Source organism: Adiantum capillus-veneris, chromosome 16 (genome assembly GCF_014529385.1).
Source record: "Adiantum capillus-veneris isolate H3 chromosome 16, ASM1452938v2, whole genome shotgun sequence".
NCBI lineage: Eukaryota > Viridiplantae > Streptophyta > Polypodiopsida > Polypodiales > Pteridaceae > Adiantum > Adiantum capillus-veneris.
Window position 1 is genome coordinate 42547686 of NC_140946.1, and position 144179 is coordinate 42691864.

A 144179-nucleotide genomic window follows, 5' to 3' on the forward strand; every position below is an offset into this window, starting at 1 on the left:
TGGGGTCGCATCGTCGGGCGCTTTGTGTTCACAGGCCTCTTGACTTACCTCAACTACAGAGGTTTGACGATTGTTGGCTGGTCTGCAGTCACTTTAGGGATTGTCTGCCTTCTTCCTTTTGCTATCATGATAGGTTTTGCTATTCCAAGACTAGAACCATCCAGATGGCTGGGCGTCGACTTGCAAAATGTAGACTGGCGAAACTTTTCGAATATTCTCTTTTGGAATCTCAACTTTTGGGACAATGCAAGCACCTTGGCAGGGGAAGTGGAGCAGCCCGAGAGAGCTTTTCCAAAAGCCATCCTTACTGCAGGTGTTTTGGTAGGGTTGTCGTATTTTTTACCTCTTCTAGCTGGGATTGGTGCCTTTGAAGTGGTACGAAGCGAATGGGATACTGGGTTTTACTCGCTTTTGGCAAAGCGGTTGGGTGGTTGGTGGCTTCAATGGTGGATGGAACTGGGGGCAATGCTTTCATGTGTGGGGTTATTTGCGGCACAAATGAGCAGCAGCTCATTCCAGGTGTTAGGCATGGCGGACATGGGTATTTTGCCCGCAATTTTTTCATCAAGATCATCATATAACACGCCTTATATCGGCATCCTTCTGTCTGCAGTGGGCGCTCTCCTTCTGTCTTTTTTGTCGTTTGAGGATGTCATTCAATCGGCCAATGCTCTGTACAGCTATGGCATGCTGTTGGAGTTTTTTGCCTTTATTTGGCTGAGAGTTACAAAACCTGATCAAACCCGTCCTTTCCGCATACCACTTGGTACCTTTGGAGTCATCGCCATGTGCGTTCCACCTTGTGCTCTCCTGATCTTCGTGGTGACTCTATCGTCCCTTAAGGTCATAGTACTCAGCTGTGTGCTCACGGTTGGGGGGCTACTGTTGTATGTCTGTCTGCATTATACTAAGAGAAAAAAGTGGATGAGGTTTTTGGAAACCTATGCAGCTGAAGGGAAAGCATATACTGTGCAAGAGAAGAAAGGTGGAAAACAAGAGGAAGCAGGACTTCTTCGGGGTTAAGATTGCTGAGTGTTGGATAAGGTTGATTCAGAAGAGTATGGCATGCTCCATGGTGTATTGTTAACATTAGTACCATTGTAAACTATCATGGTGTCTTCTTACTTAACACCGTAATGTAACACCGACTGCTCTGTGAATCCTATTGTTGGGGACGAGAAGCGGACTTCACAACTTCACATGGGCAAGGCTCAATTATTGGTATTCTTTTCTGCATAGCAAAACATATTTTTGTCCAGGAGAACTCTATCATATCTTCTTTGAAAGCTTTAATCAATGTTGAGAACTATTTATGAAATGAATCGGATAATCATACTTGGATAACTATGGCTTTGTTGCACAATGTGTGCATAGCGTCTTGGAGAGTGCTTGTATTGTGAAAGGTGTTTGCCTGGTTAATTCTCCAATTAACCCAGGCCACCTTAACTTTTTTAAAGATTGCAAGATGTTTTAAATTTGCCATTATAGTCATTGATGCTCCGCTGTTGTATGTTGTAGTCTCAGAGATGACATCTAATGTTCTCATTTCGACAACCGAAAGTTTTCGCCTCACCCAGGGCAGCTCATGCTGCCATTGTTGAGCTCTTGTAGCGATTTGCCAATGTGAGAGTTGTCTATAAGGAATCCGAGTTAGCTCGCTTTTGGAAACACCTTTGGGGTGTTTGTGCAACTCAATATGCAGGATGAAAATATGGGTAATCAAAGATTTCCCTCAACATGAGTCGCATAGAGTACCTACTTTACTACTGGGGATTGCTTTAGAAGCATGACTGCAGCACTTTAACCTTATGATATGTGAAAGCTCGCAAGAGCTTTGGATGTATAGAGTCTTCTTTTTTTATTTTGGGAAGAATTGCTGCTAATGCAGACTCACTAATCCATAATGACAACCGATATGAAAGAAAATAAATCTATGATGGAGGATAGGAGAGGCAAAGCTAGCTGTATCAAATTATCCATATATAATGTGAGGAGAGATAGACTCCATATATACACAAGAAGATTTAGAAATTTTCTCATGTAGGAAAACGGGGTCTTTTCCAGTGTTTTTCATACAACGAAGAACATCATGAGCTTTTGTTCGAGAGGCACCACATACCTAGCTAGGTATGCAGTGCCTCCCTCACAGAAGCTCATGATGTTGAGGTAAGTCACAATGTGGGAATTATTGTGAGAATTTGTCCAAAACTTCTTGTGATACAAGAGTAGAGATAAAGGGCCTCTAATGTTAGGCCACCTAATCATATATGGATAGATCTCTAACTAGGGTTAGCTCTATCTTAATTTGTACAACCATTCAATTAGAAGCCACTTCAAGAATGACCTATGCTAACAATTCCCCCCTTCATTGCAGAATTTATGGACCATTCAACAAGTGGAAATTACCATTCAAAAAAAGGTATGAAGAGGTAAAATGAGGTCAATAGAGTTGAGAGGGCCAACAGTGGGCCCAACATGGCTCACTCCGCCCTCCCAACTCATAGAGTGATAGTTATTTAAAGGTAAGTATATAGAGATGTATGATCTATTTGGAAACAATGCATAGGGTGGTCTTATCACATATCAAATGATATGAGTAGTGTCTAAAACCCATCACAACTAAAAGCATTTGAACATGGTTAAAAGAAAAACCACGATGGGAAAAAACATTTAAGTTATTCCTACAATACAAAAAATTAAACAAATTCTTCTATTGTTTTAAATTCTAGCTTGACAAACTAACACGCACCGTAGGAATGAAATCGTCATGTAGCCCTTAATATTATGACGTGTTAGAATGGATGCTACATATGCAAACAAATTTTGCACTTTCACAACAAGTAATTTCTTCTAGGTATTGCATGTCCTATTTGAATAAGCAATATAATGGCTGTCTCAGCATTCATTGCTAGATGTTCTTTAAGATAACTTAGTGTGGTGAGCACCATTTTCCTAATCAATGCTAAACACCATTATACACCTTCTTGTTACTCAAGGAAAGGTCCACATTCTTTTAAAGAGAGCTTGTTTAGCATGTCAATTCACAATACGCTGTCATTGTCTTTTGATACATAGAGGTACACCACTACTATAACTTAACTCTTGATTCTCGGAAGAGTGAGGTCTTTTTTGGGCCCTTTTTACTTGTCATTGTGGCACTAAGGTAATTAAGAAATCGGTAAAGGGCTAACCAAGCCCTTGTCAAAGGGGCTTTGGACTCAAGCGTAAAGAGAGGGCTCATTAAACCTATCTTGAAGTAACTATGTTGCTCACAATTGAAGCATTGGCATCACATCTCTATGATGTCTGTGGCCTATAAAATCATTGCCAAAGCTGTCGCCCTCAAGATCTTCCCCATCCTGGACAAAGCCATCTCCCCTCATGAGCATGAATTTTTAAAAGGAAGGTCAATTTATGACAACATCTTGGCAGCATTAGTTGGGATTGAGTATGCAACCCTCACCAAGCAAGAGTGCATTCTTCTGCAGCTTGACCTGGATAAAGCCTATGATAGGATTACTTGGTCTTTCATAGAAGATGTCATGAAATTGATGGGCTTTGGGCCTCGGCTTTGTCGATTGGTTCACACCCTTTGTGCTAGTAGCCACTCTAAGCTTATGTTCAATATAGAATTGTGGGCTCTTTTGAAGTCAAAAGATCTGTTAAGTACGGATGTGTTCTAGCCCCTTTGTTGTTCACCATCGGCTCTCATCCTCTGATTACTATGCTCAAAGCTAGCACTGCAAAAGAGGAGATCCAAGGGTTGACCTTGCCTAGTAATGCCTAGCTCCTATTCATGAAAGCTTAGCCTCAAATAGTCAGGAAAGCTCTCAAGATTTTGCAAACATTTATTGTAGCCTCTGGATCAAAGTGCAATATGGAGAAATCAATGATGATTTTTCTCTATGAAAATGGCTCATTCGACCCTTCTTTTCGGATGGGAGGGATTGTATCAGAAGGAATGATCTTTCGACAACTGAGAGCCCCCTTGGGGGTTGACATAACGCACAAGCAAAGATTCCAGTGGGTCTTGGAAAAGGTCAAATGTAAAAGGAGAAGGTGGGATTATGTGTTACTGCCCTTTCCAAGCTGGGTTAAGTGATCAATTCTTTTATGCTCCCTTACATTGTCTTTACTAGTTCGATCCTCAAAATAGCCAAATTGTCATGAATACTAATTTCTAACCTTCTAAAAGTATTTCCCAACTTAAATTGGCCACTTAAGATGAGGAAAAATAAAAAGAGAACAAGTGCAATTGATTAAGTGCTAATGGACCAACCCCATCAAGGCTTAAGACCAAAAGGAGAAAGTCCATAAAAGAGCAAGGGTAATTGTTAACAAATTATCTCAGTCAAGGGGAATATTTTTTGGCGAGCATTTTTCGACAAGCTCTTTTTTGGAATATGGCAAGCAGATTTCAAAAAGATTCTTTTCCTCTCTCCTCGACTTTATTCTCTCTCATAAGCCCTCCCTCGGTCTCTTCCCCCCCCTCTCTCTCTCTCTCCCTCTCATAGATTTTTTCCCTTGGCCAACACACCTCGATCAAACATCGTCGTCACTATCGCTTTTGCTCCTTTTTTCTCTCTCTTAATCCTCCGTTAGTCTCGGCATCTCTCTCTCTCTCTCTCTCTCTCTCTCTCTCTCTCTCTCTCTCTCTCACACACACACACACACACACACACAATTTTTTTCCCTTGGCAAACACACTTCGATCAAACATCGTCGTCACCATCTCTTTTTGCTCCTTTTTTCTCTCTCTTAATCCTTCGTCGGTCTCGGTCTCTCTCATAGATTTTTTTCAAGAGGACTTGATTTAATATTCATTACTTTCTTACTGATGTAACACCTCAACAGCCTCATACCCTATCGCACAATCTCTCTCTCTCTCTCTCTCTCTCTCTCTCTCTCTCTCTCACACACACACACACACACACACACACACACACACACACACACAAGGAGGAGTATACACCTAAATCTATTTACATAAAAAATAATGCTAACAAAAAGAGAGACAAAATGGTTTATAAACCAAGATAATCCGAAACATATTTGTCAAAGGTCCAATACCTACCCAATCCATATCAACTTTGCCAGCTTCAATACATGGCGGAAAATATGTCACAAAATTGTACAATCATGGGGGCTTTACTCTAATTTGGATATGTGCGTTCACGGCTAAGAGCATTGTAGACATCTACTTTGCTTAGCACGGGTTGATGTATGAACATGTTTTCATTTTGGCTCAATCCAAGCACTCTCCCAAGAAAATGAAGTACAAGTGCTTGCAAGCCAAATAAGATTTTTTCTTGGCCTCCTTGTTGGTGAAATCAGGGCATGTGCAATAGGGATCATCCTTGATGTGCACCTTATACGCCCCTACATGTCCGTCTACTATGTGATGCTCAACCTTGAAGACTTCATGTGCTTTTTCTACAATGCATTTTAGTTCAATCACCTTAGCCTTTAAACAAAGAGCCAGACCAATTTTCTTAGCTGGCTCCTGAAATGGAAGTCCGAAATTTGACTCTTATGCCATTTCTTGGTATTAAATTACTACTACCTGCTTTTGTTGAAGTGGAAGAGGAATCACTTCCATCCCTAGGAGGAGTCCGCATTGTTGTTGCACTCTCTAGATCTTTCCAACTGTCTACACTTAAAATCCTCCTTCAAGCAATATCTCAACTTCTTCATCGGCGAGATTTGTTCCTAGATCAACCGGCCAAATTGTTGGAGGAGAAGCTAACCTTGGTTCTATGTTATGATCCACCACATAGCAATGAATAACATATCTGGGATAGAATCAAAACCACTGTCTGAGTAGCCCATTTGGATGTTTTCTATACCCCTCAAAAGATGGTGTAGGAGTCCCTTTACTACACGCCACTATATTTTGTCCACATCTTTTTCCACCGTTGTGGGTGCCACTACATGTTACACAACTGCCTGTTTATCGATTGCCCACATAGCTTTATTAGAATTCTCCCTCGACACAAACCCCAGACTCAAGAGGTGCGAGTGCCTTCTGAGTAGTCACTCTGTGCAAAACAGAGAGAGAGAGAGAGAGAGAGAGAGAGAGAGAGAGAGAGAGAGAGAGAGAGATCTTGAGTTCTCGCTTTGTTGCAGGCTCAAGACGTCGCATCCGAGTGCATGTGCAAAGAGAGGTAGAAGCAAGCCGCCCACCGCCCTACGAGAAGTCGGCAGAGAGTTTGAGAGAAAGATAGGGACATTTCGAGAGAGAGCCTATGCCGCCTACACCCGGGCAAATCCCTCAAGGCACGTGGCTCCTCTCACCTCATTGCTACCTCTTTCAAATTTCAAGAATCATCGGCAGATTCTGCCCTTCGATGACTTTTGTAGAATCGTCCAGACATACTGACCTTTCATTCCAAAACACAAAACTTTGTCTTCTTTTTGAAATTCTCACTCCCATCTGCTGCCCCTAAATTTTCCATGAAAATGATCTTCCTCGACCTTTCGTGTGTCGTGTGGTCACATGTTTTTGCATTACTCTCGTCTATGTGTCGATTCATCCTCAATATCAATCACAATCAATGGACCTCGCTTTTGCCGAATGGTTTCTTTGTCTTCTTCAAGCAGGGTGTGAGCCGTATACATGGGTGTTCCATACGTAGCCTCATTTTATACTCTTATCACTTGTGCTGACAAGAGGAAACTCTTTCCTTAAGTCTCTCTAGTGAAGGACCCTTTCCAATATGTTTACCTTGAGAGTAAGAAATTGCCTTCATGCTTTGTAGTATTGCATTCGCCATATCTGAAGTACATGCATCATACAATGAGATTTTTTTGTTGAACCCTTTGCCTACGAGCTAGCTCCCATGCTTACTCTTGGCCAAGTTGGTTCTTGGTGTGTTTGCCCCATCGGCACTTCTCTCTAATGTTTTCATGATGCTCCCCCAATGTGAAATACGCACCTCCCACCAACTCAACCAAGAGTCCAGTGCAGGGATGTTTTTATTCATGCAATTTTCATTGCGCGACCATTGTCAAAGGAGACAAGACTCTACTACAGCCGCCTCTCTAGAGGGGGCTAAACGCCCCTTTTTGCACATTCCCTTGTGAGTTTGTTGAGATGAAGAGACAATGTACTTTGTTGTGTGCCCCACCATGCTTTGTTTCCAATGAAGAAGGCAAGATCGCTCTCGATGTTTTAGAACATTGTCTTTTCCACCATTCAACACGGTGCAAACTGCATTCCAATTGGCTTGAGCTTTGTCGGCCATGAATCCATGGAAATTCGCTCTCTCACATCCATGCCCCTCCATAACATCATTTACGCACTGCCAGAAAAGAGTTTGTGATTCCATGTCTTCCTCTTTCATCTTACAAGTTGTAATAGTGAGGAGATCTTGCATACTACAAGATAAGACATTCATATTAGTATACATATTGTTAGTTGTTTCTTAAGATACACCAATCTTAAGAAATATGTTCCTAAAACAGCAAACCTTGGATCGTAAACGTGGCATGTCATGGTCACCCAATTCGCCACTCTGTGAGTGTGATCAAACTGCACCCAAGATCTCCAAGTCCACTTCGTTGCATTTGATTAACCAAATCCAATCTAGATACATGACCAGTTGTAGACATCTTGAACACAAAGCACCTCTCCCCTTTCGCTCCTTGCCCGAGAAAAATGCTTCTGTGAAAAAAATGATATGTGCAATCCCTCTTGAGCCGCATCAAGGAGTCCATACCAAAGCTCTCCTTTGTTGGCCCACTTATTATTCCTACCATGGACCTTCAAAACTTGTATTACAAAGTTAAGCTACTTCGAAATAATATGCACAAACAATCATCCTCACCAATTGTCCTCTACTAAGGGACCCATTGCTTCAACAACATTTAGAATTCTTGCTCACCAAGTACATGGCTAGACCCTCTTGCATCAAAGTTGTTGTCACAATTTTCTTTGCCACACACATATGTACCTTTTGTGCATGCATGTATATCTACATTGAGAACTCGTGCAACCATTTCTTTGCTTTTATTGGTGAGCCCTTTCGACATACCATCCCTCATGTCATGTTGGTGAATTCCTTGATGTACCATCAATCTGCTCATGCTTTCATCCCTTGGCATGACATAATATACGAAGCAATCACATGTACGCAAACAAATTGGTGGTTGTTCGCAATAGTGGCAAGTAAGCGTGCCTCCAAGTCCATCGCTAAATTTGCCCATGCAGGGTAATTTTAGCATACTACCAGTGAAATGCATTGTGTTTGACTTCCCAAAATTAACCAATTTGGGACAACTTTCATTGAGACACTTTAGGACACCTACACACTGACTTTTGTGACACACTCCAGGAAATGCGATGTTTGAGTTTTGCGGTTTGGTCCAGTGATGTGGATCATACTTAAGTTCCATAGCATCCATTGGATGAACCTTTCCTAAGGTCGATCAAAACTCAAACACCATGTTACCATTGTACACCTTTGGTATTTTCGACACTTGTTTTGTTTCCACTATCTTTGAAAAAAACTTCATCAAGGTGTTGGGCTTAGTCGTTGCGTTAAAAAATGACAAAATACTATTTGTTCTCCTTACCTTGGTAGATTCTCCAATGTTTGCTCCCCAAAGAGTTGTTCCTTGCTTGAACTAGTAAGGTCTATGTATGGAACATCCACCAAAGGAGCAGTCACGCCACTCAAATCTGGACTGTGTCATCTTCGACTAGCACCACAAACTTTGTAGAGAGAGATTCGTCCACAACTTAAAACTCCTCTCCCAACTGATTGCTTGTTTTCTCTAGTGGCACTATCAGCTCTTCACTCCCAACCATGACAATTGCATGTAGATTAGTAAACGTTTGTGGAGCAACATGTTCTTGTAGATATTTAAAACTCCTCTCGCAACTAATTACATGTTTTCTCTAGTGGCACTGTCAGCTCTTGACTCCCAACCATAACAATTGCATGTAGAGCAATAAATGCTTGTGGAGCAACATGCTCTTGTAGATATTTAACCCCAAAAATAATCTTGCCATTGTAAAGGGAAAAATCTCTTTCGAAAGAAGGGAAGACTATAGTGCACGACATGATTGTAGGGTTGAAAGAACAAGCACTAGATTGAAAAAATGAGAATGAAAGTGTTTAATTGTGTTTAGAAGAGTTAAGGGCGTATTATATTAATCCTAGGAGTGGGTAACGGGGGGGGGGGAGTGGAGGTGCGGAGAGACAAGGGGATGGGAGCTGGCTGTTGGGAAAGGAGAGGGAATGCAATTTTAAAAAAATTAATTTGATTTGGATTTCAAAAACTCTCTCTCTCTCTCTCTCTCTCTCTCTCTCTCTCTCTCTCTCTCTCGTGGGATCAGTCCCCTCCGACAACCGTGTGGCCCCTGTCCACATGGCACATGGATTTCCACATGGTCCTCAGTGGTCCACGTAGGCACCACGTTTACGTGGCACCTATGTGGCGGCATGCCACGCAGACCGTTGAGGACCGTGTCCACGTGGCATGCCACATGGACTACGAGTCACTTGCAATCCACGTGGGGTGCCACGTGGACATAGGCCACACAGACTTGTGACTGCCTAGACTCACATGTCCCCCTTCCTTTTTGACCACCCCCACCCCCCTTTGACCACCTGCTCCCCCCCCCCCCCCCTCTTGCCTATAAAGGGTTCCCTTTCTCTTTTTTCCTTTCTCACTCCCACTCTCTACATACTACCTTTCTCTTCAACCCTAGTGACCTCTATAAAAGCACACCTTTCTCATTTCATTACCCCTTTAATATCCCTTTGCTTAAATCTTTGCCCTTCATTTCCATTCCTTTTTCTTTCAAATTTTCACTCTAATTTTTGTCAAACCTTCTGCGCCCACCCTCAAATTTTCCATTCTCTCTTCTCTCACTCTCACTCTCCACCTTTTTTTTGAAAGCCAGAAGCATCCCAACCACAAAGAAAATGCCAATTCTAACAAGAAAACGTTCCAAAGGAGTCGACCGCCAAGAGGAAATTACAATCCACACCACTCAAGAGAGTGGTTCCTCTCTCGCAATGACATTTGCAGTTGGAGCGTCCGGGTTGACAGTAGTGCACGTACCTCCTTCGATGGGTGTAGTCACGTTGACGACCATAGAATCAAAAAACATGGGTAATGACCCTCTTACCAATCTCTTTGGATCTGTGGTTCATAGCCTCCACATCTCATCAGGCTGAATTGATGCATATGTTGTGCCTTAAAATCACTTGTTGCCACACATCTCTCTATGTCATCTTTTGGCCAATCCGGCCATTAGAACGAATGATGATTGTGTGGTAGAACTAACAAACTCTATAGCCAAAAGAGGTTACCAGCCCACAATGGCTCGTTTCATTGTGTCTGAAGCTTTTCCCAGACAAGATCCTATACCATTCGATAGACGTGGCACTTATGGGAGAGAGTTAGTGATGTCAGCCATATTTAATGACCAAATTAGAAACATTCTCGAGCTCTCTCACATGGAGGAGAAAATATTCATTGTATGGGACGACAACCATCGGTTCCATGCGTGGAAAGATTGGGTATTGCAGAAGCGGTTGGATGAATTCTCTGTGTTGAAGGTTGAGTGCATGATTGTGAAGTGTGACCCTGCAGAGATGGCGGAATTTTTGTTGGTGCTCGGCATGATCAATAAGTAAGTTTCTTCACACTTCTATTTGTGCACTTGGGTTATTAATTGTTAATGTACTTTTACATTTAAAAATAGTGTCACACGAGTCCATGTGTCTCACACCACTGTCCACGACATATTTATGATGCAAAAATTAACGCTTGCTGACCCACAGTCCTTATTGGACAAATTCACTGAAGAAGATAGGGTAAAAACTGAGAGGGCACTTCATGGCATGGCAATGAACCGTTCAAAATGGCTTAAAGTACCTATGTCTTTGCTAGTGCAACTACTGTGGAAGGTAATTCTAAAATTATAATACACATGCATTAGGTAACTACATTGGGTTTTTCTTGGAAATCACTTTGTTTTGGTGATTTGTATTGTAGGAAGAGTTTGATGCAATGTATCAACTGAAAACACAATGTCAGGCAAGGGGAGCAGAGAGTACCACATGCACGAAGATGATTACAAGGCAAGCTATGATTTGGCTATGAAAGAGACCGATAACTTTTTTGTGCGTAAGGGACTAGAGATAGCGATCATAGCCAATCTTGAGAATGACACATATTTTTTTCAAAAATGCATCTCTTTTGTGGGTTGGGGAGAGAAGGGTTGCAAAGTGATCCCCTTCAGAGTCTCCGAGGTTGCACCGGCACGCATTAGTATTGCGGAGTAAGTACCATCTACTTTTGAAAGCATTATTTGTTCTCCTTAATTTATTAAAAATATTATCCAATGGTAAATTGCACAAAATATCAGCTGATTGATATATTGACCAAGAGCGATGTGTTGTTGGTGAAGGCATCTATTCTGACACTCGAGAAGCCCTTCTTGCAATGTTGAGAATGCATGTATATTGGCGGCAGCTTGAAAGGTGAGCATAGTAACATTAGAGTATGGGGTCTTATCTAGTATTGCCACATTACTAATACTTAGAGTGCAGGGGTGTATTAAGTGTGGTGGAGAAGATGGAGGCCACAAACTCCACGTTGAAGAAGCTACATGCACCCGCCCCACGCGATTGTGGCATGTCTCTTGGCGAAGCAATGGAGGCTTTTTGACAAATACATAAATTTTGTGTGTGACAATTTTGGCTCACTTTGACGCAAAAATGGTAGAAATTATAAGTGTTGTAGTCCCACTACATCTTGCAGTACTTGAAGATCTATACCATCTACGGAAGGCACTTATGGATCCAAAAAAAATTTATGAGTAAGTTATGACACTTTGCCATTTTATTTTAATTTTGAACTTGATAAGCACTCAATCAATCTTATTTTGTATGGTATTGTGTATTGTTGGAGTCTTCAAGTGATCCAATGTTTGATTGGGTCTCTCTCACGGAAAAATGGAGCCTGCTGATCAGCGGCTTGGAGGGGTGCAACTTGTGTGGGCAGACCTTCTCACACATTGCAAACTGGAAGCCAGCATTGGTGGCATACCCCGATGGAATGTATTCTCCATCGAATTTGTTGCCAATGTGTTCACCCTAGCTGCAAAGTTCTTAATACCGGATGGCGCAGTAGTCGTGACGTGCCGAGCAGACCACTTGGCACTCATCGTCGAGGAGGCCCGCTTGTGCGATTTTTGCCATCTTTGCACCAATTTTCTCTGGATGGTGTCACGCACATACATTGTGATAGATGACTTCATGAATCCAGTAAGTTCTTAATCATTTCCCACAAATTTCATGGTTGGTGGATAATGGTGTGTTTTTGTTTTAAACGGTAACCATATTATAGGTCGAGAACTTGCTGCTGGTCATGTTCACACGTAAAATTGAAGCTTCACCTTCCAGTGTTTCCATTATATACTGTGGGACTTGCCATGGATGCTAGATGTCCTCGGAGCACCATTTTGACTTGTAGTGGAAAAGAGCGAGTTCTTTGCTTGGTAAGTCGAGGAGGGAAATTCTATGCTCCCTTTTTGCCATTAAAATATCCGCTAATGTTTATGCTATCGTAAACAGGTGGTTGTTGGATACCTTCACAAAGGTTGGGGACGTAGATTTGGATTGTATTGCAGGATGTGGTGGCTTGGCAATGGAGTGCGAACATCTACAACGACATTGCATCAGCATTGAAGAGGATCGCAAATTGTTTTTGGCACGTATTCAACAGTATCAATGGCTTCCTAGTGGTCTAGGATCGACTCTTCATGTGGGTAAAACATCACATTCAACACAGTCACAACCACCTCCATCTCCCTTACGACGTCACCAAGAGTTGATTGTGCCATATGCTCGTCCTTCGAGTAGACCTATAGCTATAGTTCCAGGTTGGCCAAGCATGGTCAACCACTCTATCGGCCATTATTTTCCACACTACCCCATGGGACCCCCACACGCCCCAATAGCACAACCGTCACAGGAATTGCAGCCATCGAAAAGCTAAATCCTGATTTGTATTGATTACTCCATATGAACTCAATCTCTATGTAATGGCACACCAAAACCTATTAGTTAGTCATACTATATTTTAATTCTCCACGATCATCATGTGCTATGTGCTTGCCACTATGTTTTGATTTTTGTAACTATATTTAATTTTTTTAAGGCAAGTCAATCGAAGGTGGTTAATCTTTTAGTGATATTTTTCCGCTTTATTTTATGTGAAAATATTACGGAGAACATGATGCGAATGATCTTTGAAGTAAAGTCACTTGAGGTTCTTTATAAATAGCCAAAAAAACGTTAGTTTCATTCATTCATTCTTAAGTTTCTCTAAGCTTCTATTTTCAAAAGCCATTCCTTTAGTTTTCTCTCATTCATATAATTATCATACCGAGGGGAAATCACGGACAACGTGATCAGTGTGAGCCACCCGCACAGTGCGGGCATGGTCCTCACCTTGTTCAGCCACCCCCCCGTGTTGACCCATCAACAATGTGCATGCTAATTATATTCTCAACAATGTATATGCTATGAATGATGTATGCACAACACAGAGTGCACACAACTACACAGAGGCTCTCTGTGCAATCAACGAGGCCACAACGTCTATATTCAGCATCATGCATGGCCTTGATTTCAACGCACATCCAACCGAAGGGGATATCAAGCAAGTTGCCACTCTAGCAAACAATGCAATCATGATTTGGGGGGGAAATGGTTTTTGCACCCCACATGAGTGTTTAGCCTTCGAACGACATGTGGAGGCACGCACATTGTTGTGCAAGGACCAGCCAATGGAGCCAACAATGACAACAATGAAGCCAGCAGCGGCATTAGCGATGAGATCACTTAAGATCCATAATCACTTGGGATGCAATAAACCCAAGGGACTATACCTTGGGCCTCTCTCTTTATGTCTCTCTCTATACATCTTCACAATGAAGATTTTCATAACCTCTACCTTATCCGTTTTTCTCTTTCTCTATCCCTCATTCTCCAACATATTTTTCATTAACTTTTAGGTTGTAGCCTTATGGTGCGCTGGTGTAATTTTGAGTATCCCTAAAACCCTCTGCGCGTCGTTAGGACAATTGACCTTGATGAAAATATTCTCTCTCCTCTCTCTCTCTCTCTCTCTCTCACACACACAGACACACACACACACACACACACTTTCCCTGTTCTATAGCAAGACCCTATATATACTAAGATCTTGCCTGCACAATAGACATATATATCTTTTAGTGTGAATGGCTAAATAGATATAGCTTCTTAAAATAGACGTTGTGGTCTCTGGTTCTTGAATTTCTGATGTAGTCTCATGTGCTACGTTTACCTAGGTATATAAGAAACTCTCTCTCTCTCTCTCTCTCTCTCTCTCTCTCTCTCTCTCTCTCTCTCTCTCACACACACACACACACACACACACACACACACACATGTGTGTGTGTGTGTGTGCGTGCTTTGCCGATGGTTGTATGTGTGTGAAAAAAAAAGAGGAAAATGGTAAAACCTTTCCCTTTCTACCACCTAAACTGGGTAGATTGGTTATGCCATTTTCATCTTAAATATCATGTCTTGAGTTGAACTCTCCTTGTCAGATAGATCTCCATTGGGATAGTTTTCTATGATGTTTGATCAATCTTATTCTTTATCTGCTTCTCTCTCTCTCTCTCTCTCTCTCTCTCTCTCTCTCTCTCTCACACACACACACACACACACACACACACACACTCACACACATACACACACACACACACATTGGCAAACACACCTCGATCAAACATTCATCATTTACAAATTTCTCTCTCTCTTTTGCCTTTCATGTACACTTATACAAGCACATTAAATGCACCCAAATCATTGTACACGTAGTCTTCTCAAACATTGTGATATATGTTGGCAACAAGGTTTTTAACCACCAACTTGATAAGTGTCCTTCTATTACGTCACACTTGTGTGCACTCGTACACATGCACACTCCTATACAAACACGGAGTCTAAAAATAGAAAGTGGTTGTACTAAGTCAAGTCATTAGAATAACTCTTTAGACTCTAAGTATGAAGTCTAGGAAGCCTTAGGGTTAAATTCTAACTTGCCACAAAATGTCTAAATTTAGCAAGATTTGGGAGTAGCTTGATGGCACCTCCAAAGCATTGTGCTAAGATTTTGCAAAAGAGGTGAAAGTTTTAAATTTTTGCCAAAGTTTATCATAATTTAGTAGACCCTAAATTAGCAAGTAGGTTGTAACCTCAAGGTCAACTTCATAAGCCTCCAAGGTTTTTGCAAAGGCCTTCCACCCGACTTTATTAATTAAAAGGTAAGCTTATCGTTTTTATTAAATAAAAGGAAAAATATAAAGACTAAGGTTAGATCATCCCTTCCTCATTTGGTAAAGTTAACTCTAATCTTTGTTTACTAAGCTTGACTAGGCCACATGTCCAATGTAGCACATGCCTGCTTTGTGTCAATTCAACAAGTGTGTGTGGTGTCTCCACTTGCCAAGATGAGTCCCAAGAGGCGAGACGGGGGGGCCGGGGGGGCGGGGGTTCTTAGCATACAAAGCAAGAGGGACAAGTGCTGGAACATGCTTGAGTTGCATTAGGAGGTGTTCCCACCTCATTGGTCAAGTGTGAAGCATTCTAACTTAAGACTAGTTGCAGCTATATAAGAGAGGTCTTGTTGCATTTTTTAGGCTCTTGCTCCTCTCACACACTCTCTCAAGTGCCCAAGATCGGCAAAGCAATCTCTCTCTCTCTCTCTCTCTCTCTCTCTCTCTCTCTCTCTCTCTCTCTCTCTCTCTCATGGAGGCTCTAAAGACGGACTCTTTACTCGAGTTCTTGGCTATGAATGTAAATCCAAGCCAATGAAAGTTTCTTATTCTCCATCTCTACTATTCTATTACTAAGCTATGCTAAGAGCTTGCACATGTGCAAGTGTACATGGAATTTCAATTCTCTCTCTTGCTTGAAAAATACTTCTTTCTACCTTCATCTTCCTCTTTCTCCACATTTCCTTTTTCCCCGTTGGGGTGTTTAGGGTTTGGAAAGGAGGGTTATACCATGGAATCTTGAAGAACACCATCTTCTTGATTCAAGCAAGGCTCTGCAAGATCACAAACATGTAACAAAGCTCTCTTTTGAGAGAATTTTTTACAAGTCCTTTTGGAGGGAAAACGGGATCCAAGAAAATCTAGTTGAATTATGTGCATGGTTAAAGTGTTTTTAACGTGTATTTGTGTAAAGAAATCAGCCCGGCACAACCTATGTTCTCCTTGCTATCTCTCTCTCAAGGAAAACTCTCTGCTTTCAAAGTTAATTTTTCACTCAATCTAAAAGTAAGTATTAAGTTCTCTCCCAATCAAAGTTAAAAAATACTTTTAGAAGGTTAGAAATTAATATTCATGACACAATTGTAATTGAAAAGAGCTTTTGAAACCGGTGAAAAGGTTTCTATGGAAAAATAACACCAAAGACTCGACGCCTTGGTAATGGGCAAAATGGGAGTCAATCTCACTAGGACAATGGAGCAAGGCGCTATCAGGATACTCAACCCAGTTGATTATGTTGAGGCCCTGTGTGCCAAAATTGTGGTCATGTTTACAAAACAAGACTAGACATGGGCTATTATGACTAAGGATATGACGGACAAGGTGAAGCTTTGCTCTAAAGGTGGCCATTGGAAAGGGATAGAGACTCGTGACAATCTTCTAGCCCCTCGATCCAGCCTGAGACTCTGTGGCATAACGCGCGAACTGGTTTGGAAGTATAATAGAGGAAGAGAGCACTGAAGTGAGGAGAGATAACAAGATATTTCCAAAAATCTAGAACACATTGGCCCCCTTGTCTCTTTAAAGCTGGTGGCATAATATTGAACCCTTTTTGGAAAAAGATTGCGAGAAAGGTAATAACAAAGGACTCCAGCAATTGACCCATTTATGGGACAACAATAACAAGAGCTAGAAAGTGACAGACCTTTTGGCTTCCCAGTATCACCTCAATGGCACTGAGAAATTATTGGTCAACAGAGGTGTAGAACGAATGGAAAATCTCTTGATGTCTCTCTGCAAATCCATGTTTGAGCAAAAATCCTCGCGTTGATCCAAAATCAGCCATTTCTTTAAACCGCAAACCAAGGGCATCTAACACATGCTAATACACAGGATTGATTGGTTTGCCCCCCTCAACAAGCAATGGGGTAAACAATGGCCAGGAGATAGATGGCAGACAATGTCAAGAAACATATGGAACCCTCAGTGACCTTTGACTATGAATATTTTCTTGTGGAAGGTGCTTTGGGAGCCTTGTCGATCGGCGTCAAGATCCAAGCTCATTGTATCAGTCCAGATAGGTGTTTGGGGTGCAAAATGGCTAGTGAGGACCTCTCCCACGTGTTCAAGGAGTGCTCGCTAGTTGGTAAGGTATGTAAATGGATCCAAAGGACTTGGTGATAGGATTCTTCCGGAAAGATTTGATCCTTGGATGGAAGGGGATGAAAAGCCAAGCACTCTTAATCTGTATGAAAATTGCTAGATTATGCTTCTTTCAACATATTTGGAAGGCTAGAAACCACCGTCTGTTCGACTAGGACCTTTTTGCGGCTAACTTCATAGATATTATCCAAGAAAGTAGGAAAATGATTGTTACAATTGGGAAAAGGAAAAAATTGGACGAATGGAATTGGCCAGCTAGCATAGTCGGAATCAATTATGATGATTAAGGGATATGGTTTGCCTTTGTTTGAGGCTGTGTAACTTTTTGATGTAGCCAACGATCGCTCAAGGCTCGGCAGGAGCTTGAGGTTACTTTGTACATTTCTTTGAGGAATATCTAATACATTTACTTACTATTGTTTTAGCTTTTAAAAAAAAGAAATTGGTAAAGGGGGAAAATGCTATTTGAATCAAAACTTTTGATTCAAATAGCAAAACTCTTACAAATCAAAACTGTTGATTTGTAAGAGTTTAATAAAGGTCAAACTATCAATACCTAAATTAGCCCTTTTCTCTTTCTTGACATTGTTAGAAATTCAAAGGAATTTTGTATTGCTTTAGTTTCTGACTTTTGTTAGTGAAATTAATACTACACTCAGTAATCACCCTTCAATAGTGGAATGGCCTAAACAATGCCTCCCATCTTTACTACTTATTCAAGGTACCCTCTCTCACTCTCTCTTGGCATACTCGAGTCTATCCTTGACCTATTAAAGGGATGAAAACCTTGATCCACATGTGTTTCCTTGCTCTATAGCAAGATTGGAAGAAAATGGCCACTGCCAGGGCAAAAGTTTCAAAATGTACATAGGCGTATATGGTGTGATAACATGGATCATGGTAGGAGGAATCATAATAGTTTATATGATGCTTTGAAGAGAGATCTTGTCTTTTCAAGGATGACATTTGAGGAAAATAGGTTGCCATTGGGAACAAACTCAGGAAAAGGAGGAAGGCCGAAGTTAATGGAGGATATGGCATCCAGTCATGCCATCTTTGTAGTGGAAGCCGCTACCTATGGGAAAAGGATAGAGCCCATCACAAACAAAGGATCAAAAGCTTGTTGAAGATGTTTTTAATGAGAAACTGGCTTGCGGGCAATATGCAATGACATCGATTGAGAAAGGAAAGGTGATGAAAGAAGTACTACATGAAGGTGGTCTTGAATATGCCACACAATAGGTTGGGATGATCCAATGGACTCCTTGTCAATGCATGCATATATTTCCAAATGTTACAATAATGAAGTGAGTGTAGAAGAGAAGCATATCAGCATCTTCATTCTTCTTATTTTCTTGGCTTTGGTCATTGAAAGTATCCCTTGCTGCACTTGAAACTGGATCGTATAACACCATGTACATGAGGGAGACTCAAGTGCATCGACTACACACTTTGCACCCACCCATAGATTTGTAAATGTGCTTATGGTCATGTCACTTTAATGTAAAAGCAAATTCTCATTTATCACAACTTCTATGCGCTAAAAGCTCTTGGATCCCCAATTTGGCATTGACAATTAAAGGTTTAAGGGGGACTAGCATGGCTAGCATTCACCTTAGCATACTTGATAATCACTCATTATTACATTAATTAGTCAATGCAAACGAGAGAGAGAGAGAGAAGACTCAAAATATAACTTGATTAGAAATAAATTGACAACATGCTTACAATCATGGAAATGTGCAAGATGATGCTACTTACAGATTAGCTACAAATGTCTAGGTGCAACTCTTAAGGGTCACATAGGTATCTTTCTCAAGGGTCAAGGGGCAACTCCCAAAGAGAAAGAGTGGCTCCATAGAATGTGGAAAGCTAGGCTGATTGGGATACCTTTTTGGAATCTTGCACAACTCACCTGCCATGTGTGCTAGACCACGTGCTTCACATGCTTACATGATAACTAGACTGCTAATTGTAGAAAGGGTGATTCTCACATGCCAGTTGTTGATGTAGGCCAAAGGCCACAAATCCCAACAAACCTCCCCTTGAAATTTGGACTAAACTAGTGACCAACTACAAAGAGCTCAATTGTCATGAAGACCAAACCACACAGGTTATAATGACTTAATGGACTATGGTTCCACGAAGGCTAAAAACACCTCCCCTTGAGCACGAGTCTCTTAGGACCAAGCTATCCACACATACCGAGCTTTCCTCCAAGATGACTCCAAAAAATGAGGCTTGGGTTCACCCATATTTGCGTCCAAGCTACCATTGTCACTGCTAAGTCATGGGATTGTGGCTTCACATTCATACCTTCTTTAGTGTTGCTCTCTGGATACTTCTCCTGCTTCTACACTTGGAATAGTGTATACATTATCTCCAACGATCCTTTGTTAAATGTTTTCACTCATAGCACCTCTTGACACTTTTATTGAATGAAAGACTAAATGTAGAACCGGGAAGTACTGATGAAAATGATCTAATGCGGCTGCCAATGCTCCTCCCCTTGAAGTGATTTTTTCGTTTTGTCCTCCCATTGTGCCTTGGAGTGGTCTTATCATTTGGATTTTAATCTTAAAGCTAGTGTGTTGACTCCTTATTAGCACATATGAAGTTATTCTAAGCATGATAGATGTAGAGACATACATTGCTTTTTGTGTAGTACTTTGGATGCAAATTTTTTATCTTTAAGTTATAAAGAGAAATTTTCTTCAAGCTTTGCTTGAATTTATATCATGGTTGAGCAAGAAGCAACCTACTGTGGCCACTTCGAGTTGTGAGGCTGAGTATAAGGTAGTCTTCACAGCTACGGTTGAGTGTGTATGACTTAGACGCCTTATGGATGATTTGGGTGTTTGGACATGATACTGCCAATACTATCTACACTGACAGTCAAAGCGCATTAATAATTGCAAGGAACCTAGTTTCTCATGCTCGCACAAAGTACATTGAGGTGCATTACCCGTCTTCTGCAAGCTGTGTGTGTAACCCTAATTCCAACAGGTATTATGAATCACTAGTAGACGAGATACTGAATAGATTGCACGCAACTAGAAATAGGACAGAAAGAACCAGGTTTAAAATCAAAGAATCTAGTTCTTGTAGCTTCTACTTCTCCTTCTCTAGATTATTAGATAAGCCTATGTGATGCAAAACAAGCTGGATGGGACAAATCCCCCATTGTGAGTGGGCCATGGTGTGTAGAATCAAAGAAGAGTGCTTCTTGTGAACAAATCAAATAAATTTTGGCATGAATACTCTCAAGAAGATCGCTTTTGGAAGTCTCTCTCTTTGCTAAAGATGCAAGAACAACAAGCTTCCTCATCTCAATAGTTTCAATCATAAGTATGAGCAACCTATTTCAAAGAAAAGTATGCAAACAATTGAAGAAGATCAACAAAGACAATTCATGCATCCCTTACACTCATAAGGAGCAATCACAAAGTGTTGAAAATGAAGGGGATCGGGGAGCACCACAGACGGAGAGTGAGAGAGAGAGAGAGAGAGAGAGAGAGAAGGAGACACACACGATGTGGGTGGGGAGACTCCAAGAGTGAGCAACCCGCAGAGAGAGAAGGAGACACACACGATGTGGGTGGGGAGACTCCAAGAGTGAGAAGTCCCCTATACACTTATGCTATGTATAAGGTATACAAGTCAGTGGGTGCCCAGACTCTGGGCGGCCGAGCAAGGCACAGACGCCTATACCCCAACAACCTCCCACTTAAAGGAGACTATGCCTTTAAGCAAGGGAACCTAGTCTAAATACTACAAAAGGTGAGAGAAAACCTCTCTCAACCAATGCCCACTAGCTGGCTGTGATCGTGTGCATCCGGCTGTCCTGCTTCCGTGTAAGTCCATACACCACCAGACGTACCGCACACGTACTGCAAGTATGTACGCAATACCTGTATATCTCCCTCGTGCACTATGCCATCATCAGCCAACAAACGACTGACAACCCCAACTGCAAATGCTCCCACTGCAGCTGCGATATCTGGTCTCAAGATCAGCATCTCATACATGAGACCACCGAATGCCGATTCAATGCTAGCGGGCCATACTAGCTCTATGGAGCATCCATCAACATATATATCCATGGCAATAGGCATCTCTGACTGACGAGGCGTGTCAGACACATGCATCTCCTGACTGTTCGCAAAAGACGCATCAACCTATCGTGCAACCTCAGAGCAAACCAGCTGCTCTAGGTGTCTGCTGGAAGACATATCCTGCACAACTATATCCCCATGCTCACTGTCGAGCATAGAAAGGAATGATTGCATAATCGCTGACATCTCAGTCTCCTCTGCAATCATCCACTGCAAACATGACCACTCAATTTGCTGTGACTCACTAGAGCTCTCATGCTCTAACTCCGTATGCATAGAGTCTTGCACAACGTCCTCCTGTCGTGACTCACTAGAGCAAGACCGCTCTACCTGTCTATTTTGCATAGAAGTATCTCGCACAACTGAATCTCTACTTTGCTCAGTCACTAGCAAAGCATGCATGTCTGACTCTGTCACCTCTCTGTGTGACTGCTCAAGTCGTGCCCCAACTGTGTACACAACGAGCTCACTACTCTGCACTCCATGCAAAGTACCCTGCAACCCATGAGCAAAAGAGACTCGCCCGCTCTCTCGCTGTCTACCTGGCTGCATGATCACAGAGACAACATCGTCTCTCGCGTGATCCACATGCAATGGGTAACCTGTACCATTCTTGGCACCTCTCACAATCACTAGCGAACCCAAATGCATCACAAAATCTCGCTCTCGTAGCGAAATCTGACATCCACTATCCCGTAACTGTCTGACTGAGATCAAATCCCGTCTCAGATTTTGCACATGACGCAGGGTAAATCTCATACCACTGGGCAAGGACAAACATACGTCTCCTGTACCCTCAATGTCATACACAGCACCATGAGCCATGTGCACACAACCAAGTCTCCCACTAGAAAACGTGCTAAACCACTCACGATGCGACGTGACATGAAAAGTAGCATCTGAATCTAGTAACCAATGTGAAGACAATGTGCAATCCGATGTGCAATCCGTAGACATAAGATCCTCTGAAGACAAGCTAGATGTAAATGTGACATCGCCGTCACAAGCATACTCAGTAACCACTGTACTGATCTCACTAGCATCTGTCGTGTTCAAATCTGCATCACGCATCTGTCGCCTCCGTTGTCTCAAACGCTTGAAACATCGACGCCTAATGTGCCCTCTATGTCCACAATGCCAACATGTCAAGTCTCTATGCCGTCGAGACTTGCGTGTGGGACCAATCTCTCCCATGGACATAGAAGTGGGACTAGACTCCCCTGTAGACATGGATGTCGCGTACATAGCATGTAAACTCTGCCATAAAGCATGAGTTGTAGTCTCCCTCGAGACCTGCCAGTCAACAGACTCAACCAGATGCAAACGAATCGTAGACATTGCTAACTCATCAAGATCCTGCCAATCATCATCACGCATAGACTTGGGCTTCGCCGATAAACCACACAAGGGTTTATCCTGCCCCAAATCCGCCAATGCAACAAGCATATGCTCCTTCCAAGCAACAAAATCTGCACCATCAAACTGTGTCAGACCATAACGCTGGAAGTCAAATGAAAAATCAGCCATAATGCTCACAAAAGAGCAACCAACAATGAGTAGCAAATGTCAACCAAATCAGCCCTAAACTGGCTCGAATCGCATCAACAAAAGTCTGCAAAATATGACTCAAAGCCTGATGCACAGTTGCACCAATAACCATGCAAAACCTTGCACAAAATCACAAGTCAATATAACTTAATCGCGCATAAATATCTGACAAAATTTTGGTAGAGTCTCCTTTGTAACTGGAGCAAAAATCTCAACAATAAGCCTCAAAGAGACAATAATATATGCCACAATGGCCAATCCGGGAATAAACTCGACCGGAATCACCTCACAAAGTCATACATATGAGCATACCCGCTCTTGCCGGAGTACCACTCAACGGCACCTCAAATGACATACATGTGAGTGATGATTGCTGCCAAAATACCTTTCAATCGATGACCAAATGTCTGCGAGATAACTATAGCAACATTTCGCAAAACCTTGCAAGATCTGTCGCTATGCGCAATACAAAATACGGCACACAAGGGCATACACAAGTGACTCCAAACTCCAACCAAATGATGACTGAAAATCACCTGTCAAAGTGGGAGTAAACTCAACCACTAAACTGTCAAAGAGCAACCTACGGATACGTAGAATCTATGGCGAGAACCTCGATAAAATCCAACAGAGTTTCTTCTTTAAATTGAGCCAAATCTCAAATAATCTGAGCCACAAACAAATACACAAATCCATATATGGCATACATAAACCGCCAAGACCATGGCAACATGCTCACTCTCGCATGAGTGGCTCTCTGGACAAATGCATATCCAAAAACCTATGTACACCTATGAATTTGCTGGTTGCTGCAGAAAATACTCCGTGTGTGTGAGATATACCAAAAGCAGTGTTTTTGGGACCCGAAAGTGCACAAATAAACCTGCTTCTATACCTGCTGTAATTCAAAGCATAATTTCAGCAAATAGAAATCACCATCGCGTCCGGAGCGTGCCAAAACCCTGACCTAGACTCCTGGATCATGTAGATCTGACTCTGTATGACGGAGCTACGCAAAAAAACTGTGTTTTAGAGCCCGAAAATGGCAAAAACGAGCTGCACACAGTCTTGAACCTGCTCCTGCTCCACTCTGTGTGATGCAATGTCCTCTCAATGCAAGCTCCAACGCAAGAGCTCTGCCACAACAACATCCAAGCACTCGAATGTCAAGGTCTCCTCCGCCGAGCACTTCTCTAACGAGCTCCACTGAGCTCAAAAGCTCCTCTCACCAAGGAAGCCGCAACCGCCTCCTTGACCAAGCTTGACCACACCAAGCTCCTAAGCTCCAAAGACAATGCTCCTCAAGCTAAAATCGCTCTCCGTGAAACTCCACGATTGAACTCCACCGTCGAGAGCGAGCGAGCTATCGCGCGAGCTATCGTCTCGAAGCTCTCAAAGCCGTCGTGCTCTCCGCGGTCACCATAGCTCTGATACCAATTGAAGGGGATCGGGGAGCACCGCAGACGGAGAGTGAGAGAGAGAGAGAGAGAGAGAGAAGGAGACACACACGATGTGGGTGGGGAGACTCCAAGAGTGAGCAGCCCCCTATACACTTATGCTATGTATAAGGTATACAAGTCAGTGAGCGCCCAGACTCTGGGCGGCCGGGCAAGGCACAGACGCCTATACCCCAACAAAAAATCAACCTCAAAGTCAATCAAAGTGCCCATAATCATCAATGAAACAAGAAAAATCTTTCTCAATTGCTTCTATTCATCATTTTGGATTCTTCAAAGGCTTTGCATATTCAATGGAGGTCTCCTTGGAATTTTTCTAGTTCATCCAACATACACAAATCTCATCTTATTCATTCTCTTATACTCTTTTTGTGATTTTGACTCTTGCATAAAATTTGGATTTAAATATATATTTTAACTTTATTTTTCTTGAGTTAACCAATTATGACCCCCCAAAATTCTCTTGTTATGGATCAAATCATTGATGTGCTTATTGAAGAGCCTGAAAAGGAATGTGTTGCACATACTCTCTTTCAAAAAAATCTCAAGAAGTTACAAAAGCAGAGTTCCCACAAGTGCAATGATGAAAATGACAACAAAGATAAGTGGCTTATCAAAGTGATTAAGCATATTTTGGATGCTCAAATCAAGTCAAAACAAAACAAGATCTCTAAAAAAACATTTACTCTTGTAAATTATGATAGAAGAAAGGATGCTCATGTACTTGTCTCTTGGTTGTTATCCTTGGATGAGTACCAAGAGAAAAGGATGATCGCAGAAAGGATGCTCATGTGCTTCTCTCTTGGTTTTCACCCTTGGGTGACTACTTTCAAGGAGAAAAGTTCAGTGAACAACACAAAAATCAAGTGTATAGCAAACCAAATGACACAACATGCTTCTCTTTGGTTGAATGTGGCTCACAAACAACACAAACAACCACAAATTTGGAACAAATTTCAAAAAGAATGGTAATGAAGTACTTTCTCCCTTGTCAATACAAAAAGAGAAAGCTAGACACACTTGGAATACTCTTCAATATAGGACATGTAAATCTCCCTCACAATACACAGAGAGATTTTGGCAAATGAGCAATACTTGAATGAGGTTTTTCCCTTTAAACATTGTAAAAGGTGATTGCTTTTCACTGTTGTCATGATCTTTTTGTCTTTTTTAGAGGGCCCACTAACAAAGATGTCTTTGAGTTTCATAGATATTTGGATATGTGCATTGCACTTACCTTTTTTATTTCCTCTTTTCAGGATATTATGATGAGTAGTGGAAAGTTTCCTCTAAGGACTTTACTTGATTCATCAACAGATATTGTGTGGAGATCTGTCTCGTCTCCACACTAATTTTGAAGATTCCTAGTTTTTTCTATTTTCCACAACTAAGGGTAGTCGTTTCCCTATCATGGTGGACTATTGATCACTATTACTACTTTTGGACATTTTATTAATTTTGCTTATGTTTTATTCTCAAAAGACATTCAAAAGAAGAAGCACTCTAAATACAAATCTTCTTACCTACTATTCTTAGAGTTTAAGTGAAAAGAAACCACTTCTATTTTTGGATACATTTGACAAGAGAAAGAGAATCCCAAAAAAATTGTGTCTTCGCGTGCACCCCACTTTTTCAGCAAGAACCAGCTTCTTGGCTCTTCACGAGAAAGACGGGTGCTCTGAGAGCATCGTGACCAAAGAACATGATGTTTTATCCCCATTTCAAAGGGCATACACCTCTTAATTGCATGGTTCTTGCTCTCTTACCTTTCATACATATTTATCTTATTGTAATTCATGCTCCATGAGATGAATAAAGAGGTAGAATGGAAATACCCAATCATATTGATTGATGGGAATGGTTGGTTCCTAACAAAGTTGTGTTGAAAGTGTTGGAAATGTTGCAGAAAGCCAACAAATTTTGTTGGTTTTTCAAATCCATTAGGGAAAATCTCGACTCTCAAAGGGGCCCCATAAGGGGCAACCCGGTGAAGTACATAAATGCTTTGTCAAAACCCTATCAACCAACATATCATTGGAAATATCTTAGAGAGTAGGGTCTAAATCCCTAAACCCGGCCAAATTTGGAGTTGAGTTGTAGAATCTATGGCCTCTCCACTAAAGATGAAATGTGGACCTAGATTCCATTTATAAGACGGAGTTGTCACATCAAAAAATAGAATCGTCTAGAATATAAGGAATCTCATGGCATGCTATATATCAATGAATAGATCTCAATGAGTACATTCTAAATTCAAAAGGTTCGACAAGTTTTGATTTCATTTGTAAAAATTTTACCATGCGCCATTTTGGACAAGAGGTAGAAAGTCAAAGTCTCTATAGGGCCCATTTGAGAGTCCAAAAATTCCCTAATGATCGGAACTATTTTCTACACAAAACTCAAAAAAATACCAATTTTTCTCGTTGGTAGTTGCGAGGAGCCCGGTTTTTCATGCTCGCACAAAGCACATTGAGGTGCATTGTCACTATGTCAGTCAGAAAGAGACTCTCAAGAGGAGAGATCAATTTGGCTTGTGTGCTAGCACATGACAACCTTGCAGATCTTTTCACAAAGGCATTGTCCCGTGAAAAATTCAAAGCTTTTTGCAAAGATTTGGGCAAACTCCCCTTTGTGGACTAATCATAACCTCATGGCATGGCACTTCCCTATACTCTATGTGCTAGCTCTCGTTCATCGCATCACTCCCAAGGGGGATTAGTTACTTTACATATGTGGTAGCGATGTGTGTGAACACTCTTAGGACTGTGGGGGGATTTTTACCCTCACTAGGAGTTTTTTCCCCCCATGCATTGTATATACACCCATCACTCTAGGGCCAACTTATCTTTCACTGTTGTGAACTAAGAAATCCTACTCTTTGTTGTGCGCCTTGAGCTTCTTTGTCTTCTCCAAGCTGTGTGTGCTTCCTTGCAACCCTATTTCCAACAGGTTCTTGCAAAGGGGCTCTCCCTACAAAAATGTTCAATCCAATTTGGCATCAGCATATCCACAATTGAAAATGTTGAAGAGGGAAAAACATGGAAAAAGAGACAAGGCCCTATGGCCTCGCTAACAATGAACGAAAAAAAGATTTTTCTTTGATAAATATTCTCAAGTGTGCCTCAAGACATGGAGTGTCTGTCGTAGATGTCAAACTCAAGATTGCAAAAATACGTCTGACTAGGCACACACTTTTCACAAATGAATTTCTAGGCAAAAGTTGGTGGGATAAGTGTCATCCTCAATTGGTGTTCAAAGTTTCAAAAGGTCTTGATCATTCAAGGGTGACAAGGTCCTAACAAGAAATAGTAAAATCTCTACATCACAATTTGGCATAATTGTATGCAGATAACAAATATCCACCTTTGAACGTATGAATGTAGAGGAGAGAGTTTAAAGGCTCGCATGATAAAGGCATGAGAAACCTTTCATGAAAAGGAGCAAAGTTTGTTTACGGAATAACATGTGATTCTAGAGAGTGGATGATTGTTCTTTGTTGAGTGAATGCATCAGGTTAAGCAATCCCATGTTAATACATCTTCAACGGCAATAAAATGAAGGACAATTACATTGAAGATTGAGAACTAGGAGACACCATGGCAATGCAAAGATAATCATGGGTGAGAGATGAACTTCTCCAAGCATGGCTAAATCACTTCAAAAGTGCATCCATGTAAGAGATGGGCTTTGAAAATTGACATTTGTTGATAATAGATGGGCATAGTAGTCATAAGTTGCTAGAGGTGGTTGTGAGCGCTTGTGATGTTAGCATCCACATTGTAACTTTGCATGCACACACATCTCATAAGCTCCATCATTTGGATGTATCTTTTTTAAAATCCCTAAAGGTACACTTCCATAAAGAAGGGGCATATGGTAGCAAAGAATAACACATTCTCAAGCCAATAAGAGTGAGCTAGGCTCCATTGCAACAAAATCTTTGAAGTCATCTTTAACAAAAGCAAAGATGAAATTGTGATTTAAAGCAACTGGAATATGGCCGCACAACCCAGATGTAGTGAAATTTGTTTACTGGTATGCCATGCAATCACATTGCAAATGTTGAGGAAGCAAATATTTTGAATGATTTAGGTGTCTCTCTACAAAACTAGGACACAATCAATTACAATGATGAAGACATATCTCAAGTACCAAATAATCCACCAAACTCGGTTATGGAAGGTGAGACAATTCATGTCTTAACTCAATGGTAGAAACCCAACAAGAGGTTAACAATGCCACCAACAACTTTTCAAAATTTTCAAACAAAGGCAAGAGTATTAGAAAATGGAGGCATCGATTTGAAAGAGTGAACATTAGGGAATGAAACAATAAACCCATTTGCAAGCATTGTGAACAAATTGAGGAAATATGAACCCAAATTCAAGAACAATGCCCATGAGTACGTTTGGGGCCAAAACTATGAGCGTATCCTCAAGCATAGGAGTTGCAAGCAAAATTGTGGATGAAAGCATGAAGCTTTGCTCAAGGATAGCACGTGTGAGCATATTTTGAGATGAAAACATGAATCTATCTTCAAGTGCAAGACCTGTCACACGTCAAGAATAAGCAAGAATAATTGATCTACTTCATGCTCCAATGACACAAGTTTGTGTGCGCCGACCTCAATGAGAAGCCCAATATGTGGAGAGCATGAAGGCTAAACTTTCAAAGAAAGAGGAGATTGTAAAGGCAAAAGAAGAGTTCAAACTAGAGAAGGAGAAGAAGAGACTCAATCCCTTATTGAGAAGGAGGAGACAAGATGGCATATCCATGCAAAAACCAACAAGTTGAGCAACTATTGATATTACAACTCTCCTCAATTTCAAAGAAATATTAATTAATGGTAGCTCTAGGCCTAGAAGCTACTGTGAGTGGGTCAAAATCCATGCGATGCCTCTTCTCCAGCAAACATACATTTCTCTGCATGCAGAGGGGCTTCATGGTAGGCACTACCCTACACACATTGATATGCTTTTGCATCATTATGGAGGACTAGTTTTTTGTTGTGGCAAGGTACATGTGGAGTACACGTGAAGCCTTCTTTCCTATGCAAACATCTCAAAAAGGAAGCCCCCATCACAATACCAAAAGTGAATACACAAGTTACAATAGAAAGGAAGAGAGCCAGGCTTGAAGCGACAAAATCTCCCATCATAAAGAAGTTTTTATCCATCCTTGAAGAGAGAAAACCTCATGTTCAAAAGGATAAGCTCTCATTCAAGGAGTACGAGCATTTCCTTCTAGACATTCAAGACAATTTTCCCTTAAAGAAGTAGGTTTCTGATTATTACCATGTTCATTTCAATTCACATGTATTTTCAATCATGTTATCCATCTTTTTTAGCTTCTCATCATGTTTATCACCCTTTTTTTAACGATTCATGTGTATGTTCCATCATGTGAATGATCTTTGTTAGAATAGTAAACAAGTTTTAGTTATGTAGTCCATCAAGTTCATGTGTAAACCTAATCTAATAGAAGCCATTAAATTCCTATTCACAAGAGAAGATTAGGGAAAGAAACCATAAACCCATCTTTGAGCATTGTGAATAGATTGAGGAAACATGAACCCAAATTCAAGCACAAGGCCCATGAGCACGTTTGGGGCCAAAACTATAGCAAGTTGAGCGCTTGTTTTGATACAGAAGATGAGGGTGATCTTATAGCTCTCCTCAATTTCAAAGAAATTTTTATGCCTATACCGATGCCACCTGCAAAACAAACCCACGGGTTTATTTTTGCATTTTTGCCCCCACTTCTTCTCTTCTCCTCCTTGCTCCTCCGTCATAAAATTTGATATCAAACCAACCCAAATTATTTTCTCATATTAAATTGATCATTTAATGTGTGAGAATAAACGGAAAGAACAAGGGTTAGAATATGGAAATGTGCTCATGGATCTATCTCAACACAGGGCCAAGGTTCAAGGGGTCCAAATGAGAGATGGTCTGTCAAAGAGAAAGGCTAGCTAATGGAGCTAAAAGATATTAGGGTTAGCTTCATTAAAGACCTCCAAAGGTTAGTGTTAAAATTCCTTTGACCTTAGGCAAGCTAGGGTTGTGCTTGCGGGGGAAACTCGGCCCAAAATTGAGGTGCTTGTCGTGCTTGCTGACTAAGGTGATTAAGGTGCTTAATGACTAAGGTGCTAAGGTGCTCCATGACTAAGGTTCTTAAGGGGTTCAAGGTGTTCCCAAAAGTCAAAAATCTAATTAGAAAACATATTGCTCTAGTTGGAGTTTGCTTACCATAAGGAAAAGCATGTTTGCAAGACTAGGTTTGGTCTCTTCATGATTAAGTCAGGTTCTCAATATTGAACACTAGTTATGGTGGGGTTGTTTACTAATACGATAAGATAACAAGTCAAGGACTTATACTTTGCTGATGAGTTACATTAGCTAGTTACTTTCATGAAATTTGAAAAGAGGTACTCTTTGGGGTGAATATTTGTTGTGATAACTCATTTAATATGCTCATGTGGGGTCTAATTGGATTTTACACACTATGTTGGTTATGGACCAATTATACAATACGACTACAAAGGAAAAACAATGAAGACAATCAAGAGGTACTCTTTGGGGTACATCTTTGTTGTGATAACTCATTTAGTATGCTCATGTGGGGTCTAAATGGAGTGTATACACTATGTTGGGCATGGACTAATTATAAAATATGACTACAAATGGAAAACAATGAGGAGAATCGAACTATTAGTCTTGAAATCATTGAACCTCCTTTTGAACTATGTTCCAGTCAAACAAATAGTTGGATCCATGAAGGATGCCACTTTGAAAAACATTAGTGTTCTGATGAAGATATAACCACTTTTGTTTTGTTAAGACAAAAACGCTTCTCCAAGGGGAGAGTAATGTCAAGCCAAGGGCCAAGATGCATGTAAGATCAAGGGGTACTATATGTAGTGGGCCACAGACCTATATAGTGAGGTTGGTGGAGAGTTGTACATGCCAATCCCTCGTAATCTTACACAAATGGTTTTTAAGTACCATGGTGGACAAGCAAACTCTTCACAAGCTTGCTCTCTTTTCACATACTTACAGATACATGGATGATCTACTTAGCATTAATAATAGAATCTTTCAATCAAAAATTTCTTTAATCTACCCTAATTGCTTAAAAATAGATCCCACACTTGGTTTTGGGTTTGACACTCTCTTGGGATTCTTTTCTACGTCTATACAATTTCTAAAATTTTCTATTTTCCTACATAGCCCCTATATAGCAAATTTTGATCTAAGGTTTATTTGGAAAAGAGACAATTTAAACATCACCTATGCTGAGTTTATTAGAAAGAAAAGTAAAATTGTCATTAACACTTGCCTAAGCTTATTATACATGATCTTATACTCCTCATCTAACATTTTTATTGCATGGGAAGAAATCAATTGCCTAGTTAATAAATTCTACCTAAATGGATTTAAAAGATGTCAACTACTAAATACCATCACCCAAGCCATTTTACACAATAATTGTCCTCGACTTAAACTAGATTTCCCTAATCTCATTGACCTAATGAGGCAATAGGCCCATGATATATGGTCCTACTCTTGACGCACTGAGTATGGTGCATGGGATTGGGTGGGTTATACACACACACACACACACTTGTCACTAATACTCCTTTGAAACTAACCCCCCTCCCTTTCCCATTTCTCTCCCTTCTTACCTAGCTTGTTAAAGGCTAAAGCTACATTGTGGGCTACCAATTGGCTTCTCCGCCCCCAAAGAATCACCCATTTCTAGTGGGAACCCATCTTGATAACATTGGATAATAGATTTGTAGTTTTTTTTTAAAAGAACTCCCTCACCATCTGACGTACCAAGTAATGAATTTTTTTGCACCCCATCTGCTGCAGTAACGCCCCCCCCAATTGGTGTGTTGTCTTTGTTGATAAACAACTCAATCACCATGGAAATTATAAAAAAACTTGCTACTTCTCAGGTTCTTTTTTCACTAACTATCACCTTTGCTGATTTTGAGGATAACCTGCCATTCTGTTGTAAATACTTTCATAGATTTTTTAGTCATTTTGGAAATTGTTGCATCATTTGTGCTTAAACTAATTATAATTTCATTTTTTTTAAGGTAGTTGAGAAATATATCTATTTATTTTCTCCATCAAACGATTGAATGTGGCCAATGCATTAGTCAAGCCAAAAGGCAACCAAACATTGTACAAAACATGGTCTTTATGATATCTTCATTCACTATCCTTATTTGATGATAGCCACTTTTTAGGTCAATCCTGCTGAAGTAGGTCGAACCTTGTACCTTGTCCAAAAAAAATTATACGCGTAGTGCGAGAATTTTTTTTTTATAGGGATATGGTTTAGTGCTAGATAGTCCACACACTTGCGATATGTACCATCTTTCTTTTGCACTAAAAGTTCTAGAGAACAAAAGGGAGAGGACCTAGGCCTCACCATCCCTTTGTCTACTAGTTCTTGTACTTGCCTCATGATCTCCTCTTGCTGACCTTGGGAAACTCGATAAAGAGGCTTGTTAGGCGGTGAGCTTCCTAGTAGGATCTCAATTCATTAGTTATCATCCCCTCGTTTTTAGAGGTAAGTCCATAGGGATATCATCGAAAAAAATCATCTTGGAATCCATTTAGAAAAGTAGATGGGTCTAACTCTTCTTGATTCCTACCATTTATAGTTGATGAAACATTAGGACCTTTTAGGGACTCTTTGACAAAAATCATGTACACAAAAACTGAGCTTTTCATTGACTTATCAAAATAAGGTGAATTTACAAGTGGTATAGTACGACCGGACTCACTAGCATCTATATACATGCTCTTTTTCCCGTAGGTGAAGTAGATTCTCCTTTCTCGGAACTTCATGTTGGCAGCCATGCGGCTGAACCATGGTGCCCCTACGATAACATCCTCATGTTGAAGAGGAGAGATGAAAGAGTCTTCTTTGTCAACATAGCTTTGGACATGAAGCCTCGACTTCCCAATCAAGGGAGTAATGGAGGCTTGCTGTCCCTTGAAAGCTCCATCGATAGCTACATTATCTCCCATCTTAAAATCTTGAATGCCCAACTTAGTGGCCAACTCAATTGATATGAAGTTGTGAGTAGAGCCAAGGTCAAATAGAATGAAGGCATCATGCTCCCTTACCTTTACCCAAGCATAGGAGAGAGGTGATCCTTTGCAATGAGCATCCTCTTTTGGAGCTTCTATCGTGGAAGCTCTAGAAGTCTCATTGTGGGCGTTTCTTTTGGGACAAGAATGATATCCATGTAATTGCTCCTCACACTTGAAGCATTTGTTGTCCTTACGAAAAGCTTCTAGCTCTTCAGGAGAGAGTTTATTTTTACTTTTGTAAACTCCCTTCTCCTTGGATCGATTGTTTTTGCTGGAATTGCTTACGAAAAATTTTGTTTATTGTTTTTCCCCTTTGCATCATTTTTGTCTTTGCTGTCCATGGGCTTGGCATTCCTTCTAACCCTTTGTTGGAAATTGATGCGTGAAGCAACCATAGTGTGGTGGATTACTTCGGTGATAGAATTAGGCCATTGAGAGTTGACATACTCGGCCATTTCTTCAAGTAATCCCACACAAATTGCTGCTTTTTCTCAAAAAAGCCTATCTTTTGAAAGACAATAACCTTGAGATGTAAATCCCAAAACTTTTCCACAAATTTGAGGATAGACTCGTTGGAGAGCAGCTTCAAACTCTACCATTCAGGAAGCACTTTGTCCTTCGCATCGCTTGCAAGGAATTGCTTCATGATGGAAACTTGTAGAGTTTTCCATGTCTTTGGGGCTTTGCCGTTGCCACAAAGGCTAGCCCACCATTGACAAGCAGATTTTTGGAAGTGCATAGCTACATCAAGTATCTTGGAGAACTCTGTGAAGCCCTTGCCTCCAAAGGCCACATCAAATTGTTGGATGAAGGACAACACTTCATCGGTAGCACCAAAGGTACCATCATAGTTGAGAAAAGAGATACTCTTCCATCCCTCTTTGAATTTCTTGAGCTTTTGGGACCTTTTCCATCCAGAGTAAAATTTGTGATGTCCTCTCCTCTTGTATTCTCTAGGAGAATGTTCACTGCTTTTGTCGAAAGGTAAAGAAGAAGGAGAAGAGGAGTTCACTGCTTCTTGCCCTTTTCTTTCTTTGTTTATTCTCTTCCTTTTTGGAGTGACAAGGAGAAGGACAGTGGGTTGACCATTTCCTCTTGGGAGGAGTTTAAGATCATCTAGACTGCCATCTTCATGGAGCCACATTTTCAGAGGAACTTAGGGATTCACTTCTTTCTTGTTCTTTTGATTCCTCCTCTTTTATGGGAGAGAATCTTCTTTTGGGGGTCTCTTCAAGAGGCCTCCTAAGCTCTCTCTCCTCTTGGAGAGGAAGGGAAATCCCATAAGCACGATGTTGTTGAGTAACTTCCGCTTGCAAAGCAAAGTTGCCCATAGCTTGTTGCAACCTAAAACAATAATTAACAAACACGGGGACATCATCATTATCACCTTCATGTGCAAAATCAAAGTCATCAATATTCATTCTACTCTCTTGGTTATTGTCATCCATGCCAATTAAACTTATGTATAAATTATTGTGTGCTTTGGTACCCTCAAAAAACTTAGTCACTACTCTTCTTTACCTTTGAAAATAATTTCTCAAGCAACCATACCCGTGGTCTAGACACTATTGATTGCAAAGACTAGTGGAGAGGGTCTAACATTGCTTGATTGATTATGGTTCCTGTTGAGTTTGCCCATAGCTCAATAATGGTTAAGCCAAAGGCAAGCCCCGAGAGACTCCATTATTAAGACTATAGTTCCCAATGGTGTATCCCAAATTAGTCCTTCTCAACCAAGATAAGAGATCCTTGTCCCACTTACCCTATTGCAATGAACATGTCCAACCTTTCGTGGACAAATTAAGGACCTCTCTTCTTAAGCAAGAAAAGAAAAACCAATAGCTTTGATACCATTGTAATGGAAATGGCCTATGAACTTTGAGAATAGCGGAATTAAGAGAATTAGAGTGAGCATTTTCATGAGACTAATATGAGAACATAGAAAGTGAACTTAATTAGTGGTAGCAACATAACCATTAGATTTACTTAACTTGGCATGAACAATACTTTTGTAGGAGAGAGAATTAGAGAACATAAACAATAGCTGAGAACCGGATTTATGTGGAGTTGGTGGTCCGCCCTCCAATAGGCTTTTGTATTATTATAGATTCTCCCATCAAGAGATACTTGGTACAATACAATCTTTGTGTTCCTTGTGACCTAGGTGATGCAATGAAGATAGAAACATTTTCATGCATCACGAACATAGCATAATCTTGTAAAAGCATTAACCATCCTCGGCCTCAGTCCTCCCAAGGCCTCAAACACCTTCCAAGGTGGAGAGAGCTAGCAGGGAATGAGGGTAGGGAACAGGAAGAAGAAGGATTCATAGGATAAAGAAATAGTTCCTCACTTATCATCACTCTTCTGCTTAGCATAGCATAGTAGCATAGTAATGAAGATGGAGAAGATGTCAAGCTTAAGCATTGAAGCATGACTCTTGGTTGGATTTGCATTCCATAGCCAAGAGTGTTGGTGTAGGATCTCAACTTCTCAACAAGCTTAGAGAAGGAGATGGAGCTCTTGCCTTTGCACCTCACACAATTAGAGAGAGAGAGAGAGAGTGTGTGTGTGTGTGTGTGTGTGTGTGTGGGAGAGTATACCCCCCAAGCTAGCCCCTAGCTTCCTTGGGCAACCCGCCCTTCTAGCTCATGAGAGAAATTGATTGGACCCCTACAAGCTTAGTTAATCACATGCTTTAGTTCAATCAAGCAACCATGCTAGCCTTGGGACAAGTGTCCCCCTTTCCCCTTTAAAGGAGAGGACTTGATAAATGCATAAACAATTAAGTAAATTAGCTAAATTATCATTGGAATCCTTGAGAGGCCAACCAATAGGCTTTAGGCACACCATGAGGGCAACATAGAGAGGAACTTAACAAGCATCCTTGTTGCTTCTTTAGATCAAGCTTGCCTTGTGTGAGGGTGTGTGTGTTCTCTCTCATGCTCTTACAATGAGGGCTCCCCCCCCTTGAGTAGGAATAAAAATTGTCGAGCTTCTTCCACACTTCCATGCATTTGTTGGCTACATCTGGTCTACTTTTGACATTGGTTGTTATTACACAAAGATCCTTCCAGCAGTTCCACATAGCATCAACTTGTTTCTTGTGATGGTTACTCAAAAATATTCCAGCTTTTGCTCCACCCATTGAAACATCTTGCAAAACATCACCCGTTTCTTTTTAAGGAGTAGGATCATTTTTTAGATGCACTTGTCCACCGTGAAAACCCATTTGAGAGAGCAAAGCCTCGCATTTTCCTATTCATTGGTCTGCAAGTTTACTTGGCTTAATAGAATATGCATAATCAAGATGGAGTTAAAGCAATTTGTCCAAGACTCTAATCTCTACATGCATTGTATATATATGTACATTTTTTAAATCTATTGTTAGAATTGGCATCCCAAATCATAGAAGACAATGGGTAGTTGATGACGTTTACACTATTTCTCGATGGTGGTTTTCCAACCTCGTGTTCTACAAGCCATCCTTTTGTTCTAGTGCTTGCCATGCAATATATGTTAAGTATGGAGCCTGATTTACCCTTGTAATTTTCTGTGGTAAAAGCGCACATTTGTAAGGCCCCCATTATGAGGAGAAGCCATCATGCATGAAGGAAAATCACTCACCGAAAACCAAAATTTTCATGGACAAGAATCAGGGGCAACTTTAGAGCTCCGCCCCCGAGACTTTTTTTTTCGCCGGAATATTATGGCCGGACGGCGGCTGGAAAGTGGTTGGAAAACAACCAGTCGGTTGGCCGATGGCCGGTAGTCAATGGCCGATGGTCGGTGGTCGGAAGTCAATGGCCGGTGGCCGATGGCAGGAAGTCAATGGCCGGTGGCCGGTGGCCGAATTCAATGGCCGGTGACCGAATTCAAAAGCGGACTTGTCTTCTCAAGGGCGGCCACACATGGGCGGATTGGAGGGTCCCATTTGGACTTATTCGCACAAGGGCGGCTACACATGGCTCTCTCTCATAAGAGAGGGCAGCCCTTTTGGCCTATAAAAGGAGGCCATTTCTACACACATTTCATAGTGTGAAGTTGATGCAACAAGGTGAGTGTGAGGTGGTGAGAGTGAAGCAAGGCGAGAGCTCTATTAAGGGTTTAATCCCTTTGTAAACTACTTCTTCTTTTGAAGTGCTAAAGCCATTGAGTGGCTGCTTTCTCGTGGACGTAGCCCACATTGGGTGAACCATGTATATAGTGTGTACTCTCTCTCTCTCTCTCTCTCTCTCTCTCTCTCTCTCTCTCTCTCTCTCTCTCTCTCTCTACTCTATAATCTCTTGTCTGTGAAATCTATCTCTCTCCATTAAATAATCTACTCAAATATCTATTTAGCTACGTCTTATTTCTTAACAATATAGACATGGATACTTGGTATTGGCACCTCCACATACACCAAACATGCACTTCATTTCTTTTAGGTCGGCACTCAAGTGCCATTCTACAATAAAGTCACCCATGCCATCTACACGGAGTTTTTCACGTGCATTTTGGTCTTGTATAACAGAAGGGATATCGGTCTGCAAAAAGAGCCATTTCAATGTATCGTGATTTTCTAATGGTATTTGAGTTGCTCCGATCCACCAAAGCTCCATTTTTTATTGAGTTTTGTGGTATGGGAATCAAGCTTACCCTGGCTATAGTCCAATGCTCGATACTCTTTCCATTTTTTGATATTTTTGAATTTGAGCTTCATCCAATTTCATAACAAATATAAGTTTTCCTTCACAATATACTTCTCGTATGTTATAGTATCTCACCATAGCAGATTGAAATTTTGTTATACTCATCCAATTTTCTATATGATAGTACTCTCCAAAATGTTCGGGTATTTCTTCGTTTAACAGATTCCTTACTTTCCCAACATTTTTAATCGATTTTTTTGTACTTTTCTCTTTTTCTGGTTTTTGTGTGTTTGTTTTTTTCGATTTGGTTTTGGTTGAGTCAGGTTTCATGTATTTCTTTGATATCCTGTCCTTGAGGCATTTACTCGCTTCTACTAATCTTAAGTACTGCGTTTTGTCAGTTAATAGAAGTACTGAGTCCTCATTGTGCTTGTTTTGGTTATTTTTTTGTTTATCTTGATACCTGTGTTGTCTCTTCGAGGGTTTTGGTTTGGGAAATCATAGTAGATCACCGATCGATCCTTCCGTTTGATGCTCTGACTTGAGCTACTAGACAGCTCGTCCTCCGTGTTATCCTCTAGCATATTATCAGTCGAGTCTTGGAAATCTTCTTCATCCGTTTGGTCAAGGTCTCTTACAGAGATTTTGTCCACTATGTGTCAGCAATCGGCCACCCCATTCTGGTCAGGGACTTCTCCCTTTGTCTTCGGAGTTAGGTTGACACCCATCATCTCAGAGTGGAATGATATCATACCCTTCCTCATCACAGAATTTGGTGAGGGTCACCTCATTTACACAAACATCAAGAGTATCTAGTGTTTGTTGCCATCCAAAAGGTTTGAACATCTCTTCTGGAAAAGGCTCTGGTATGTATGCCTCGTCTTGTGCAGTCCTCTCAAGAATGCAGTTTTCCTTTTTTAGACTTCCACATTCTGAAGCTTCTCCTGTCCACTGGTGAGCTTTGTTCTATAGCCAAGCCGGTATTCCTCCTTCCTGGTCAGTTGTGGAATGCAAGTCTTCTCTTGGGGTTCTTTCTACGTCTCTATAGCTATGATCTGTGACACTAATTTTCGTAGTGACATCCTTGTTCCTGAGATAGATATAGTCGTAGCCCCAATCTTGCACCATTTTGAGCTGACGCATGAATGGTCTGCTCAGTATGATGTCGAAACTGCTGCTCTCATCGAAATTCATAATAGTGAATGTGTGTTCATATGCAATTCCACAAGAGGTTACTACAATCTGCTCCAAGATACCTATGGGTCTTTCCAAATACTCATCTGCCAATTGAAGTTTCATCCTCGTTTTTCTGAGAGCAGGTTTTTTCCATTTTTTCCACGTGTCTTTGGTAGCTATGGCTATTCCAGCCCCTCTATCCAAGATTGCTATCGATTTAATCTCTTTGTACTCCACCAGTAGGGTAGTATTTCCTTCTTCACCTTCACAAAAATCCCCTACCTTGTTTACGGGTACTGGCTCATGTTTAGTTTGTTTCGAGGGTTATGTCTTTAGTGTGTTTGGAGAAACCTTGGGTGAAGGAATTACCAGCCCTATTCTTTTCAAAAAAATTCCGACCTCGTCCCAAAGATGTGGTCTGATATGCAGTAACTCTGACAGAGTTAGTGTACAACGGGTAGGGGATGACATTAGCTCATGAAGAGTTTTAGTATCCATCATCTTAGGATTGGCTTTCCATTGAGATGGGACTTTCCTTACCTCCGATCGAGTTTTAGTATTACCAATAAACGAAGGGAAAGTCTTCAACGACTGCGATTTACTGTCTTCCGATATTGTTGTGTCTGCATTGCCATACAATGATCCGATGTCTTTTGGGTAGAGCTCATGCTCCAAGTGGATTTTTGGGATAGGATCTGACACAAGTGTGGCACTTCCATATTTTCTATTCCTGATCCGTTCCCATAGCTCTTGAGGCCATTGTTCTTCTACATCTGGAATTGGCATTGGTACTTCAGAATGCGTTCCATCTGTTGTATTATCTACCATCCTTGTATCCGATGGTTTTTCGTCTACAAGATTTGGTAGGTTATTCTCTTCAATTCCTTGCCCCCCTAACTCCTGAATCTTTTCTCGGATTAGTACCTCGGTCTTTGGAGCCGTAGGAATTGATGGTTCCATAAGTGCTTGAGAGCTTGGATGAGCTCCTTGCACATCTTTAGCCTCTCTTTCTCATAGCCTGGATGAGGGTACGTTAACCACCTATCCTCTTGGGTTTGGTTAGGCTTTAGCCTTCCCTCGTAAACTTTCAAAATTTCGTCCAAAGGTTTGAACACCTTGTCTACCAAGACTGACCCTCCTGATGGCATATCCGATGGTTTTTTTATCTCGTTGTTGCCCTTAAGGTCTCTTTCCCTTCTGAGTTGTTCCTCTATTTTTAGCAGTTTGGTTTCCAAGGCCGTTTTTTCCTTTTCCCTTTTGGCTTTTATTTTGTTTCGTTTTGCCTTCCAGGATTTTCTAGAGGTTCGGACAGACAAGTTGCCTATCTCTGTTTGGCTGGCTAGGATGTTCCTTGTTGTCTCATGTGCTTGAGCTCTAGTGACCGTGTTTATCGTAATGTTCGGTTCTGTTTTTTATCCACTCGAGCGTGGCACAATCCCCATTTTGTTCATGGTTGCTTTTCCTTTGTTTTCAGGGTTTTTTGGACAGTGTGGAATGAGATGGTCAGTCGTACATCCGTCACAGAATCCAAAAAGTTTCACCCATTCTCCTTTGTTTGGACAAACTCTAGCCCAGTGGTCACTGCCACATTCATAGCATGGTCCTACAGGTGGTGGAGAAGCTTGTGGAGCTCCCATTGGTTGTCATGTTCTAGGAGGGTAGCCCTTAGGTTTGTAGCCCTGATTTGCCATGAACATGAGCATATTCTCATCGACCAAATAATGGTTTTTAGTTGGCTGTGCTATGTATGAGGGCTCGGGCATTTCTTCTAGAATTATCCATGGATTATGTCCCTCTGGAGCATATGCATTCCCATAAAATCCCCTCTCATAAGTATTGTCTGAATCTTCTCGATATGAGACTACTTGGACCATACTCTAATTAGAAGGTGGTCCTATGGCTTGAGAAATCCTTACCATAGCCCTATTTTCCTGGGGTAAGGGAGTTTATGTCCCAACACGGGTTAAGCTTTTACATATCCCAAGATTGCGTTATTTTGCCCCACTTGGTACCTTGGAGGGGGCGGAAGTTGTTGCCCCCCATGTGGTCCGTATTGTCTCTCTCTAACATAGTTTCGATTATAGAAACATTCGTGAGTTTCATGGTTTGTCCATTTTTGTTTTGTAGCACACCATTTCAATATTCGTTGTGCGTTTGCTCCTGGCCTTTGTTGAAGGTTGCACTACTGGGTTGAATGATCTCCTCCACAAGTATGGCATTTTCGGGTGGGCAGTTGTCGTGTGTTTGGGTTCGTCTTGTTTCCTTGGTTTATCCTCCTGATCACTTCCTCGATCATTTGATCAACATCCGGCACAGTTGGGTTTTGCCCCCCCAATTTTTTCGTGCACTCACTAGTGGTTGAAGAGGGGCTATTCGTCCCCTGATCTGTGTCTTCAGTCACCTCTCCATATGCCTTGCAATTGTCTACAAGATACAACGCCGCTTTTGTGACTTGCTCAAAAGTTACACATGCCTTCAAGTGCAAGTCCTTTTTTAGCATGTCATTTCACAATACTTCTATGAAATGGACTGATAGTCTTTCATCCTGAGGTAGTTCTCGAGCAGGGCATCTTTCTATGTACTGCTTGAAACGAAGCGATGCTTCCTTCACTTTCTCTTTTTCCTTTTGCCTAAATGCATAGATCAGGGAGACAGTGTTATGCTTGATCCCTCTTTTTTAGAATTCCTCAGCAAATTCTCGGAGAAGTTGCTCGATACTTGGGAATTCCAAGTTGTTTAGTGGTTGGAACCAAGTCAAGGCAGTACCTTCTAATGTCAACCCAAATCCTTCATATTGAGTGTGGAAATCAATTACTTGTTCCGCTCTACAACACTTGTTTGAAGATTGAAACATGGGCATACGGATCTCTGGATCCATTATACTTTTTGGGTACGCATTTTTGAATTGAAACTTCAAATACAACAATTTTACATCAAATGCAGGCTGAGAAGGACCTGCACCCATTGAAGATGTTCCCTTAGGGATTGACTTGTTAGAATCTTTAGTCATGAGGCTGTATGATCTCTCAGACGAAGTGTCAGAGAAACTCTCCTCTAAAATGGGTTCCAGAGGCGGCAGTGGTCTCTGGTTCACACTTTCTTCCGTCGAATGATTACTCCCTTGATCAAAGATGTTGAGGTTCCTATTCTGGTACAATCTTCCTGACCGCAAAGTCATGAAGAATTGGTAATACAAAATCCAAACCGAGTTACCTCATTAATAGTTTGAATCTCCCGTTGAATCTTGCTTGCTGGGTAGTATCTTCCAGTACCTATAACTTGTCAAGAATTTGCTTGATAGCTGTGAGCTTACATCCGTTCTTGTTAGTTCTTGCTTTTATTCGACAAAACTTAGCACACAATTTCCTACACAACCTAAACAATTTGGGTCCAATTTCAATTTTGAAAGATGCACCAGGTTGCCTCGACGAACGTCTGCAACATAGCTCTTTTGTACTAACATAATGTCAATATGCAAGGAAGCGACTCGGGATGGGGCATGGAGACTTAATGAGAGGTTTGTTAGCAGGTCGTAACGACGGACGTCTGTAGCATAGCTCTTTTGTACTAACATAATGTCAATATGCAAGGAAGCGACTCGGGATGGCGACTCGGGATGGCGACTCGGGATGGGGCACGGAGACTTAATGAGAGTGTCAATCTCACCAAAGTGAACTCAAGGGGCTAGCCATTCTACAACACAAGCAAATCAACCACTTCCTAGTCAAACAACCAGTATGCGTCCAATCTCACCATTCTAGGTCATCACGCCTTTTCGGCATCCAAAAAAATCCCGAACACCACGAAACTTAAGGAGAGGTATCACAACACTTAAGGGCTCAATCCTACCAAGTTCTGTCACCATCTGGGAAGGTACATAAATCACGATCCATCACAAAAAATGTGCAAAAAACTGAGACAGAAGTACTTGGAAAGGTCTTCCTTAAGCATAGAAACACTTATCCATGGTCAAAACATCAAAAAACAACCATTTCAACCTCCAAATCAATGCATTTAGCTCACAAACAATGCGTCGCGAACCACAGCAGAATTGGAAATGATTATACTTAGATTGTAGAGCAAGAGCCAAGGAACGCAATGTGCTATTTGGAAACGAATTCTGATTACCAGCTTAGGAGAAAAGAAGATTACAAGTTGAAGCAACAAGAGGTCTCCACAGTGCACGTTTTCTGCTTCTTCAAACTAATGATAAAAACCTCTCAAAACTAAGGGTTTTGACTTTTAAAAGGTAAGGGGGCTTTCCCACGACCATCCGGCCTCTTACAAGGGTGTAGACTCAGAGGAGTAAAAAGGGTATTGTCTAATTATATCATGATTATAACTCATCCTAGGCTGAATTACATGGCTTTCTTTGAAACATAGAGTGTTTACAGGGTTTGGTGTGCATACGCCTGTATGTGCCTGTATCCACCAAACAAGGTTGACTAGAACTTCTTTAACTTCAATCCATTACCAGTTTGGGTACATTGTTACCATACATGTCCTTCAAGATGAAAGTACCTTGGCTAACATCTTCAGAATTTTATCAGGTCCTATGTACCTCAATATTATCTTCCCTGGGTGAGGACCTAATCTAGAATTAAAAACCATGATCCAATAAACCATGATCCAATAAACCATGATCTAGTATTATAAACCATGATCCAATATCCAACACCAAAAACTTTAAATTGATCTTCCTATTCTTCCAACCTGTCTTCTCTTTTGGATCACTTCATAGATGTAACTGGTAATAGTCTTATCCTCCTACAATTGAAGTAAGTATCTTTACATATATTGCATTGATTTCTCATAACATAGTCCATGTTGGATGGCTATCTTAATACTTCAAACTAGGTACTCCATTGGTAGAATAACTTCTAACCCATAAACCAACTTGAAATGATTCATTGATATGGTCACCTTGTACCTATTCCGAATGAATAAATATAGCTTTTCGTCCCATTCTATCTTGCTTTCACTCACTATCTTTTGCAAAATCTTTACTAGCACCTTATTTGTACTCTCTGCTTGTCCATTTTCCTATGGATGGTACGCGGTGGACTTTTTATGCTGTCATATTTTTTTATGTTAGCTCTTCAAGAATATGATTAAATAAATTCCCTCTTGATCATTTACCGATTCAAAGTAGATGAGCTTAGCTACTGACCCTATAGAATTATCTTTAGAGCTACTCCCTCAACCCATATTGTACAATAATATGGGTTGAGGCAATAGGTTTGAATGGTTCAAGGAGTAAGATGGAGTCAGAGGCATCTTGTCTCTATTGCTTGTCCTCTTGCTTCTTTGGAAGACTCCACACCCATTCTTGAAATGGTTCGAGGAGTAAGATGGAGTGAGAAGCATCTTGTCTCTATTGCCAAGTCCTCTTGCTTATTTGGAAGACTCCACATTGCTTGTCATACTCATGAGAATCTTTGAAAAGGTTGGCCACCATAACCTTAAAGTAGATGAGCTTAGCTACTGACCCTATTGAATTATCTTTAGAGCTACTCCCTCAACCCATATTGTACAATAATATGGGTTGAGGCAGTAGGTTTGAATGGTTCAAGGAGTAAGATGGAGTCAGAGGCATCTTGTCTCTATTGCTTGTCCTCTTGCTTCTTTGGAAGACTCCACACCCATTCTTGAAATGGTTCGAGGAGTAAGATGGAGTGAGAGGCATCTTGTCTCTATTGCCAAGTTCTCTTGCTTATTTGGAAGACTCCACATTGCTTGTCATACTCATGAGAATCTTTGAAAAGGTTGGCCACCATAACCTTAAATACAAAATCTTTCTTTCTCCTAAAAGTGGCCTCTCGCAATGCCAAAATGAGCCTCTTACAAAATTGATTTTCGCTTCTCGTTTGGCACACATCTCCAAATTATTTGGTCTATCTCTTTCCTATATAGTGCTCTTGCAATCACCAAGAATGGATTTATTTTTAATGCAAACTTCCTCCTCTAATGTGTGGTAAATTGAGGTGATATAGTACCATCAGTGAGAACCACTAACGTCTGGTCATACCATGAATCTAGCGGCAATCCTCCTATAGTAAACAGGTCAACATCTCATTGATTCCTTTTGATGGCTCACCATTTTCAATCATGCTCAGGAAATCTACATTGCATGGTGTTTCCCTTGGGTATGCACTATGACAAATTCAAGCTCCTATAGGAGGAGTATTCTCTGGCTAACCTTCCTTGCAAATGTGCCTCTTTAATCAAGTAGAGTAATGCTTAGTGGTCTACATGGAAGATAATGTTGTTCCCCATCAAATAATGCCTAAATTTTCTCAATGCAAACCATGCCCAATGCTTCCCTTCTGGTCACACTATAGTTCTTCTATATAGTGGTCACATTAGGAAAATTTTGAACTCATTTTTGGGCCTTTTAAGAGTGCCACATCATCAAAGTTGTCCAAAAGAAAGCAACCCGGTAGACCCCTCTAAATATTGCTTAGAACCCCTTGATATGACCTATCATTGGAAAGTTCTTGATAAATGGATTCTAAAGAGCCAAGGTCCGAAAAGTTTGGATGACTTCTATGAAAGTTATGCCATTTTTTTCCAATCAGCCAGGTTTAGTTACCGTTACGGTAATCTAAAATCACCTTTTTCTAGATCTACATGAAGGCAATGTCCGATACATGCATGCTATATATCAATAGATAGCATTTGAAGAGTAGATTCTAAATATCCAACCTCCAACAAGTTTGGATCTTATTTGCAAAAAATTGACCGATCCCCACTTTTTGAAACCTATGCCACATCAACAATTCTTACAAGGCCCATTTTTTAGTCCAAACTTTTCCTAATGTAAGTCTGCTTGCATATTCAAATAGTATGTACCGTCCCTGTTGCTTTTCCTACCTCAATATTGCTCCAAATATTATGTATGATGCATCAGCATGAACATGAAATGGTGGTGTCCATTCAGGGGGCTATAGAATGGGTGCAATTACTAACATCTTCCTGAGTATGTCAAATTCCTTGGCTTGAGCTAGTTCCCATATATATTCAATAACCTACTTGGTTAAATGTGATAAAGGGTGTAGCTATTGTGCCACTTGACCTGTCCAAAAGACCTATACAACTCCTTCAGGTTTCTTAATGGGGGTATTTTCTATACAAAAACAATTTTCTTGGGATCAATTGCTAGTCCTTCCTTTGAGATTACATAGCCCAATAGCATAACTCTTGATACTGCTATGGCACACCTAAAGGGGCTAAGAGGCATCATAAAATGCCTACATATCTCATGCTCTAGGTTTTGGCTCTCCATCAACGATTACTTTCATAAAAATATCAATATTTCAAATGTCTTGAAGGCTACCTTTGAAAAGGAAGCTCCTCCATTTTTTAGTCCAAAGCTCATTACTGTGTACACAAATGCTCCCCATTTGGTGATGAAAGCTATTTCATCAATGTCCTCTAGTGACATATCTATCTGGTTGTATCTTGAGAAACCATCATGCAAGTTGTACATTTGTGTCGTGCCACTATATCTAGTAATGTATCTGTAGATGGTCACTCAGTGTTGCAGCATTCAATTTCTTATAGTCAGCATATACCCTTAGTTTCCCATTCTTCTTATGTACAATGATTATGGGGAATAAGTTACTTTTTTGACATGTTTAATGAATCCAACTTTCAAGAGTTTTTCTATATAATCCTTCACCAACATGTCATAGAAGGGATTCATCCTATACCTCTGTTAAATTGTTAACGCATATTTTTTTAGATGAATCTTTTGTTGGTAAAACTCAAGATCAATGCCCTTCATGCGTGTATATTCCCATGCAAACACGTCTTTGTAGTCAATCAATAGTGCTAATAGTTGTTGCTTGAATGCTACATCCAATTTTTTACCAACTTTGACCATCATTGGCTATGTTGATGAACCAAAATTTGACTCTTGTAATTCCCCTTCTTCTATTTACTAGTTTTTCTCATTTTCGTCCTCACATAGTTTTTATGCCATATTTATGTTTTTCTCCCATGTCTACTATTGAATATTTTGTAGGGCTTCCTCCTGCTTCTTTTCTATCTACACCACATGTTCCTTGGTAAGCAGTTTGTATGGCTTTACTTGCTATGATGCTTGCTCCTATTGCTCTACTAGTAGTGCTAGCACATCTATTTCAAAAATAGGTACATTATGAGGGTTAGCTTTTAGGAATTCTTCTTCTTTTGAATCTTCTACCTTTGTTTCTAAATTAATTGTTTGTGTCCATAGTGGTTTATGGGCTTGGTTCAGATTGACTCTTCTAACCATTGGTATTCTTACCCTTTTCTTTTCTCTACTTGATAACAACTTCATTGGCACCCCAATCTTGTCTCCGATTAGCAACTTCGAACCATGGTCTATCTAACAACATAGGATAAGTCACTTCATCTGGTTGCATTTTCAACATCCCAAAATTTACCTTTTATGGGAACCTACTTGATCTTTCAACAAGCATAGGGGTTGAATCCTTCTTTGGTCTACCATTTTTACTTAAGAAGGGTGCTTCTTGCAACACAAGTGCATCAATCTGCTAGTAGACTGCTTCTACTAAGATGTTCGCATGGGAGCCTCCATCTAGTAGAAATTCATCAAGTTCCCTACCAAACTATAAGACCTTAATGGTGGGGACCTCAAAATCTGAAGCATTTGTGTTGGACATGACCAAAAGTAACTTCATGTATTGCTTGTCATGTACGACATGCTTAGTCACTAGTTGTTGCATGAAGTTGGGGTACTAGAAGCATAAGAAAAATTTTCTTACACAAGCTTAAAAGCTAGCCTATTGTGATCTCCAAGCTATCAACTATCAGTTTCCACTACTTGTGTCAAGTAACCAATCCATAGCTTGACAGTATGCTAGACTCAAAATTCAACTCTATCATATATGGGCTATTAAAATAGGGACTTATAGTTTCACTTCACACTATATTTTTGCTCCTAACACTGCAACTAAATGCAACAAACTATGCTCTATACCTGTATAAATCCTAGGAACGTGATACATAATGAGGATAACAAGCCAACACAAGGTGAGCCAAATCTCCAAAGACATTAGCTTAAGAATTTGCAATTCAAAGGCAAATGTGGAGAACCAATACAATGGCTCCTAATGGGGACCCAAACACCCAAGGACACTAAACTCTCCAAGACCAAATGGACATTTGAAAATGCAACCAATGGCGAAAAAGTTAAAGTTTTTTTCTTACCACTTTAATGTCATAAAGATGATCGTCAAGATGTGCATATTACAATGAGTGCATCAAATTACATGAAAACAATGGGGCCCTAGTTTATATAACAACAACTAGAAATGATTGAGCAACCCTGTCATGCAAATGCATGCTTATGAGGTGCTAGGTCATCTACCGGAATTCCAACATTTGGATGAGTGGGGAAACAAGTATCATAAAGTGAGCAAGGATAATCTTCACAATTATGCATGGCAAGGACTACATGTTTCCTTCAAACAATTCAAGGTAAATACTATTCATGAGATGTGAGGTGCACCCAATAGAAACTCCCATCAGTACGCTTCTAGATGGAGTGCCTAGTTTAAGAAAAGTGTTTGCCCACAGCACATGGGAAGTCTGAAGTTAGTATCTAAAAGCCAAGATTCATAGCCATATCTTATCATGCGACCTATGGCATCACAAGCTCTTGGAGTAGGATGGCCAATGTAAGATCACACCCAAGTATGTCACTCATAACGGAACGGTGTGAAGCTAAGATTGGGAAAAAAACCCTCTTTGGAGCTTCAAACATAGATGTTGCCTTAATGAGTTTCTTACTAAAGTAGAAAATGTAGACAATTGGAGAACATTCCTCAAGAGTTGAGCTAGAAAGAAGGAGAAATAGACCAAGATGCAGATGCAAGGTCTGCAGAGAGTAGCCGCTTGCTTCGCGAAGAGAGGAGCTAGATGAGGAATTAGCCACACAATGTTGGGATGATTTTGTAAAAGTTGACTTGAGAAAATTCATTCCATCTCCTGTATCAAATGTGGCCCCATACCAAAAGTATACGCTCATTTAGGGAGTGCATGAATGGGTGCCCGTTCCTCATGTGACATAGCATGATCAATATATCCACCTAAAATCCCAAAATGGATCAATCCAAGGGGTTAGCCAACCGTAGAGATACTCATGGCAACACAAGAAGATTTAGAAATTTTCTCATGTAGGAAAACAGAGTCTTTTTCATACAATGCATAACATCATGAGCTTCTGCTCAAGAGGCACCGCATACCTAGCTAGGTACGATGGGGGCACGGGAGCACCGGTCCCCCCATCGGGCCGACGGTCCCCTGCCCCCAATTGTACCTAGCTAGGTATGCGGTGCCTCCCTCACAGAAGCTCATGATGTTGACATAAGTCACAATGTGGGAAATATTGTGAGAATTTGTCCAAAACTTCTTGTGCAAGTCCCTATCAGTCTAATCAGCAAAGAGGACAAGAAACAAGGACTATACTTTCAGTATGATGACATCAACCTCATGCTCCAAATCTCCTATGTCACCCAACTTACTACCCATGATCACTAGGCTCATTCTAGCTAGTGCAATCTTACATGGAAGCACATGTTCCTCTTTGTATCAACAGAATGGTGATGTTGCACCATTTTTCAAGCGTTGAGAATCCCCTTTGATCAAAATCAATGCCTAGCTCTGTTGCATGCTCTTTCACCAAACACCATATATCTTCTAATGCAGGAGGCACTCATTTGTAAAGTTCTCGAACTTCCATTCCATGCTAGATGGCAGCAATCAAAACAACACAATGGCAAGGACTTCCAAACATCATAGAATAGTTGCAGATGTATAGCCTTTACTAAAGGTGACAAAGCTTATTCATGTCCCCTCTTGAGGGGAGCTTCTACTTGCTTTAATAGCCATCAGAGTAATTTTGGGTCTCAACAAGGCCATTTAAGGGAACCCACCTTGTCACATCCTCTCAAGAATCAGTGTTCCAAAATAATTTTGAAAACGAGTTCCAAACTTTGCAAAGCTTGGAGACTTAAAGACTCTACTCGTCAAGACAGGCAAGACATGGATCGATAGAGTTTGAAAACATAAGATTGTTCCTACATGGAACATTCTATCATAGCTTTGAGGGCCTCATTCAGATCCGACAGCTCGAGAGATCTTTGTCAGATCAACATCACAAATAGGTTGTTTGAGATGCTTGACAATCGTTTGAACAATTTCTTAGGGTCATCCATAGCAACACTCTGACAAAAGGGACATCACCTTGCTTCACAGAACACATGGATTGTGTCCTTACGAAGCTCCGAAAGTGGTGGTTCTCATTCATCGGCAAATGGGGAACTCCAAAGTAAGAGCCTAGAAGGCAAAAAAAAAACCATGCTTAGCATAAAAATGAAAATGTCCATATGCTTCCCTATGAATGGATTATCCACAATGGTAGTCAAGACACTCTATCAAGGATCCTCTGTCAAGCCAGTCTTACCTAAAAAGACTGGCTACAAATCATCCCCTCCTCACAAAAATGGTATAGTTCAAAAGCTAGATAAATAAGCATAATTTCACATTGTTGCATTAAAAAAATCAGGTTAATGATCTACAGCACAAGATCATTTTTGCTCCATACAAAGAAAACTGTCACTCCCGCCCCTGAAGCTCATTGAGACTGACCACACTTGCTATTCTATTTCGCTAAAGATGTTCGTTATCTGAAGGCCATAGACCACCAAAACCATAAAGAATGGAGGAGCTTTGTAGCACAAAAGTAGGCATTGTGAGATTTATCCTCCGCACATCGTTTAGGCTGGCTCAGAATCTCTGAACAAGCCTTGCCCATAGGCTCTACACTTTATGGAGTCTTGAAACCAGTGTAATAGGAACAGTAGACAATCCATAAGGAGCATGAGCAGTGGGATACAAGATGAGATAAAAAAGACTCCCTTATTCAAACTCGTGGTTTTTGGTACGTTACAAAGGCTTTAATTATATACAGAGGATATCCTCATGCCCGGACAGAGCTGTGCGCAAAAGAATAATCATGAGTCCAAAGTATCAGCATTCCGGGTCCTGCCATTGAAGCTGGTGGATGAGTGTGTTTTTCCTCCAGGGAACGTGGAGAAAAAGTGAGATAGGAAAATTTTCGCTGTGGGTGCGACGGTGGCCAAGGGCTTATCAACACATTCGAATCAAGTGCACACTTTGTGTACCCCAGGGAACTTCAACGCGACGTCTGTGCGTCATTTGTCCCAGGAAACTTCCGCAGTAAACTAAAAGAGACAGATTTTGGGTGTGTGTGACTATAATGTAGGGTTTACCTAAGATTCAACATATTTGATTCAAGTGCACTCAACGGCTGTCTCGCATCCTTTTTCACTCCCATATTATCAAAAAAAGACGGGCCTGTTTTACCCTGCATAAAATGAAGCTCATAATCATAAAAATCTGGTCTCTATAGTTTACCAAGATTGACAGAATTGTCATTGAAAGACAGCATCCACACCTTCTTGGGAATGGGGGATGCAGTTGTGGACATACGGTTTCTCAGGGCCGACCTCAGGTCCTTGTTGTCATCATCCAGGATTCGAACCTGAATTTCAGCTCTTGCCAGATTGCACTTGTAAAGAGCGACTTCCTTCCAAAGCCGTTGAACTTCTGCCATCAATTGGTGTGTGCCAAGCCTGCCATATAACACCTCAAATTAGCCACTCCATTTTAAATTTTAAGAACAAAGTGGAGATTGAGCAATAGCTTATACCTTTCCTTCTTAGCAGATTGTTCAGTTTTCTTGTCATTCAAGCTTGATGCAAAGACTCCATCTTTCTCACAGCCCTTCCCAGAGCCCTGCCAAATCAATCTCTCTCTCTCTCTCTCTCTCTCTCTCTCTCTCTCTCTCTCTCTCTGCACATGGTATCAGATTCAATATGTTGTAACAGCTTGGTCTCATAGGCCATTTTGGCCTTTTGAAGACGTTAATATATCATTTCATTTCTTTTGTGTGTGTGGTGTGTGCGTGCGTGAGTGTGTGTGTGTGTGTGAGTGCGTGAGTGTGTGTGTGTGTGTGAGTGCGAGTGTGTGTGTGTGTGTGTGAGTGAGCGCGCGTGACGAACTTCTGCTCCTTGTCGCCAGATTCTCTACGCGTTGTTGCAGCCCTGCCACAGCAACTGCGCCAGACAATCTGCAGTCAGTGACAATATGTAATTTTCCAGGCAGTGACAGTACACAGCTTCCCAGACAGTATTTAGTCTTAATCCTAAACCCTAAACAGTCCATCTCAGTATTCAGCTTTCCAGGTTTTTTGCGAGATGTATGTCCTCTGTGGGAGATGTATATATTTCTCAGGGCTTTGTAAATAGATACAGCAAATCAAAATACAAAAAAAACTCTTTTGTTTTGGTTTTCGCTCGTGGTTCGCTTGTTGTATGTCAGAAATTCAATGTGTTATCAAGCGTCGTAAAGAGTGCTTCTGAAATCAAAAGCTGCATGTACGAAGACTTTGAAGAGGCCCGGAAAGCATGGAATGGACAGACACCTGCCTTTGAGGCGTGAATTCCTGTACAGAACCTGATGGATCCGGTCGCGCAATATGCCATGAATGCAGTCATTTTGTTTTTCCCGGGCAAAATGCCCATTGCGCAGGATATCAGACAATGCGTTGACTTCCTTCTCAAACGTCAGGCTGTCCCAGGAGTTTATTTTGGTGCTCGGGGTTTCTATGAGGTTTTACTGGCAGACACTGAAGCTAGAAACCTTTTCTTGGAGATGTCTCCGCTCTTTTTTGGCACGCAAATGACTCATGTTCTTTCGTGGGCACTTACGAAGGACTATCAAAGCCTTATTCGTCACAAATGTCCTATGTGGTGGAAATTGTTGATTTCCCTCGCACGTGGCGGCATTTTCTTCCATTGCTGGCTACTCAGCTTGGCAAGGTAATTTGCCCTCTGAAATTGGATGCGAGTACCAATAGGTTTTGCATTCTTTGGGATACGGATAAGCATACCCCGGATGGAATTATGGTGGATTCAAGGGATCCATGGGTTGACAAGCGTCCCTTTAAACTCAAATGGGGCAAATTTGCAAACTCCTGTTTCCGATGTGGTAGATTTGGTCACATGCAATCTAAATGTCCTGAACCAGTTCTACAGCCCCCTCTTTCAACTGTTCTTGCTTCTGCCCCTGCCCGTATAGGCAAATCTGTTGGTGAAGCTAAATTGAATGGTGTTTCTACTATGAAGGTGATTCCCACTGTAGACAAAGGGAAAAACAAAAATCCGCAGTCTGCTAATGTCGGGAATGTAAATGCAGGGAAAGGCAAAAATGTTGGGTCAGGTGATGTTGGCTCATGGGTGGTGCCTAAAAAGACAGTGAAAATTCATACTCCAACTTCCTCCTGTAATTATGTTCTTCTGGTTAATGCCAAGGAGAATGTATCATTTAAACAACTTCCCTGCAATGACAATCGCACGTTGATTGATGCCTGGGAAAAAAGCGATGCATTCTTATAAGGATGTGCTTTTGGGTGAGGCTTCCGCCTCTCAAGCAGATCCTATGGACAAATCTCCTGCTTTCACTCAATGGACGGGTTCTAGCATGGATGTGGTGGATGGAGATGTCCATATGGGCTCGACTTGATCCATGTGTTATTTTGCCGTTGTACATATGGTTTCTAATACACAGTCGCATTAAATGCATTACATACAATGTGCGTGGGTTATGTAACCTTCACAAATGGCGATTGACCTGGCACTATGTACATACATGTTGAAGTCGCGGAGCGGAGCGTGGGTCGACTCTCTCTCTCACACACACACACACAGTGAGCTTACACAGTACAGTACGCAGAGAACTGTTAAAAGGGTTATCTCCCAATTCCTTAGTATTCACAAAGTATAAGTTAGTATATACAAAGAGTTAGAGGGAAGTGAGTTAGGCGGGCGGCCAGCCATATCCGCATAAGAGGCCACTTGGGCTTTAATCCCAACAACCTCCCACTTAAAGTCCAATGTGGCACTTTAAGTAACTGTAAATCTATGAACATAAATGTACAAAGATTTACATGGCTGCCATCTATCCAATGCCCAATAACTCACGACAATGCACAAAGCCCTCTCCTGGAAGTCCCTTTGTGAGTAGATCAGCAGGATTGTCCTTGGTGTGGATCTTCAGCAGTTGTATCTGCTTGTCTTCAAGTACTTCCCTAATGAAGTGATATTTGACATCAATATGCTTAGTCTTTGAATGGAACACTGGATTCTTTGCCAATTGTATAGCACTTTGACTATCACAATATAACTCTGGCATATCTACTTTGATTCCCAAGTCTGCAACCAATCTACCAAGCCAAATAGCTTCTTTGCATGCCTCATTTGCTGCAACATACTCAGCTTCTATAGTAGACTGCGTAACACAATCTTGTAATCGAGATCGCCATGATATGGCACCTCCAGCCAATGTAAAGACATAGCCTGATGTAGATCTCCTCTTATCCAAGTCTCCTGCATAATCTGAGTCAGTGTATCCTCTGACACTCAAATCCTGACTACCATAGCATATGCGCATACTCTTTGTATGTTTTAAGTATCTCATGATACCTTTCACTGCCTCCCAATGTTTCTTGCCGGGATTTGACATATATCTGCTAACCACTCCCACTGCAAATGCAATATCTGGACGTGTAGCAATCATTGCATACATCAAACTACCCACTGCAGACGCATATGGAATCTTATCCATTTCAGCCTTTTCTTCCTCAGACACAGGACAATCTTGTTTGCTAAGTTTCACATATGGTGGCAATGGAACACTCAGTGCCTTTCCCTTCTCCATATTGAAACGTTGCAAAACCTTGTCAATATACTCTGTTTGAGATAACCAAATCAACTTCTTTGATTTGTCTCTCTCAATGCGCATACCAAGTATATGACTTGCCTCACCCATGTCTTTCATGTCAAACGATTTTGCCATCTTTGACTTCAAAGCTGAAATTTCTTCCAAGTGTTTGCCAGCAATCAACATGTCATCCACATACAAAATAAGGATCAGCCAACTGCCATCCTTAGCCTTCTTTGTATATAGACAGTGATCGAACTCACTACGTTTGTAACCTTGAGAAAGCATAAACTGGTGGAACTTATGGTACCATGCCCTCGGTGATTGTTTTAAGCCATAAAGACTCTTTAACAACTGGCATACCAAATGTTCCATGCCTTTCTCAACAAACCCTTCTGGCTGCTGCATGTAAATTTCCACATCTAAATCACCATGCAAGAACGCTGTCTTGACATCCATTTGGTGCAACACCAAATCCAATATAGCAACCAATGCTAGAAAGCATCTCAATGTAGTCATCTTGACCACTGGAGAGAAGACTTCATCAAAGTCAATGCCTTGTTCTTGCTTAAAGCCCTTGGCAACAAGCCTTGCTTTGTACTTTGGCTGACTATCATGAGCGGTGATCTTATACCTGTAAACCCATTTACAAGGTAGAGCCTTTTTGCCCTGTGGTAATTTAACCAACTTCCATGTCTGGTTTTTATGCAGAGCTGTCATCTCTGACTGCATGGCCAACTGCCATTTTTTCGAGTCAACCACTTGTAATGCTTCCTTGTAACAAGATGGTTCTCCGCAATCTGTGAGCATGACATAATTTAGAGATGGCACATAACGATCAGGTGGTTTGGAGACACGCTCAGAACGTCTCACCACAACTGATTCTGCCTCTCTAGCCAATATAGGCTATTCCTGAGCCTGACCATGCTGTCTTGATGTGCTAGCACTAGGTCCATCTTCCCTGAAGACAACTCTTCTGATCTCCTCTGTCTTCTCTGGCTTAGCGTGAAACTTGGCTTCATTGAAATGCACATCATTGCTACGAATAAGCTTTCTGGACTCAAGATCCCAAAGCCGGTAACCCATCTCGCCCGATTCTCCGTAGCCAAGAAATATACACTTCTTGCTCTTTGGTTCTAACTTATTTCTCAACTCCTTAGGAATATGGCTATAAGCTTCACAACCAAAGACTCTGAGATGCTTATACGAAGGTGCCTTGCCTGTCCATAGCATCTCGGCCACTGCACCCTTATCCAGAACCCTACTAGGAGACCTGTTGATCAAATGGACTGCTGTAGCCACTGCTTCCGCCCAAAATCCATTAGGCAACTCAGCATTTGACAACATGCTTCTGACCTTCTCTTGTAAGGTCCTATTCATACGTTCTGCAACCCCATTCTGTGAAGGATTATATGGTGCAGTAAGTTCCCGCTTAATCCCTTTTGCTTCACAAAAGTCTTGAAAAGCTTTGGAAACGTACTCTCCACCATTGTCAGTTCTCAAGCATTTCAGCTTCTGACCACTCTGATTCTCCACCAGCTGCAAGAATGTCTTAAAGACCTTGAGCACCTCATCCTTGTGCTTCAAGAAGTAAACCCATACTTTGCGAGAATAGTCATCTATGAATGTACAAAAGTACGCTGCTCCCCCTAGTGACAAACTAGGCATTGGTCCACATAGATCACTGTGTACAAGAGCTAACCGTTCGTCCCTACGATTCCTCTTTGATCTGTGCGGTTCCTGTGTTTGCTTACCATAAACACAATGCTCACAAAACTTAAAATCTTGAAATGAAAAGCCAGCCAAATAACCATAATGAGAAAGTATTTCCATTCCTCTTTTTGACATATGTCCCAACCTACGATGCCACAGTGACACACTTGGCTGCTCAATCACATTAATTACATGGTTTTTAACCTCTGAAACATGTAAAGTGTACAGAGTTCCTGACTTGCTGCCATGTGCTACAGTCATCGAACCTTTGGAGATCTTCCAAGCGCTGTTCCCAAAAACTGTCACATAACCCGCATCATCCAACTTCCCTGTACTAATCAAGCTCTTTCGGATTGCTGGAACATGTCTGACATTCTTGAGCCATAAAGAAGAGCCATTCTGAAACTTCAACTGCACATCTCCCACTCCAAGTATGTCACAAACCTGCTCATTGCTAAGTCTGACATAATCTTTAGTAGCCACATATGATGTAAACCACTCTTTGTGCGGAGAAACATGTAAAGATGCCCCTGAGTCGATAATCCAATCACTCATAGCATGTCCATCCTCTGCAGTCAAGAAAACAGAATCAAGATTGCTTGTAAGGAAGATGTCACCAACTGCTATGCCAGAATCACTGCCTGAACCAGATCCTGTGACATTCACCTCTTCAATCTTCACTGAACTCTTCTTTTCATCTTGCTCAGAACTCTTTGTTTTGCCTTTTTCTTGTTTCCACTTCGTACAGTCTCGCTTCATGTGACCCTTCTTGCCACAATGGTAGCATTCTATGTCATCCTTTGACTTCGAATCACGAGACTTACTTCGGTTTTGTGCCTTCTTACCCTTCTTCTCTTTAAACTGTTGTCTCTCTCGAACGACCAAAGCACTATTGCCTTTGCCTTTGTCAATGTTCTTCCTGTTCACTTCCTCTGTGAGCAAGCTGCCTTCTACATTGGCACTTGTAAGACCTTCTGGCGCGACAGAATTACTTAACGCTGTACGAAAAGTATCCCAACTGTCTGGCAAAGTGATTAAGAGAAACATAGCCTTCACTGAATCTGGAAAGACTATCTCCTGTGCTGTTAACTGGCTGAAAATTGTGTGAAATTCATTCAGATGATTTGACATGGCTGTCCCTTCCTTCATCTTCAAATCCACCAATTTCTTGAGCCAGTAAATCTGAGAAGCAGCACTTTGTTTCTCGTACATACCACATAGCTTTTGCCATACGCCATACGCTGTAGTCTCTTCTGCTACGTTGAAGTAAACATTTTCTGCCAGTGTCAGCATGATTGTGGAACAAGCTAACTCGTCAAGCTCTTCCCACTCATCTTCAGCCATAAATTCTGGTCTCTCCCCTTTGAGCTTCAGTGGCTTCACTTGTTTTTTCTGCACCAAAACCTGCCAAATCTGCTTCTTCCAGAATGGAAAGTTTGTGCCATCCAGCTTCTTTATGTTGTAAAGAGTCTCACTTTGAGAAGATGCCATATCTGCCAAACTGTTTACTCCTGAGAAAAATCCGGCAGAGTTTTCCCTGTAAACTGGCCTCTGTACACAGTAAACAAGCTGTAATCAACAAGCTGAACACCTCTCCTCAGGAACTGTCAGTATTTTGAAAATTTTTGACAGAGTCTCCCCTGTAAACTGAGCTCTGCGAACCAAAAGATAGCTCAAAAAACAATCATAAATAGCTGACCAGTGACAAATCCTGTAAGCATACACTGTCTCGTCTCTGGGCGATGACAGAACCTGTATCTGTCTCAAGACTGAACCCTGAACAATGCCTCAACGGCCTGACGCATAAGATGCAATCCAGTGTCTACACAAAGTCATACATCCTAAGGGATAAAAGTCGCCGAAGAGGATACGTGTAGAGGGGAACTCCAGCAACCTAATCCACCTCACACTGGGTAACCCAGCCCCCAGTGCTTGGCTTCAAAAAACCTCACACACGACCCTCTCAGATGGCTCAGCAAACTGCCCAGAACTAGCATACATCCTATAATAGACCAATCACTGTCTTATGACCGCTGCGGCGGTCTGTCTGCTAGCGTGACTCACAACTAGCAGACCCACAATCACAGTATATTAATCTGCAATACATGCCAGTGGTGTCAAGCCGTCGTATGGCCACACCTCCCCTGGAACCTGGCAAGCACAAGAAGTAACAATGCAGACTGCAATATATATATCTGATGATATATATGTGTACCTGGTCTATAGATGATGCTCTGAAGACTAATAGGTGATGTATGTCGATGCCGATATTGATGTCGACCACCTCCTGCTTGCCAATCTACACAAGACGGATTTCTTTGCGGCTGAAATCTATCTTCTGCTGTAGTGCTCAGAACGAAATTCTGAGGGCATAAACGGCTTCGAAAGGGGGGTAAAACCCCAGATCGCCTGATGGAAACGCTCCCGGAACGCCGAGTGTGAATTTTCGAACTCCGGATCCAGAATCTGCCGGAAAAGTGCGCGCGCGCGCGATTGCGCAAATCCGCACTGAACCAAGGCTCTGATACCAATTGAAGTCGCGGAGCGGAGCGTGGGTCGACTCTCTCTCTCACACACACACACACAGTGAGCTTACACAGTACAGTACGCAGAGAACTGTTAGAAGGGTTATCTCCCAATTCCTTAGTATTCACAAAGTATAAGGTAGTATATACAAAGAGTTAGAGGGAAGTGAGTTAGGCGGGCGGCCAGCCATATCCGCATAAGAGGCCACTTGGGCTTTAATCCCAACACATGTAGGATAGACATAGTGGTTTTGCAAGAACACAACCAGTATCAGCATGACTTTGTTGATCGGTGTTCCTATTTTGTTGGTTATTGGATCGCATCTGCTGGTTTGCAAGACTATTCAGGTTTATTGACGCTGGTTCGACATGAGCTTTAGCTAGCTCTCTTGTACAATGATCCGCAGGGGCCGCTGGAGGGTGGTTCAATGCCTGTTGAACGGTCAAGCTTATGAATTTGGAGGTGTTTATGCACATACAGCATCTGGGCAACGGGCTGCTCTATGGCGAGACATCTCTTCTCATTTGTGGACTTCAAATGCATTCCTTTGCGGTGATTTTAATAATACCCTTGCGATGCATGATAGACCACAGGTAATTCGCATATGTCGTCTGCGGAAAGGCTAGAATGGGATAATCTATTTGCTATTGCTTCCATGATTGATTTATGGCGCCATTTGCACCCAAATGTCTCTGGATTTACTTTTCAGCATGTTGCTCACTCTTCTTATTGAGCGCGGTTGGATCGATGGTATTTGCTTAATCTGCAACAATATGTGTGTGAGGTCAGCATTGATTACACCTTGCAATTATCAGATCATTACCCTGTTTTGTTGAATGTGGGTTTTGGGCAATCTCTTTGTGATCGACCTCTTTCTAGGAAACGTCTGTTACATATTAACAATGCCTATCTCACTCATGCGGCTTTTCGAACATGATTTCTGATATTAATCCCCCGCTTCTTGCTCACATGCATTTAGATCTTGATGCTGCCTGGTATCGCTTTGTTATGAGGGTGCAAAGTGTCATCTATGACTATGGCATCCATTATATGCAGTGCACTCGAGGGGATGTTAAGGATGCAAAGCAAGCTTGTCAACAGTTGGCTGATTTGCGGCCTTTGTCTGAATCTGAGATGTCGCAGTTGTGCGAAGCGTGTGTGTGTATTCAGCATAATGACAAGCATAAACTAGCTTGATTGCATTTGCATCATACAAGGGTCTCGCAAGCAATCAAACGGGTTATGCTTTCCCCAGGTGTTTGGACTTCTTCGAAGCAAGAACTTGCTCATGCCATGGTTTTTCATTATCGACAGGTATTTGTTGCTCCTTCTCAGGCATCCTCGGTTGCTTGCCATGCGCGTCAATTGATGCTTTCCTTTGTTCATTCGATCATATCCCCACAGAATGCATGTCGCCTTGAGGACACATTCACTGCCTCGAATTGCATAGTGCGTTGCTTGCTTTGGGCAGTTGGCGCTCTCCTGGTTGGGATGGGCTTACTTTGGAATTCTTCCTCTGCTTTTGGGAAGCTCTTGAACTTCCATTGCTTTTCATGATAAATGCAGCATGGCAAAAACAGGATTTGCCACTATCTTGGAAAGAAGGTTTACTTAAATTACTGCCTAAGCAAGCGCTTTGTGAGCGATTCTCTCATTGGCGCCCGATTACATTGATGCCGGTGATTTACAAGATATTTGGCTAAGATGCTGGTGCACCGCATTAAGGACCATCTTTTTGCAAGACTCCATCAGGCTCAATATGGTTTCATTCCACGTCACCAGATTATGGACAATTTGGCTAATGTTATGATTGGGATGGAGTATGCTAAGTACACTCATCAGGATGTGCTGGTTATGCAAGTTGATATTGAAAAGGCCTTTGACACTGTACGGTGGGATTTCATTGTTGCCACAATGAGGTGCGTAGGGTTTGGTACTAAAGTCGCAAATATGATTTATTTCTTGTATGCATGTAGCACGTCTTTGGGGATCTTGGAAGGCGAATTAACAGAATCTTGGCCTCTTGGTTGTTCGGTCAGGTAGGGTTGCCCCCTTAGTGCTCTGTTGTATGCTATAGCCACTCACCTGCTGTTGATTTATCTTGATTACTTGACTTTTGTTGAGCGTCTTCATGGTTTGCGGTTACCTTCGGGTCGTACCTTTGTTGACCAGGCATACGCAGTTTATACCTTGTAATCAGAACTCTGATGTCGAAGTGATTATGGAAGCCTTAGAACTTTTTGGCATTGCGGCTGGGCTTAAAGTCAACTTTTGTAAATCGAAGCCTCTGCCTGTTCGTTCTTGTGATTGGCACAGTCTGCTGTGGCCAGGTGAGATTGTTTCTCCAAACGTGATTACTAGGCATTTGGGTTATTCAATTGGATGGAATGTCACTCATTCTCAAAAAGTCGATCGGGTTATCCAGTGTTTGAATGTCAAACTGCACTACTGGAAGTTATCCACTTGGCCATTATATGTTCATATGCGAATTGTTCAGAGCATTTTGTTGGCTTATGTTCAGTTCTTTTTGCCGCTGATGCATTGGCCTCGTCCTTGTCTTGATTCTCTTATGTCGGACATCATGTCCCCATCTATGGCGGACCCATGCTCAGAAAAAAAGCTTGTGCTTGATGTCTATGGAGAAGCTTTGCATTCCTAAACGCCTGGGTGGCCTTAACATCTTGGATTTGCGCAGGCATGTTCTTGCTTGGAAAGCTATGTTGTTGTCGACACTTGCGCAACAAATTCAGCCTTGGACTCTTATGTTTGCACACCTTGGTCAGCATGTTGTTACTTCCTCTTTTGGCCATTGGCAACCTTCTACCTGGGAGGTGGTTTTCGGCAAGATGGAAGGGTACATTCCTGGATGTCCTCTTGCTTCCACTTTAGTGTCTGCTTGGAAAGAGGTTACGATTCATCTTTCATGGAATCCTCGCACGAAGGTGATTCAATTCGTTTGGAGAGCCAAGCATTTTCTCTTACTTTGGTCGACCGCTCCCCTCGCCAGGCTTACTTTCTCTCTGGCCGTGGTATTCGTGTGGTTGAGGATGTAGTCGATGAGGCCGGATATACTTTTGAGTTTCCCTTCGCCGCTCGCCGTTTTGGATTGGGTACGCATTACCGTCAGTTTTGGAGGGAACTTCAAAGTATGTTGCTCGACTTTTTGTCAGTTTCGCCCTTACCCGATGATGATCGCATGTTCGATTGGGATCTTCGGGAAACGCCTTTTGGAGATATTTCTGCGGGTCTAATTTATGCTCTTCTTCTACCACAATCATGGCTTGCTGATCATTGCAATGCTCTTTGGCACATGCACAAATCTCATCTCAGGTAGAGGAAGCTTCTCTCTTCCTTGTGGAAAAGCCATTTGCCGTTGAAGGAGCGACTGTTTCTTTGGCGTTGTTTGCTTGGAGTGCTTCCTGTTGGCACTTTTCTTAAGGCGCGTCATATTCGCCCTTTCTCTTGTGTTCGGTGCTCCAATGCAGAAGAGGATATTTGCCACTTGTGGGATTGTTGCATTACTACAGACATCCTTCCCCGTGTATCGGTCTGTATGCGGCTCTGCTTTCCTTGGGTTGTTTTTCACAAACGGTACTGGGTATTTGGCATTTTCTCATCGACCTACTACAGCGGTTTGCGCTCTTCTTTATGTGGGTCAGATACTGAGCTTATTGGACCCTGTGGAGTCAGCGTAATGCTTGCATGTTTCGTCATACTCATGCAGACCCATCCCCACTCTTCAAGCTTTCCCTTAGGCAATCCTTACAATTTGCTTTGGAAGTTGGTGATATTACCGCAGAGATACATCGGCTTTCCTATGATTGTTTCTAGCTACTCTGTTCAGCTGAATAGTTCTGTGTTCTTCCCCTTGTACATTACCCTTTTTGGTGGGTTTTCCTCGCTTTGAGGTTTCCCACTAGTAAATTAATCAAATAGATTTACCCAAAAAAAAAAAAAAATGTGTGTGTGTTTGTGTATAAAAATCTCTATTAACATTACCATCTCAGGGTACAATCCTCAAGATAAATATACAACAAATGCCAATCACCACAGAGGTGTTATCCCAAAGTCCCTAAGGTATACAGTCAATAACAAAAAGTTTGCTTCTCAATCTCTCAAGTCTCCTAAAATATATATGTTTGTCATGTCCCAGGTGAAAAATCTCTCACATTGTGCCATGAGCACAATAAGAGTCTAGAGAAATCTCATCTCTAGCTGAACTACATACAAGTACAACAACATCCCCAATATCCTTATCTAGAGAAACAAAGGGTATAGCAACTGAAGTAGAAAATGCCTCAAGAGTTGAAGGTAATACCACCATCACACTGCTTAAACTATATGCCTAAGTAATGATGCAACAGCCCCAAATCTTTCATCTTGAAAGTAGCATTCAAGTCAGCCTTAAATTTAACAATATGTGCCTCATTCGGACAAGTGATCAGCAGAATCATCCACATATAGAACAACAATGAGAAGTACATCACCCTCACTCTTTACATACAAAGTGCTTTCTGTTGGACTGTTACGAAAGCCTCGTTTGACCAAATGAGTGTCAGCTTTCTCATACCAGGCACGAGGAGATTGCTTCAACCCATACAAAGCTTTCCTACATTTGCACACTTTATCCTCTTCTCCTTTCTTGACAAAACCGCGAGGTTGCGTTACATAAACTTCCTCATACCAAGCTCGAGGAGATTGCTTCAACCCATACAAAGCTTTCCTACATTTGCACACTTTATCCTCTTGTCCTTTCTTGAAGAAACCGCGAGGCTGCGTTACATAAACTTCCTCAAATATGTCACCATTCACTCAAGCAGTAACAATGTTTGATTGATGTACATCCCAACCAAAATGAGCTGCCAATGCACATAGAAAACGCACAGTAACAAGTGGGAGCAAAAGTCTCTGTATAATCTATGCCTTCCTGCTGTGCATAGCCTTTTGCAACAAGTTGAGCTTTATAGCGATCAATTTCACCATCCAGCTTACGCTTCAACTTGTAAACCCACTTCATACCAATGGCCTTTTTGCCAGGAGGTAAATCACATGAAGTCCATGTGTCATTTTCTATAAGTGTATCATCAAAATTTGTGCTTCATCAAAAGAGAGAGGTTCCTCAACCTCACATAAACTAGAAACAGCCAAAGCATAGCAATCTAATGCATAAGATGCATGGCGAGAACTTGAACGAGTACAACTAGACAAAGGTGCATCCAATTTACTATCATGCAAAGTATGCAACAGCCACATTGGCATACCTCTAGCCTGCTCATTCTCAACCCTTTCCTCATCAAGTACACCATGTACATCTGCATAAGAAATTGGCTGATCTATAACATTTTCAGAAACCCCCATAGGCTGTACATTCGCCACATTAGAGTTTACATTCGAACTTCAACCACTGCAAAGAGGCAATAAACTGTCATAAACATCTTGTGAGCTTACATTATTGTCTCTAGTACATGACAGCAAGGGCTGAGCACAATCTTCCACAAACACATTCTCTCGTGAAACCAAGATATGCTTTGTTTGCGAATGATATAACCTGTACCCTTTGCTTTTAGCACTATAACCAACAAAAATGCACTTGACAACCTTATCATCCAATTTTCAGTGCTGCGTTTGTGGCACCAAAGCATTAGCCAAACACCCAAAAACGCGCACGTGATCAATAGATGGCTTTCTATCATGCCATGCTTCATATGGAGTCATAGTATGCAAAGCTTTCGTAGGACACTTGTTGAGTACATAAGTGGCACACATGATGGCCTCAAGCAAAAACGAATGCAGCAAAGCTTTACTCTTGACCATACATCTTGCCATCTCCGTAAGCAACCTCTTCTTCCTTTCAGCAACACCATTTTGCTGAGACGTATACGGCATTGTACATTGGTGTCTTATCCCACGACTAGCCAGAAATGCAATAAATTCATGAGACATATACTCCCCCCCTCGATCGGAACGGAGAGTGCCCATAGTACAGTTAGAGACAATTTCAGCCATAGCCACAAAATGCTCGAAGCACATAAACACTTCGGACTTTGCCTTAAGCGGATACACCCATGCATGCCTGGAGTGATCATCAATGAAAGTCACGAAGTAAAGGTAATTGCATCATTGCCTAAGGACGGAGTTTGCATGGGCCCACAAACATCACTATGCACAAGCTACATTTGCATGTAGCCCTAATTAAACCATCCTTTGGCAACTTCGAACATTGCATCTTACCCAAAATACAACGTTCACAACCATGCTTAGCAGGTGCTTCAAGAGGCGGCAAAGGAGCAACCATATCAGATTTCTCCAAACGCGGCAAACTGGTAAAATTCATATGCCCAAAATGTGCATGCCAAAGTTTTGCATCTGAACTAGCCTTAGAATCCACAACTGTATTCGTAAAATTATGCCCACACTTGTCATACAAAGTCTCAAAACACTTCCCCTCATTGAGATATTCACTTCTCTGCTCCTCGATCAATCGGGGTCGTCCATCCTTCTTTTTCTGGAACCTCCCCTTCCTTCTATTTTCATTTGTCGAACTCTGTCCAGTGCTTGGTGTCGAAACTTCATCAGTGGGGTAAGTCAAGTTACCCAAATGTATCGAGAATCCTCGCCTAGCATGTCCCATCAATTGTTGTATGGACTCGGACTTCTGCTCAAGGCAGTAATCTCGGATCTCTTTGTTTAGTCCACAGCAAAACCACTCGATTTGCTCCTTGAGAGTGACCTTCTTAAAAGAAGAGGTCGGTAGAAAAGCATCCCAAAATCTTTGACAATAAGCATCCAAAGTGTAAGCCTTGGTAAGTTGATCATCTGAAGATGGCTCCAAGCGGTCCTCACATCTCGTTTGTACTCCTGAGTCAACCAAGAAGAAATAAAGAGCCGTTTGAACTTTAACCACTTAGTCGGGGCTTCTCTCCTCAAGAGAAGAGTGGACTGTAGCAGGCTACAGTGTCACTTTCACAGGACACAGTTAGTACAGTTGGTCTAAGCTGATTCACACTGGATGGACTCTCTGGGCCGGGCAGTGACGCGGCAGCAGAGATACGGACTAGTCTAGTGGACATCGTGGCCAGGTCACCACCTCCACTCAGTCTGGAGATAGACTTAGATGGCTGGCATTTATGAGCCGTTGGTGGCTCTTTATGGTGGTACATGGGAGTAGTAGCTGTTGGGTCAAGATCATCTTCTTCACATCTGGTCCAGCGTCATCGCTGGAGCATAGAGTCTATACGCACAGCACGTCTTCACCATCCCTGCACATTTGAGCCTCGACACCCCATTGTACCTGTGAGTCCTAGGCTGGAGCTGAGTGTGCTGCCACGCCAGAGTCAGTGAGCTCAGTTGTTGTCTATGGATAGTCGAGTCATATGTTGTGGTCTCTGTGAGCTCAGTTGTTGTCTATTGTTCCTTTGTTTCCAATCTGTTTTTGAGTGAGATTATCACGCACATTGCACTGAGGAGCACCCACTGTAGAGAGCACGATACACTATCCACGCAACAGGTGCTCTCATTTTGGCGATCACAGTGGAATCTCAACTGAAGTCTCACTCTCTGAGGTACAAATCTTGAAGCTAGTTGGGTTTATCTAGCTTCGCCTACTTTGCCTTGCACTGTGTAGCCTGTTGGTCTGGTCCTCTCTCGCCTTGGTCCATTTGGTCTGGTCCTCTCTCGCCTTGGTCCATCTGGTCTCTCGTCCTCCCTCGCCTTGGTCCAATTGGTCTGGTCTCTTTAGCCTGGTCCAATCAGCTCTCGTCCAGGTCTAGTCCTTTCTCGTCCTTGGTCTAGTCTCTCCTCGTCCCTGGTCCAGCTGGGTCTAGTAGAGTCTAGACCTGTCTTCAACCAGTTTTACAGGTTTTCTTGCCCAAAGCTTGGTTGGATTGGTGGTCACTGCATGACACATACAAGGCGGTCAATCGAGCGTCAAAGAGCACTACTAAGTCCTTTGAAATACTACAACAGAAGACGACCCTTGGTACCTAGTAGAAGTCCATCAACCTCATCACCCATACCTCCACATACGACATCACCCATTCCTCCATCCGGTTCCACATCTTCCAGACCACCTTCCCCAGTAAAGCTCTCTCCTATTCTGTTACAGCAGGCTATTGAGCAACGGGCTCCTGAGCAAGGAGCCATGGAGGCGTTGGCTAGTGTTTTGGCCAAGGTAAACATCAAGTTCCCTACCTTCAAAGGACTCTCTTCAGAAGATGCTGACGACCATGCAAGGAGGTTTGTATCTCTCTGTAGGGGTCGTGGTCTTAATAGAGAAGATACTTATTTGGTACTCTTTCCATCTACCTTGGATGGCTTAGCAAATAAATGGTACAGCCAATTTGTAGAGAACCATTTTGCAACTTGGGCAGCCTTAAGACAACAGTTATGTGCAGCATTCAGGCCAGGTGACTACCAAGAGAAGGTTTTGGATGAGTTGGCCAACATGGTGCTCCAACCAAGTCTCTGGTTGCCAAGCTTCCCCAGCAACCGGGTGAATTTATGGTTAAGAAGTGGGTAGAGAAGGCGCTTCCCAAAACTTCTCAGCAAAAACTCCGAGAGAGTCTTCCACCCGACGCCACTCTGGAGGAGTTCATCCAACTGCTACTAGGATAGAGGGGGCTAGGAAGCTGTTCACCAACTCTCCTCACGTAGAGACCCCTTCAGTGTTTTTGGAAAGTCCTTTTGATCCGTTGACTTCTTTACGCAGGGAATTGGAAGCCTTTAAGCTACAGCGAGCTCTTCAAGAGGAGAAATCGATCTCTCTCAGACATGATAAGGCCCCACATCACGAGGCTTTGGATCAAATCAAGAGGGAGCTAGAAGAGCTTCGGTCTCAGCAAGAGACTAAGGCTATCGTATAGTGCAGCTCGTGTCGCTCTCCAGGACACCCTCCACAGGACTATCCCTTTCGGGCTTATTGCCACTTCTGCGAAAAGTCTGGGCATGAGAACAAGGACTGCTACTACCTCAAGGGATTGTGACAAATACAGCAAAGTCTTGGTCCTTCTCTTCAACAAGGGCTAGCACCTGCATCCAACACGGTTTCTCCCTGTGGCCATCCACACCATATGCCACCTTTGTTGACAACCCCTCCTATGCAAGGTATGCAGAGCACTTTTCCCTCTCAGAGCTTTTATCATACCCATGCTCCCTCATCACCTCAAAGCTTCTATGCCTCCACCTCCAACTCAATGCACCAAGAGCAAGGACTACCTCACCCTTCGACTCGCCCTTTGAATCGGCCCATTTTGTGCTACAGATGCGGGGAATATGGGCATTACCAAAGCAAATGCTCCCTGCCAGAAAGGTCCCCTCCCTGCCGTCATTGCCTCGGAACGAAGGATCACTACAATAAGGATTGCCCTAAAATTCGTGCATCCACGGCTTCGCACCCAAGTCAAAGCCAGAATGAGTTTGCCTTTCCCAAGCTCAATTTGATAGCAGTTAGCGCCGTTTCTCAACCGCCCCCTTCTACCCAGGTGGTTACCCCTCAAAATAAGCCACCGCAGTCGCTAGAGGAGCCATCAAGCGTCCTCACGCGGGCCCAGAGAGCCGCTCTCGGTCTTAGCATTCCAGCAAGTTCAACTCTCCCACACATTCTCACACCAGTGGATACCTATCCTTCAGCTGTTAACAAGCCATCCCCTAGTGCCATGAAAGAATCCAAATCTTTGCCCTTTGATATTGATGAAGCTTTCTTGGAAGCAGTTTCCGATCTACAAAAGATCAAGGTGGCCGAGAAACCACTGGTAGAACAGGAAAAGCTTACAGCAAAGACAGTCTTGAAGAACACCTTCCAACAAGTGTCCCTCTATGACATGCTGCGACTAGATGCGAATTTTAGAAGTGACACCCTTGCTGTTATTCAATCACTTTACCCCGGAGTTAAGTCCTAGTGGCGGGCACCTCCCAATGCGACCATCAGAGTCCTATATGATATCCAATCCCGCTGCTCCACTCACTGATTATAGAAGCCCTGGGCTGATAGTGTCCGTGTTGGGTTGGCAATTCTCAGAAGTGATAGTGGATGGTGGATCTGGCATCAACCTGATGCCCGAGTTCACTATGTTAGCTCTAGGTCTACAACCTACTCGCCCTGCTCCCTTCACCGTTGCAATTGCCGACCAAAGGACGGTCTACCCAGTGGACAAAGTGGACAATGTGCCTCTGCAAGTACAAGAGACAGTAACAAGACTTTACTTTTAACTTGGATTTTGTTGTGGTTCGTCTTCCCCAGGTTGAGGGCGAATTTCCCTTGCACATTGGAAGACCATGGCTTCGATACACTAAAGCACTTCATGATTGGGGAAATGGTGCCATGTGGATACATACTTCTAGCTCCCCGATGCAACCCATTCTCTTAGAAGGAGGTGAGGATCACGTGGTGCAGCAAGTTTCTTTGTCAATGGAAACCAACCCTGAACAAGAACAGCCTACTACACCTGAAGGGTCATACGAAGATCTGCTAGAGTGGTTGGAAGCTACAAAGTCCATGCCTTGTTATGGAGTCTCTATTCAACCTTTGCCTTTGCCCGAGAATACAACCTCCTCCACATTTTCATTTTCAGATGAAGAAGAGCCCAATGAGCCGCAGCCAATGTAGAAGATCTACAGGAGTTCTGACACACCTCAAACTCAACCCCATCTATGTCTATGCTGACTCTCCGACCAAACCAAAGTTATCCTCTGTGTTTGCTATACTACCCCCCACCAAGCTTCTTCAACGCGAGAAAGATGTCGCTTTCAAAGTAGATGCCACTCCAGCTAATGCGGTCTCTTTTCTACGACTAGACGCTGCAAATTCTTCACCTACAGTGCAATCTTCAGCAATGTCCGCTCAAGATCCCATAAAGGGACCAAACTTTGTAGTTTTTGAAGCCCCACCTAAACTGCCACACCATATGCAGAGTGATAAATCAAATTTGCTACGGTCTGTGTCACAACGGGTAAGATTAGACTCATTAGCAGATGGTTTTGAAAGCGCGGGGTGTCAAACTTCGAAGAAGATCAGTGCGTGTACGGCTATCTTTTACTCAACGTTTCTTCTGCTCAGTCTGGTTTTCGCTTCTCGACATTGCTCTATGCTCTATGATGAACCTTTACAGTACCTATACCCAGCCCCTCACATTCACTTGCCCTACTTGTTCCCTATCCACCCTACCCAACCCCACCCACCCCTCGCCTCCCTTCCCGCCTCTAGTTTCCCCTCACACCCCCTCGCCCCTAGTCCCTCCCCTATTCGTCCCCCCCCCCCCCCCCCCTCTCCAATTCGCCCACTTTCCCCCTCCCAAATTCGTCCCTCCCCCCTCTCTCCCCAACTCGCCCTACTTGTTCCCTATCCACCCTACCCAACCCCACCCACCCCTCGCCTCCCTTCCCACCTCTAGTTTCCCCTCACACCCCCTCGCACCTAGTCCCTCCCCTATTCCCCCCCCCCCCCCCCTCTCCAATTCGCCCACTTTCCCCCTCCCAAATTCGTCCCTCCCCCCTCTCTCCCCAACTCGCCCCTCCCTCCCCCCCCTCCCAACTCGCCCCCTTTCCCCCTCCCAAATTCGTCCCTCCCCCTCTCTCTCCCCAACTCGCCCCCCATCTCTCCCCAATTCGTCCCTCCCTCCCCCCTTCCCAACTCCCCCCCCTCCTCCCCAATTCGCCCCCTTTCCCCCTCCCGAATTCGTCCCTCCCTCTCTCTCCCAACTCGCCCCCCTACCCAATTCGCCGCTTCCCCTCTCTCCCATCTCGCCCCTACCCACCCCACCCAACCCTCGTCCCCCCTACCTAGCCCTCGCCCCTACCAGCCACCCCCCGCCCCTACCCACCCCCTCCCTTCCACTCGCCCCTATCTAGACCCCCTCGCCCCTACCCACTCAATTCTCCCTCGCTCCTTCTAGTCCCCCCTTCCCCCTCGCCCCTATCTAGCCCTCCCCACCCCTCTCAGCCTCAGCCGGTTTTCCCCACCCGCATGATCAGCCTTTAGCATGTGGCTCTCAAGCATTCAGCTGGTTGCCATCCTGTTACTGTGAAGGCTGTTCGTTCTGCCATCATGATGGAGCTTAACCTTAATTGCGGTGTTAATCGGGCTTACGGTCATCCCTTCTTTTGAGAATAGTGTTGTTGCAAAAAAGTGTTGCAAGATTCACCAATTCATTTTCCTCTCACTATAGTTATGGAGGATAAAGATGTGATGGATCCAAACCAAGCATATCTCTTTGCTCTGAAGCTTCATTCTGTTTTGCCAATTGGGATTCTTGGACTATGCAATCATACTGGGTTCCTGCCTATTCAATGGCTTAAGGTGTTTGCAAGCAGTGCAGTGTTTTTAACCCCACTTTTGAGGCATGTAAGGTCATGGTTGGGCCTAGCACCTGCTTCAGGAGAGATATACGGATGCAGTACCTAGTGGTTTTCTTTACAGTGTTTTCAGTATTCCTCTCACCGAGACAGTGAACGGTCTTGTGGCGGGCAACCTGTAGCAAGCTACAGTGTCACTTTCACAGGACACAGTTAGTACAGTTGGTCTAGGCTGATTCACACTAGACAGACTCTCTGGGCTGGGCAGTGACATGTGGCAGTAGAGATACGGACTGCTCTAGTGGACATCGTGGCCAGGTCACCACCTCCACTCAGTCTGGAGATAGACTTAGATGGCTGGCATTTATGAGCCGTTGGTGGCTCTTTATGGTGGTACATGGGAGTAGTAGCTGTTGGGTCAAGATCATCTTCTTCACATCTGGTCCAGCGTCATCGCTAGAGCATAGAGTCTATACGCACAGCACGTCTTCACCATTTGTGCACATTTGAGCCTCGACACCCCATTGTACCTGTGAGTCCTGGGCTGGAGCTGAGTGTGCTGCCACACCAAGGTCTGTATCAGTTCTTTGAGATAGTCGAGTCATATGTTGTGGTCTCTGTGAGCTCAGTTGTTGTCTATTGTTCCTTTGTTTCCAGTCTGTTTTGCGTGAGATTATCACGCACATTGCACTGAGGAGCACCCACTGTAGAGAGCACGACACACTATCCACGCTACATGGACACCATGTTCGTGCATTTCTTTTCAAGAATGATGTTGCCCTCCTGATCTTGGAGTGCTCTAAGTAGCGCTCTCCAAAGAATGCTATGTCAAATTGCTGAATAAAGGCTAAAGCCTTTGGAGCATCTCGAAACCCTGAAAGCTTTCAAACTTTACTGTCTATCCACCCTCTTTAAATTCCTTGGTAATTTTGCCCTTGTCCTCGACAAAATCATATTGATTGCCTCTATAAAAATGTTATCATCGGAGTCTGAACTGTCAAAGGAGGATGACTCCTCAGTAGAACTATCAAAAACAGCTCGGGATCTGCTCTTCTTTGCCACGTCATCAATTTGTGACAACCACCAACTCTCCTCCTCCTCTATCACCCCTCCACCACGTCCACCTAACCCCCTCTCATCCTCCCTATCCGTCGGCCACTACTCTCCTGCTCTCCCTCTTCCCTTGCCTCCACATCTTTCTCAGTGACTGCTTCCCTCCCTTTCATCCATTGCCTCTCTCTCTCATGGCTTTGGACACTTCTCTCATTGTCTTTAGGGTTTTAAAACTATTTTTTGCTGTTTTTAGGGTTTGGTCACTGTTTTTTGCTTTCTTTAGGGTTTCAAAACGGCTCTTTACTGTTTGTAGGGTTTCGCCGCTAATTTTTTGCTGTTTTTCAAGGTATTGACGCTGATTTTCACTGTTTTTTAGGGTTTCACAAGCGTTTCTTGCTATTTTTAGGGTTTCTTGTTTTCTTTTAAAAGACTCTCTCTCTCTCTCTCTCTCTCTCTCTCTCTCTCTCTCTCTCTCATGGGGAAGCATCAGAGAAGTGCCAACGTCTTCCCACACGTGTAAGAAGACGCATTCCCTCGTCTCTTTCATGCGGACAAGGAAGGGGATGTCGGCAATAGAGAAGAAAATGAGAGAATGGAGAAACAAAGTGGAAGAGTGGAGGAAGGAGAGAGGAGCACTATTCTTCAAAGATGGACCGAAGAAAGAGATGGCATACATAAGAGGATCGCTTCGCTCAAGGAAAAAGTGGTCATCCAAGATTCCATCATCTGAAATCTACAAGGTGAGCTGCTTGAGGCCAAGAGTGGGCGACTTGAAATAGGGGAATTTCAACCTTCCATGACGGAGGAGCTAAATACAATCAAAGAACAAGTGCGGGTCATCAAGGAGGAGGACGAAATAAGTCATCTTGGGTCGAGGTCATCACCAAGACACAAAAGAAAGTGGAGGTGGTCGAGAAATGGATAGAGGTCGCCAAAGAAAGGGAAAGGTAAAGAGGCTTCTTCTACACCTACCACCATTAACATGACCCTCAAAAGAGCAGAGAAGGCGGCTACGTGCCTTACATGTGAGGGTCACCAGCCTCAAGGGTGTCAACAATGTTGAAAAAGAGGTCACAAGCCTCATGTCCATGATGGTAATGGAGAAGCCTGTACACGCAAAGGCATGGAGGGTGGGCAAGAGGAGAGTCCTCAAAGCACAAGAGCACTCATACTACGTTTCTCCTCCTTTCAGGAGAAGGAGTTCTTGAAGAATAGGCCAACCCTCAAGAAGACAAGTATTTTTCTTGGTGATGATCTCACCCTCTCACAACTGGTGTCACGTGACACATCCCAACTCTATGTGTCCGTGGACAAGCTACACCATAGCAGGGTTCCCGTCAATCAAGTCAGTTTAGATTAGCAGTGATCTGGCACTTTTGTGAGTCTATTCGTAGACCGTGCATGCCCAGTCACTTAGCTTAGATGCACATCCTCCGGTTGCACACAGCATGATCAACGGAATTCCCATCAAAATCCATTAGCATCAGTTAGGGGAATTTTTCAGTGCATTTAGCGTATTTTCCTATTTATTGAGATTTTCACTTATTATTTTCAAGTGACTTTCCTACAAAAGTAGGTAGGGCAATTTTGCTAAGTTAATATATAAGCAAACCCAAGTTAGCACTTTTTGGCAGAAGAGGCAACAAGAGCTTCCCGCTCAACAGGTCCCTTCTCAGCAGTACCCTCCAGAGCCTAGCGTTTTTGGATAAAGACCTCCGCCGGTGAGTCCTCCTTCAGTACCACGGCAACCCCAGATTTCCCGCATCTTTCCCCCCTTGCATCATCGCCAAGACCATCAACAGAATAGCGTTTTGCTCACCTACAGCCTGGCCTATGCAACGTTTTTACTAACACTAGGCCTTTGCATCAGATTAGCCAAATTCAGCCCCTTCCAGGGTAGCGTTTTCAGCAGATGTTCCTCAACTTGGGCAGCGTTTTCAGCAGGTGCAATTCAACCTAAAAACGCAGCCAAAGGGAGCAGATTTTCAGCGTTTTGTTTTCAGCATCTCAGCGTTTTTGATCTGCAGTTCAGCCCCTTGAAGAAACGCAGATTTTCAGCCTCAGACTCCGTAGCACATTACCCCCAAGAAGGTTGTAGATGGTTCCCCATTTTCAGCCATAAAAAGACAGCCCAAAACAGTCATTTTCAGCCATCGAAACAATCCCCAAATTCAGCGATTAGAAGCCTACAGATTTCAGTCATCACCGTCGTCGTCATCGGCATAGTCCCATTGCATCAGTCCATTGCATTCGCATTGTACACCTTTGTGCAATCAAAGTAGACCATTCTCGCCGACGAGAGTGGGGCCTTCGGAGGAGGGTTTTACAACCTCTCGGTGTCGTATCTCTTCTCTCTCCTTCTCTCAGCCTCATTCACTTGCACGCACAATATCCACTCACTTTGTTCGTGATCATAGCACTCTCCCTAAGTCTTTCCCTAAGAACTAAAAGGAACCATGAGCAATAAAGATCACTAATCTTCAGGAAATACAACATTCATTCCGTGCACCTTACATTGGTATCAAAGCTTTGGAAGTGTTCTGCATTACTCCAGGGAAGAACCACAAGAATTTTTTTTGCTTGTTGAGGTCGCACGAACCCAAGGTCGCTTGGGCGTGGCGATTCCTAATCGTGTTTTGTTGAAGAGTGACGGGAATCCCAAGAAAGAAGGGCTTGTCCAGCCTCCCCTTGTGTCTCTTTTCACTCATTGAGAGCGGACCGTGCACTTAGCGGCCGGCCAATCGACGTGAGGTGGGAAAAAGCAACCTTAGTGTGAGCACAAGGCCGCCAAGGGGTGCGCCCGCAGAAAGGAGTAGAACTCGGGTGAAGAGAAGATCCTTCTCCAACGCGATTTGCAAGCGAAAGAACCCCTCAAGAACCTCAAGAACCCAAGATTCTCACGAATCAAGGACCTCAAGAACCTCAAGACCCTCAAGAACCCAAGTTCCTCGCGAGCTTAAGACCCCAAGATCATAGTGATTGGTCGTCACCCGAAGCGGCATGGATACTTTGCATTCAGGTGATGAGCATGAGAGAGGCAACGAAGGATTCTCCCCACCAGGAGGTTTTTCCAACCCTCCCCCTTCGCCATCTACACCAGACCCTATGGAGGCAATGATGAAGCAAATGATGGCCATGATGGATAGACAGGAATACAAGCACCTTGCTTTAGAACGCGAGCGCGATGCAAGAAAAGAAAGAAAAAAACTAAGGAAGGAAGAAGCGGCTCAAGAAACGCAGCATTGGAGGCCGAGCGTGAAGCTCAACAAGAGCTACGCACTCAAGAATTGCTTGCCCAAGTCCTAGCCTCGAAGACCGAACCACCCAAAGATCGTGGGAGTTCGTCAGGTGGCGCAAGCCACGACACGGATTCCAACCATCTAGTTACAGAAAAGTTGATTTTCAGTAAGTATGACGGTAAGATGGATGCTACTGTTATTCATTCTTGGTTGCATCAATTTAATGCTTATTTTGCGACAACTAAGAAGACAAGCAATAGCAAAGTTTTGACGACAGCTATGTACCTTGCCGGTGATGCCATTAATTGGTACCACGCATGGCAAGAAGCCTAGCTAGCCGCGCACCTAGAGGCAGCCAACGATTTCACGCCCCTCTCTTTTAGTTGGGCTGATTTCCAAGACAAGCTCAAGGCGCAGTTTATGCCACCTCAGTACATCGCACGATTGAAGGACGATTGGCGCGCTCTCAAGCAAAATGGTATGCCGGTTATGTCCTTTTCTAATCGTATTTTGCAGCTAGGTACCCAACTACGCATGTCGGATGAAGAGCGAAAAGAGGCTTTTCTCTTTGGATTGGACGAGTATATCAAGTATGATGTCGAGGTACTCGATCCAATCAATCTCAACAAGGCCGTAGCGATTACTCTCGCACAGGAGATGAAGCACAACAAGGGAAAGCCTAAGGAGAACAAGACTTCCACAAGTACCTCGCAGACTCCTCAGAACGGTAAGAACGGTAAGAATGGTAAGAATGATAACTCTTCTAACCAACCTTCCAACAGTATCTCATCAAAGAATTCTTCCAATGAATCTAAGGGTAAGGCTAACACAACTGCTAAACCTAAGCTTACTCCAGATGAAAAGGTAGCACAAGGAATTGTAGGAGGTTACATCACTTCGGAAGAACAAAGCACTTATTCTAAGGAAGGTCGTTGTTTTCATTGTCACATTAAGGGTCACATAAAAAGAACATGTCCTAAGCTTGAATCGAATGAATCAAAAGAACCCACAGCACACGCTACATCTGTCAATGCAATGAATGGTAACACGATTGTGCCCAAAGTTTTTCAGGACCCTCCCATTGATGATTCTCTCATTAAATGTTACGGTCGTACGTCGGGGCACCGTTTTGTCATATTGTTTGACCCAGGTAGTATGCATGATGTGATCAGCCCCTCTCTTGTTGAGAGAGCCCACCTCGAAGTTAGTCCGAGATCTCCTATCGAGGTCTCTGGCTTTCGTCCTGGTATGGACGCTCTCATCACGAAGGAGTGCCTTGATGTGTTGTTTACAATTCAACAGACTGCCTTCACTAGAAGATTTGTTGTTTCTCCTCTCTCAAGATGTGATATGATTTTAGGCATGAAATGGTTTCATGAAATAAACCCTCGTTGATTGGGAGGCTAGCACTTTAACTCTCAATGCCAAAAGTGATTCTCTTACTGTCTTTCATGGAATGGATACTTCTCCTTCTCCATCTCTCATTGCTAATATGCAGGACAAGATTGAAAGGATTCGGGATAACGAGATTCTCTCAGTCTCTCTTTCTCCACAGCATGACACACAGGATTTGCATGATTGTGTGAAGCATGATGGTGATTTGATTCACCATGATTTGCATGATGATTTGGATGCCAATGATTTGCATAATGATTTGGACGACAATGACAAACATGATGATTTGGATGAAAAAGACAAGCATGATGAATTGCATGAACCAGATGTGATTGTTCACAATGATGATGTGTTAGTTGATGCTTTTTCTAGCGACACTAACCTCATTGTAGATTCGATCAATCACCAAGAATCGATCTTGGCTTTCGGGTCGAGGTCCAAAGAACCCCCACAAGAAGATTCGATAGATCCGGAAGAAGCGATCTTGGCTCTCGAGCCTTGGTCCAAGGAACCATCACAGGAAGTATTATCTGTTCGCATGATTGATACGCACGCATTGTTCGAGTGTTTCATTCGTGACAGTTTCCTGTATTTTAGTCAGCATCGTAATGTGATCGCTTTTCTTAGGCATGACATATTGTATGTTGAGCACGTTTCTCTCATGGATGAGCACGAATGTAGGCGGATTGTTCCTGAAAAGCTGAAAGGTTTGTATGTAAGGAAGTCGCATTCCATGTCTCTTCCTTGGCATGACACAGTTTCCGAAAGAGCACATGATAGTATGAGCACCAAGCATGGGCATTTCCATTGTGATTTGCCACAGTTGATTGATTTCGATCAAACAAAAAAGATTCGAGCGCATTGTTGGCATGTGTTTGATGAACGGGTTGTCACTCCGTCTCTATGTTCATCTACATTGCATACACAGTCTTTAGAGAAGACAAGATTCTTTTCCTTCACTTTACATGGAATAAGTATGTTCATGGTTTTGTGTTGGAGATTGTTTCAGGGATTTTCAGCCATGGAGATTCTTGAAGATGAACGGAGCAGGACTCTAGACGAAGTTGAAGCAAGAAAGGAGATTCTGAAAACTTTGTGTCGCTTTTGGCGCGGCCCAAAGAAGCAAGCGTTGCAGACCTTTATGAAGTTCAAGTACCGCACGACCCACACAGCAAAGTGGGCCGGCGAAGAGTCCCTTCCAAGATTCCGGATGCTGTTGGCGATCTCCCTCGACGCCATACAATTCGGTACCAGTACCTCACTTTGAAAAGGAGGGGATGTTACATGACACATCCCAACCCTATGTATCCGTGGACAAGCTACACCATAGCAGGGTTCCCGTCAGTCAAGTCAGTTTAGATTAGCAGTGATCTGGCACTTTTGTGAGACTATTCGTAGACCGTGCATGCCCAGTCACTTAGCTTAGATGCATATCCTCCGGTTGCACACAGCATGATCGTCGGAATTCCCATCAGAATCCATTAGCATCTGTTAGGGGAATTTTCCAGTGCATTTAGCCTATTTTCCTATTTATTGGTATTTTCACTTATTATTTTTAAGTGACTTTCCTACAAAAGTAGGTAGGGTAATTTTGCTAAGTTAATTTATAAGCAAACCCAAGTTAGCACTTTCTGGCAGAAGAGGCAGCAAGAGCTTCCCGCTCAACAGGTCCCTTCCCAGCAGTACCCTCCAGAGCCTAGCGTTTTTGGATAAAGACCTCCATCGGTGAGTCCTCCTGCATTACCGTAGCAACCCCAGATTTCCCGCATCTTTCCCCCCTTGCATCATCGCCAAGACCATCAGCAGAATAGCGTTTTGCTCACCTACAGCCTAGCCTATGCAGCGTTTTTACTAACGCTAGGCCTTTGCATCAGATTAGCCAAAGATCACTAATCTTGAGAAAATACAACATTCATTCCGCTGCACCTTACAACTGGCTCACATGAGAGAGGTGATGCCAGAGATTACAGCAGCAAGGGAGAAGGGAAAGACTGCCTTCTACAGAGATGGTCAGGGTGGTGATTGTAGAGCGACGCTCTACATGACGGTGTGAGACCTATGGGACCATACTGAGGATGGCAACCTGGAATTGTAATGGATCTTACAGGTTGGATGTGGGCGCCTTTAAGGATAGCTTTCGGGAGAGGGACGTTATATTCTTCTCAGAGACTCATCACGCCCCTGGACAAATGATGCCACATGTGACAGGATAATTGACACAAGATATGAGCATGGGAGCAAAGGATCGAGGGGAGTAGCAGTATTATTCAAAGAGGAGCTACAACCACTTCTACACATTGTACGAAGAGACGATCATGCTCAGGCTGAGGGCCGACACAAGCCGATTTTTATACATTGCCATATGCTACTTTCCTCCCACTACATCAGTCTATGCTAGGCCTAGAGGCCAGTCACCTTTCTCAATCCTAGACACATATGGGAATTTTCCAAGGATGGTGACATCGTCCTCAAACAATGCTCAGACAATCTTCTATGACACTTCAGAAGAGATGCTTCGAGAGCTGGATGTAGAAGATTTGGGGCTTGATATGTTGGGTTAAAGGCCTAAATAACCCCTTTTTGTACATTTTTATACTTTGAACCTGGACACATTTTTTAAAGGTCACTTATAATAAAAGTGGGAAAACCCAAAACTCACTTATTGAGTTTTCCCAAAAAACGTGAGCCCTCCGTGAGCCCTCTCTTCTGCTAGCGCTTCCTCTCCTGCTGGCCTTCGCCTCCCCTCTCTGCATACACACTGCACTTCCTCGCGTGCTCTTTCACTTGCACACACCGCTACGCGTTCATCAACTGGTATCAAACCCTCGATTAGGGTTTGCCCCAAACCTGCAAACGCTGAATTTCAACCAAGAAGGTCAACTTTCACGCGAGATTTTGCAATTTCTTCGCCAAAGGACTCGTCCCCGGACACTAGAGAGCTCCCGGCAACCCAAATTGACCCAAAACAGGCTAAAATTAGGTCAAAAACAGGAAATTACAGGTTATGACAACAAAATACAGGTTTTGCAAATGATGTATTAAGGTGTGGGAATACTTTTGCTAAGTCCCCGCTACCCGAAAACATTGAAATTGCCGAAGAACAAGCCCTAAAACAGGTGTTTTAAGCAAATTTCAGATTTGCGCAGGTTTTTGCAAGTGTTTTTATGGTGCGATTACATTGGGGAAAGTGCAAATTGATGCAATCTACGCACATTTGACAAATTTTGTCGATGTATGACCATTTGTGGCTCAATTTCATGCAATTTTGATGCTACAAATTGGGGCTTTTGCGCTTACATGCTTCTAAAGGCTGTGTATTAGCCTTACGTATGCATTCTGAGGCTAAAAACAACTAAATTTGTTGTTTTCGAGCACAAATTCGCTCACTGAAATTTCCTGCGCAAAAATTTCAGAAATTGAATTTTGTGTCCAAGTCGACCTATTTTGCCCCAAATTGCTCCTGTGACCATTTGGAGCTGTAGTGCACATCTTTGTGAGGCTATACTCCGATTTTTGCGCATTTTGTCCAAAAATTCAGCGTATTATCCCTCTTATTTCGTTCAACTATGGCCTCATCTTCTTCGGATGTGAAGAACCTCTTCAAGATTAGGAGGTTCGATGGTACAGGATTTGATCGTTGGAAAGACAGGATTCAAGAAATCCTATTTCTTAAGGATTGCGAAGGGGCACTTGAACAAGTGAAGCCACAGAATATGACGGATGAAGCATGGGTTAGCATGAACAAGAAGGCCATTACATACATTAAAATGGCCATGACCGATGAGACCGTCATTGATATGAAAGGTCTCACAACTGCTTTTGATGTGTGGGAGAAGTTGAAGGGAATGTATGAAAATACAACGCCTGTCAACCAGGTGCACTTGATGCGAAAACTTGTTGGCATGCAACTAGACGAGTCCAAGAGCGCGGCAGAGCACTTGTCATTATTCGCAAGTACTTTGTCGTAGTTACAGGATTCTGGCTTGCCCCCTTTTGATGATAAGCTAAAAGCTATCTTCTTGCTTATGACCTTACCTGAGTCATAGGAAACTTTGGTGGTTTCGTTGTCCAATAACCCCAATTTGACCTTTGATGGTGTTAGGGGGTTCTATCTTGAATAAAGAAATCAGGAGGAAAGCAAGTGGAGAGGGAGGCAGCTCTTCCAACATGGTTAGAGGCAGGACAGAAAAGAAGAATGCTTATGCACAAAGGAGTAAGAGTAAGAGTAAAGAAAGGGGAAATGCAAGCAAAGGCAAGGGTGATGTGACTTGCTATCAATGTGATAGGAAAGGTCACAAGAAACCCGATTGCAGGTACTATAAAGCTGAGTTAGAAAGGAAAAAGAATGGTGGAGACAAAAAGAAAGAGAAGAAGGAAGTCAAGGCAGATGCACAGGATAGCTCAAAGGACAAAGAGAAGGCCAATGCTAGTGTCGTGATTGAGGACCTGTCAGATGTAGAGGACATCTTGTGTGCCACTTTGTCAGATGATGATGCTTATGACTTTGATGCCTCTCTAAATATTCATTCACAGGACATGCAGATCACCAAGAGTGATCTTATTGATGCTTTGTTGACTGTCAATGATGCATTGTCCTAGACTTGGATTGTTGATTCCGGTGCTTCATTTCATGTGACTCCTATCACGGAGTGTTTCTCTACTTTTGATGCGGGCAAGCGTGGCCATGTATACCTTGGAAACAATCATGCGTGTTCCATTGAGGGTATTGGCACTGTGCATCTCTCCATAGATGGCACAAATGAGCTTGTCTTGCATGATGTTCGATATGTGCCGGGAATCAAGAAGAGTCTGCTTTCTGTTGGTCAGATGGATATACATGGTTACAGCATCTTGTTTGAGAGAGGGTCATGACCAAAGGCTCAAGGCTGATTGTAAAGGGTACAAAGAAAGGGACACTTTACTGCATGCATGGAAAGGCCGTGTTGGGCAAGTTTATTGCATTGGCTGAAATTAACTCTCACATGGAGTTGTGGCATAAGAGGCTTGGCCATATGAGCCAAAAGGGCCTTTCTAAGCTTTGTACTTTGAACAAGCTTGATGCTAAAGGCACAAAGCTTGACTTTTGTAATGAATGTCAATATGGCAAGCAAGTAAAGCGTTCTTATTACTCTGGTGTCTCTCGTAAATCTTGTGTGCTTGATCTTGTAGATTCCGATGTATGTAGCATGCCTACTAAGTCTATGGGTGCTGGATGTTATTTTGTCTCCTTTGTTGATGATCATTCTAGGAAAATTTGGGTTTATTTGCTTAAGTCTAAGGATAAAGCCTTTGCTGTGTTTAAGAGATTTCATGCATTTGTGACCACCCAAACAGGTAGAAAGCTAAAATGCTTGCGTACAGACAATGGGGGGGAGTACACAAGTGCTGAATTTGACAAGTTTTATGAAAATTTGGGCATTAAGAGGGAGCTTATTGTACCATACAGCCCCTCTTCTAATGGTGTGGCTGAAAGATTCAATAGGACACTTTGTGAGACGGTGAGATGCATGCTGTCCACAGCTAATCTCTCTCATGGATTTTGGGGAGAACCTTTGAAAACTGCAGTGCATATATGCAATCGATCCCCTCACATGTCTTTGAAAGGTGACATCCCTGAAGAGGTTTGGTCTGGCAAGCTTGCTTCATATGATCACTTACGCATTTTTGGTTGCGAAGCTTTTGTGCATGTTAGACCTGAGTTGAGGAGTAAACTAAATGCTAAGTCCATTAAAGGCCTCTTCATGGGATATGGTGAAGAAGGCGAAATGGGTTACAAGATTTGGTTACCTCGACTCAAAAGGGTTGTACACAGCCGGGATGTTGTTTTTAATGAGGCAAGGCTGCTTCAAAACAATTGTGCCTCAAAGCATGACCATAAAAGGGTGAAATTTCAGTATGACCAGCCACCTGTTAGACCTATTTTTGACCCTCAGGATGCACCACAAATGGCTGAAAATGTAGATGATCCAATGGTGTTTGAGCCAAATGATGTTGGACAGCAAATTGAGGCTTCTGAAGGACATTTGCAGCCAAGAAACAATGCTGAAAATGGTGCTGAAAATTATGTACAGCAACCCATTGTTGATGATTTTGTAGTGCCACCTGATGTAAACCCATTGCCAGATAATGTGGATCATTGGGTGAGGTGGTCTACTCGTCAAAGACGGCCTGTGAGTCGATATGACCCCTCTTTGCATTACATTATGTTGACAGATGAGGGAGAGCCTCTTACGTATAAAGAGGCAAAGACATGTGAGCACAGCAACAAGTGGGAGATTGCTATGCAGGAAGAGATTAAAGCTTTGCATGCTAATCATACTTGGGATTTGGTTGAATTGCCCAAAGGAAGGAAGGCTATTCCTAACAAATGGGTGTATAAAATCAAAACTGTTGATGCAAAACCCAAGTATAAGGCAAGGCTTGTGGCAAAGGGATATGTTCAAACCAAGGGCATAGACTTTCAGGAAGTGTTCTCTCCTGTTGTGAAGATGACCACTTTACGTGTATTGTTTGCCATTGTGGCTGCTCTTGATTTGGAAATGGACCAAATGGATGTACATACCATTTTCTTGCATGGTGATGTGGAAGAAGAGCTTAACATGAAGCAACCCGAGGGTTTTGTCATCCCTGGCAAGGAACATTTGGTATGTATGCTCAATAGAAGCTTGTATGGGCTGAAACAATCATGTAGACAGTGGTACAAGAAGTTTGATCGCTTCATGCTTAAACACGGTTACAAAAGAAGCCATGCAGACCATTGTTTGTATACCAAACGTGATGAGGATGGTAGCCCGATCATTCTTGTGCTCTATGTAGACGATATGTTGATAGCTGCAAAGAAAAGAAGCACTGTAGATGCTCTTAAAGGGCAGCTGAAATCTGCGTTTTCAATGAAAGACCTTGGGGCAGCTGAACATATACTTGGAGTGCGTGTTACATGGCAAAGAGACACGCACCTATTGTATTTGTCGCAAGAAAAGTACATTGAAAAGGTGCTGGACAGATTTAACATGGCTGAAGCAAAGCCTCTTGGTGTGCCATTACAGCCATATATTAAAATCTCCAAGGATGATTGTCCCAAGTCAAAGGAAGAAGCCAATTACATGCAAAGTGTGCCTTATGCTTCAGCTTGTGGTTCACTTATGTATGCTATGGTTGCTACTAGGCCTAACATAGCCCATGCAGTGGGAGTTGTGAGCCGGTTTATGGCTAATCCAGGCAGGTGGGATGCAGTGAAGTCCATTATGAGGTACTTGAAAGGGACTAAAAACAAATGCCTCTGCTATGGTAAAGGACCAATGGAGTTGAAAGGATTTTGTGACTCTGACATGGCTGGTGATGTGGATACACGGAAATCCACAAGTGGCTATGTATTTACTCTTGCAGGAGGTGTTGTTTCATGGTGTTCTAGATTGCAAAAGATTGTTGCATTGTCTACTACAGAGGCTGAATATATTTCAGCCACTGAGGCTTCCAAAAAAGCTATTTGGTTAGCACGCCTATGCAATGAGTTTGGCTTGCCTGCCAAGGCACCTATGCTTGGTTGAGATAGCCAGAGTTCTATATGTCTGGCAAAGAACGCCATGTTTGATAGACATTCACGGGATAGAGAGCAGACAGAGTATGGTAGACATCTCACAGAGATGGCGACTACACATGGTTTGGCGATACTTACTGGCCTACAACATTTTCCTAGAGCGTCCAGTTTCACATGCTTTCCACACAGGCATGGGGCCAGCACAATGGACTATGTCATGGCACATCCAAGTTTCATCCCCTACATTCAAGATTTCACAATAGGACCAAGACCAGTGGAGAAACTACCGTACTATTATGATTGGACTTACATTGGCAAGGTTGTATGCATCTATCCTTGAGAAGCACTTGAGTAGATGGGATTCTGATGGGCAGAAAGTGAGGGCATACAAGCAACGGAACAGGCCGGTTTTAGGAGAGGCTTCTCCACTCTTGACCATATTCTGACACTCAGAGCCATCATTGAGGAGGGTAAGGCACATGGGAGACGAATTTATTGTAGCTTCGTGGATTTCCACAAAGCATTTGACATGGTGCCCACAGCCAGATTGATGCACACACTACAGGAGATGGGAGCGCCCATTGAGTTGATTTGGGGTGTAAGGATTCTAGGTACTAATCCTTAACGAAGTACTTAAACTCATGATTAAGACTTAAGAACCTTGAACTGAACTCAGAAACAAGACTTAGAAGACTCTGTGTTGATTGATTGAAAGTGTGATACAAGGGCTCCTTATATAGGAGACAAAGAGACACAAATAAAAAGACACGTCTCTTCGTGAAGAGACATGACTTTAGACGTAAAGACACGTCCTTTGGGCGAAGAGCTGCAACCATTGTGTCTCTTCGCCAAAAACCAAACTCCTTCGACGACTGGTCACACCAAATGACTTCTGATGTTGATAGAACTCTGGAAAAGCATTGAATCTTTGAAAATCTTCAATCTTTGAGTTATCGGAAACCTTTGTCTTGAACCTTTGCTTCTTGTGAAACCTTTTTGCTCTGACTGCAAAATCCCATGTCATTGCATTATTCAAAGATTTTTTAGAGGAATCTGGCATAATCAAGTTGGTTGCAACAAGAGGTTGATCTTAAAAATTCTTTATGCGATGTAAGATTGCTGGTTCAAAATCTTCCAATAACTGTGAAATATTTGGTGAAGAGGAAATCTTCTCAAAGCACTCTTCAGATAGGGTAACTTCAACTTTAGTGATCACAGGAGATGATTTTGGATTGAGACTGTAATCATCTTCCAATAACGAATCCCAAAATTCTTTAGAATCGTCTTCGGAAACTGCCACTTCATGTCTTGCAATTGTCATATCATCATCCACCAAAGAATCAAAGAAAGCATAGTCGTCTTTAGACTCGTAATCTGCAACTATGTCCTTATCTTTGTCTTCATCAATTAATTGAGGAGAAGTTAATGAATTCAAAATTCATCAATAACAATTTTTGCATCTGCATCGGAGATAATATTTGCTTCATAATGCACTGTATCATGTCGTTTGACTAGTATACGTGAGGCTTGAATCACTCTTTCCGCATGAGAAAGCCCGTGTAGAATCAATTCACGTCCATCTTTGAACAAGTTGATAGTATGTCCTTGAAAGCTAATAGCTAGATCATACTGGAGTAGCCAATGCTGACTAAGAATCATGTCGTAATAAGATAAAGGCATGACTTCTAAATCCACTTGATCCGCATAATTTTGAATATAAAACTGCAACTATCAGACTGTCTGATCACAAGTCAAAATTGATCCATCTGCTAATTCCACATCATATAAATGAGATGTCTTCTGAGTTGGCAAGCCAAGCTGTTGAACTAATTGAGTGCTCACGAAATTATTCGAGCATCCGCTATCCACCAAAAAATCAACCATTGAGAGTTCCAAGAAAACTCAAAACTTGCTTTGAGAGAGGCTCCAAAACTGAAGAATTGCATTGAGCATGCTTCATAAAAATAGTCGTATCCTCTGAGACACGAATTGTATTGACCACTGATTTTCCTTTATCCTTAGCAGAATCTGGCTGTTCAGAATTTGATGATGTTTCCGCGTTGGAATTTCTTTTCAAATTAGACAGATTTGGTTTCTTTGGACATTGATACCATCTATGGTCACCACCGCAAATTGTACATAAACCATCCTTCTTTGAAGTCGAAGATGCATTTGAGGAAGAGCCTTGTTGAGTATTGGAATGCCGATCTTGAGAAAAATCACATCCTTTACCACGATCGTGGAGCATTTGAAGAAGATCTGCTTTGAGATTGTCGATCTTAAGAATAGAACCTTGAAGCTGAATAAGGCTCTGTTGCTTGCTGTATGAACTGAGATTGATGCTTACTTTGGCTATAGATTTCTCTGCGATCGCGCTGTGAAAAGCGAGCGCTATTTGAAGATCTGGCACCAGGGAGAAAATTCCGTGTAGGGCGCCGATTATCGCCAAGACGCTCCACATAGGCAATTACAGCATCCAAGGTGATAGGGTTGTACTTGTGCATATCGTCCTTCAGGTTGGGTTCGAGTCCGTCGATAAAGCTGTGAAGTTTATCACAGGGACTAAGCGTCTCTATCTCCATAGTTAATCTTTGGAACTCTATGATGTACATGGCCAAGGAACCTGTCTGGCTTAGGCGACGAAGAGAAGACCAGGCATGAAAATCCGCATTGGCAGGTTCGAACGCCTTGTGAATAGCACGCCGAAATTTATCCCAAGAAGGTGTGTGTTTACCATCAACAACCCGTCGTTGCCACCAAAGAAATGTTGTATCCTTGAGCATAGAACTGGCAAGTGCAACTTTTTTACTTTCGACTAAGTCTGTGTTGGACAAGTAGACCTCCATTTTGAACAACCATTGGTCCAGCACGCGCTTGTCGCAGGGACCATTATAAAGCTCGGGCAGTTTAACATCAAGTTTCTTCTTCTGTGCAACATTAAAAATTTTATGAAGTAATTGAAGTTCGTGATTGTCTATCTCTTCAGTTGGATCTGGTTCGTTTGGTTCATCCACACTGAAGCTTCAAAAGAAGGTGTTGAATCAGCATGTGTAGTCCGAGAAGTATCGTGCATCTGTATCTCATCCAAGCGAGTATAAAGTGATGCGAGGCTTGTGGAAAGTGTGGCCATCTGCTCCTTGATAAGAGTAAGGGCATCGTCAGATTGACCACCTCCGTGCTGAGAATTTGGCATGGTTACGCCTCAAAGGGACCTCTCGAACATATGCAAGTTCTGGGAACAAGTTCTAGGACGGGTACTTCGGGAGTGGAAATTATGTTTAGAACGGGTTCCGGCTCTAGGATCGGGTAATAATCTCAGGTTCTGTTCCCGAAGAAATTTTGCTGAAATATGTATATCGTCTTCGGCTATGATGGGAAAAAGTCTCGCGTGCGCAAAGTGCACACAAGGCCAGCGTGGGAGAGTGGAAGAGAGGGTGGCGCCGGCAATAAATGAATGTGTGAATTCATGTTATCTGGTGGGTTTTCTCTTTGTTTTTTTTCAAGTTAGTTTATTTGGGAATTTATATGATCAAGTGAGTGAGTTCACATGGGCTTAAAAAATTTGGGTTCTTTGGCCGGTCACCCAAGTTTGGGGCTGGTTGGTCACTTATAATAAACTTATAAGGCTTATACAGGTCAGCCAGCGTAAAAGAACATAGCGTAAGAATTCAGCCAGCGTAAAAACTCAGCCAGCGTGAGAAAACGTCAAACGCTGCGAAATTCTTCATAGGCTTGGTGAGTGCTGCTCTACCGCTTGGGAAGAGGTGCGGCGAAGGGGCACAACGCTCCAACTACTTATTGTGCACACGAGCCTCAAGGTACACGCAATGCGCAACTCTCTGGGTACGCCATACACATGCTCCGGGTACGCCACACACTCACACACTGTTGTCTGGCGTCTTTATTTTTCTCTGATGTTCATAGAATTAATTAGAACAAGTAAGTGTTACCTCATACACGTAGGCAATTGGGCACCATCTTTCTTCTGCTTCCATTGCAACTGCGGAAAGGGGATAGAGTGTAGGGGCGAGGGTGAGAGGCTCACAACCTTTGGGTCCCGAGAAAAAAAAATTTGTTTTAAGGATTCTAGGTACTACTCCTTAATTAAGTACTTAAAACTTATGATTAAGACTTAAGAAACTTGAAGTGAACTCAGAAACAAGACGTACAAGACTCTGTGTTGATTAATTGAAAGTGTGATACAAGGGCTCCTTATATAGGAGATGAAGAGACACAAATGAAAAGACACGTCTCCTGGTGAAGAGACATGACTTTAGACGTGAAGACACATCCTTTCGGCAAAGAGCTGCAACCATTGGGCGAAGAGTCGCACCCGTAGAGCAAAGGGGTCTGACCAGTCGTTGAAGGAGTGTGGCTTTTGGCGAAGAGACACGTCTTTTGGGCGAAGGGGTGTGACCATCCAAGCGTAGGAGTCCTCCTTAGCATGGCACTTCGCGTATCTGCAACTAGGAGTAGATGTAATATTGTTAACATAGTCACAATCGTGACATGAGGATCATGGCTCTATACAGATCAGTGGTGGGACATGTACTCTCTCCAAAGAGGGAATATCTGATTTAGTTCACTCCACTATTGGTGTGAAACAAGGTTGTCCATTGTCTCCTACTCTATTTGGCATGTATATATCTGAGGTTTCTGTTTACATTGATAGAGAGGGTGACAGAGATGCCCAGCTGGCAGCGACATGGATTCCATTGTTGTTATATGTTAATGATATTGTGTTGATCTCTGACTCACCGGAGGGTATGTAGCGACACTTGGATGCATTACATAGCTTTGCAGAGGATAGTGGACTGTGTGTAAACCTTGGTAAAATTAAAGTTATGGTGTTTAACACCACCCCGCAGTGGATCAAGAGATCAGCACCTACATTCACTTATGGTCAAGAGACTATGGAGTACACAGATACATACACTTATCTTGGGATAGTCTTCACTAGGCCAAAATTTTCTTTAGAGAGAGCAACAAAGACTAGACTGACCAGAGCGTATGTGGCTTTGGGAGGATTGGAGAGGATGTGTTCGCCGGTTCAGTTCCAAGAACCCCGAACAAAGCTCTCTGGCTCTTTGATACCTTGGTAGCTTCAGCTATGCTCTATGGGGTTCAGGTTTGGAGACCCTCTGTGGCTCAGGATGGGTGGAGAGGTATGGCAAGCATAGTTGAAGGGAATGGCCATTTTCACGTCTCCGTTCCCGATTCCCCTCCCAATTTCCCGTTCCAGATTTCAGACATGAGTATCCAAAACAAGGAATGGCATTCCATGCATGTTTCCGTTCTTCGTTCCTCGTTCCAATTTCCGTTCCGAGTAACTATGATGGCAAGGCCTTGGTATCTATCATCTCTCGGTTGATCAGAGCCAAGGCCTCTGTGCCACACGAGATCATTAGAGCGGAGTTAGCGGGCCCCCCCTATGGAGATAGAGGCGCTTACCGGATCAGTCTCCTTTATGCACAACTCATGGGATACTACAGTCTACAAGAGACAGATATGCCAGATTGGCCCTTGAGTCCTCCAGACAATTAGCTTTACATGGGGACACATCATGCTGGTATGCATAAATGACATCATGGTTCCAAATACATGGCTTCAGCAAGAACAACTTGCCTCCCTTCCAGTACTCCATTAATGCACCATCGTTGTCTCGCAAAGGTGGAGATTACTAGACTCATTCGCTAGGACCTGACCCAGTTGGACACCAAGAGGACATGGATAGAGCTAACACACGTGTAGGACACGAATATGGCTTTCTATAGAAAGCATCTTCTCCAACTCACAGAGGACGGGTTTGTGATTCGAGTGAACTATATGGATACACGTCTATCTCATGGGTTACAGTGTGCCATTGGTCAGATAGGGACATCTTCACACCAGCTTGAGATTGAGACCGGTATATTCAAAAGGATACCAGCAGCTAGCAGGATATGACGTCTATGCCATACAGAGCCAGAGACGGAGACACATTATATATGTCAATGCAGAGTATATTACGAGATACAAGGTCGCTTTCACTATCTATTCATAAAAGGCTTCAGACCCTTCTCAAGTCATGAGATATCAGAACCAGAGATGCGTAGGCATGTATCTTCTTGAGTTACACAGACACAGAGATAGTTTACTAAGGGGATCTGGAGAGAGACAATCCTAGAGACAGATTATTGATTTCTTCACACCAGACACTAGATCGATAGTGGAGCAGCCACCACTGCAAAGCTCAGCTTATACTCACACCCGTAGTACTCTCATTGACCAAGCATTGAGGCTAGGGAGAATCGAGACACCCATGACTAAGGAGAGGAGCTTCACAGCATCGACGAAGACTACAACAGAGAATTCGAGACGTACTATCTGAACATCCCGAGTACAAATGAGGCTGGATTCATCACCCATTGTATCTTTCTCTTGTGTTGGGCACCCATTGTATTAGTGATCACACATACCCCTCATATTTCCAGCTAGTAGCACTTCTAGATTCATTTTAGTATCTCTTTTTTGTACTCAGACAAGGTACCAAATTCACAAGTTTGTAACGGATTGGTCTCATAGGTCATTTTGGCCCTTTGAAGACGTTAATATATCATTTCATCTCTCTCTCTCTCTCTCTCTCTCTCTCTCTCTCTCTCTCTCTCTCTCTCTCTCTCTCTCTCTCTCTCTCTCTCTCTCTCTCTCTGTGTGTGTGTGTGTGTGTGTGTGTGTGTGTGCACGCGCCCAGGCCCCACACACATACATACATGCATACATGGGGTGGGAGAAGGGCCAAAGAGAGAGGATAGGTAACAAGGATGGGACCGAAGAGAGAGAGAGAGAGAGAGAGAGAGAGAGAAGAAAAAGAAGAAGAAGAGTATTTTAACGTCGTAGGAAACTATCCCAAGAGAGAGGAGTTGGAGAGAGGAATATAGGGTGGGAGGGGGTAGGTTGTAGTAGAGATTGGGAGAGAGAGAGAGAGAGAGAGAGAGAGAGAGAGAGAGAGAGAGAGAGAGGACGGGGGACGGCACCCTAGGGCCGGGGAACGGGGGGACGAGGATAGGAACAGCCAAGAATGGTAAGGAACAGATAAAGCCAAGTAATTTCAAGCGCATCCCAAGGCTGGCCATTCAGAACGGCGTTCCAGAACAAGAGGGGGACCGCCAACAGACACATTTTTAAAGCTTTTTCTAAACTTCAAATCGGTAGAAACAACAAGTTTCTTGGGAGTTTTGGGCCCTCTTACACAAGCTTTAGGGACTCTTTTGGAGGCCCCTTTAAAAAGGGGTCTCCTCAATGTATTATGCAATGCACTATACTCAAGTATCAAGCTCAAGCTTTTTGCTTTACGCTTTTAGCTCAAGCCTCAAGCCTCATGTGTGCCCTCCCTCTACTCTCATGATGTGCAAGCTCTCAAGAGTCAAGCTCCCTCTACTCTCTGAAGCATCAAGCTCCCAAGGCTTGATCTCTCTAATATCTATCTACTCTCTCTATGTACTCCCTATCTAGTATCTAGATTAGACTCTTACTTGCCATTTTTAACACACGAGCAATGTACATATCTACTTGTATTTGCCATAACGCCATTAATATTTTATTGGTTTATTTTGCTATTATGAGTCATGTTTCTTGATTTTTTTTGTGCAATTCAATGCTCAAAGTGTTCTTAACACTCTGGTACATGCTACAAGTAGTTCAAAACAATTCAGAAAAAATGAAAAAAAATTGTTGTTTCGAGCCCCCCGTTCCCTAACTTTTGCCGTCTCGACACTATTCCACGTTCCCGTTCCCCATACCATGTTTCTATGCACGCAAGAAAACACACACACACACACACACACACACAAAGGGCTTGCCGAAAACATTTTTCCTAGTTAAAGAAAATAAGAACACACTTAAAAACTCTTCCAGTCTTTGGTTCAGAATTCCAAGTATTTGCCGGTGATTACAATAAAACTTTGGAAATTTTTCCGACTTTCTTCAAGGCAAGCTCAAAATCTAGCCCGGATTGGTTGGAATGAGGGTTAGACGATGCACGAGTTGCAGAATATGAAGATGCTCAAGGCACACAACAAAGAGTATATTGCTTAGTGCGCAAACAGAAAGATAAATTAGCCCTAGAGTGATGGGCGTATAGACAATGCATGGGAAAAAACCTCCTACTGAAGAAAAAAGTACCCCGACAATCCTAAGTGTGTTCACACACATCACTACGACATATATGGTAAAAAATCCCCCCTGGGAGTGTCATAAACTGCTGACATGTCAAGCCACTGAAAGACGGAGCCAACCTACAGATTCCGGCGGAGGGGCCTAAACCCTAAGTGAAGAAGCAGAAGCAACAAAAGAAGTTTTACCAACTTGTAAAGTCTTGCCAAGTGGCCTATTTTTAAAGAAGAGTTTCCACCAACTTATGAGACCCCGTCTGATGGGGCCCAAGTGACATAAAGGCATTAAATAAAGAAGGACCAACGCACACACAACTAATGACGTGGCAGTAGATGTACTGAATTCCGCAATTCACGGTGGCATGCTGACGTGGCAAGCAATACGAAATTCCACAACGCTGACATGCTAACGTGACAGACAGTACGGAATTCTGCGTTTTACGTTGGCAGTGCCACATGGCACCTGTACGGATTCCACGTTTTGCGGGCTTTTGGACAAGATGCTTTTAGGCCAGTTGCTTTTGAGTTTATTGCTTTTCATGTAACTGCTTTTGAGGCCAAGGGCCTTTAAATATGTGCAAAGGTCTCATTCTCTGGCACGCTTCGATGAGAAGGTGCAGAGCGTGAGTACCGATATTGTACTAAGTTCAAGAAATATAAAGAAATACTGAAAGGGGCGCCAAGGTTTGGGCCAATACTCTCTGGGGTGGAATTCCGCCACTCCGTGCCGCGTGTGCTCTCTCTCTCTCTTTCAGTTTCAGTTGTTATTGAAGTGCTAAAATTTGTTCAGTCTGTTCTTTTCTATTGGCACGTGGTGCCCATCTTGTGAATGAGAGCTGACACGTAGTGTATAGGGAAGTGCCATCCCCTAAGGACATGATCGATCCACATAGGGAAGCAAGTGAAACCGGTCCGTAGGGCGGTAGACTTTGGCTTTCACCCAAAACTTTACTTTAGACTTTAGGACACAAGAAAAACTTAGCAAATAAAACCTATAACGGGAATTGACACTTTTAGACTTTAGGACACAGAGAAACTTTGCAAATAAAAACCTATAACAGGATTTGACACTTCAAACACACACTGCTTGGAAGCTAAACCGCTACCAAGCAGACACCGACACCTGTTGGCCCCAAAGACTGGCGCCCCTTTCAGTATTTCTTTATTCTTAATGCAAAGAAACGATCCGATCACTTTCCACCAAGCTATCTGGACCTGTCCATGGCTGTAATCGCAGGCCTGTTTTTGACCCAATTACGTCATCATAACGGCACAAAATCCCTGCAAGTCAAAAGTACACGCCTAGGACACTTTTCCCCGCATTTTGGAAGCTTTACAGTGAGTTGCAGGTCAGTTTCAGCGTGCTGTAATTTTCTGTTTTGCCACTGTTAGGTGTCTACAGCCCTATACACGCATCCCAAGGCCTTTTTGAGGCTCCCCTAGCGATTCCCTGCAATTTAGGTGAGAAACCCTAAACCTGCAAAAAAAACACAACAGGCTGTAATTCTCTGTTTTGGACCGTTTCAAGAGGAGCGAATACGTCTACGCATGTCTCATGTGCTTCTGCACGCAATGGAACAGTTCCCCTTTGAAACGGACCAGTTTTCACGCGAGAAAACTCTCCCATTTTGCAATCCTTCGCGATGGACCTGTGCGTACCTGTGAGGGATTCGCAATTAGCTAATCCGGTTCCTGTTCAGAAGGCTCTTGCCTTGGCAAACGCGCATAATCCCTTGGAACATACATGGTCAACTGAGTAGCCCATCTAGTGGGGCATTTCCATATGTGCCAAAGGGGGGAGAGAGATACGCGAGAGCAAGTCATCGCGTTGCATAAGACAAGGGAGAAGGCAACCTTTCCATTAAACTTTAAAGTTGTGATCAGTTGCACCCACCCACTACTCACCCACACACTATAGTCACAACGTAGTGCAAAATCAGCCCCTCTCAAAAATGGGCGCACCTGCCAACTGATGCGTCTGGGAAATCGCTCTGGAGCCGCCATGTGTCCAGTTTGACTCCGTAAAGTTAATTCCATTAAAGCTATGATCAGTTGCACCCACTACTCACCCACACACCATAGTCACAATGTAGTGCAAAATCAGTCTCTCTCACGAGATATAAGACTTCAACAAATCTAAAACCACTGAATTGGCAATCTCAGATTGCCCGTCAGTCTGCGGGTGGAAAGATGACGAGAACTGCAACCGCGTCCCAATGTTCTCCCAAATTGCCTTCCAAAACAAACTCGTAAATATGGGGTCCCTGTCAGAGACAATCGTCTCAAGCATGCGATGTAATCTGAAAATTTGGGCCACATACAGTCTCGCTAAGTGATCCGGCTTGACTGTTTTCTTCACTCGAATGAAATGAGCCTGCTTGCTAAATCTATCAATAACAGTCCACATACCATCGTGACCACTCTGTGTTCTCTGGAGATCAAAAATGAAATCCATTGCAATACTTTCCCATGGGCGGGTGGGTATGGGCAAAGGCTGTAACAATCCATGTGCTTTATGCCTGTCAAACTTGACCTTTTGGCATACCAAGCACCAGCACACAAACTCGTCCACATCCTTCCTGAGTCTCGGCCAAAAGAAATATCTCTCTACCCCTTTCATGGTGGTAGCAATGCCACGGTGACCCGTAAAAGGTGGACAGTGGCATTCAGTCATAACCTTTTCCCTCAACGGCTGTGTAACGCACAACATGGTTTTCCTCATCAAGTAGCCATCCCAAATGGAATATCCCGCTATTGTCTCCCCATCCCGTATCCGTGTGAAAACATCTGCAAAATCTGGATCTGTGGCATACTAGTCGACCATATCCTCGAAGCTCCTATGATGTATCGCGGAAATAGCTAGAACCAACGGCTTCCAAGACAAAACATCTGCCACCAAATTCTTCTGTCCCTGAACATGGACAATCTGGAAGTGAAACTGTGACAAGATGTTCGCCCACAACATCTGTTTTTTCGCTAGCTGCTTCTATGACAAGAAGTAGTGTAAACTTTGATGGTTTGTAAAGACAGTAAAATCCGCTCCGAGTAGGTAATGCCGCTACTGAGTAAGAGCATGGATAACCACCAAAAGCTCTTTCTCATAAATTTGTGCTGTCAATTCTGGCCTTGAGAACAATCGGCTCTCATAAGCAATGACATGGCCTTCTTGCATTAAGACCGCACCCAGAATACGACCACAAGCATCACAACATACTTCGAAGGACTTTTGCAAGTCCGGCAAAGTCAAAACTGGTCCCGTAGTCAATTTCTTTTTCGAAATCTGAAACGCATTCACCTCTGTGGTCCCCAAGAGAAAGGGACTCCTTTCTGTGTCAAGATATACAAAGGGGAAGCAACCTCTGCAAACTTTCAAATGAACCGCTTGTAGTACGAACACAATCCCAAGAAGCTTCTAGCTTCATGGACATTCTTCAAATCGGGCCAATCACGGATAGTCTCTATCTTGGCCGGATCCATTTGCACTCCTGCTGCTGACACAATGTGTCCCAAAAAGTGTATCTCTGGTAGGAAAAATTCACTTTTCTTTGCATTAATCACTAACTTGTGATCTCGTAATGCCTGAAACACTTGAAGCAAATGATCTCTATGTTCTGCCTCATTCTTGGAGAAAACAATGATATCGTCAAAGAAAGTGCCAACAAATAGCCTGTACTCTCGAAAAATCTTGTCCATCATTCGGTTAAAAGGCACAGGAGCACTGGTTAGGCCAAAAGGCATCACCAAAAACTCAAATAACCCAAAAGTCGTCCAAAAGGCTATCTTGTAGACGTTTCCCGACGCGATTCGAATCTGATGATATCCACTCTTCAAATCAATCATGCTAAAACACGAGGATCCCTGTAATCTGTCGAGTATATCATCAATCCTAGGAATCAGGAATCTGTTCTAGATGGTGATTTTGTTGAGAGCTCTATAATCGATGCACATTCTCCAAGATCCGTCTTTCTTCAAAACCAACAACACTGGAGAGCAATACGGTGAAGTACTAGGCTGGACAAGACCCTTTTCCAAGAGGTCTTTCACTTGGTTCATTATCTCTTTGTTCTATGCTCGGCTCACACGGTAAGATGGCCGGTTCGGTGGTGTGCTTCCAGGTATCAGATCAATGGTATGATCTTCAGGACAAGGGGGTGGTAACTCGCCTGGCAGGCCCTCTGAGAAGCAATCGGCATGAGAGTGGAGAAAATCTTAGCGTTCTTATCAAGTTCATACATATTTGTCCTATCCTCATCACTAACTCTTTCAAAAAGATCGAGTAAACAAACAGACTAGATTTCATTAACTTTGAAATGGCCGAAGCCGATACAATAGGGACAGACTCGCCCTTAAGTTTAATACCAAGTACAATGGTTCTGCCCTTCTCTGTGGTCAAGTCGCTTTCCTCGCCCTATAATCGAGCACGGCGTTGTTCTTGTGGTACCAGGGAATTCCCAAGAGGACATCACAACCTTCCAAATGCATTATGTAGAAGTCATCATGCCCCAAATACCCCTAACAATGCAACCGAAGTTTGCCAATGACAGGTGTAATGGCTACGTCCCTGTCGGGTGCCGCAAGTGGTCCCATCCGATCGGGAGTGATCTCAAGCCGCGCCGCCAATTCCGGTGATATGAAGTTGGCCTTGGCTCCTCCATCAAAGAAGATCAGGGCTTCTTGGTCTTTCACTTTGCCCCAAGCTCGGCAAAGTTCTGTACTCTCGTCCACCGTGCTGGGATCGATACCCACGCAATCTGAAACCAGTCATGTTTTCATCTTGTCATGTTTTCATCTTGCCTTTTCTTCCACATTCCTCGGCTGCTCTCGAACTATGACGCCTTTAGTCGTCCTTGTCATTCTATTCTTTCTGTGCCTTTTTAGGGCACTTCGCGGAGATATGTCTAGTTTCCTCGCATCCAAAGCACTTCCCTTCCCTAATGTAGCGAGCTCGCTCCTGAGGAGTAAGCTTGGGTCGTGCATCTTTCTTTTCTGGGTTGCTCTTCCTCTTTCTACTTTCATTTGTCGAAGTCTGTTTGGCTCTTTGTGTCATGATCTCATCGGTGGGGAAGGTCAAACTGCCAAAGTGAATGGCAAAACCCCGTTTCGCATGACTCGTCAACTCCTGAACGGAAGTTGACTTCTGTTCCAAGCACTGATCTCGGATCTATGTAGATAGACCCAAGGTAAACCGCTCAATCTATTCCTTGAACGAGATCTTCGTAAATGAAGAGGCGGGTAGAAAAGAGCTCCAGAATCTCTCGCAATAAGCGTCCACTGTATCCTTCTTGGTCATCCGAAGATGGTTCCAAACAGTCATATAGCGCGTTCATACCATAGTCACAGGGGACGCCCATTTTTGGGCTTCCCGTCCCCACTTTTCCATCCCCACTTGCCGTCCCGCCCTCTTTTTTACACTAAAAATCCATTTCAACCCCATCCCCCGTCCCCACTCCTCGGGATGCGTCCCTTGTGACTATGGTTCATACTCTCGAGTCAACCAAGAAGAAATAAAGAGCCTCTTGAATTTCAGCCATTTAATTGACACAGTCTTGCTTAATAGAAGCGTGGACCACCAAGTTCGAGCATTCCCCTTAAAATAAGAGGCAGCTGTACGAATCTTAGAGTGCTCTCAGTAACACCCTCCCGCGAAAGCGATGTCAAATTGTTGTACAAAAGACAAAGCCTTCGAAGCATCTCTATAACCAAAAAACGTGTCAAATTTAATTGACTGTCCACCTTCCTTAAACTCTCGGACTTTCTTGCTTTTGTCTTCCAAAAAGTCATACTGGTTGGCTTTATAAAAATTCTTCTTCTTTGCATAAAAGTTGTTATCGTCAGAGTCTGAACTGTCTGTAGACGAGTCCTCTGTAGAACTGTCACTCACGGGGCGAGATTTAGACTTCTTTGTCTTTTTCTTGCCCTTTCCGAAGCGTTTCTTTTTGCTTCGCTTTTTGCGTTTTCGGTCTTCTTCGCTCAAGTCAGATGAGCTAGAAGAACTGTCTAAGGAAAAAGAAGAAGAAGAAGAACTGGGTACTCCTTCAAATCAAACATGCTTCTTCTGCTTTCTTGCTTTTTCAAAAGTAGACTGACGACCCAAATAACCCGGGAAGTCAGCGCCTTTCTTCTGCTTTTTGCCATGCTTTTTAGCTTTGTTCTACGCGTCAAAAAGCTGAGCAATTCGTGCATCAACCACCTCTTCTAATTCTTTCTCTGTATACTTCTTGGAAGTAGGAGGTTTCTTGAGAGCGGGTTTTGGGGGTGGTGTTGTGGTTTTCTGCCACTGCGTGTGCACCTCCTCCAAAGAGTTCTTGCTCATATATTTTGCCATTTTCGGGTCCTTGGCAAAATTAAGCATCATCTTTGTTGCGTCGCCGATCAATCGTTGACGCTCCATCTCTCGAAGATAATGAACTGTTGGAACACATCCTGTCCATAATCCGGCTACCAACAATCGATTGGTGCACTCATCCATAGTGTTTTAGATACATCTGATTGGTTCCATGCTAGATACACGTGCCTTGAACTCCGACCTACGGGTTCAAACACCAATAACTTGAGCTCCACCACAAGGGTCCAAATTAATTATACGGAGCATTGTTTGCCCCTCTGCCACTAACAAGCCTCTCTCTGGCTGAAGCTAGTGGCAGCAACTGCGCTTTGACTAGAAATCTGACATCAGGGCCATTGTGGCCGCTGTCACGTGTCCCATGCCGATCTCCTCTGTCAAATCTTTATTACCGTAATCTCTATTCACCTTGCCTTTGCCTTTGCTTCACGTGAGTTCCTACTTTTGTCTTTGGCTTCACACTCCCGAGCCAAACAAAGCGTCTTGTCACATTCATAACAATGGTTGTCGGACCTCGTAGGTACCGGCAACAAAGCGTCTTGTCACATTTATAACAATGGTTGTTGGACCTCGTAGGTACCGAGTCAGCTAACTGAGTACTGGTACTGCCATCCTTTGTCAAGCTTGCCTTTGCCTCTGTCCTCTAGCGAACTCAACCATTTGCTTTTGGCTTCAAAATCTCGAGCCAAACAATTTTTTGGTTTCCTTGAGAACTATGTCAATGCATAGGCCGCTAACTAGATGGTTGATCTGCTATCTATAGCCAATAGTTGATTTTGGTAGTTGTCGTTGCGAGCGCTTAAGCAAGGGGAGGCCATTTTGAAGTTCGAAGATCTGGAAAATGTGTATCCTTCTCGCACTCCAAGAGGTTGGCCACAACAACTCCCAAGCCGCTCACAAATTTACCCTCTCTGGAGCTCCAATCTCCTTTACTTCCAAGCTGCTTCTCAAGGCTCAGCACCACCCCTTTATGGGCTCTTGCAAGTCGTCTTCCAAAGGCCGATCCATGCTGCTCAAGTCTCTCTTTTCACTTCACCAAGCCAATAAAAACTCCCTCAATGCCCTCTCTTGGCCTATTCATCCTATAGCGGTGCCAAAATGGGAGTTTCTCGTGGTTGGGTACCAAGCTCCTCTCCTTGTAGCTCCGGCGTTTCAAAAACGTTGTCGCAGCACCTAAGGAGGGAAGTGGACTCCAATATGGCCGGCGTTTCAGAGTGCTGTTGAAGATTGGGGGAGTCGTTTGCACACTGACCGGTGTTTCCCAATGCTAGCGGGGACAAGGTTGCCTAGAGCCGCCTGAAGCAAGGAGGGAGAGATGGGGAGGAAGATTCACTGCCGTAGCAACGTCTTTAAACGCTATCGAGAGTGGGGGACTGCAATGCCATCACAAGGGGGTCACCAGCACTGGCGTTTTGAAACGTTGGCTACAATGGCCTAACTTTTAGCACTGGAGAGGCACCGAGTAGTTGGAGGTGCTCCGATTGGCCAACGTTTTAAAATACAAGAGACAAAGGCAGGGGAAATTGCTGTCGACAACAAGGGAGGGGGTGAAACCTCTTCACGGGTTCTCTTCGCAGTGAATCTCCTCTCCACACATAACGCCTTGCTCGCCCAAGATCGTGGAGCACACAGCTCTTATACCATGTCAAAGTCGACAATGCCGAAGCGTAGAGGCCAAGAGGAGACGGAGGGGGGGAGAGAGAGAGAGAGAGAGAGAGAGAGAGAGAGAGAGAGAGAGAGAGAGAGAGAGAGAGAGAGTCTCCTGAACCAATCAACCTTGTCAATGAATAATTGAATGTATATACAATGGAGGCAAGGGGTTGCATATATAGAGAACTTAGTAAATTTCCCTACCCAGACTTCATAATTAAGTAAAATAAGTACCTAAAAGCCAAAATAAATAATGGAATCACATTGGGCAGTTCACTTGAGATGCCAAAACCATGGCAAGTGACTACATCTGATATGAAAACTGCTTCGAAAGAGAAAAAACGAAATAGGACCAATACGGGCTATGTAGCACAACCTGCAGAAAATCGCACTGACAAAAGAACGAAATTGCATGCATAGTACTGCTTGTACTGGAAACAAAGGCCGAAATGAGCCCAATCAAAATTTTGAGCATACCCGGCTCTACAAGCTCTCTCAAAATATTACTCGACTTGTTGATGCTTACCAAAGCTCACCTAATTCGAAGAAAGAGAATAGGGGGTGCTGGTGATGCTAGCGACAATGCCCAAGAAATTGTGCTTCATACATTACACCATCCATATTGCCCCCAACTACAAACTCGTGTTCTTTGCCAAAATAGAAACCATACTCGACCTTGTGTGCTTGAGCATATCCCCTTGTCGACAATATGCACTATTGCAACCATTCGGTTTAGCTCCCCACTCCCTTCCATGTGAGATGGGGTGCGAGGGCAATGGAGAAGAGCCACATCGACTATGCACATTATGCTCATTGCAAGTTCGAGACTATGAGTACCACACACTACTAGAGTGCTCAGCATTTGCTCACACCCAAACTTGCTTTCCTCACACTTCCAGCCATGCATAAGACCTACACACTTTCCTCTCCCAGACACTCATTGCAATTCTCATCACCCCGATCCTCCAGCATCAGGAATCGCTTATCAACCCCATACAAAGTACATCACACGTAACTTTGGTCCCACAAGGCATATTTGACCTTTGAGGATGAAGCAACTCTACCATACAGAGTACATCACACGTATTTTTTGTCCCATAGGTCGTATTTGATCTTCGAGGATAACGCAACTCTAAGCTGCTTCTTACTGCTCCATAAAATCGTTCTAGAGTACGTTAAAATATCTACAAGTGTTAAGCCTTAAATGGGAAACGGAAACGCGAAAACAGAAACGAAAATAAAAACGCCAAATTTTTTAAGGATTGAAATGGGGAAACGCCATGTCAGCGTCATGTGCACATGGCTCTGTGTGCCACGTGGATATGCTTCATCAACTTCCAGAGCCAATTTTCCCCTTCTTCCTAGATAGGGATGTCTAGAATCCTAAGAAGATTAGTACCCGCAATTTTGTGAACACGTTTGCAAGATCTGCATGTCCAGACAAGTCCATTAGATTAGGTTTTCCAATTTTGAAACCCTCTTTTGCATAAATGGTTTGTACACACATTTGACAGATGTTATTACACTACGGTGGGCATCTGGCATGACATGCATGTAGTTCTAGGTTAGAGGAATCCAACAAGCCATTCCCTGCGTGGATCGGATTCCCGCGTGGGTGGATGTGCGACAGTTTCACCCAATCTGGGCCCCCTTGGCTCAATTTTTAATAAATCAATTTATTGATTTATTTGTTGAGTTATCTAGTGGACAGTTGCCCTACCTAGGCCTTGATAAGTTTATAACCTGCACATTTCACCTATAAAGGGGATAGAGAGGCCAGCGTTTTCATTCAGATGAGCAAGCACTAGCAGAAGGTTGAAGATCAGCCCAACATTTTTGCATACCCAGATCAACCGTGGTGTTTTGTCAAGGAAGTCCAGTGTTTGCAGATTTCAGCCCATCGCCAGCCCTAGCAGCAGATCAGCCTCAGCGTTTTCAGTTTTCAGCCCTTTTCCTCGTAGGAAAGCAACTCAACTCTGCTTGCGCGTGTTTACCGTTGCGGTCCGGTACTTCAGCAGCCCATCGAGCCTCCCCTCGGCCATTCCCTCGCGGGCATCGAGTGCTCCATTGATGCCCATCATCGCCGACAACAAGATCTGTGTATTCAGCCCTGCTCTACGCCAGAGACCTGCTGCGTTTTCTGTCGCAGATCTGCGTTTTTGCAGCCAGCTCTCAGCCCTTCATTCCTTTCACATCGGAAGCACAAATCAGCACCAGATCTCCCCTTGGTGGCCATCCTCAATCCCACATCGAGAAGGATCTAAAGGTGCATCAAATCAGTCCCGGAGGTGCCTCTTTCTGAGGAGTTACCGTGGCGATTGTCATCATCGAGTCAATAGAGTCTGCATTGAGGTATTGCATTGTGTGTACATTCCATTTACGCACTCTAAAGCAAATACCACATCGGTAACGGTGTGGGGGCCCCTTGAGAGGGTTGGTTGGGACCCCACCAGGTGTTGCTCTTCTCTTCTCTCTCTTTCTCTCTCCCTCTACCCATCTTTATTGCATTCTCTCAACCCCTCTCTTCAAGGGAAAGTAAAAACCCGCTGCCCATGTTGATACCTACAAATACAGAGTCGCAAATCTCCTTGTGCAAAGCCTATTTGGACAAACCGACCAAGAAAGATCTAGACCACTAAGAGCCCTTTATCTCATTTGTGTATTGAGGTCTAGAATAAATGACCCGAATTAACTATCATAAGGTTAATCCATAGAGAATGGAACATCCACAGACCGTTTGTAGCCCGCACTCCAACCGTAACAAATTTATCTTGCCATTCTCCAACAGTTTCTCCTTGGAAAATGTGTTCTAAGAAAAAGAAAAGGAGATACACTCACCGAAAATGTAGAAATTTCAGAAGCCCTTTGGAAATCAGATGATTGAGCCAAGTTCCGTTCGATCTTTGAAAGCTCTGCCTGCAGACTGCAGCAAGCCAGCACATAAGGACCCCCATGTAATTTACCTTGAAAATAATACTATCTATATTCAATTTACCTAAAAAGAATACTATCTATATTCAATTTACCTTGAAAGAACACAATATCTATATTCCAGATTTGAATTTCTAAGAAAAGAAACTTACTCGGCATTTGTAGCCTCTAAGTGTAGCACCTTGGACCCCACTCTGTCCAACTCCTCCTTCTGCTGAGCATGTTCATTCTACAAGCAGTAAAAAATACATAAAATCTTATAAAGTAATAAAGACAACTCACTTTGCCAACAATTAATAATGTCACGTGCACATGTAAGAGAGTGAAAGACAGCAACCCCCCCCCCCCTTCTCTCTCCCTCCCTCCGTCCCCCCCTCCCTGCGTGCGCGTGCGAGTGTGTGATCTATATTTAAAAACACAACCTTATACAAGGTAACTAGGAGAAATTAGACTGCAATAAGTAAAGGGAACCGTGGTTAGAGATACAAAATAACAGTGGAATGGGTTCTCTATTTCTCTTTCCAATTCTTTCTTCTCTTGTCATGAGCACATTTATGCTGAAGGCCTTCCAACCAACAGATACATGGGCAATTGCTGATTTGAAGTACCCATTTTGGCTGGGCTGAGGCCGAGGTAAGCTATGCCTTAGACTACACTGTCGTCAACAACCTCTCATGACTGTCCACTCTCAATGTTTCCTGCCTTAGCCTTTACTGCTGGCATCATCTTCTTCTCAATTCTCTCCAGCCACAACTGCTTCACCTGATCATGTGCTCAATATGCATTGTTGAGGTGGCCAGCCACAAGGCTGCTGAGCATTGATTGAGACCCTGCTTGTACTAAGTGTATCTTTTATCACCTCTTTTCTGACTCTTGATTGTTAAGACTTGTAGTCTTCACGCCATGAACTGCAAAATCTAAAGAAAGTCCAAGCAGTGTACCTTTATGTGTTTGAGCTCGTTTAATTCTGCAAGAATTTTCTCCATTTTACTCTCTGCCTCATCGCATCGCTCTTCTGCCCTACATGCTCTATCTTCAGCCTCTTCGGCAACCCCCTGAAACAATTCTCTGTCATTGTGATAGAGAGAGCATTCCTCTTCCAGCCAAATACAGCGTTGCGAGACCTCATTTAACTGCCCTTGAAGCCTTTGATTCTCCATCACCTGTTTCTGATTCTCCTCCACCTGTTTCCGAAGAGCACAAGCATTCATCGAAGCCTCATCCTGCAAAGATGGAGCTCAATACTGAGAGAGAGAGAGAGAGAGAGAGAGGGGAACCAAGCTCAAAAACCTTTCATCTGATTGCTGAAATATGATTACACGGAAAAAATCAAAAATTCCTAAAGATAGGAAGCAAGGAAGCACAAGGCTTGATAAGGGTATGCAAGGATTTGCAAAAGAGAGCAAGGCTTGTCAAGTATATGCACATTCTTACTTGGTAAGAGCAATGTGCAACCGTGCTTGCATTCATGCGATTACGATAAATATTGCAAAGATGCAGAGATGGACGGCACGTGCATACAGTCGAACAAGGTAAGCCTTGGAAAAGCAGGTTCTTTAAGGAACGAGCTTAGTATCCGCCCAATATGTGCACGCATTCACACGCCCGCGTATACACAGGCACTCAAGCACAGAAAATACAAGTAAAACCAGTCTTGCGGACACAAGAATGCGCACATACAGCAGAAAGATGCACCTTGAATTTGTTGAGGCGCTCTTCAAGATCGAGGAGGCGGAGCTGAAGAGAGAGCACAGTAGCTTCCAGAGCGTACTTAGAATCCTCAACCTGGGCTAGCTTGGCCAAGAGGAAGGTGGGCGAAACCGAGAGTTGGAGGGTGTGAGAGATGGTGTGCTGGAAGTACTCCTCGAAAGCAGCAGAAGAGTGCACCATTCCTCCCTTCAACTATCCACGCGCACTCACTTTCGCACTCACTTAATCACAGCACAATTTTATGCCGTTGGGATCTTTGGCCGAGATTCAAAAAAAGAAAAATGAAATGAGCACGTTGAAAAGCTTAAGCACCCATTGTTGGCCCACTTCTTTCATCGCTACCCACTCTAAGAGCCGAGTCCCTAATCTATCTATACTAATACTAATAGATAAATGGGGAGCAAATTCGGCCCCCCCCTTGCCACATGGCGGCTTCTGCTTCTCCCGAGAATCAGGAATGCGTTCCGGTATGTGCGCCTTGCAATACCCGGCCACACAGCGACACAACCTGACGATTGCGAACAGAGAGAGAGAGAGAGAGAGAGAGAGTGCTGCCAGCGCGAAGTCTGCGAGAAGAGAGAGAGAGAGACATAGCCTGCCGACTTCGAAGTTCGAACGCAGAGAGAGAGAGAGACAGACTGCTGCTAGGCTGCCAGCGTGAAGACTGCGGGGAGAGAGAGAGAGAGAGAGAGAGAGAGAGAGAGAATTGGAATGCATTGTCGCATGCTCTCTGCAGTCCAGTGAGTGCGAGAGAGAGAGTTAAGGTTTGCCGCCGAAAACTGCCACCAATACGAATACCAAGTTCCAAAATGTCATGACGTAACACGTTTCGATGGCAGTGAGCTTTGGATCTATCTCTCTCTCTCTCACAGACACACGTAACCATGTAACTGGTCGTTCTTGAGACTTGAAGGCTTTTAAACAATTCAAACTAGGTTTGCCAAGTTTTTGGAAAAAAGGTTTTTCGAGCACTGACGTGATGTATTTAGTCAAGTCCATGAAAGAGAGAGAGAGAGAGAGAGAGAGAGAGAGAGAGAGAGAGACTAAGTAGGAGCCTCGAAAAATCATTTTTCCAAGCATACAAATTTTCTTTCCTTCATTTTGCAAAAGAGGAAATTTTAGAAAATTAAGGGTATTTTTTGGGTTTTTACACTATTTTTCTCTATTTGGGGACGGAATTTCTCCTTTTTCCCCCTGCTCTCAACCGACATTTTTGAAATTGGAAACGGCACAATACTATGTTGACACTGCTCCAACTACTCACAGCTTCAAAATCCTCCAACTGGAGCGTAGCCTCATTAAAGTCCTCGAGAGCGCAACCTCAACAGTTGGAGAGATTGCAAAGGCTGCGAGGCACGCAGATGTCAGGTCATTAATAACACTGGAGAGAGAGAGAGAGAGAGAGAGAGAGAGAGAGAGAGAGAGGAACTCTTGATAGACACACACAATAGGGAGAGCGACAAAGAGATCATGCTAAGCACTCAAAAACGGATCTCAGTTATCGAAAAGGAAAGGAGATTAGAAAATCTTGAACAATCCGACCAAAATAGATAAATTAGAAATTTTTGACATTTGACGGGTATTTTGGGAATTTCCACAAATTTCGACTGCCTCCTTGGCCACGTGGCACAAGGAGCTCGTCCGATGGTGTACTATGTAAGCCCGGTGTTCACAGGTAGACCGAGAGAGGGAGAGACGTGTTGAGACCGTCGTGAAAAAAAGAGAGCCAGAGAGAGAGAGAGAGAGGCAGCTCAGGGGCCCAGGGTTAGAAAAATACATTTCCCAGTCGAGCTCAGAGCCCTTCGAGCAACAGCAATCGGAGGCCGTCGAGCAGCAATACAAGCATCATGACCAGGCGATGGCGATGCTATAGCAAGCCCTACAAGCAGAGTAGTTCTAGCGAGCTTGAAAAAAAGTTTTTTCGAGCACTGATGTGATGTATTTAGTCAAGTCCATGAGAGAGAGAGAGAGAGAGAGAGAGAGAGAGAGAGAGAGAGAGAGAGAGACTAACTAGGAGCCTCCAATAGTCCAACTACTCACAGCCTCAAAATCCTCCAACTGGAGCGCAGCCTCATTAAAGTCCTCGAGAGCGCAGCCTCAACAGTTGGAGAGATTGCAAAGGCTGCGAGGCACGTGGGTGTCAGGTCATTAATAACACTAGAGAGAGAGAGAGAGAGAGAGAGAGAGAGAGAGAGAGAGGAACTCTTGATAGACACACACAATAGGGAGAGCGACAGAGAGTTCATGCTAAGCACTCAAAAACGGATCTCAGTTATCGAAAACAAAAGGAGATTAGAAAATCTCGAACAATCCAACCAAAATAGATAAATTAGAAATTTTTGACATTTGACGGGTATTTTGGGAATTTCCACAAATTTCGACTGCCTCCTTGGCCACGTGGCGCAAGGAGCTTCGTCCGATGGTGTACTTTGTAACCCCAGTGTTCACAGGTAGACAGAGAGAGGGAGAGACGTGTTGAGACCGTAGTGAAAAAAAGAGAGCCAGAGAGAGAGAGAGAGAGAGAGAGAGAGGCGGCTCGGGGGCCCAGGGCTAGAAAAATACATTTCCCAGTCGAGCTCAGAGCCCTTTGAGCAATAGCAATCGGAGGCCGTCGAGCAACAATACAAGCATCATGACCAGGCGATGGCAATGCTATAGCAAGCCCTACAAGCAGAGTAGTTCTAGCGAGCATGAAAGTCTGCTTTTGCCTCTCTCTCTCTCTCTCTCTCTCTCTCTCTCTCTCTCTCTCTCTCTCTCTCTCTCTCTCTCTCTCTCTCTCTCTCTCTCTCTCTCTCTCTCTCTCTCTCTCTCTCTCTCTCTCTCCATGCCATCATTTTACGAGCAAAATTAATTTCCTTCCATGATGAAGGGAGATCTTCTTCTTCTTTTTCCTGCACATTTGACCAACGACAGAGCTTGGCGCACTCTCTCTCTCTCTCTCTCTCTCTCCATGCCATCATTTTACGAGCAAAATTAATTTCCTTCCATGATGAAGGGAGATCTTCTTCTTCTTTTTCCTGCACATTTGACCAACGACAGAGCTTGGCTCTCTCTCTCTCTCTCTCTCTCTCTCTCTCTCTCTCTCTCTCTCTCTCTCTCTCTCTCTCTCTCTCTCTCTCTCTCTGTGGATAGTTTCCTACGACATTAAAATTGCATTCTTCTTCTTCTTCTTCTCTCTCTCTCTCTCTCTCATCTTCATGGCAGCATTAGCACAGCTGTAGCACGGGATAATGAACTCTATAATTTTTATGGGAGCGTTAACAACTACTAGGAAGTAATTAAGGGCACACTTATTAGAAAAGAGGAGAGTGGGGGAGCCTGAAGGTTTCTGAAAGATTATGCATCATCATTTGGAGAGAGAGAGAGAGAGAGAGAGAGAGAATAGAGAGCCCTTTTTAATAAGAAATTCTTAATGCCATAGGAACTATCCAAAGAGACCTCAAATATCTATCCAAAAAGTGTTGAGCTCTAGACCTGTTCTTCAAGTGGGAATTGAGAGAAAGAGAGAAAGACACACACACACACACACACACACACACACACACACACATACTAGAGATCCCTTGAGAGAGATCTATCCACGCGTCGACAGCTCCTCTATCGGAGGAGTGAGCTATGCAACCCGACGACAGAAGGACGAGAGAGAGAGAGAGAGAGAGAGAGAGAGAGAGAGAGAGAGAGAGAGAGAGAGAGAGAGAGAGAGAGAGAGAGAGAGAGAGAGAGAGAGAGAGAGAGAAATGAAATGATATGATATATTAACGTCTTTAAAAGGCCAAAGTGACCTATGAGACAAAAGAGTTTACAAATTGTGAATCTGATACAATGTCTGTGTAAAAGACTAAAAAACTGAAAATGACTAAGCTAAAGTGAAATGGAACGAAATGAAATGGGATGAAATGAAAGGCTAAGATGTTGAAATCGAGATCCTATCCTACAATATCCAACATCGGTCTTTGGTGAAGCTCATCAATGTCCTGAGTACTCTAATTGGACGTCTCCCATGTCATGCCAAAACAATCCGGACCCTCTGATGCAGCTTCCATCGATGTCTCGATGACCCTCACAGTCGTAGGCATTTGGATCTCCCAAGCTCAGTGGCATTGTGAGTCAGTGTATCTATAGTACACGTGGACTCTGAAGTCTGTTGTGATGCCTGCTCATCTAAATGCCGCATATGTAGTCCGAGGAAATCAGTGATCTCCGTCTGTGAGTGTCTCCTATTGTCTAGTCTCCTCAAGAGGCTCTCCCTATGTCTACGCAGCTCCAATAAACATAGCCCAAGGCATGTCTGATCTCATAACTTTGGCCAGTGGTCCAAAACCCTCTCTGAATAGGCAGTGGAAGCAAGGGGTTTGAGGGTAAGAGAGGCCATGCCGCCGCCGAAGGCGGCACCGTTTTACTAGTGATAATAAAAATATTAGAGAGTGTGGAGTGGTCACAATAACACTAAGAGAAGTAACATTTGAGCATAACTCTCTATCCTTGGTATGGAAGTAAGAACGTGCGCATCCAGAGAGAAAATAGGGAGCAAAGATTGAATTTTGATTGGTTAGTACTCTAGTGAGGCTCTTAATACAAAGAAAAAGTTGAGTACTAGTAGTGTTTCGATTTTCAAGGAGCCTGTCTCCCAAGTACCACTAAATCAAATGAAAGGATAAGTGATCACAATATATCAATATTAAATTAATCCCACTAATTCTATTAGTACATAGTGAGACCCGGCTCTAATAAAATCTATTATTGACCTCAAAACTTGAAGCTAAAGAGACCATAGAATAAATCTCTCTCATGACTCCAAATAAACTAATAGACAATCAAACAGTTGATGCAAAATGAGCATGACCAAAGAGAGCTTTATTCCTTTCCATCCATATATGCCAGAGTATTCCTGAGCAGCAAGTCCATAATGGCACATCCATAAAACTAGAATCTCCCAGTAATAAAGATCTCCAATCGCGCAAGGAGAGATCAACATTGCAAGCTTTCTAAAGTTCAATCCTGAGCACCTATTTGAATTTAAAATTCACAAAGAGGTGGACTAAAGATTCTTCATGCAGCTTACACCTGGGACAAATTCCATCTGAAACTCCAACTCCTTTAGCTTTAGCGCCTGATCAAACTCCTTGGTGTAGGATTAACCAAAGGAAACAGCTATGCTTTATGGCAAGGGGGAAAGCCCAAATACACTTGAATCTATACCCCCATTGTTTTGCATTTCAGGATAGCTTCCATTTGTGGCTAAGCTTTCTAATAAGAAGTGGATCCATTCTGGCAACTGAAGCCTTAGACACATAAATGTTCCTACAAATCTGAGGCACAAAACATGAAGACCCCTTTGGCACAAGTCTAGAATTTGGCCTGGAAATTTTGACATCTATATGAGACCAAGGCAGCACACCTTTGAGAAATTTGGTAATGCTAGTAGATCTCTTCTATAGTAAGCCATTTACCTTCCTTGTACACATCTTTCCAACACCTGATATCAGCTTTAAGATGTGCCAGCCTTCAGCTTGACCAAAGTAGCCAAACTAAATGGAATCCTGAAGCCATAATTGGGCAGAAAATTCCCATACTGACGGAGGAGTCCAACAACTCTTATATACATTCCAAGCTTTCCAAAATTTGCAAACAACCTGAGACCCTCTAGGGTGAAGTTAGCATTAGAACCTAAAACTTCTGCCAAAAAGAGACCAGTCCAGGCTCTATATACTTTGAGATGGAATTGGTTGACCTTCCTGGTGATAAGGACTACCCAAAAATCAGAGGAAGAAGAAGCTCTCATAGGCCATTTGCTAGCCAACTTGTTTAAGAGGTGTTGAAGATTGAGAATCCTAAACCTCCTAGTTCCTTAGGTCTACAAAAAATATCCCTTGAGACTTTGGGGATTTTGTTAACCTCTTTTGAGCCTCCCCATAAAACTCTTCTTGCCATAGTGTATACCTTGTTCCATTGGTACTGTGAAGGAGACCAACATGACAAAAAAAAACCATGAGAGAAGATAGTAAGTAGTGATTCAATACAAACACTCTTGCAGAGATGTTAGTTGATGATTCTGCCAATCAAAGAGCCTTTTCTTGAATCTCTCTAATACCGAGTTCCATCTATGATTGCAAACCCCATTAGAATGCCAAGCAAACTCAAAATCTGTCCATCTTCAATAGCTTTGCAACCAGATTGGATGATGTTGTCACGACAAGGACCTAAAGATGTACTCCTACTCGGATTCCTCTGCATACTTCACACATTCCCAAAGAGAAATTATTGCATCAAGGATAAAATAATTTCTCAAGGATAAACCTTCCCTTAATGAATCCATTCTGCTCTTCCAGAATAAATTGATCCATAAGTGGGTTGACTCATCTAGCTAAGGACAATGGGAAGATCTTATGCACAAAAGTCAAATAGGTGATTGGTCTCCAATTAGCCAGATCATCCCTTGAGCCATTTTTATGTATTAGTTTAGCAAGTCCATCATTGATGGAAGGCGAAAGAAGTCCTACAACCAAGGCTTCTTGCCAAACCAAAAGTAAGTATGGAACCAAAAAGTCTTGATATAGATAGTAAAATTCATTGGGCACACCATCCCAGGAGATTACCAGGTTTTAGATTTTCAATAATTTCTCTTATCTCTCCTTGTGAGATCGGTAGATCCAGCAGTTTAGCCAAATTCATAGGCATGTTTTTAGTTTTTGACTTGAGCAAGCTTAGCTCTACCATTTGTGATGTTGTTTTTGTCAAGGGAAGAGCAGAGAAAATATTGAAAAAACATTCTGTGGTAATTTCTACATTCTCCTTGTGGGAAGTGACATGCCTACCATTGTTATTAATCAACATAGGGATAAATCCTTGCATTGTTTCTTCTTTAGAAAAGCAAACATTTGATTATTGGGCTTATCTATTTTGCTTGTCAAAATTTTTTTAGTCCAAGCAAGGACACCTTGGGCCTCTAGGAGCTCCTCCTTCCTAAGTTGCTCCTTCAAATTGCTAAGCTCAAGGGAGGACTGGTCAGTTATGGAGCTAATATCAAGCAATGATATTTGATTGTTTATCATCACTCTTCTATGTGATCTAATTTCCTTAGCTTTTCTCTAGAACTCAATAAGTGCCTTTTGAGTGTGCTTTATGGTTACATCTCAAGCAGTGAATGCATTACTATGTAGAGTAAAAGCTTTTTCAAGATCTCTTTAACTATGCCTTTAACTGAAGCAAGTTGAAACAAAGAACTGTCTCGACGAGGCCAACCAACTCTGAAAGAGTGCTCTTCTTTATCCAATTCAAAAAACTGGTTTGACAGAAGTAAAGATGAGTTAGATTTACAACTGACCAACCAATGAGCTTGGAGAAAATTTACAATCATGTACATTCTGTCTAACCTCGCTGCTTTGAAACAATTATCCTTCTGATTGTTGGACCAAGTGAAGCCATAATTTTTAGATAAGTCCACCAAAGTGAGTCTGTCAAACAAATCATCCCTACATTGATTTTCTTTACCTTGAATGATCTGCCCTACAGCTTTGTACCTATCATTCAAAGAAGTGACCATATTGAAATCTCCTAATATTAGGAGAGGATCCGTGAGTGAACAAAGCTCAGACCATATGTTGGTTCTTCAGAGATTGAATTTGAGACATAAAGGCTCGCAACATTTTAATTGAAAGGTTCCTTGAGAAAAACAGCAACCCAATTGTTCTTTGGCCCCACTTGGACCTAAGTAATCAGCTGCTAATGTGTCAGAGATCTACACCAACAACAACTCCCCCTTTACCTACAGATGCTTATTATGGAATCACTTATGATTTCTACTAATCTTTTGAAGATTGGAATCCAACTGAAAATTCTTCGCTTTAACTTATAAAATCAACCTGCAGGTGTAAATCTAACATCCACTTTTTTAATCCTGACAACTTTAACTGGGTCTATCAAACCTTTGCAATTCAAAGAGAAACCATTATTAGATTGATTCATTTTTTATGGGTTTTAGAATGCTTGACCATAGATACTTATGCTCTATTAGGATGAGTCAAGTGATTGGGATTATTTATTGAGCTCCACCTTATCATGCTCTTGGAGATATTTACAAAAGAGATCATCTTCAGGGTGTCTGGTTTGATGGGTGCCTTCCGTCCTGGGATTTGGTGAGGGATCATGAGTAGTTGGAATGTCTAGCTTTTTATCATCTAAGCTGTGAAAATTTGAAGACGTACCTCTTGCCTTGTCCATCGGGCTTTCAGGGGGGGACAAAGGTTCATATTGAGAGGGGACTTTATCTACATTAGGTTGAAGTGAATGCTTAATTTCTTGGTCTTTCTTGGGCATTTGAGAGAAAGAGGTCTTGTCCTCTGATTCATCCTCCTCCTCAGGCAGAGATCAGTCAAAAACATCATCTAGTAGTGCCCCAAACTTATTAACATATCTATTGGCATTGCCCCTTGCTGGTGCTTTGTTTCTATAGCTTCCTCTTCTGTTGACTTGTTGGAAGCCTTGGTTATTTTCTTTATCTTCTTTACCCTTCTCAACTTCTTTCTGAGCCTTGTTAGCCAATTCAGGGAAATCCTTAATTAGATTTCCCTGCTTAAGGCAATGGAAACAGGCATTGGGGAGGTTTATGTACACGACTTTTTGGATGTGTAGCACTTGCCCCATTATGCTTTTTGATTGTGAAATGAGCAGTCATTAGGAATAAGCCAAATTGCATAGCTAATTGAGCCAAATTTGAACTTGTGTTCTATCACGTAGCCTATAACAACTGCGCCTTGGCCCATCGCCTTTCAATCGGAGAGTCGTGAAGGTGGGGTTCTAGGGGAGACCGCTCGGCCATAGTGCCTGGGCGGTTGGACCAATGTGGATAGGCATGCCACACTATAAAAGGTACGAGAATGAGGAGCAAGCCTCATTATTCTCATGTATGGGTGGTGAACTAGAGACCATACCCTCTCCTGCCCGTAGTGGCATTATCATAGCATAACAATCTTCTCTAGGGAGTATGAAAATAATGCAATCATGACCTTCCATGCCCCCTCATCCCTTCCTCCTTCCTCAAGGTGAGAGATCGAGAGAGCCATGAGCTTTGATACTAGTCTAAGAGACTGGGGACTAGCACATATACATCTCCATCCAACCATGCCATATATAGGCCCTTGGATGGCTAAATATAGACCCCTTACACCACATGTGTGCCCTAGCCCTTGGGCTTTAATACCAATGTGAGGTATGGGAACTGACACATGCTCTTCTCCACCCAACCATGCCATATATAAACACTTGGCATGCTAAATATAGGTCCCTTGTACCGCATGTACGTTTTGACTCTTGGCCTATCTAGTCCTACTTTAGGCCTGACATTACTCCCCCTCAGAGAAGCGTTTTTGTCCTCAAAAACAAAAGTGATCATATCTTTGTAAGAACAATAACGTTTTCCACACTGGCATCCCTCACGGATCCAACTGTCCATTTTATCGATACATGGTTTAGTAGGAGGTTTGATGAAACCAAGAAAAATGTCTTGATTTTCCACATTGTTGTCCCTTTCAATCGTTTGTATAACCAGCTTGAATCTTTAATAGTGTGTAAACTCTATTTATAACAACTCACTTGAGTATTTTAAATGAGTTAGCACAACTAAGATGTGTCTCAACTTTCCATGAAAGCAACATTTTGACATTAATCATCAGAATAGATTAAGTCCTTGACTTGCTGTCATTTCTCGTCAGTAGGCAACCCCACCATGGTTGGTGATCAAGGTTGATGACATGACCTAAATATAAAGGGACTTAACCTAGTTGCAACATGCTTTGCATCATGGTAAGAAAACTCCAAACTAGAGAGGTAATGTTTCCAATTGGATTGCTTTTTGCTAATGTATGCTTATAACATATCCACGAGCACTAGATTAATACTTACAAGCTACTCTGCCCATCCATATTTGGATGAGTGAAAATAATGATATTGAATTAGCACATACACATCTCCAACCAATCGCTTATATAGGCCCTTGGCCTACTAAATATAGGACCCATGTACCGCATGTGCGTCTTGGCCCTTGGCCTACCCAGTCCTACCTTAGGCCTGACATTACTCCCCCCTTAGAGAAGTATTTTTGTCCACAAAAATAAAGTGATGAGATCTTTGTAAGAATGCTAATGTTTTCCACAATGGCATCCCTCACATATCCAACTATCCATTTGACCGATATACGATTCAGTAGGAGGTTCAATGAAACCAAGAGAAATATCTTGATTTTCCACATTGTTGACCCTTTGCAACTGTTTGTGTAATCGGCTTATATCCACAACTCTATTTATAATTCATTTGATTATTTTAAATGAGTTACCACAACTAAGAGGTTTATAAATGAATGACCAGGTTTTAGGCTTTCTAAAGGTACTAGAACATCCAAGAATACCCCTTCTCAACTTTCCATGAAGTGGCATGCTGACATAACTCATCAACAAAGACTACGTCCTTGACTTGATATCATTCCTGATCAGTAAACAACCCCACCATAACTGGTGATGTTGAGAACGTGACCTAAACATGAAGGGACTAAACCTAGTCGCAGCATGCTTTGCCTCATGGTAAACAAAATAGATAAATAACCTTGCTAATTGGATTTCTTTTTGCTAGCGTATGCTCTTAGCATATCCCCTAGCACCAAATTAACACTTATAAATTGACTATCCATCTATGGATGATTGGCAATACTGATATTGAGTTGTTTCCCCAACCGTTTACGGATAGTCCTCCAAAAATGACTGGTAAATGTGGGTGACTATTACTCCCAATATTTTTCAGTAATCTATATAATCCATACAGATTATAAACAACCAACTTGGTTAAATTTAGAGATCAAATAGTGAACTAAATAAATGTTATCAAGTTTAGTCAACTTATCTACAAGCACCCATATCGATCCATGACCTCTTATGGTGATTGGTAGACCCATAATAAATCTCATAAAGATAATGCACCTATAGTGCAAAATGATTCATAAACTATCAATTTCATGAATTTCCATGTTGCTCCAAATTTGCCTTTGCTATACACACTGTCCCATAACACCTAGTGTGCATGCATTTAACAAAAATTGATCCAAACGTGCATTTCCATAACTATAGTTGTGAGATGGTTGACAATGCTTATGACAGATGTTATGCTCGTAACACACATGGAACATGAGGGTAAATAGCTCTATGAAATAAAATAAATACTGCCCACTGCAATCACTTGAAAGTCTTGCTAAAACATGTGGACCATAATAAAATGTGATAATTTGCATCTAGGTACAAACAATGAAACATTTCATTAACAATACATAGCCTTGTTATATGCATGAACAACCAATCGTTAATGTTGGCTTATAGTACTTGTAACCGTCACAAGTCTTACTCGATTTTTGGCCACTGAAATTATTCTTGATACGACGTGCTCACAATGGTCTAATAAATGGATGTGAAGCACCTAGAGACTCTGTCGCGACACATAATTAGGGAAACCGCACTAGTGTCAATACCTAGAGATTCATATTCTCCACATGTGGAATATGTTTCATATAATGATGCCAAAAAGTATGGCATCTATCAAGTACGAGATGTACTTGTGTGTGGAGGTAATTGTAAACACTCAAGCGACATAAGTGAGAGGGACCCTCATGAACCTTGCTCCGCAGCACTGGCTAAACCAATCTCCATGAGTTTCTAGACCATGTTGCACATTGTGTGACTAACAACATGTACCAAATAAAATGCTACCATGTAGACCTATTTCCCAAAATGCATTTCTCCTACATGACCTTGTCACGTGTGTGAAGAGCTAAATGGATGAAAGCAATCTATCATATTTATCCCATTTGGGAAACTCAATCAAAGCATATTTAGAAATGAAACTAAACCAAATCAGATGCTTACCAAAAAGTGGAAAATATTTGACACTCGCCCAATGTTCAAGTGCACGTTTCAAACTTGAAAGGTACATTACCCAAGGTCCTGCCTCAAAAGGCCCGGTATTTCTTTGACCTATAAATACTAAATGATAAATTAGTGTAAACAAACCAACATTTAACTGATAACCTTAGGTGTTTCCTTGAGATTCCAAACCCCTTGGTTAGATTCTACAAATTCAAACCCCTTTGGTTAGATTCTCCAAAGAAACTACTTAAACTATCAGTTAATTGTGACTAGCATAGTCTATTGTGTCACCGATAGTGATTGTAAGCAACTTGGTAAGGTGAACTTATCTATTATCTCTTGGTAGATTGAGGACTCCGTTTTGTGAGAGTACAACGGTGAAGAGGCCAATCCGTGAACCTCAACACCTATGGAGTGATTTTTCATTAGTTGGGTCATATCCCCAAAATGCCGCTCCTATAGACACAATCAATGTTATAAACTAAACAACAGATCCTCTCAAGTTGGAATCTTATTCACAACAAAGTCAAACTAAGCAATAGATTCTCTCAAGATGGAATCATATGCACAACAGGATCTTTAAACAATCATATCTCCCCATGAAAAGAAGACAAAGATTCCCAACACCAAAAAGAAGTTCGTCATAGTAGATTTTCTTTGATTTTTTAAACAAGAGATTACCTGCCTTGAGGATCTCTTAACAGACTCATGTCATCCCATGAATTTGTTGCTTGATAGCGAGGCCATGCCTACCTACTACAAATTGAAAACATAGTTTGTAGTGCATGCACCTTGTGCACATAATCAATGATATACATGGCCCGCTATTGCAAATCGCATGCAATGAACTCAAGCAAATAGACGAGCCTCAACTCGTCCTTGATAGAGTAGCTGGTGTTATAGCAAAAGCGTAAATTATGATGGGGTGGAATTAATTCCACCTTACTGGCATGCCAAGCATGCATCTTGCTTTGCAAAATAGAAGATCTTGTCTAGAGTAAACATTATAGCACATAAAAACAATAAAAACTTGAGATTGTCTAACCTGGTCTCCCCTCTGAGCCAGTTGAGTCTTTGCTTGAATGTAGCTCATAGACATGTATGCTGATAGATTGAGACATATCGGATGTACCATGCATACCCTCTTTGCTTGGTTCATACTGACCTCCAGTGAAAAATCATGCAGACATCTTGCAAAGTCCCCCCAAGTTCATATGTTGATAGCATATTCCAAACTTTGAAAGCTTTTATGCAATATGCCTAAAATTGAAGCCGTGCCTCACATAAGGACATTGTAAGAATTAAACATGATGGATTTTCTGTGCTCAGAGCTAACGGATGCTCTTGCCAACATATCAATGTCATGGCAATATAAATTGACCTTGTTAATCATTCACAGATGATAAACCTTGTTGAATTTCACATATGATTGAGAAACATAAAGTACCTTAGATAGTCCAATAAGGACAATCGATAGCTCAAGAAACTTAGCTATCAAAGTTCATCTACTGCAAAACCCTTCGTGAGCAAAGTAGCTTTTGCTTGCCAAGCTCGCTTTGGAGAAAATTTTGCAAGATTTAATAAGTTCCCAATTGCAAAATTTAAATTAAACTTAGTCATTGACTTGCTTGAATCACCACATTTGAAATCAAAATCCTTAGCACCCTGTCATATGGTTGCCCACATTGGATTGAGCTCATTGCTATGGATGGAAATGTGCTTTCTTTTATCTATTTTGTCCACAATTCGGCAAGTTGTACGTGCTTTGGATTGGCCTTGCACCCAATGTGCGTGCGTGCGTGTGTGTGTGTGTGTGTGTGTGTATATATATATATATATACATGCTCCTGAAAATCCTTGCTTTTTAATAGATTTTTATGGCTTTCTCGTCCCCCTTAACTTTTTAGAGACATCCTCTTAGGTAAGGAGGAAAGCTAAAAGGATAGACAAGTGTAGAAGAATTGGAACCTGTACTCGCAGAAAGAGCTGGACAAAACTCTTGAAAAGAAGATGAACTAGAGGACCACTAGAAGATAAGCCAGAGAGAGTTATAGAGCAGCATCCGAGCGCGGAAGAAAAGGAAAGACGAAAGCAAGATTGGTACCAGATTTTGTGGGGACCGCCGACCCCGACCAGATGAACGAAAGCACCGAACTTTGCAGAGCATGGGGCAAAGTGTGAGACCAGGAAGCCCTTAACTTCTTTGATGGAGAAGCCAAGGCTAACTTCAACTGAATTGGTGATGGCTCAATTTGGAATTACGTCCAAGGAATCGCGGCCATAGGCTGAGGCTGTTCTAATGAAACCTGGACGTGTACTTCCCCGTTGGGAAAGCATGCTTCCATAAGCTCTCTCATTTGGCCCCAAATTCTGTTCCATTTCAGGTATTGTTCCCATTCTGACTCTTCAATCAATGACTCACTATCACTGGACTGTCTCTTCTTGTGACCTTTCTCTTTCTTGGCCTACTGCCCGAACACATCAAAGTTCATAATGTATTCCACATCAGCCTTCTAAAACCTTACATTTCAAATCCAATCATGCCTTGGATGATGAAATTATTGTAATGCAACAACAAGGCGTGCTTGAACTTCATCCATATTGTATCCTTGAAACCATAGAAAGAGCCCATCCTACACAGGTGGCTCTGCTACTGCCAAGTGTCTAATTTGCCCCTTTGGTTTAATTTCCTAGTTCCCACCAACTTATAAAGTTGTAAGTGACTTGCCGAGTGTCCCGTATTTCCGTATGGTGCACACAGGTTTCCATACTCATTAGAATTCAGTGCCAACTAGCCCATCCACTCCCAGACTGACTGACCTAGATTCTCGATTGAGAAACTTGCTTGGCCATAGTCGTTTCACACTAGCCATGCAATGTCCACTGATTATCCTTGATTGCCCCAAAATAAAATCTTCCTCCTTGAGATTATGAAGCATTGTTGGCACCTTTCCGAATGCAATTCATAGAATTCGAGTATTTTTTGATTCAATGACCGTAAATTCCTGCTTTTTATTGCCAAGGGCATTGCCAAATTTGAAATTCAAGTCGAAGCTTGTGAAACCCATGCCTACTTGTCCTTGACACGCATCGATCTTCAGCATGTCATACCCGCTGTTGCGGGCTAGAATAGAGCTACATGCCTACTTGTCATCATCCCACAATGGCCTTCGGCAAGTCCTACCTGCCAAGCTATGGCCTTCCCCATAGGATGGGCCCCTTGGGCACCCAAGTTGTTAATAATAATATGAAAACCTAACCCAACTATGGAAAAAAACATTGCAGTGTAGAACAAATGAGGAAGAGAGAGAGAGAGAGAGAGAGAGAGAGAGAGAGAGAGAGAGAGAGAGAGAGAGAGAGAGAGAGAGAGAGAGAGAGAGAGAGAGAGAGAGAGAGGGCTCTGTTGCTCCAAACCGACTGTGCTGCCAATGACAAACTTTGCCACTCTTGGCTAATTACTCTCTCCTTAAGCCTTGAATTGTTACATTAATTGCATGAGGAGGAGGTGCTCATTAAGGGCTTTCCGTAGAGCCTTCAAGCCCTAAAATCCAAGCTCGAGAACCCCCTATATTTTACCCCCATTTTTACTAAAAAAAAAGGTCTGTGTGTGTGTGTGTGTGTGTGTGTGTGTGTGTGTGTGTGTGAGAGAGAGAGAGAGAGAGAGAGAGAGAGAGAGAGAGAGAGAGAGAGAGAGAGAGAGAGAGAGAGAGAGAGAGAGAGAGAGTTAGTTTTGTGAGTGCACTTCCTTGCTAAGCTAAGAATATTACTTTGTTTTTGGAGGTTCTACCACAAGGAAAATGGCAAGGCCACTTGGCTAGTAGCATTGACCCTATAATTGAGGGGCACATGCGGTCATGGGCTCAAATCTCTTGTTTTGGATAAAGCAACATGGAGGGATTTGGAGGAAATGCCAGACTACAGCTTATTGCCTAGTAAGGACCGCAAGGAAGGGTGCACATGCACACGGTCACTAAGCCTTTAAGGCCAAGTCCAGACCCAAAAGGCCTACTAAGCCACATTTTAAAGATTTTGTTGGTTCTGTAAGCTTGTTGTCTTGCTCGCCTTGTAGACCCCACCAAGAGGGTAGTCCCGTGCCCTGCTGCCCCAAGGCCACCACTTGTGGAGCCCCTCTTCTCGCCTGAGCACTCAACCAACTTTGACTCACAAAAGCCTCCAAGCCCTTAAGGGCCTAACCCCATAACAAGCAGAAAACAATAAGCATTGTCAAAAACTTAGACATTTTTTCCCATCAAAGCACACGCCTTCACTCATTTCAGTCCCTCAATTTTCAAAGCACATTATTATCCTCTTTGATTTTGAACATCAAAGAACATCCAAGTAAAGAAATCAAAGCTTCAAAGAGGAACTTAAAAGGCTCTTGGATTCTCAAAACAATGTAAGTTTGGCGGCAATGATCCCCCCTTGGGATAAAATAAGCCAAGATGTAAAGTGCCACTAAGGTAGTGGAAAATCCTCTTGATAGCTTGCCAATGCTTAGACCCTGAGCTATGCATAAATCTGATGACCTGCGAGGCTGTAAACTGAATATCCAGCCTCGTGTTGCACACATAAATGAGGCATCCAACAACAGTTTGGTAAAGAGTGACATCTGTAGGATCACCAGCATCATGAAGACTCAATTTAAACTTGTTTCCATGGGAGTGGCAATAGGTTTGCAATCCTCAAGTCCAAACTTACATAGAAATGTCTCTATGTAACTTTTCTGACACAAAGCAATACCACCATCTCACTGCTTAAACTGTATGCCCAACTAATGATGCAACAGCCCCAAATCTTTAATCTTGAAAGTAGCATTCAAATCAGCCTTAAATTCAGTAATATGTCTGTCATTTGGTCTAGTGATCTTGAAAATCATCGACATAAAGAACCACAATGAGAAGTACATCACCCTCATGCTTTACAAACAATGTGCTTTCTGTTGGACTGTTACAAAAGACTCATTTGACCAAATGAGTCTCAGCTTTTTCATACCAAGCACGAGGAGATTGCTTCAACCCATACAAAGCCTTCTTACATCTGCACACTTTGTCCTCTTGTCCTTTCTTGACAAAATAGTGAGGCTGCGTTACATAAACTTCCTCAAATATGTCACCATTCAAGAAAGCAGTAAAATGTCTGATTGATGTACATCCCAACCAAAATGAGCTGCCAATGCACATAGAAAACGCACAGTAGTTATACTACAGGTGGGAGAAAAAGTCTCTTCATAATCTATGTCTTTTTGTTGTGCATAGCCCTTTGCAACAAGTCAAGCCTTATGGCGATCGATCTCCCCATCCGGCTTGCATTTCAACTTGTAAACCCACTTTGTACCAATGGCATTTTTTCCAAGAGGCAACTCACGTAAAGTCCATTTGTTGTTTTCTATAAGTGCATCATATTTTGATTACATGGTAGCCATCCAATTTTCTGAATTATGTGCTTCATCAAAAGATAGAGGTTACTCAACATCATGTAAGCTAGACACAACCAAAGCATAACAATCTGATGCATAAGATGCATGGCCAGAGCCTTTTTGTTGTGCATAACCCTTTGCAACAAGTCGAGCCTTATGGAGATCAATCTCACCATCCGGCTTGCGTTTCAACTTGTAAACCCACTGTGTACCAATGGCCTTTTTTCCAGGAGGCAAATCACATAAAGTCCATCTGTCATTTTCCATAAGTGCATCATATTCTGGTTGCATGGCAGCCATCCAATTTTTTGAATTATGTGCTTCATCAAAAGAAAGAGGTTACTCAGCAGCATGTAATCTAGACACAGCCAAAGCATAACAATTTGATGCATAAGATGCATGGCCAGAGCCTGAACGAGTATAACTAGACAAAGGTGCATCCAATTTACTATCACACAATGTATGCACCAGAAATTTTGGCATATCTCTAGCCTACTCATTTTCAGCCCTTTCCTCATCAAGTACATCATGTATATTTGCATCAGTATAATAGGCTGATCTGTAACATTTTTAAAAACCCTCATAGGCTATACATTTCTCTCATTGGAATTTACATTCGAACTTCCACCACTGAAAAGAGGCAACAAAGTGTCATAAATGTCATATGAGCTTACATTATTGTCTCTAGTACATGACATCAAGGGTTGAACGAAATCTTCCACAAACACTACATCCTGTGAAAACAAAATACGCTTTGTTTGCGGATGATATAACCTGTAACCTTTTCTTTCAGCACTATAACCAACAAAAATACATTTGACAGCCTTATCATCCAATTTTTTGCGCTGTGCTTGTGGCACCAAAGCATATGCCAAACAACCAAAATAGGCATGTGCTCAATAGAAGGCTTTCTATGATGGCATGCTTCATATGGAGTAATAGATTGCAAAGCTTTTGTAGGACACCTGTTAAGTACATAAGTGGCACACATGATGGCCTCAAGCCAAAAAGAATGTGGCAAAGCTTGACATTTGACCATACATCGTGCCATTTCCTTAAGTGACCTGTTTTTTCTCTCAGCAACACCATTTTGTTGAGGCATATAAGACACTGTACATTGGTGTTTTATTCCATAACTAGCTAGAAATGCATTGAATTCATGAGACCTCTATCGGAACGAAGGGTGCCCATAGTACATTTCGAGACATTTTCAGCCATAGCCAAATTTTTTTTGAAGCACATCAAAACTTTGGACTTCGCTTTAAGCGGAAATACCCATGCATGCTTGGAGTAATCATCAATGAAAGTCACGAAGTAAAGGTAGTTGCCCAAGGACGGAGTTTGCATGGGCCCACGAACATCACTATGCACAAGCTGCAACCTGCATGTGACCCTAACTGAACCATCCTTTGGAAACTTCGAACGCTGCATCTTACCCAAAATAAAGCCTTCACAAACATGTTTGACAGGTGCTTCAAGAGGCGGCAAAGAAGCAACCATTTCAGATTTCTGCAAACGCAGCAAACCGACAAAATTCAGATGACCAAAATGTGCATGCCAAAGTTTTGCATCTAAAATAGCCCTTGAATTTGCAACTGCATTTGCAAAATTTTATCCACACTTGTCATACAAAGTGAGCTTATACAGCCCATGACACAAAAGACCAGACACAACAATTTCATCACCAAAACTGAGATCATGAACTATACATCTATCAGCCACAAATTTGACTATAACATTAAGAGAAATATGGACCTTGCATGGGCCTTGTAAGGAATCCTAATTTTTAAGGATTAAGGCTAATGTTGTATAGAGTTAAGGAGACAAGGGCATTCAAGAAGCTAGTTTTGAGTAGGCTTTTCTAGCCTTTTTTTTAGACACATGTAGGATGTGGACCTACGAGGTCACTTTCTCTCTCTATCTTTTTGAAAGTGAAGGGAGTAAAGGAGTGTGGCCACATCAGCAAAAACGTGGGTCGCTAAGAGCCAAAATTTGTTTTTTTTTAAAAAGTTTTTTTACTTATTTTTTACTTAAAACTTCCCCCCAACATATATACATATGAAAAAATCATTTTTTGACTTTTTTTTAAACCTACAAACACTGAAAGTCCACTTTTTCAAAAAAAAAACCCCCCCCCCAAAAAAAACCCTTGTTTTCTCCTCTCCTCTCTCCCTCTTCTCTCCTCCTCCCTCCTTCTCCCTCTCTGCTCCCTTTTCTCCTCCTCCTCCCCTCTCTCTCCCTCTCCCCCCCTGTCCCCTTCTCTCCTCCCATGTTCCTCCCTCTTCCTCCCCCCTCTCTCTATTCATCCTTTGCTTCCTCACGCAACAACTACCATGGTGCTCACATACATCACAAATCGTATGCCTCCACCACCATGTACTCCGCACAACAGAAGCGTACATATTTGCTTGTCGACGACGTTTGCACCAAAGTCCGCACGTGAGGGTGAGCAGAGGTCATCCTAGGAACGTCGTACCATCGGTGAGACGAATGTTGATGGTTCTTCAATATCTTGGAAGGGAAAAAGTAGGCTTGTTAAACTATTGCAATTGGTTGTGTATGGGTGCAGGTACATCTTTGCATTTGTTGGATGCACAAATGTCAAGCTCTTCAGCTCAAAAGAGTGGCATTACAAGATAGTATTGCCTCTTCGAAGAGGGAGGTTGAAACTCTCCAACAACAATTGCAAGAAAAGGATGTGTACATTCTGAAGCTTGCCAATACCATCATATATTTAAAAGAAACACCCCCTCGTGCAAGGTAACAGTATACTTCTTACTTTTGGTTGTGTTCTTCTTATCATAGACTTTGAAGTCTAAGGTGTTGCCTCTACTTGTTTTGTAGTGCTTAGCAAAAAGGTTGCTTTTGTACACAAATAGTGAAAGGCTACAGGTTAGAGAGGTCAAGTGTCACCACTTTTTCTCTAAAACAGCCTTCTTTCTTACATCTTGCACATAGGTGCTTCAAATCCATGCTTATTAGAGGTGGGTAATCTCATCCTAATGTACATTTTAGGATTATTGGATGGAAATACTTGCAAATTTGTACAGCATATACTTAACAAGTGTCTTTATTATACAGCTTGCAAATGTTGAATTCATACATGTCTTTGTTTGAAGAACATGTCTCTAACGCGTCATGATACAAGGTGACCTCTTACTATGCTAGTTGACTGGCGTTGTTTGCAAGAATGGCTCAAGGAACTGGCATAACACGAAGCTTTTACGACGGCACAAATCTCTCCTCAAGCAATGTGGCTCCCACTACACCAAAAATCATTATGCTAACATGGAGAGATCCCTAGTAGGACAATACAATAGCTTTTCGTCAGCAACACACCCTTTCCTAACATGAGGGTACCCCCACCAAATATATTTTTATGTGATAGGTCACCCCATGAGCATACCATGTCATGGAATGGATGTAAGAACTATGACCTCACTACCCATTGGAAGTTGTTCACGAATGTATGTTTATCAAAGTTAATGAGAAGAAATTTGGACTTTTTTGTTTGTTGATGTGTAAGAGCACTCTAGGTCTGCCATACTTCAGATTGTTGATAAGTTAAATAAGATTTGTAGTCATTTAAAGTGTAAATTTGTTTTTGTTTGGTAAGATTGTACATCAGAAGACATGATAACGTACAAGATACCTTGACGAAAAAAACCTCGGTGAGATTCCTACCATGCACTTGGTAAGATTGTACATGAGAAGACATGATAACGTACAAGATACCTTGACGAAAAAAACCTCGGTGAGATTCCTACCATGCACTTGTGACACCATACCTCTCCTTGAACCCTTTGATTTCTATCGTAGTGGGAAGTCCATAGGAAGCCTATTTTCAAAATTTTAGCGATATCCTTTTTTTTGAAGAAAATTTTGGCTATTTTAAAGTTTGTACACAGTCTAGAAGTTCATTCTGATTGTTTTCCTTCAGTTTCAAATTTTGATCGAAGGCACTCCTTGGAAGCCACTTTTGAAGGTGTTATGACGATATTTTGGGAAAGTTTTGTATGTAGGAAATATAGCCCTTAACACAATAAAAAACATTAGTTCTTTGAGTATTTTCAGATCCATGGTTTTAATGATCGTTGGAGCCTGTAGATTAAGGAAAAAGTAAGAAATGTCCGTTTTACATCATTTTTTTAGAAATTGCCAACTTGCACGTTAATTTTTGGAGAATTCGAGCAAAGTATGATTTTTTTGCATCACACGATCGTCGAAGAGCGCAATGAGATGAACAAATTCATGTGAGACAAGCCCAAACAGATTCGGAGCTAATTAGAAGCTAGAAGGTGTTGAATGCAGCCTAAAAGTTCAACACTTGAAAAAGAAAAAAAAAAACTAAACCTTGTATCATCCTCATACACAATAATTTTGTACTTTTTTCACTTTAAAGACCCCCTAGGGCCCTCAGCAAGACTAGCCACAAGGGCGCGCAAAAAGCCCATCCAAAAGTCCTGGATGGGCATTTTGCGCGCCCTTGTGGCCAGCCTTGCTGAGGGCCCTGGGGGCTTTTATATGGAAAAAAATTGCAAAAATATTGTGTATGAGGATGATATAAAGATGTTATGTTGGATGTACAGAGAGCAAGAGCTTCCCCTCCCCCCCCCCCCCCCCCCCCCCCCCCATTTTGCTATGGCCTGGATGGCCATTCTCATGCCCTTGTGGCCCCTCTTGTTGAGGGTCCCTTGGGCCTTAAAATGGCAAATACAATCTTTTTTTATCCATGGCTATGAGATAGAAGTGTGTAGTTTGATGTATTCATAGCAAACTCCCCCCTCCCAATGGCAAATACCTAAACCTTGTATCATGCTCATCAACCATTTTTTGCTTCCTTGTGTCCACTACCCATGTTCTTGGTGTGTGTTTGTCATTATAAGGCCCCAGGGACCTGGATGGCCATTCTGCGCGCCCTTGTGGCCCCTCTTTTTTAGGGTCCCTGGGGCCTTATAATGACAAATAGGGGCTTTTTTTTAATGCATGTCCATGAGATAGAGGTCTAGAGTTTGATGTAATCAGAGAATCCCCCCCCCCCTCTCATTTTCTCTGTGTTCAAAGGTCCGGAACATTTACTATGTAAAATTTTCCTATATCATGTGCGTTCACCAAAATGGATTAAAAGTACCCCTTTATAGGCCTTATCTACACATGTTTCTGTAACTTTACAAGAATATAAAATCCCTTCTATTGAACACATGTGCTATGTTACATATACTTTAGTGAACTCCCCAGGTCAAAGGCCTCACAAATCCTGTGCACTAAACATTCTGTACTAGAAATCGACCAAACAAGGAGCCAATTTTTACTTCCTTGTGTCCACCTCGTGTTCTTGGGAATTTTTTGGTTAAGCCATTTCTTTGATATTTGAAACCACATGTGACCCCTATTGTTATAGTATCCAACCAAAGGTTTCTTGATTAGCGGTTTACATAGGCTCGAGTGGTACATATCTTCTATGTTAAAAATACATGTATCTATAATTTATGTTTACACTTTCTCTATCCAAATGAGCTACATAGTAAAAATAAAATCCACAATTTAACAATTAAGTTCACAAAGTAATAGCTATCGGTATCATCTTTAGCAATACCAAAGAGATAACTACCAATAGCTCATGAACAGGGATATTTAAGAAGATTTGATACCAAAAACTTGTCAACACTAGTCAAAAAGGTGGAAACTTAAAGGATTTACAATATATGTATAATGAAACACGAATCAATAATAAGTCACTCCTATACATCGACACCTCCATCTCAAGTTGTCATTTCTCTAAGTCAAGCTTGGCATAGGCATATAGTATGGTAACAATAACATGTTGGAAAGCAAGAATTTAACTTTCTCAACTTGTGAAACGTTGCTAATGATATATATTAACACTAGGTTGGTAATGGGACACTTTTATGTCCTGTTAAGTGACCATTTTCCTTGAATTATGTCAAGAGTTTCAAAATGGATTTTGAGGTGCTATCTGTTTAGAAAGTTGTCTCATGAGCTGAAAAAAACTCGACATTTTTTTGGAATATCAATTCCATCTTTAACCTTGTCCTAACATTTCACAACCTAAACTGTGTGAAAAAACGGGTCCTGTTTTTGGCTTTTTTCAACTTTTTGCAACTATACCACTCTAGAATTCATGTTTTTGAGGTCTATAATGCTAGAGAACTATCTTTAGTAGTCCTCAACATGTCTTGATGCTTCTAGGGAGAAATAAATGTTAAAGTTGTCAGTTATGACCAAATTACAAAAATTGTCAAATCTTGTTTTTTAGCCAATTTTAGCTCTTCTATGATTTTTTTGGTGGCTTTCATGATATCCAAATGCAGTTTTGATTTTCTATGTCGCATATTGTAACATAAAGCTAATATTCCTCGAGTTTTGGGGCACCTAATACCCTATTTTGCATAGTAGACAACGATGGTTGATTTTTTCAATTATAGAAGAAAACAAAACATTCTAGTATATCAAGTATAGCTTTTCAATATTGTTAGTTTCTTGTGACAACTACATGCATTTTGTAGGTAGTAACCATATCTAATCATAAGGATCCAATTTGGCTAGATATTGAATAGTTTCTATGGGATTCTACAACTCATAATGTTGAACCTAGTTTTTTCATGTTTGCTGTATTTAGCACTTCATCTTTGTCCCCAAGATTCCCCTTGGTAAGAGATGTATTATTCTTTTGACATGCTCCATGGCTCCCCATGAACCTAAAGGACAATAGGGAACTAAGAAAACATGCATATATTATTTGTATTGAGCGTGGCTGTAGAAACTTTGATGATAGGTTTGCAGAATGGTAAAAATTCAACTTTTTTGTACCTATTTCTTTTGTCAAAACAAAAAATAGTGAGTGAGAAGCAATCATATGTTCTGATCACTAACCCATTGAAATTAACTAGGGAATTTATCTCAAGTCCTACAAAAATCCTAATCTTATTTTTATGCAACAAAATGTAAGAAATGACTGTTTTTGATGAAAATGTACTGGTCCATGAACTTTGGAGGCTTGGTGTGACCAAAAGATGATAAATTTTACAAGTTTCTTATTTTTTACATGTGTAGTAGGCCTTGAACTATAACCTTATCAAAGGATTTTACAAAATGAGTGGATCTACTATGGTTTTGGAGGTTTTTTTCAAAACCCTGAAAGGACACTTTTATGTCTTGTTAGGTTACCAACCTAACGTTAAACATCCCCAAATGAAGACATGTTGACAAAGGTTATGATCCACTTTAATAAGAATAACCATTGGTGATTAAACTGAAATCAAAATATTGAATTTCTTCATGGTGGAGTGACTAAGACTTGAGACTTAAAACGTCTTACAAGAAAATCAAAATATCCATAAAAGTTAACAATATTTCTCAAATTTGTATGAAACTCCAATAATCTAAACTAAATACTCTCACTCAATGTGACACCATTTAACAAAAAACATATTTATATTGCATTTATAGAAGAATCCAGCCTCATGAAAATAATTACAAACGGAGACAATGTTGTTGTTATTAGGCGTCTCCTACAAGTATTTGTCTTCCTCATCTAGAGATTCATATACACTTGAGTGTTTGTGTGTCTATGACACTAGGGAAGATAGTCGTACTATATGGATGGCTTTTCTAAGAGCTCCTAGAGAGTACCTATTGGTTCAAGATTCTACAAAAATTCTACTATTCTTATCAAAATCCTTTAAGATGGTAGTGAAAGGTTCCTCACGTAACAAAAATAGAGTGATTTCCATCTCTGCACATGGTTGCTTGCTCATGTTCTCTGAAAAAAAGCTGACTCTGTAAGTAAACAATAGATTATGTGAGCACAAAGTTCTCGGGGGGTTCACTATGTGTAAAACTACCATATCATGTGCGTTCAAGACATGTTTGTAAAACCCCTTATCTGTGAATTTTTTTAGGAATATAATATATCCTTTTCTTTTAAAATATGTAAGTTTTTTTCAAATTTGAAAAAATAATGCCCTTCTATATATATATTTTTGTAAGTTTCAAGAACTTTAAATACCCTTCTGTTGAACTCACGTGATAGGTTACATTTTTATTTGGTGACCTCCCCGTGACAAAGTTATAAAGTACAAAATGATATCATTCTAATAATCTAATGACAACTATACAAATAATAAATTATAAGAAAATATTTCATGACTCTCCATAGATAGCACAACTTACTTGCGTTGTGGGACTCAATCAGATGTTACACAACTATAGATGGCGCACCAAAGCCATCAACAAAATAGCACCACCCAGTGTTAAGAGGTGTAAAGCCTAAACATTGAAAGCCATAAAGAGGTTTGTTTCTCCAGCATGATAAACTTAAAGATGGAGATGATGTTTAGCTCTGAATGTAAGCTACAAGGGTAGTTTTCTTACCATTCTATCTTTATGTTGGAGATGAACCCTTGCAATGCCCACACACTATTCACACCTCCTGTTGTTGTGGTATGCAAGTTATGTGAGCTCATACTTTTGCCACCTTCGGGAGTAGAGGTTTCCATGTAGTGTGAGTGAATGAAAGTAGAAGGAGTAGAATCTTGTTTCATGCTGTAATGGAGGTGAGAGAAGGGAGAGGAGCTAGCTTGCTGTGAAACTATGTGGTGGGCAAGGGGAAGAGATGGGGGAGGAGCTTGCTTGGTGCTACAATGGAGGTGGGAGAAAGCTAGCAGAGAGATAATCCTGGACTATAGGGGGTGCATGTGGTTGTTGCAGCAATGGAGAGCTTGGAAAAGGGTTTGTAGAGAGAGAAAATCACTTTTTAGCTATAGAATAGGTTTGGAAAGACTTTGGAGGGTGAAAAATGATGTTTTGAAAAAAATTTGAAAAAAAACAAATTTTTGGATACCTTTGAAGGTCAAAAAAACTTTTTTGACCATGAAATAGGTTTGGGGACCTTTTAAGGAGGGAAAACTTGAAATTTGAGATTTTTTGAAAATTTGAATTTTTTAGTGTATTTTTAAATCCGGACCAAAAAGTGGGGGAAAAGAGGTCAAAGTGGTCCCCCCCCCCCCCTTTCCCCTAGCCACCTCCCTTACCTTCTCACTAGGTAAGAGGCCATTAAGAGGTGTAAGGCTACCTTGTCCCCTTACTTTTTTGAGGGTATAGAGTGTGTCCACCACCCTCTTCCTATTGGCTGGCCTCTAATTAACCTTAATCCCAAAGGGCCCCTAGAGGGTTCATATTTTTCCTAATGAGTACAAGTCTAGCAAGTATAGATACAGAAAAAAGATTCTTCTTGATCCAGGTACATAAAGTGCATCAACAAGTGTGAAAGAACTACCATTAGCAATAGTAAGCACAATCTTTCCAACCCCCTGAACTGGATAAGAGGCATTGTTGGCACAAGTGACTAAATTCTCATGAGGGAAAGACTCGAGAGAGGTGAATAATTCATGATGTGAGGTAATGTGCTTTTAGCACCACTTTTGAAATACCACACATGTGAATCTGCAACAACTGACATGCATGCATCATGGACAACAGTATTGTAAGTGCACTTTGCACTAAAGGCCCATTCTGCATCAACATTAGCATCATAGTCTCCTTTCACAGAAGACTCAAAAATGGTTGCATTTGTAGTGGAACCACCCTCTTTCTTCTTAGCCTCTTTGGCCTTCAACTTAGGACACTGCTTTATCAAGTGATCATTAGCTTTAAAATAATGGCAGCGCATCTTCTTTTTGCCCTTATCGCCAGAATTTCCAAACGAATTGCTACCAGTAGAAGCATTAGGAACATGTGATTTTCCACTCGTAGAAGAACCATAAGAAGTGGTTGCATTGTTGTTACCACCCTTTCTTTGAGAAATAATAAAAGCCTGTTCAACTACACGCTATCTACTCCTGTTTTTTCTGGAAAGCGACTCCTGATTTTCCACTCGTAGAAGAACCATAAGAAGTGGTTGCGTTGTTGTTACCACCCTTTCTTTGAGAAAAAATAAAAGCCTGTTCAACTACACGCTATCTACTCCTGTTTTTTCTAGAAAGTGACTCTTGCAACAACAATGTGCACAATGCATCAAAATTGACAACTTCAGGATTTCCTTGGGTCATGTCTCCAAGTACTAGCAAAAGTCTGGTAAGAATCTGGTAAGGCATCAAGAAAAGTCTGCACAAGGGAACTGTCTAAAATGACAACCTGCAGAAATAAGTTTCTCATTGATATCCTTGACACCAGCAAGGAAAGTGTCCATATCATCTTCCTCATGCATAGTCTTCGACTCCAGCTCTTTACGTAGCAATGCAATTTTAGCCTCATTGCGACTTGCATAAAGACCAACCATAATATTCTAAGCTTGTTTTGCAAATTTTGTTGAACGAATGTGAGGAGTAATAGTGCACTTCACAGACAATGCAATCAATGCATGAGCCTGCACATCCTTTACATCCCAACAAGCTTGTTCTATCGTAGGCAAAACAACTCTTACATCAGCCATCCTTGCAGCAAGTCCTGCCACATCCTCAATATCGCCTACATCCTCAAAACCAAGGCGTACATCAATGCCCTTCACAATATTGCAAACGGCCCTTTGACACAAGAACATGTTCATCATGTAAGCCCACATAGGGTAATTATTCCCATCCAATCTGTCCTCAGTAGCAAACATCCGGAACACATCTATGTTGTTGTCAGCCATCGAAAATGCATGCACTTGATGTGAAAATTGCCCGAAATGAGTGAAACTGAGTGAGACTTGCACATGCTATATAGCACAACCCGCAATAGACTATATGGGACCTGTTATGAAGTATTTGGCACTGACAAAAATTATGCACAAAATGACAAAATTTCCTGTGCAAACTTGACTGTAGTGGAAACGGGGGTTGAAATGAGCCCGAATCAAAAATATGAGCAGACATAGCTTAACGAGCTCTTCCAAAAAATTTGTCGAACTATGAACGCTCACTGAAATTGGAGAAAATGAGCAGGCGTATGCTGGAGCTACTGGCGACTAAGCCCGGGAGGACGCAACCTTCTTTGCTACCAATTGTTGGAATTAGGGATGCAGGAACACAGATAGAGCTTGGAGAAGATGAAGGAAGCTCAAGGCACACAATAGAGAGTGTATTACTTAGTGTAAGATAGATAGTCCATGAGTGATGGGCGTATATACAATGCACGAGGGAAAAAACCTCATAAAGAGGGAAAAAATGCCTCGGCGGTCCTAGTGTGTTCACACACATCACTACAACATGAATATGGTAACAATACCTAAATATTTTCCATTCTTTCAACTTTTCAACTCAACATGTTTGACCAATTACTTTGCAACACTAGTAAACTAAAATTTGGCATCAATCAACACTAGAGGTGACCACTAGAAACATAGGAGGGGCATGATTCTCTATGATTATGTATCCTGGGGAAGAATTGTGCCACATCCTTGCCATACTTATAGATGGTCATTCTCTTATTTTTGCACTTAGGCACTAGTCCAACGAACTGAGTAGCCAATGAGATGATCCATCATGTACATAAGGTAGTGCCCACCATGAAGCCCATTTATGTGTAGAAATATGTACTCTTGTTCGAGAAGAGGTATCGCATGGATTTTTATCCATTTACAATCGTCCATATAAGCATCAATATGCACGTCAAAATTTGCATCCGTATAGACGTTGGTATGTGTATCTAAATAAGCATCAGTCTTATAAATTTTTTGGGTCTCCCTCAGTTTTAGCAATGCATATACCAATGCCCGCCAACAACATTGGTAATTTGGCATCGATAATGAATTGATCTCTTATGGTGTTTTGAAAGTAAAAAACAGGTCAAATCAAGTGAATGTTGAAACCCTTTCATGGGGGACATGACTTTGGACCTCATTTTCTAGAACTATTTTGTGTTCTCCCATAATAGCTCTGGAAGCATCTACTTCTATGTGTACAAGACCGAAGCTGTTAGGGATGATGACTCTATGAGGTTGGGATGATGAGATGAATTTGAGATTCGAGATGAGGGTGAGGAGGAATCCACACTTCTTGCTAAAGAGAATGGTAGGTTGGGGGTCACTAAACTTGACAAGGCTGTTGTAGCCTTGTTTGCTACTCTAGCAAACAAGCCTGCAACAAAATCCCCAACTGCTCCCATATTAGAGGTGCCTCCTATAGAATGTAAGTCTAAAGTGAAATGTGTTGTGTCTAAGAAGAGCAAGGGTGTAAAGAAGAAGAGTGGAGAGGATGATGAGGATGGTGAGAAACACGACAATGATGAGCATGATGATGGTGACTTAGATTTTGATGAAGAGTATGAATCTATTGAGGAGTCATCTGAGGAAGAGTAGATAAATCTCACCATGAAGAAGAGGCCTACTTCCATACACTAATTGCCAATGCAAGAAAAAAAGCCAAGGTGTACACACCAACAAGAAAGGCTGAGCCTAAAACACCATACATTCCCGCTTCTACACCAAGGTAGCAATAGAGTGGCTAGAAGGATCAATCTACTAAGAAGACACTTAAGAAGGTGTTGGAATTAGGGTTGCAGAGAAACGCACATAGCTTGGAGAAGACGAAGGAAGATCAAGGCACACAATAGAGAGTGTGTTACTTAGTGTGCAATGGAAAGATAGATAGCCCTAGAGTGATGGGCGTATATACAATGCACGGGGGAAAAAACCTCCTAAAGAGGGAAAAAATGCCCCGGCGGTCCTAGTGTGTTCACAAACATCACTACCACATGTATATGGTAACAAATCCCCCCTGGAGTGATGCGGTGAACGAGAGCTGGCACATGAAGAAAGGGAAGTGCCATGCCCTGAGGACAGGATCAGTCCACAAAGGGGAGTAAGCCCAAAGCTTTGCGGAAAGCTTCAAGCTTCTCACGAGACAATGCCTTTGTGAAAAGATCTGCAAGGTTGTCCTGTGTTGGCACATAAGCCAAGCTGATCTCTCCTGATGAGAGCCTCTCCCTGACATAGTGGTAATGCACCTCAATGTGCTTTGTGCGAGCATGGAAAACTGGGTTCCTCGCAATTGCCAATGCGCTCTGACTATTAGTGTAGATAGTGTTGGCAGTGTCCTGTCCAACACCCAAATCAGCCATAAGGCGTCTGAGCCATACACAATCAACCGTAGCTGTGAAGACTGCCCTGTACTCAACCTCACAACTCGAAGTGGCCACAGTAGGTTGCTTCTTGCTCAACCATGATATACATGAACTGCCAAGCATGAAACAAAAACCACTTGTGGACACTTACGTGTCAAAACAACCAGCCCAATTTGAGTTCGAAAAAGCATGTAAGTCTAGCGGCAATGATCCCTCCCTGGGATAAAACAAGCCAAGATGTAAAGTGCCACTAAGGTAGCGGAAAATCCTCTTGACAGCGTGCCAATGCTTAGACCCTGGGCTATGCATAAATCTGCTGACCTGTGAGACTGCAAACTGAATATCTGGCCTCGTGTTGCATACATAAATGAGGCAACCAATAGCAGTTTGGTAAAGAGTGACATCAGCAGGATCGCCAGCATCATGTAGACTCAACTTCAAACTTGTTTCCATGGGAGTGGCAATAGGTTTGCAATCCTCAAGTCCAAACTTACATAGCAATGTCTCTATGTAACTTTTCTGACACAAGGCAATACCACCATCATACTGCTTAAACTGTATACCCAAGTAATGATGCAACAGCCCCAAATCTTTCATCTTGAAAGTAGCATTCAAATCAGCCTTAAATTCAGCAATATGTCTCTCATTTGGTCCAGTGATCAGTAAATCATCAACATAAATAACCACAATGAGAAGTACATCACCCTCACGCTTTACATACAATGTGCTTTCTGTTGGACTGTTACGAAAGCCTTGTTTGACCAAATGAGTGTCATCTTTCTCATACCAAGCACGAGGAGATTGCTTCAACCCATACAAAGCCTTCTAACATCTGCACACTTTGTCCTCTTGTCCTTTTATGACAAAACCGCGAGGCTGCGTTACATAAACTTCCTCAAATATGTCACCATTCAAGAAAGCAGTAACAATGTCTGATTGATGTCCATCCCAACCAAAATGAGCTGCCAATGCACATAGAAAATGTACAGTAGTCATACGACAAGTGGGAGCAAAAGTCTCTTCATAATCTATGCCTTTTTGTTGTGCATAACCCTTTGCAACAAGTCGATCCTTATGGCGATCGATCTCACCATCCGGTTTGCGTTTCAACTTGTAAACCCACTTCGTACCAATGGCCTTTTTGCCAGGAGGCAAATCACATAAAGTCCATGTGTCATTTTCTATAAGTGCATCATATTCTGATTGCATGGCAGCCATCCAATTTTTTGAATTCTGTGCTTCATCAAAAGACAGAGGCTCCTCAACATCATGTAAACTAGACACAGCCAAAGCATAACAATCTGATGCATAAGATGCATGGCGAGAGCATGAACGAGTACGACTAGACAAAGGTGCATCCAATTTACTGTCACGCAAAGTGTGCACCAGCCATTTTGGCATACCTCTAGCCTGCTCATTTTCAGCCCTTTCCTCATCAAGTACATCATGTACATCTGCATCAGTAATAGGCTGATCTAAAACATTTTTAGAAACCCCCATAGGCTGTACATTTGCCTCATTGAAACTTACATTTGTATTTCCACCACTGAAAAGAGGCAACAAAGTGTCATAAATGTCATGTGAGCTTACATTACTGTCTCTAGTACATGACAGCAAGGGCCGAACATAATCTTCCACAAACTCTACATCCCTTGAAACTAGAATACGTTTGGTTTGCGGATGATACAACCTATAACCTTTGCTTTCAGCACTATAACCAACAAAAATACATTTGACAGCCTTATCATCCAATTTTCTGCGCTGCACTTGTGGCACCAAAGCATATGCCAAACAACCAAAAACACGTATGTGCTCAATAGAAGGCTTTCGATCATGCCATGCTTCATATGGAGTAATAGACTGCAAAGCTTTCATAGGACACCTGTTAAGTACATAAGTGGCACACATGATGGCCTCAAGCCAAAAAGAATGGGGTAAAGCTTGACTTTTGACTCTCAGCAACACCATTTTGCTGAGGCGTATAAGGCACTGTACATTGGTGTTTTATCCCATGACTAGCCAAAAATGCATTAAATTCATGAGACATATACTCCCCCCCTCGATCGGAACGGAGGGTGTACATTTCGAGACATTTTCAGCCATAGCCAGAAATTGTTTGAAGCACATAAAAACTTTGGACTTCGCTTTAAGCGGAAATACCCATGCATGCCTGGAGTAATCATCAATGAAAGTCACAAAGTACAGGTAATTTCCCAAGGACGGAGTTTGCATGGGCCCACAAACATCACTATGCACAAGCTGCAACCTGCATGTGGCTCGAACTGAACCATCCTTTGGAAATTTAGAACGCTGCATCTTACCCAAAATACAGCCTTCACAAACATGTTTGACATGTGCTTCAAGAGGTGGAAAAGAAGCAACCATACGAGATTTCTGCAAACGCAGCAAACTGGTAAAATTCAGATGACCAAAACGTGCATGCCAAAGTTTTGAATATGAAATAGCCCTTGAATCTGCAATAGCATTTGCAATATTTTGTCCACACTTGTCATACAAAGTGAGCTTATACAGCCCACGGCACAAAAGCCCAGATGTAACAATTTCATCACCAAAACTGATATCATGAACTGTACATCGATCATCCACAAATTTGACTACAAGTCCAAGTCTAGCAAGTGCGGATACAGACAAGATATTCTTCTTGATCCCAGGTACATAAAGTGCATCAACAAGCGTGAAGGAACTGCCATTAGCAGCAGTGAGCACAATCTTTCCAACTCCCTGAACTGGATAAGAGGCATTGTTGGCACAAGTGACTGAATTCCCATGAGGGACAGACTCGAGAGAGGTAAACAATTCATGATGTGAGGTAATGTGCTTTGTAGCACCACTGTCGAAATACCAGACATGTGAATCTGCAGCAACTGACAAGCATGCATCATGGACAACAAAATTGTAAGTGCACTTTGCACTACAAGCCCATTCTGCATCAACATCAGCAACACAGTCTTTTTCATAGAAGACTCAACAATGGATGCATTTGTAGTGGAACCAGCATTTGGAGTGGAACCACCCTCTTTCTTCTCAGCCTCTTTGGCCTTCAACTTAGGACACGACTTGATTAAGTGATCATTGGCTTTACAATAATGGCAATGCATCTTCTTTTTGCCCTTATCACCAGAATTGTCAGACGAAGTACTGCCAGCAGAAGCATTAGGAACAGAATTTTTGCCACTCGTAGCAAAACCATAAGAAGTGGCTGCATTACTGTTACCACCCTTTCTTTGAGAAGCAATAAAAGCCTGTTCAACTACATGCTGCCTAGTCCTGTTTTTTCTAGAAAGTGACTCTTGCAACAGCAATGTGCATAATGCATCAAACTTGACAACTTCAGGATTTCCTTGGGTCATCAGTCTCCAAGTACTAGCAAAAGTCTGGTAGGAATCTGGTAAGGCATCAAGAACAGTCTGCACAAGGGAACTGTCTGAAATGACTTCACCTGCAGAAATAAGCTGCTCATTGATATCCTTGACACTAGCAAGGAAAGTGTCCATATCATCTTCCTCATGCATAATCTTTGACTCTAGCTCTTTACGCAGCAAAGCAATTTTAGCCTCATTGCGGCTTGCATAAAGACCTGCTAAAATATCCCAAGCCTGTTTTGCAGATTTTGCTGAATGGATGTGAGGAACAATGGTGCACTTCACAGACAACGCAATCAATGCATGAGCCTGGGCATCCTTAACATCCCAACGAGCTTGTTCTGCCGTAGGCAAAACAACTCTAACAACTGCAATCCTTGCAGCAAGACCTGCAACATTCTCAACATCGCCTACATCCTCAGAACCAGGACGTACATCAATGCCCTGCACAATGTTCCAGACACCCTTTGACACAAGAACATGTTGCATCATATAAGCCCACATAGGGTATTTGTCCCCATCCAATCTGTCCTCAACAGCAAACATCTTGAACACATCTGTGTTGTTGTTGTCAACCATGGTAAATGCTGCACCTGATGTGAAAACTGCTCAAAAATAGGAGAAACGGAGCGGGAACAACCTATGCTATATAGCACAAACCGTAGAAGACTATAAGGCACATGTTATGCAGAAAACGACACTGACAAAAAATCTGCACAAAATGACGAAATAGCCTGTGCAGTACTGTCTGTAGTGGAAATGGAGGCCGAAATGAGCCCAAATCAAAATTCTGAGCAGACCAAGCTCTACGAGCTTGCCCAAAAGATTTGTCAACCTACGAACACTCGCCAAAGCTCACTGAAATCGGAGAAAGTGAGCAGGCGTGTGCTGGAGCAACTGGCGACTAAGCCCGGGAGGACGTGACCTGCTCTGATACCAATTGTTGGAATTAGGGTTGCAGAGAAACACACACAGCTTGGAGAAGACGAAGGAAGCTCAAGGCACACAATAGAGAGTGTGTTACTTAGTGTGCAATGGAAAGATAGATAGCCCTAGAGTGATGGGCGTATATACAATGCACGGGGGAAAAAACCTCCTAAAGAGGGAAAAAATGCCCCGGCGGTCCTAGTGTGTTCACAAACATCACTACCACATGTATATGGTAACAGAAGGAAAATATTAACACACATATATCTCCAAAGAAACTTGGTTTGTTTTTTTGCAGCCATGTAGCAAAAATTTCAACTTTGAGAGTGCTCTAATTGTTATGTCTCTATCATAGGAGAGGAAGTCTAGTCTATGACACCGTTGAGATGGATCTCCAGTGTCCAAATGGACGTAGTGTGAATCCCAACCTGTGTGACTGATCTTTTTTTATAAAAGGAGGCTAAGGCCTCATCTTTAGTTATCAACCCCCGTTGTTGTGGTAGAGTACCAATGGTTAGCCCGTGAGGCTAGGAGTGCATGAGGTCACCTTGAGGAGGTGAGACCGGGTGGTATGGGATGCCCGATATTACAAACACACACCTACATCCTCAAATGTTGGCCCCAACAAGGGGTTGCTCTTGGTAGAATTGTAATTCATGCTCCATGATATGAATAAAGAGGTGAAAGGCAAATACCTAGTATGGTGTCTTGTGTTTCTATTCTTGTTTATGTTGTTCTCTTTGTATTTTGTGATTATTCAATCAATAACTTTGCTAAATTTATTTTGATTTAATGAATCAAAGTAGTGAAAAAGTGTTGGGAAGATTTCAAGAAGCAAACATTGGTATTGGAGCTTTAAAAAACGCGTAGACCCCGTATTATACTTCCACCACCTCCTATCGGTTATATTATTTGGGATGGTACATATATACAAGCATGTGCCTTGTTTGTGCTATTTGCCTCTAAGTGCACTCTTACCCCGAATATATTATCTGGGATGATACGGACTCATTGGGCATACAACCGATTAGTGTATTGTGCTCGCATCCTTTGACTTGAGTTAGTCACCTTAGAGAGGAGTCGGCTATAATATGGACATATTCTATAGGTATCAAGGACTAGGCCAAGATTTCCAATATGTGTTAATTTCAAAAAGTGTCCTTCCTCTTGGAACGTTGTTATAAGCAAAGTGCAATAAAATAGGTGCTTAACAATCAATTGTATACCACAGAAGGAAGTCTAAGGTCGTGTTATTACTGTGGCTGCATTTTGACCTTCCTTTTAGGATGGAAAGAAGAACTAAATTCCAGAGTTCGCATCGCTTAAGTTGGACAACAACTAGCCAAAAGTCGATTACAAAAGCGTGAATCTCTCTTTTGGAAGTGGTCTTTTTTTAAGAAACCATGATGAACAAACACAATTTTGATGGTATCTTGTGGCACAAACGGCACTTTCTTCAAATATGGCATTTTGCTAAATCGATAAGCAATAGTCTATATCATATCATGGTGTGATGAAAACTTGTAATCAAATCCATGGATAACTCTTGCCAAGACGCAAAAGGAGCAGCAAAAGGCGTGTGAAATTCTTGGGGCTCCCCACGTGCATGTTTCAGAGCCTCACATGTCACGAGGGTTTGCATACCAGTTTGTTAAAGAGTAGATAATGCAAAAATGCTTTTTATGTTCTTCATGCTTGAGGGGGGGGGACCATATTCACATTTACATGCTTTAACGCGGGATGAACTGGGAGCATATGATTATCTCACATATGAGGCGACTTTGCAGAGCTTTAAGGTTCATAGTGTGAAAGGGACCAGTCATTATACGTACCCGGGGTGAATTGTCGCCTGTTATCCACGGAGGTGGAGGGGTTTGGGTCTGGGTTTTCGGATGCAGGAGCCTGCGGCCGACAGGTCCGGGGATTCTGCACATTTCTGGGGCGCGTCCGTCTCCAAGCTTGGAGTGGAGGCACGCTTCTCCTCGTAAGGGGAGGTGTCTGTCTTCCTTGAAGTGGGGGGGGGGGACCGCGTGCAGGCCGGCAAAAGGAGGGATAACGCAGCCCCTCTCCCGGCAGTGGAGGGATAACGCAGCCCCTCGTGTAGCCCCCGATCAACCTCCTGCCCCCGCTCCTACAGACCTCAGCCCTCCAAACAACCTTTTTCTTTACAAGCGCGTATTTCCTTTCTTCTTCAAACAATACCTTGAGCGCAGCAATCGCAGATGCAAGGAAGGGGCCATGGCAGAGCTTCCTTTGTTGGAGGCACTCTATTGCAAATGCTGGGAACCTGGCCTCCTTTGCAAATGCAGAGATGAAGGGACCTGGCGGATGAAGGCATTGATTGGCACACATGCACTTTTGTTCTTTCGGTCTTGACGTTTGTAGATTGCAGTGGAAGCCTTCCTGATGCCTTTAACTTAAGGCTTTGCGGCAGAATGTATGACGGCGGAAAGGGTGAACCCTTGCAGCTTCACCATCCTTGCTTTACTTAAAAGATGCAGAAACTGCCCAAGATATCCATATTACAGGTCATCAATGTGTCTACGTAGCAGAGAGTGGATTGCTCCATGAAGCCAGAAGCGGATACCTGCGAGGAATGTGGTGCATGCTGACTATGGAAGCATTGCAGTGTTTGGAGCAGATGTGGGTAGATGGCGTACATCCGGAGGTCATCACATTCGTTTCTGTCCTTAAAGTGTGTGCGAACAATGGTACAATCGAGAAATGCACCCAAATCTAATTAAGCAGGGAAATAAAACAAATTCTTTTGCTGGAAATGTTTTAGTGGACATGTATGTAGGCCAGGCATGGACCACCACCAACTCTCCTGTAGAAGCTTTTGAAGAAATGCAAAACGAGGGTGTAAAGCCAGATTCTCGTGTTTGCTTGCGGCTTGCAGCTGTGCCAGTCTTGTACACAAGGGTCAAGAGCATGTTCAAATGATGAGAGAAACTTGGGCATTTAATGATATGTATGCTCGATCGGGGCATGTACGAGCGGCAGGCGAGTTTCTCAATAGTTCCCTGTGTCAGCCCTCGAGAGATATGTGGACTTCTTTGCTCAGTGCATGCGAAACTTACACTAAGGAGAAAGCGGGTCACCGATGCTTTGATCAGCTTAATCTATCAATATCAACTACACTTGTTGGGCCTTCTCTTATCTAGGATACCATTCTTGTGCCACGACACTACATGCTTACTAGAGAAAATATATATAAAGCACGCTTACTAGAGAATCCAAATTGGGAAAGGTTTGAAGACCCGATGCCACGCTTGAAAAACTGTTAGTTAGTTAGCTAGCTAAACATGAACATCACAAGGCTCAAGCTCGTCTCCAGCTATGAGACAGCAGAGGAGGGCCTAGGGAGGAGGAGCGGTGAAAAGCTTGCCTCTACCACTGCTATTGCTACTCATGCCATCACCACCTCTGTTGGAACTAGCAATCGGACGTGCCTGCATGTGGTGGCCCTGACATTCGTATTTGTTGCATGGCAAAACTCCAGATGGGTAGAGACAGAGAGAGGCAATGCGCACATGACAAGGGCTATTCATATTCAAAACAGACATGTCACATACATTGGCCAAGCAATGTAGAAGCACGAGTCAATCTCAAGCATTTCACATACATGCTAGGCAAGGAGGTTGTCTG

At 42.4% G+C, this 144179-nt stretch overlaps 1 protein-coding gene and 2 pseudogenes across 4 annotated transcripts in view; 2 read left to right on the plus strand and 1 right to left on the minus strand.

Moving 5' to 3' along the window:
• The window catches only part of LOC147438916 (putative polyamine transporter At1g31830 pseudogene), a 2313-nt pseudogene extending 969 nt beyond the window's left edge, over positions 1 to 1344 (plus strand). For all 3 annotated transcript variants that reach the window (XR_015184535.1, XR_015184534.1, XR_015184536.1), the window contains exon 2: positions 1 to 1344. This exon is cut by the window's left edge. The product of XR_015184535.1 is annotated as a putative polyamine transporter At1g31830 pseudogene, transcript variant X2 (transcript).
• Positions 1345 to 51027: 49683 nt separating this feature from the next.
• On the minus strand, positions 51028 to 106064 carry LOC147438917 (uncharacterized). The gene is made up of 7 exons (XM_086484217.1): positions 105823 to 106064; positions 105069 to 105350; positions 104280 to 104356; positions 104035 to 104119; positions 52232 to 52317; positions 51977 to 52154; positions 51028 to 51886 (listed from the first exon to the last, which is right to left on the minus strand). Exons 1-7 carry the CDS (start codon positions 106015 to 106017, stop codon positions 51788 to 51790), a joined length of 1002 nt encoding a protein of 333 aa, XP_086340343.1. The 5' UTR covers positions 106018 to 106064; the 3' UTR covers positions 51028 to 51787.
• A 28827-nt stretch (positions 106065 to 134891) lies between these two features.
• On the plus strand, positions 134892 to 140886 carry LOC147438918 (uncharacterized; annotated as a pseudogene).
• The last annotated feature ends 3293 nt before the right edge of the window (positions 140887 to 144179 follow it).

What these genes read in the sequence shown, in the direction of transcription:
- LOC147438917 (XM_086484217.1), bottom strand. Translation starts at nt 106,017, where the DNA reads ATGGTGCACTCTTCTGCTGCTTTCGAGGAGTACTTCCAGCACACCATC. An exon ending in ACGAGCTCAAACACATAAAG is followed by an intron (nt 104,357 to 105,068) that starts GTACACTGCTTG and finishes TACTGCTTGTAG; the next exon opens with AATGAACATGCTCAGCAGAA. An exon ending in CAATCTGCTAAGAAGGAAAG is followed by an intron (nt 52,155 to 52,231) that starts GTATAAGCTATT and finishes GTTATATGGCAG; the next exon opens with GCTTGGCACACACCAATTGA.